This window comes from Ipomoea nil, unplaced genomic scaffold (assembly GCF_001879475.1).
Source record: "Ipomoea nil cultivar Tokyo-kokei standard unplaced genomic scaffold, Asagao_1.1 scaffold2845, whole genome shotgun sequence".
NCBI classification, from domain to species: domain Eukaryota; kingdom Viridiplantae; phylum Streptophyta; class Magnoliopsida; order Solanales; family Convolvulaceae; genus Ipomoea; species Ipomoea nil.
Genome location: NW_017619273.1, coordinates 6,441,266 through 6,585,444, shown reverse-complemented (window position 1 = coordinate 6,585,444; position 144,179 = coordinate 6,441,266). Strand labels below are relative to the sequence as shown.

Genomic DNA, 144,179 nt, shown 5'->3' with positions numbered 1-144,179 from the left:
GCACTTTAAGAATTCTTAATATGAAGTTATGTAATTATGAATGTCTAGTTGTGAAATTATGAATATATGGATATGAAATTATGAAAGTGTAGTTATTATTTCTGAATGTACTGTTATCAAATTATGAATATATAATTATGAAATTATGGATATATCCTACTGTTTGAATACGAAAGGAAACCGCCTAATGCCGTTAACGACAATCCGAACGAGATTTTTTTTTTTTAATAAATGAAACAGCATCGTTTTACAACCGTGTGCACCACGATTGCACCACAGTTGCACACCATAACGATTGGCCGCATTTTGCGCATCTCATAAAATGAATTAAAATCAAGCAATTCAAACGTCTATTATATGATAATACGTTTAATTAGCAAGGGTAGATTGTCTGCGAAACTAATCTTAAAACATGATATGATGATGCTACATACCCAATCTTCTTAATACATCATATCATATTATAACCCATAGAAGCCTATCATATTACAACCCATAGAAGCCTATCCTTCTATGAATACAGAACTCAAAATGATAATCAACAGTGGGGTAAGAGAGCCAAATGCGTTTCCATTCCTTGGATAAAATACAAGTACGGGCAACCTCATCGATAGGAAGGAAGGAAAAGATATGATGAATAATCGGGTCAGGCAGCATTGAGATATAGTCGGTATCATCGCCTGGTATCAAATCTTTCTTTTTATTTTTCATGTTAAACCAACGTACAACATTGACGATGAATTGAAGCAATTTATCAAACCCGAAGTAGTGGTGGCAGATGTTATATAGTGGACCATAGGCCATGATCGTCAAATGATACTGTAGTAGAATTAAAATGATATTTTTCTGTTAGTATAATGAAACTAAAAACATAGTACATTATTGTCAAATGAAACTGTAGTATAATTAAAATGATACTTTAGTATTACTATAATGAAACTAGTGTGCGTGGAAAATGAAACTAAAATCCAGAGCCATATCATAACATATATTGTCGAATGACCAAAAGGGCAACAAATATTACATCAACATTACTATAATTAAACTAGTGTGTGTGAAAAATGAAAAAAAAAAAAAAGAAAGTTCAAGCAGTAACGTATATTATCAAATGAAACTATAGTAGAATTAAAATGTTATTTTAGTATTGTTAAAATGAAACTAGTGTGGAGAGAAACTAAAAAAACATAGCAATATTGTCAAATGAAACTGAAGTGTAATTCAAATGATGCATACTTCACGATCTATGTTGCTACATAGACCATGATCCACAGTAAAATATAATCAAATTAAAGTACACCAACAGAACTAAAATATGAGCTGGAAATACAAATCAAGAACACATACATACCTCAATGAAGAACACCAAGAACCAAAAACCATTTTATTTTCAGAGTATGTAGATGCAAGCTCGTGAGATCGATGGTAACAGATGAACCTTTAATAGATAAGAATACAAAAGATAAATAATAACAATTTTATTCTATTATTTGATTGGTTGAAGATATTTTTATTCAATTTTTTAAAATATTAAGTTATTATTAGTATATATATTAATACATTAAATGTTTATTTTTTGAAGGTATGAACTAAAGATTTATTATTTTACCAACTAATAAACCTTCAGGCTTTAATACACAAATAACATATCTTCAGTAAACTAATAAGGAACATTTATTCATGATCCAAGTATAATTTGCTACTCGAAAGGACGTAGACTAGGTATCAACATTTATTCATGACCCAAGTATAATTTGCTACTCGAAAGGACGTAGACTAGGTATCAACATTTATAATAACAATATTTATTTCCATTGTACCAAAAAGAAAACAAGATATAAAATATACATAATTGATTATGTATATTTTATATCTTGTTTTCAAATTGTGTTTTCAATTTGGAAAAATGAAATATTATTGTTCGTATTTTTGTTGAAAATGTTGAAAAAAATTGACATTTTAAGTAACTGTATAATATTATTTAAGATATGGAAATTAACTTTCAAACAGTATTAAAAAAATATTGCTACCAAGAAATACATATAAATTAAAGCTGAATATTTCAATTACTTTTAAAGAAGAAAAATATAAGGACAATTACACTAAATCACCACCCTCAGCCTCAGGTTATCAATTATATTCTTTGAGGTCAAAGCTTGCAATCAAATTTGAGCAAATAATAAGAAAAAATAAGAACAAATCAATTTTTCATAATTGCAAAACTGAATTAGTTTCCGAGCACAAATATTAGCAGATAGCTCAATATTAAAATAACAACAAAAATTATAAAAATCAAGCACAAATCACACAAACAAATAAAGAGAAACGCGAAATTACCAAAAAGGTAAGAAGCAACAAGATATTTCTTGTGGTGTGACTTGCGAAGTTCTAGCAACGAATTTGTAGCGTTGATCGAAGAGATCGGAAGGATGTCTATCTGTTAGACTGATTTCAATGATATGGAGAAATCGGGAGATAACATGTAACGGACATTGGTAAAAGAGACAAGTGGAGAGAAAGAAGCGGCGCAGCTAGGGCTAATTAGTTGTTTATAATTATGCATATGGGGGTAGTTTCATCCGAAATGCTGAGCATTTATTCACAACCGTTACGAAAAAAAAAATACCAAAAAGAATAAAGAAATTATTTTCCTCAAATTCGAGATATTCAAATGTCTCTGAAAAAAAAAAACTATCATCCAAACAAAAGATAAATATTTTCTTCTCCAATTTTAGAAAGTTTAATTCAATAGAAATTATTTTCAAGCGAACCAAACGCCTTGTAAATTTGAGGAAAAACATGTTTTTACTTTGTTTGGTATATATATATATATATATATATATATATATATATATATATATATATATATATATAAGGGTAGTTTTTTCCGAATATTTATCCACAACCGTTACGAAAAAAAATACCAAAAAGAATAAAAAAATTATTTTTCTCAAATTCGAGATATTCAAACGTCTCTGGAAAAAAAAAAAAAAACTATCATCCAAACAACGAAACTGTAGCGTTGATCAAAGAGATTGGAAGGTTGTCTACCTGTTAGACTGATTTCAATGGAGAAATCGGGAGATAACATGTAACGGACATTGGTAAAAGAGACAAGTAGAGAGAAAGAAGCGGCGCGGCTTGGGCTAATTAGTTGTTTATAATTATGCATATGAGGGTAATTTTGTCCGAATATGCTGAGCATTTATTCACAACCGTTATGAAAAAAAAAAATACCAAAAAGAATTAAGAAATCATTTTCCTCAAATTCGAGATATTCAAATGTCTTTGAAAAAAAAATGAGTAAATTTCAATTTTGGTCATGTGACTATAGGGGTCATGTTAATTGCAGTCCATGACTTTCAAAAGTGTTAATTTAGTACCTTAACTATGCAATTTTTATCAATTTTGGTCATTTTGGCCAAATTTTGACAAAAAAACCGGGTTAAAAACTGACTTTGCTTAATTCGGACCACAGTTCAAAAGACGAATTTGCCCCTCAGATTAAACATTAATTGATGAATTATGTTTTTTCGGCAAAATTTGACCGGAAATTTGGCAGGAGTGACCAAAATTGATAAAAATTACATAGTCAAGGTATTAAATTAAAACTTTTGAAAGTCGTGGACTGCAATTAACAGGACGCCTATAGTCATAGGACCAAAATTAAAATTTACTAAAAAAAAATATATCATCCAAACAAAGGATAAATATTTTCTTCTCCAATTTTAGGAAGTTCAATTCCATAGAAATTATTTTCAAGCGAACCAAACGCTTTGTAAATTTGAGGAAAAACATGTTTTTACTTTGTTTGATTGATGATATAGTTTTTTTTTTTTGAATGCTGTTGACTTTATTACAATGTAGTATCTGTTCATAACTACTTTCTCAACCTACTAAACCATAAAAAGCCAATAACACTTCTACTAAGGCTCGAACTCACAACCTCCCATATGAGAGTTCAACCCAGGTGCCATCTGTTTTATATATTACCCTTACATATTTTTATCATGTAGTAGGAACATTTAAGGATTTATACTTATGTTTTACCGGACAAGTCCTATAATAAAACTGGATAGAAATATAAATAGAACAAGGAAAACTAAGGATAGTATTAACTAGCAAACGTTATATCGTGCACCAAGGCATACAATGTGCCCTGCCCCAAACGACATCGTTTTATTATGTTGTGTGAGGAGTTGACGCGACGGACACCGTTTTATGTGTATCATATTAATAGTTTATGTGTATTATGTTAAGAGTTTATATGTATTATGTTAAGATTTATGTGTATTATGTTAAGAGTTTATGTACATTATGTATTATGTTAGATTATGTGTATTATCCTTTAAAAAGAGTAAATACCCAAAATGGTCCCTCAACTATAGCTAAATTCACAAATTTATCGACTTTCAATTTCAACCAATTAAGTCCTTAACTTTGGAATTTTGACACGATTTGGTCCTCCATCTATTTGACCGTTTGTTGACCGCGATCTTTGAGGATATATATGTAGTTTCACGTGCAAAGCTCAAGAGAACACTCTTGGAGGTGACATCGTTGTTTTAGAGGGGGAAGTGTTTCTCCGCTTGCTGCTTGGGGATCACGAGCCGGTTTAGCTTAGAGAACGCTCTTAGAGGTGACAGCGCCGTTTCGGAGGGGGGAAGTGCTTCTCCGCTTGCTGCTTGGGGATCCCGAGCCGGTTCCGCTTGCCTACATCGCTTGGAGTCACGGCTTTCTCGAAGAGCCACTCCAGAGAATTCAGCGATCTATCTATCAAAAGCTATAATCTCTCCGGCATGGGGTGCAGCGTCGGCAGTGGCTTCAAATGTAACAGTGCGGTCAGGAAATGCAACCAGAACCTTAAAAATTCGACGATGGACCATGAAATTAAATATATATATCCTAAAAAAGCGTAGTTAACAAACAGTCAAATAGACAAAGGACCAAATTGTGTTAAAATTGCAAAGTTAAGGACTTAATTGGTTGAAATTAAAAGTCGAGGACCAATTTGTGAATTTAGCTATAGTCGAGGGACCATTTTGGGTATTTACTCCTTTAAAAAAAGATTATGTGTATTATGTTAGGAGTTTATGTGTATTCTATTATATAATTATGTACATCCTATTATACAATTATGTACATTCAAAACAGAGAGTTTTTTTTTAGAGTTAAGAGTTTATGTGTATTATGTATTATATTAGATTATGTGTATTATCCTTTAAAAAAAGATTATGTGAATTATATTATACAATTATGTACATTTAAAACATGAGATTTATTTTAGAAGTTAACAATAGAAACGAGAAACAGAATTTCTAAAAAAAAAAAATCAGATTCAAAACAACGTTGTTTTGGCCAAGGCGCACAATACATTGTGCACCCTGGTGCACGATATAATTTGCCATTAACTAGATAATCGTTATATCGTGCATCAGGGTCCACAATGCATTGTGCGCCTTGCCCAAAACGACGTCGTTTTTTATGTTAAGATTTTATGTGTATTATGTTAAGAGTTTATGTGCATTCTGTTAAGAGTTTATGTGTATTATGTTATGAGTTTATGTGTACTATGTATTATGTAAGATTATGCATATTATGTTATGAGTTTATGTGTATTCTGTTATGAGTTTATGTACATCCGAAACCGGGATTTCTTTTTAGAAGGTAATGGCAGAAACATAATTTCTATAAAAAAAACATAAAAAACGACGTCGTTTTGACTAGGGAGCACAATGCATTGTGTGCCCTGGTGCACGATATAATTTGCCACAAAGTATCCACTCAAATTTCAAGCCCGGAGCGCGTATTTTGGTGTGTTATTTACCAAATGAAATACAGTGTATTTAAACTAATACCACCTCATGTATTATTTTTATATTATCAAATGAAACTGCAATTGAATTGAAATAAAATTGTGAATATAGAGTTCAAAAATTGTGAATATAACGTCAGATGCACTTAGTTTTGATGCTCAGTATAAATTTTACTTGCACCTGTAATATATATTTTGTGAATATAGAGTTCAAAAATTGTGAATATAGATTCAAAAATTGTGTTATACTGTTGAATATAAAGTTCTGTAATTGTGAATATAGAGTTATGAAATTGTGAATATAGAGTTCAAAAATTGTGAATACAAAGTTCCGCAATGGTGAATATTGAGTTTTGTAATTTTGTATATTGAAATATAAAATTGTGAATATTCAGTTCTAAAATTGTAAATATAGAGTTATAAAATTGTGAATATAGAAGAACGAATTATGAAGACAAACGGCAAGAAAGAAAGCAATTTTTTATTTTCTATATATTTTTAAAATCCAAACGGTCGTTTTAAAGCAAAATGACATCGTTTTGGACTCGGTCCACCTTGCACCACGGTTGCACATCAAAACGATTGGCCGCATTTTGCGCATCTCATAAAATGAATTAAAATCAAGCAATTCAAACATCTATTATATGATAGAATCCATAATGATAATACGTTTAATTAGCTATGGTAGATTGTCTGCGAAACTAATCTTAAAACATGATATGATGATGCTACATACCCAATCTTCTTACTACATCATATCATATCATATTACAACCCATAAAAGCCTATCCTTCTATGAATACAGAAATCAAAATGATAATCAACAGTGGGGTAAGAGAGCCGAATGCGATTCCATTCCTTGGATAAAATACAAGTACGGGCAACCTCATCGATAGGAAGGAAGGAAAAGATATTATGAATAATCGGGTCAGGCAGCATTGAGATATAGTCGGTATTATCGCCCGGTATCAAATCTTCTTTTTATTTTTCATGTTAAACCAACGTACAACATTGACGATGAATTGAAGCAATTTATCAAACCCGAAGTAGTGGTGGCAGATGTTATATAGTGGACCATAGGCCATGATCGTCAAATGATACTGTAGTAGAATTAAAATGATATTTTTCTGTTAGTATAATGAAACTAAAAACATAGTACATTATTGTCAAATGAAACTGTAGTATAATTAAAACGATACTTTAGTATTACTATAATGAAACTAGTGTGCGTAGAAAATGAAACAAAAATCCAGAGCCATATAATAACATATATTGTCGAATGATCAAAAGTGCATCAAATATTACATCAACATTACAATAATTAAACTAATGTGTGTGAAAAATGAAACCAAAAAAAAAAAAGTTCAAGCAGTAAGGTATATTATCAAATGAAACTATAGTAGAATTAAAATGATACTTTAGTATTGCTATAATGAAACTAGCTAGTGTGGAGAGAAACTATAAAACATAGCAATATTGTCAAATGAAACTGAAGTGTAATTAAAATGATGCGTACTTCACGATCTATGTTGCTACATAAACCATGATCCACAGTAAAATATAATCAAATTAAAGTACACCAAAAGAACTAAAATATGAAGTGGAAATACAAATCAAGAACACATACATACCTCAATGAAGAACACCAAGAACCAAAAACCATTTTATTTTCAGAGTATGTAGGTGCAAGCTCGTGAGATCGATGATAACAGATGAACCTTTAATAGATAAGAATACAAAAGATAAATAACAACAATTTTATTCTATTATTTGATTGGTTGAAGATATTTGTATTCAATTTTTTAAAATATTAAGTTATTATTAGTATATATATTAATACATTAAATGTTTATTTTTTGAAGGTATGAACTAAAGATTTATTATTTTACCAACTAATAAACCTTCAGGCTTTAATTAATACACAAATAACATATATCTTCAGTAAACTAATAAGGAATATTTATTCATGATCCAAGTATAACTTGCTACTCGAAAGGACATAGACTAGGTATCAACATTTATAATAACAATATTTATTTCCATTGTACCAAAAAGAAAACAAGATATAAAATATACATAATCGATTATGTATATTTTATATCTTGTTTTCAAATAGTTTTTTAAAAAATATTGCTACCAAGAAATACATATAAATTAAAGCTGAATATTTCAATTACTTTCAAAGAAGAAAAATATAAGGACAAATACACTAAATCACCACCCTCAGGTTATCAATTATATTCTTTGAGGTCAAAGCTTGCAATCAAATTTTAGCAAATAATAAGAAAAAATAAGAACAAATCAATTTTTCATTGTAGCAAAACTAAATTAGTTTTCGAGCACAAATACTAGCAGATAGCTTAATATTAAAATAACAACAAAAATTATAAAAATCAAGCACAAATCACACAAACAAATAAAAAGAAACGCGAAATTACCAAAAAGGTAAGAAGCAACAAGATATTTCTTGTGTTGTGACTTGCGAAGTTCTAGCAACGAAACTGTAGCGTTGATCGAAGAGATCGGAAGGATTTCTGTGTTGTGACTTGCGAAGTTCTAGCAACGAAACTGTAGCGTTGATCGAAGAGATTGGAAGGATGTCTATATGTTAGACTGATTTCAATGATATGGAGAAATCGGGAGATAACATGTAACGAACATTGGTAAAAGAGACAAGTAGAGAGAAAGAAGCGGAGCGGCTAGGGCTAATTAGTTGTTTATAATTATGCATATGAGGGTAGTTTTATCCGAAATGCTGAGCATTTATTCACAACCTTTACGAAAAAAAAATACCAAAAAGAATAAAGAAATTATTTTCCTCAAATTCGAGATATTCAAATGTCTCTGAAAAAAAAAAACTATCATCCAAACAAAGGATAAATATTTTCTTCGCCAATTTTAGAAAGTTCAATTCTATAGAAATTATTTTCAAGCGAACCAAACGCCTTGTAAATTTGAGGAAAAACATGTTTTTACTTTGTTTGGTCGATGATATGATTTATTTCATAGAAAATGAATTCTTTAGTATGTATTTTATTTTTCACACTTTTGGTAGAATAGATACTTCATGAATTTATATATTACCCTTACCTATTTTTATCATGTAGTAGGAACATTTAAGGATTTATACTTGATGTTTTACAGGACAAGTCCTATAACAAAACTGGATAGAAATATAAATAGAAGAAGGAAAAATAAGGATAGTATTAACTAGCAAACGTTATATAGTGCATCAGGGCGCACAATGCATTGTGCGTCCTGTCCTGCCCAAAACGACGTCGTTTTGTTAAGTTGTGTGGGGAGTTGACACGACGGACACCATTTTATGTGTATTATATTAAGAGTTTATGTGTATTGTGTTAAGAATTAAGAGTTTATGTGTATTATGTCAAGATTTTTTTTATTTTTATTTTTGAAAATATTTTGTTAAGATTTATGTGTATTATGTTAAGAGTTTATGTATATTATGTATTATGTATTTATGTTAGATTATGTGTATTATCCTTTCAAAAAAGATTATGTGTATTATGTTAGGAGTTTATGTGTATTATATTATACAATTATGTACATTCGAAACAAAGAATTTTTTTTTTTTGAAAGTTAAGAGTTTATGTGTATTATGTTAAAGAGTTTATGTGTATTATGTATTATGCTAGATTATGTGTATTATCCTTTCAAAAAAGATTATGTGTATTCTATTATACAATTATGTACATTTCAAACATGAGATTTCTTTTAGAAGTTAACAGTAGAAACAGGAAACAAAATTTCTAAAAAAAAAAAAAAACAGATACAAAACGACGTCGTTTTGGGCAAGGACGCACAATGCGCTGTACGCCCTGATGCACGATATAATTTGCCATTAACTAGATGTTTGACTCAAATAATATTTAGAATTGGGCTACAAATAAAAAAAATTAATATTGATAAGATGACCCAATAAGGGTCCAAGCCCAAATTAAGTGGGTCAAACTCTGGCTTAGGTCCAAGCCCTCAGGAAACAATCATTATTGGTCCACAGAAGCTATGTGAACCATATTTTGTATATTGTAAAATAATGTATATTTAATTCAAAAATAATATACCTTTAGTATATTAAAAATGTATATTGTATTCAGGAGATGTATATTATTTGTGTACTGAGTGTACATTATAGTATATAATGTATATTCAGTACAAAAATTATACACATTTAGTATATTAAAAATGTACTTTTTGTTATAGTCTATATAGCACTGTGTGGACCATGTTTGCCCTTAGGAAATGCTTCCAATAGGATTCAAATATGGGTGTGTTGCTGAAAGATAGTTGTGATATAGGGGATGTTTCTACTCCGACTCAGGATGCAATCACATGGGCTGCCATTAACGCACCAAGCAGATTTGGCTGCTAGGAATTCATCACGCTTGTGTCGCAGAGAAGACTCACTCCCTAGTAATGATTAACATTGTAGTGTCGCCCTGAGTCACGGTCATGTCACCCATTATTAAGGCTGGGGTGTCATAGTCGATTATGGGTAAGAGAACGAGGACTGGTAGCTGTGCGAACTGTAGGAGGATTTGGGATAGATAATCAATAAAGTCCTTCTAATTAATTCATATCATGAGCTAATCATCTTCCCCGAACGACGGTCCTACACAATGACAGAATAGTAAGAAAAAAGTGGTCTAATTATTTTGTAAGTTTATGGACATAAATTAAATTGAAAAGACATTTTGGTAAAGAATCATAGAGAGAGGCAAAGTAGGAAGGGAGGAAATCTTTCCATTGTAGTAGACGTACTCTTTGACCCATTACCGAAAACAATTGATGGAAGGGACTCAGACAATAGGGCAAACACTACCATAGGGCCCCACGCCAATGCATCTTATAATTGATATGTGCTCTACAATAGGGCAAACACTCACAATCTTCTGTATCAAACTTCCACCAACGAATTGGCAGTTATTAAGACAGCTTCCCAAGACGGGGGAAGTTTACACTACCAAACTGATCTCCCTTCAAGTTACACTGATGTATAAAGACAGTAATCAAAATGAAGCTCAACACTGGGTAAGAGAGCCAAATTCGATACCAATTCTTGGATAAAGTACAAGTACATACGATATCTTGGAATGGAAGGAAGGAAAGAATATGATGGATAAGCGGGTCAGGCAGCATTGAGAAATAGTCCACCATTTTTATTTTCGACGTACCGGCCGGTATCAAATCTTTCTTTTTATTCTTTTCATGTTAAAGAGCATTGATATATCGATCAAGCAATTTATCAAACATGTGGTGGAGCGTATAAAGTGTACAACAAAAAAATTAAAACATGAACTAGGAATAGAAATCAAGAACACATACATCAATGAAGAAGACCATGAACCATTTCCAGAGTATAAACTCTTTCAAAGATATGAACTGTTACGAGAGCACCTTTAAATGCCTAGACGGACTAATTGCACCGCAGTCCACAAGATAATTTGCGATTATAGAGTACAAAAGAAAAAAAAATAACAAAGCCCACCAATAAAACAACCACACAATAATTTGCCAATTATAGGTTCAAAAGAATAACCCAAGTTGCTCTGGTACCATGTAAGAAATATTATTTTTTCTCCACGTTCTTATTGATTTGCTTTGAGGCTCATATATACAATTTTCGACAACGGTAATATGCCTAAATTATGGCAATAATTTACAATATTTTAAGAATAATATTGTTTACATGTTTATCTAATTTCTATATTCTAATATCCAAAACTTAAGTGTATTCCTAACTCAGACAATTTCAATTTTCTAGAGCTCATCACACTGGTCGACTTTAAAATTCTTTAACTCAGGTTTGCACGAAATGGAGAGATAATGCCCCAGCCAATGCATCTTATAATTGATATGTGTTCTACAATAGGGCAAGCACTCACAATCTTCTGTATCAAACTTCCACCCACGAATTAGCAGTTATTAAGACAGCTTCCCAAAACGGGGGAAGTTTACACTACCTAAATCCTAAACCCTAAATCCTAAATCAACTATTACCCAATAGTCGAGGGGCCAAAATAGGTATGAACTCTTTTAAAAAATTAACCTTAAGCATATGTCCTCATCTGTGTGTGTGTGTGCGCGCGCTACCCGCCCAGGAGAGAATTGAGAACCATTCAGTGCCGTCCAGATCAACGAATCAGATGTAATTTTTTTAAAAAAAAAATGGCGCAGTGACATTTTCATAAATAACTCGTACTTTAGTGCATGTAAACGTGTTATGAGTGCAAGTAGTTGGTGCATCTTTGGAAATAAAAAGTGCAGGTAAAATCACTTACAAGTGCACATACTTTCACCTATAAGTGCATGTAATTTTGACTGGTTAACATTCATGCACCTAGGTGCAACTACTTATAACGATAAGTGCACCTAGTTATAATGTCAGATGCACTTAGTTTTGATGCTCAGTATAAATTTTACTTGCACCTATAATATATATTTTGTGAATATAGAGTTCAAAAATTGTGAATATAGATTCAAAAATTGTGTTATACTGTTGAATATAGAGTTCAGTAATTGTGAATATATAGTTATGAAATTGTGAATATAGAGTTCAAAAATTGTGAATATAAAGTTCTGCAATTGTGAATATTGAGTTTTGTAATTTTGTATATTGAAATATAAAATTGTGAATATTCAGTTCTAAAATTGTAAATATAGAGTTATAAAATTGTGAATATAGAAGAACGAATTATGAAGACTAACGGCAAGAAAGAAAGTGATTTTTTTATTTTCTATATATTTTTAAAATCCAAACGGTCGTTTTAAAGCAAAATGACATCGTTTTGGACTCAGGTCCACCTTGCAGTCCATTACATAACCGCAAATTATGTTGTGCAACCGTGTGCACCATCACACGGTTGCAAAACGACACCGTTTTACTATGATGGAGTAATGATGTCATTAGTGACACCGTTTAACTCCACCAATCAAATATTTTTATTTTTTTTATTTTTTATTTATTACAAAAACTCCAATCGACGTGTAATTATGAATATATAGTTATGCAAGTTTGAATATATAGTTATGAAGTTATGGATATATAGTTATGAGGTTATGGATAAATAGTTATGAAATTATGGATATATAGTTTTAAAATTATGGATGTGTAGTTATGCAATTATGCATATAGTTCTCTGTGAACAAGCACTTTAAGAATTTTGAATATGGAGTTATGTAATTATGAATGTATAGTTTTGAAATTATGAATAGATGGATATGAAATTATGAATGTGTAGTTATTATTTCTGAATGTACTGTTGTCAAATTATGAATATATAGTTATGTAATTCTGGATATATAGTTATGAAACTATAGATATATCCTACTGTTTGAATACGAAAGGAAACCGCCCCGTTAACGACAATCCGAACGAGATTTTTTTTGTTTTTTTAATGAAACAACGTCGTTTTGCAACCGTGTGCACCACGGTTGCACCACGATTGCACCACGGTTGCACAGCATAACAATTGGCCGCATTTTGCGCATCTCATAAAATGAATTAAAATCAATCAATTCAAACATCTATTATATGATAGAATCCATAATGATAATACGTTTAATTAGCTATGGTAGATTGTCTGCGAAACTAATCTTAAAACATGATATGATGATGCTACATACCCAATCTTCTTACTACATCATATCATATCATATTACAACCCATAAAAGCCTATCCTTCTATGAATACAGAAATCAAAATGATAATCAACAGTGGGGTAAGAGAGCCGAATGCGATTCCATTCCTTGGATAAAATACAAGTACGGGCAACCTCATCGATAGGAAGGAAGGAAAAGATATTATGAATAATCGGGTCAGGCAGCATTGAGATATAGTCGGTATCATCGCCCGGTATCAAATCTTCTTTTTATTTTTCATGTTAAACCTACGTAAAACATTGACGATGAATTGAAGCAATTTATCAAACCCGAAGTAGTGGTGGCAGATGTTATATAGTTGGCCATGGGCCATGATCGTCAAATGAAACTGTAGTAGAATTAAAATGATGTTTTTCTGTTAGTATAATGAAACTAAAAACATAGTACATTATTGTCAAATGAAACTGTAGTATAATTAAAACGATACTTTAGTATTACTATAATGAAACTAGTGTGCGTAGAAAATGAAACAAAAATCCAGAGCCATATAATAACATATATTGTCAAATGACCTAAAGTGCATCAAATATTACATCAACATTACTATAATTAAACTAGTGCGTGTGAAAAATGAAAAAAAAAAAAAAAAGTTCAAGCAGTAATGTATATTATCAAATGAAACTATAGTAGAATTAAAATGATACTTTAGTATTGTTATAAGAGAAAATGGCACTTTTCCCCCCCTGAGTTATATACTTATAGTACTTTTTACCCTGAATTATTTAAGTGGCTCTTTTTCCCCCTGAAATGTTAAATGGACATATTTACCCTTAAAATAAATATTTCATTTATTTTTCTTCTCCAACAAATTATTACTATAATTTGGTTCAAACCATGCAGATACTATAGCAACCAAACCAAAATATTCCAATTACAATTTATAATCAAAACGCGATATTTAGAGTTTATTAAAATCGCGAACCGGAATGGCCGGTTCATGTTCCGAACTGAAAAAATAAAATACATTTATTGTTGAATTTAGACAATTTTAAAATAAAAAATAAAATTTTAAAATAAAGACGGTTCGAAATAGCGAACCGGATCCGGAACCGCCGGTTCACGGTTCATGATCCAGTTTTTTTTATTCTTAAATTTAATAAATTGAAATCCAAATATTGGGTTCTAGATCTGAATCATAATCGAAAACTTTTAATTCGATTGCTATAGTGTCTGGTTCAGTTCGAACCGAACCGTGGTAATCGTTACATATACGCAATAATTTGTTGGAGAAGTAAAATAAATAAAATGTTTACTTTAAGGGGAGAAATGTCAATTTAATATATTAGAGGGAAAAACCTCCACTTTTAAAATAATTGATGGGGCTAATGTGCTTACATAAATAATTGAGGGGGAAAAAGTGCTATAAATATATAACTTATGGGAAAAAAGTGTCATTTTCCCTAAATATTATGAAATTAGTGTGGAGAGAAACTAAAAAAACATAGCAATATTGTCAAATGAAACTGAAGTGTAATTATAATGATGCATACTTCACGATCTATGTTGCTACATAGACCATGATCCACAGTAAAATTTCAAATTAAAGTACACCAATAGAACTAAAACATGAACTGGAAATACAAATCAAGAACACATACATACCTCAATAAAGAACCCCAAGAACCAAAAACCATTTTATTTTCAGAGTAGGTAGGTGCAAGCTCTGATCTTCCAAAGAGCTGATGAGATCGATGATAACAAATGAACCTTTAATAGATAAGAATACAAAAGATAAATAATAACAATTATGTTCTATTATTAGATTGGTTGAAGATATTTTTATTCAATTTTTTTTTTTAAATATTAAGTTATTATTAGTATATATATATATGTGTGTGTGTGTGTGTTTGTTCGTATTTTTGTTGAAAATGTTGAGAAAAATTGACATTTTAAGTAACTGTGTAATATTATTTAAGATATGAAAATTAACCATCAAACAGTATTCAAAAAATATTGCTACCAAGAAATACATATAAATTAAAGCTGAATATTTCAATTACTTTCAAATTAAAGATGAAAAATATAAGGACAAATACACTTAGGGTCTGTTTGGAAAGTAGGAAAATGACTCCTGAAAAATATTTTTTAAAGAAAATGAGTCATTTTCTGAAAAATATTTTCCTTTCTCTTATTTGGCAGCATAACAGAAAACTGTTTTTGTGTGTTTAGTCAATTTTTTGAAAATTGAGGTAGAATTGTATAATTTAACATTTTATATAATTAATTATTTTGTTTAAAATAAAAAATATTTATAATAATATTTATTTTTTTAAAATTAAATAATATTAATTATTAAAAAGTTAAAAAATTAAAAAAAAAAACAAAAAAAAGGACGGTGGAAACCAGAGAGAACTTCTCGATCTCTGGTTTCCCTTCTCTCTGGTTTCCACAGTCGGAAACCAGATTGGTTTCCGCCTGTGGAAACTAGAGTTCCTCTCTTCTTCTCATTTTTTTTTTTACGGTTTCCAACGGAAACCAGAGAGAACTTCTCTCTGGTTTTCACAGTGTCTGATTTCTAGAATATTGGTGGAAGTCATTTTTCGCCAAATTGGGTTGATTTTTTCCAATCAACGAAAAATGTGTTTTTCGTTGACTGGATTTTCCAACCCCATCCAAACATGAAAAACTCGAAAAATAATTTTCAGAAATCATTTTTCGGGTTTCCAAACACAGCCTAAATCACCACCCTCAGGTTATCAATTATATATTCTTTGAGGTCAAAGCTTGCAATCAAATTTGAGCAAATAATAAGAAAAAATAAGAACAAATCAAATTTTCATAGTAGCAAAATTGAATTAGTTTTTGAGCACAAATACTAGTAGATAGCTCAATATTAAAATAACAACAAAAATTATAAAAGTCAATGACAAATCACACAAACAAATAAAGAGAAACGCGAAATTACCAAAAAAGTAAGAAGCAACAAGATATTTCTTGTGTTGTGACTTGCGAAGTTCTAGCAATGAAACTGTAGCGTTGATCGAAGAGATCGGAGGATTGTCTACCTTTTAGACTGATTTCAATGGAGAAATCGGGAGATAACATGTAACATTGGTAAAAGAAGCAAGTAGAGAGAAAGAAGCGGTGCAGCTAGGGGTAATTAACTACGAAAAAAGCGGTGAGCATTTATTCACAACCGTTACGAAAAAAAATACCAAAAAGAATAAAAAAAAATCATTTTCCTCAAATTCGAGATATTCAAATATGTTTGAAAAAAAATCTACCATCCAAACAATGGATAAATATTTTCTTCTCCAATTTTAGGAAGTTCAATTCCATAAAAATTATTTTCAGGCGAACCAAACGCCTTGTAAATTTGAGGAAAAACATGTTTTTACTTTGTTTGGTTGATGATATAATTTATTTCATAATTTACTTTGTTTTGGTTGGCTTGGTGAGTTGAGCCTTGCGTGCTATGTTGGAGGTCTTAAGTTCGACCTTTGCTGGTAGCATTTTTAATATATTTTATAAAACCGTTGTATTTGTAGTGTTCTTAAAGACAACACACAAACAACAACGGTTATATAAAACCGTTGTCTTTATAAAATAATAATGCACAAAGACAACAGTTTTATAAAATCGTTGTCTTTGTACTGTTGTGTATTCAAGTACGCTTAAAGACAACATACCAAAGACAAGGTTAAATAAAACCTTGGTCTTAAACAAATAAAGAACGTGCAACGACAACGATTTTATAAAACCGTTGTCTTTGTAGTGTTGAGTATTCAAGTGCTATTAAAGACAACACATAAATGACGAACGGTTAAATAAAATCGTTGTCTTTTTAAAAAATAATAATGCGCAAAGACAACGGTTTTAAAAAACCGTTGTCTTTGTGGTGTTGTTTATTCAAGTACACTTAAAAGATAACATACCAAAGAAAATGGCTAAATAAAATTGTTATCTTAAACAAATAAAGAACGTGCAATGACAACGGTTCTATAAAATCGTTGTCTTTGTAGTGTTGTGTATTCACGTGTTATTTAAGACAACACACAAATGACAACGGTTAAATAAAACTGTTGTCTTTTATAAAAAAAAATAATGCGCAAAGACAACGGTTTAAAACCGTTGTCTCCGTAGTGTTGTTTATTCAAGTGCACTTAAAGGCAACATACCAAAGATAACGGTTAAATAAAATCGTTGTCTTAAAAAAATAAAGAACGTGCAACGACAACGATTTTATAAAACCGTTGTCTTTGTAGTGTTGTTTATTCAAGTGCTATTAAAGACAACGGTTAAATAAAACTGTTGTCTGTTAAAAGAATAATAATGCACAAAGACAACGGTTTTAAAAACCGTTGTCTTTGTAGTGTTGTTTATTTAAGTACACTTAAAAGACAACATATCAAATACAACGGTTAAATAAAATCGTTGTCTAAAAAAAATGCACATAGACAACGGTTTTTAAAAACCGTTGTCGTTGTAGTGTTGTCTTTTCTCAAAATGCACAAAGACAACACACTTATAACAACGGTTAAATAAAAATCGTTGTTTATGACAAAAGTGTTGCATCAAAGACAATGGTTTTGGACCAAAGTGTTGTCTTTTATACAAAAGACAACACTTTTGTTAAAAAGTATTGTCTTTCTAGTGTTGTCTTCTTGTAGTGAATTCTTTAATATGTATTTTATTTTTCACACTTTTGGGAGAATAGATACTTCATGAATTTATATATTACCCTTACATATTTTTATCATGTAGCAGGAACATTTAAGGATTTATACTTGATGTTTTACAAGACAAGTCCTGTAGCAAACATTATATTATGCATCAGGGCGCACAATGCGTTGTGCGCCCCGCCCAAAACGACGTCATTTTGTTAGGTTGACGCGACGGACATCGTGTCATGTTAAGAGTTTATGTGTATTCTAAAATCTCCCCAAGCAACACGTTGACCCTTATGGGGTGACGTAGAGATTCGAACCCATGACCTTTAGGCTGGCTCTGATACCAAATTGAAGCATGTGCTCCATTTCAACTAAAAGCCTAAGCCAATAGTTGGATTGCACATTAATGATTATATGCTCAACATATGTGTATTATGTTAAAGAGTTTATGTGTATTATGTATTATGTTAGATTATGTGTATTATCCTTTCAAAAAAGATTATGTGTATTCTATTATACAATTATATACATTCAAAACATGAGATTTGTTTTAGAAGTTAACAGTTGAAACGGGAAACAAAATTTCTAATTTTTATTTATTTATTTGTAAATTATTATATTTTCTATTTTTTAAATAGTTTAAATTCAACAATTATTTTATTTTTTCAGTTCTGAATCGTAAGAAGAACTGTCTCTGCTGTTTCAGTTCGATTGCTATAGTGTCCGGTTCGATTCAAATTGAACCGTGGTCATCCTACATGTACGTAATAATTTGTTAGAAAAGAAAAATAAATGAAATAATTAATTTAAGGGTAAAAATATCCATTTAACATCAAGGGGAAAACTGACACTTTAAAAATAACTGAGGGACAAATGTGGATACATGAATAACTAAGTGGAAAAAAGTACTATAAGTCTATAATTTAGGGGTAAAAAGTGCCATTTTCCCAAACAAATTATTTAACCAAGAAATATGTACATGAAAAGAAAAACAAAATATTTAACCAAGAAACAGATGGAAGTATGTAACACATCAGTAATGGATATTATATCCATTCAAATTGGTTATGAATTAGATAGCAGCATATATACAGTTACAAATTTCTATACCACCTCAACTGCTCATAACCAGGACTAGAAGGTATCAAGTTAATGGTATCATGGTAAGTAGCTAATACATTTGCAAAACCCCACATATGACAAGATACTTATAAAACAATTCAACTATAGAGACAGTAAAAAACAATTTTAAGGTCTAAAGTCATGCAAGAATTTATATTTTAGTTGGACTACATTTCAAAAGTTACACACAAAGGAACAATATAGAGTAAATTCTTGCACTACAACCCCCTCTAAAAATATCAATCTAGAATCACAAACTAACAAAATCTCATACAATAATTGATACAAATAATTAAGTAACAAAACAGTGAACACCCCATTAGAAATTATAAAACTACTAAAGCTGTATAATTGATAAACTAAAACAGACTTTTCCCTAAAAGATATAAATGCTTCTTTGCTCAAAATTAATACCTAGGGCTAAGTTAGCTAGGGAGAAGGAATCACTTTAGTTTACAGATCCTTCAAAAGTAAAAGCTCTTAAATTTTGGCTAAGATTAGCTAGTGTAAAGACACTGAAAGTATTTTTTTTAGGAGTGACGGGCTCTATTAGTTTAGTATGTGCATGTACTCCATTAACAAGACGTGCAACAATCATCATGTAAACAACTTTTAGCAAACATCTAGAATATAATAGAATATGTGCACTCGACCAGAGAGATGTGCAACATATCATCACATAAACAAAAATCAGGCAAATTAACATTTATTATAGGATAGAACCCACAATGACAATTTAATATAGATTGCAGAAACCAATCTTAACAAAAACATGATGTTACCCCATCTTCTTACTATATCCCATAGATCCCTTTTATGCAAGATGATTGCAGAAACATATGATGAGGCTTATTTTTAAAGGGAGAGTATGAAGAGGCCGGCTTATTGGGAAATAAAATATTATAAGCTATCTTACCATGTAAAATAGATGAAGGCCGGCATATGATTTGTTAAATAACAGGAATTAAGGATAACATCTGCCCAGAACTCTCAAGGAACTTTATAATGGAAAATCATGGTGCGGGCTGTTTCAACAAGATGTCAGTTTTTTCGTTCTGATACTCTATTTTGTTGTGGAGTATCGAGACAAGATGACTCGTGGAGGGTGCCTGATGAATCAAGAAAGTTACATAATGGAGTTGTAAAATATTCTCTAGCATTATCACTTTGTAATGTTTTAATAAACACTCCAAATTGATTTGTTATTTCATTGACAAACTTTTGAAGAACATTAAACATTTCAGAACGGTTTCGCATTAAAAAGACCCATGTACAACGAGAAAAATCATCAGTAAATGTAACAAAGTATTTAAAAACAAGAATTGAATTATAATGAAAAGGTCCCCGCACATTAGTATGGACTAAGAAAAAAAGGTAAGCCGTTCTTTTATTAACATGATTTGGAAAAGATGTTCTAGAATGTTTGCCAAGTTGACAGGCTTCACATTCTAGGGTAGATAATTGAGACAAACTTGGGACAAGTAGTCGTAATTTATTAAGGCTAGGTGTCTTAGTCGGTTTGGGCAAGAGAACGATGACTGGTAGCACTGCAAACTATAGAAGGATTTGGGGTAGATATTCAATAAAGTCCTTCTAATTCATACCCTGAGCAAATCATATTCCCCAAACGACGGTCCTACACAATGACAGAATAATAAGAAAAAAGTGATCTAAATATTTTGTAAGTTTATGGACATAAATTAATTTGAAAAGACATTTTGGTATATAAAGAATCATAGAGAGAGGCAAAGTAGGAAGGGAGGAAGTCTTTCGCAGTAGTCGTACTCTTTGATCCATTACCGAAAACAATAGATGGAAGGGACTCAGACTTGGTGAAATGAGAAAATAAAGATGAGTTATTAGAGATATGCTCAGAAGCACCTGAATCGATAACCCATGGTCCACTCAGGCTAGATTGTGATACAATGGCAGTATGAGCTCCTTTAGTGTAGGCTACAGGAGTAACACCGGAAGCTTTGAGATTGACTTTAAATTGAAAAAACTCTTCATATTCAGCAGCGAAAATGGTTCAAGAATTTTGTTCTCTGAGTTTAGATTAACAACACTTGCTTGGGAGAATTGAGAGACACCATTATTGTATAGAGATTTAGCTTTATTCTACAACTCGACACATGTCTTAAAGGGGCGGCATAGGCTAAACAATTGTGGAGAAAGAGACTAACAAAGGAGGTTACATAGTTGAGCATCTAACATTTGCCAATTGCATTTTCTTTTTCCGTTATCTTATCCACTCCCTGTTGTAAGTGCTTAGCAACTCCTTGGCCCATAAACCATAACTCTACGACATTCGACAAAGATTTGTAATTTTGAGAACCACATAACTTTTCGGAAGTGATCACCAGACTTCCAAACAAATGAGGCACAAAAATTGAGCTCGAGAAAGTAGGTAAATTACTGGCAGGAGAAATAGTACTTGAATTATCAGAATTTTCGTTGGAGGACATTGCGACCAAAAATAATTCTGATGGCATAGAAGGAATCACGGAACACCGACGAATAGAACTGGATATTTTCGCCAGAGACGGCCTCATGTGCTAGTGCGTTGGTGTCGGAGCATTGGCGATGTGGAGGCAGAGGTGACGGGAAGTGATGGGTTAGGGTGGCCAGATACTAGAGAAGGGATTGGTAGAACTAATTTGAAAAAAAAAAAAAAAAAAAAACTCACCAATAACAAGTAATTTGAGAAAACAATTTTGAATAAAAGTTTACACTACCAAACTGATCTTCCTTCAAGTTACATTGATGTATAAAGACAGTAATCAAAATGAAGCTCAACACTGGGTAAGAGAGCCAAATTCGATACCAATTCAGCTCAACACTAGGTAAGAAAGCCAAATTCGATACCACTTCTTGGATAAAGTACAAGTACAGACGATATCTTGGAATGGAAGGAAGGAAAAATAGTATGATGAATAAGACGGTATCAAACCTTTCTTTTTATTTTTTTCCTATTAAAGATCATTGATATATCGATCAAGCAATTTATCAAACATGTGGTGGAGCGTATAAAGTGTACAATAAAAAAATTAAAACATGAACTGGGAATAGAAATCAAGAACACATACATCAATGAAGAAGACCATGAACTATTTTCAGAGTATAAATTCTTCCAAATATATGAACCGTTACGAGAGCACCTTTAAATGCCTAGACGAACCCATTGCACCCCAGTCCACACAATAATTTGCGATTATAGAGTACACAAGAAAAAAGAATAACAAAATCGGCCAATAAAACGGACCACACAATAATTTGCTAATTATAGGTTCAAAAGAATAACCTAAGTTGCTCTGATACCATGTAAGAAATATTATTTTTCTCCACGTTCTTATTGATTTGCTTTGAGGCTCATATATACAATTTTGGGCAACGGTAATATGCCTAAATTATGGCAATAATTTACAATATTCTAAAAATAATATTTTTTTACATGTTTATCTAATTTCTATATTCTAATATCCAGAACCTTAAGTGTATTCGTAACTCAGACAATTTCAATTTTCTCGAGCTCATCACACTGGTCGACTTTAACATTCTTTAACTCAGGTTTGCACGAAATGGAGAGAAAATGCCCCACGCCAATGCATCTTATAATTGATATGTGCTTTACAATAGGGCAAACACTCACAATCTTCTGTATCAAACTTCCACCCACGAATTGGCAATTATTAAGACAGCTTCCCAAGACGGGGAAAGTTTACACTACCAAACTGATCTTCCTTCAAGTTACACTAATGTATAAAGACAGTAATCAAAATGAAGCACAACACTGGGTAAGAGAGCCAAATTCGATACCAATTCTTGGATAAAGTACAAGTACATACGATATCTTAGAATGGAAGAAGGAAAGAAATATTATGATGGATAAGCGGGTCAGACAACATTGAGAAATAGTCCACTATTTTTGTTTCCGACGTACCAGCCAGTATCAAATATATATATATATTTTTTTTTGCTCTTAAACAACATTGATGTATCAATCAAGCAATTTAGAAAACAGGTGGTGGAGCGTATTCAGAGTACAACAATAAAATTAAAACACAAACTAGGAATAGAAGCAGGGTTGCAAAAATCGCGCCTAGGCGCTAGGAGGCCGCCGAGAGGAATGGCCTCGGCGGTTCGGCGAATTTTTTTATTTTTTATTTTTTAAATGTCGGAAATGTTTCGGAAGGCATAACTTTTGACTGGGTTGTCCGATTCGGACAATTTTTTTTCTAATCGCGTATTTTTTCGAGATCTATACACCGCAAACAGCCAAAGGCGGTTTGGTCCACTAATTTCTCAAAAAAATGCTTCTTTAGCTCTTAATTTTACTTTTTTTTTTTTATGTATTTAGATGGTTTAAACAATCTTTTGAACAAGTTTACAACCACTTTTGTAAATAGTTTCTAAGAAATAACTATGAAAATCTTATGTTTTAGTACTAAATTTTAAAAAATTTTAATTTTTATTTTTTTTAATTAAAAAAATAAAAAAAATAAAATAAAAAATCGGCGCCAAGGCGCCCCCTTGGCGCCTAGGGGGCGCCTAACGTTTTTTGCAACATTGAATAGAAGTCAAGAACACATACTTCAATGAAGAAGACCAAGAACCATTTTCAGAGTGCAAGCTCTTCCAAAGATATGTACCGTTACGAGAGCAACTTTAAATGCCTAAATGGACCCATTGCACCATGGTCCACACAATAATTTGCCAATTATAGAGTACAAAAGAAAAAGAATAACCAAGCCTACCAATAAAACAGACCACACAATAATTTGACCATTATAGGTTAAAAAGAATAACTTAGGTTGCTCTGATACCATGTAAAAAATATTGTTTCCCCACCATCTTATTGATTTTCCTTACTGATATATACCATTTTAGGCAACGGTAATATGCCTAAATTATTGCAATAATTTACAATATTCAAATAATATTGTTTACATATTTATCTAATTTATATATATTCTAATTAATATTCAGAATTAAGTGTATTGGCAACTAAAACCACATGGAGAATAGAATATAAAACCTTAGAAGCCTTCCTAATAAGGCTATGCCTTTACTCGGAAATATTGTTTTTCATAGCATGATTTAACCAACGGTCCATATTTGGTGTCAATATCTCTATATCAGGGAAACAAATACTTCAGAAATTTTGTATACAAAGTCTTCCAAGAAGTCTTGCCTTCTATAAAGACAGTAATAAAAATGGAGCTCAACACGGGGTAAGAGAGCCAAATTCGATACCAATTCTTGGATAAAGTACAAGTACGAACGATATTTTGGAATGAAAAGAAGGAAAGAATATGATGAATAAGCGGGCCAGGCATCATTGAGAAATAGTCAATAATTTTTGTTCCTAACTTATCGACCGGTATCAATTTTTTTCTTTTTTTAGATTGATTTCAATGGAGAAATTAGGATTGGTTGGGTAACTTGGTAAAAAAGGTGAGAAGAACGAAAGAAAGAAAGAAAGAAAAAAAAAAAGCGGCTAGGTTTAGTTGTCTACGCATGTGTATTTAACAAAGATATATGAAGATATAGTTTTGTTTGAATAGGCTAAACATTTGTTCACAATCGCTACGAAAAAAAAAATGAAAAAAGAGTAAAGAAATCATTTTCTTCAAATTTGAGAAATTCATTTTTTTTTTGGAAAAGATTTTATCATCCAAACAAAGGATATATATATTTTTCTCCAATTTTAGGAAGTTCATTTCCATAGAAATTATTTTCAACCAAACCAAATGCCTTTTAAATTTAAGGAAAACAAATTTTCATTTTGTTTGGTTGATGACAAAATTTATTTTATAAAAGTGAATCCTTTAGTTTGTATTTTATTTTCCAAACTGTTGGGTTAATAGATACATCATGGATTTATATATTACCTTTACATATTATTATGTAGGAATAATGGAATATTTAAGTTTTTATACTTGATGGTTTAACAAAATCGAACTCTATCGCAAAACCAAATATAATATGAATATAAACAGAATGAGGGGAAAATGAGGACAATATTAACTAGATGCAGGACTCAAATAATATTCATACCTGGGTTACAAATAATTGAATAATAATGATAAGTTGGCCCAACAAGGGTCCAAGTCCTCATGGCCTCAAGACATGTTTTCCAATCGTTATGCGTTGGACCCGTGTCCAGCATGCATGCTGGACACGGGTAACAGTGTCGTTAGGCACTATTATCTCCTTTTTTTTTTTAAATTTCAGATCGCTTTATTATAAGTGTATATGTTCATAATTTTATTACTATATGTTAATAACTGTACATTCATAACTTCATAACTGTACGTTCATAACTCTATAACTATACATTCATAACTCCATAACTGTACATTCATAACTCCATAATTGTACATTCATACTTTTCGAAGCTCTATGTTCACAATTTTAGAGCTCTATATTCATAATTTTATCACTATATGTTCATAATTGTAAGTTCATAATGTCAGATCTCTTTATTCATAATTCGATCAATAACTGTACATTCATAATTCCATAACTGTAGATTCATAATCTCATAACTGTAGATTCATAACTCCATAACTGTAGATTCATAACTCTATAATTGTACATTCATAACTCCATAACTGTACATTCATAATCTTCGAAACTCTATATTCACAATTTTAAAGCTCCATGGTCATAATTTTATCACTATATGTTCATATAATTGTAAGTTCATAATGTTAGAGCTCTGTGTTCATAATTTCATAATTGCATAACTGTACATTCATAACGGCATAACTGTACATTCATAATTCAAAAAAAAAAAATAAATAAATAACGCCGTTAACGGCAAAACACGCGCGATTTTTTTTAAAAAAACTAAATGATGCGTTTTTTTTTTTTAAAAAACGACGTCGTTTTGGGCCCGTATCCACAATTCATTGTGGACACGGGTCCAGGGCATAATTTGCCCATGTTTTCTGTAAGATTTGAGCAGATGTGTAGTAATGAGTAGAGAGAGAGAGAGATGTGCCGCTAAAGGACCACTGTGATGTTTGAAGAGGGAAAAGTGGATACTTATGCTGCGCATGGTGCACACGGTTGCAAAACGACGTCATTTTGATTAAAAACGCGCGTCCCATTTAAAAAAAAAAAATCAGTTTTAATTCCCCTTAACAGCATTATTGTGGATATATAGTTATGAATTATTATGGATATATAGTTATAAATTTGTGGATATATAGTTATGAATTTGTGGATATATAATTCAAATTATGCACAAAAAAATGTTATTATTGGGAATCGAACCTGATTTTTTTTTTTTTTAAGTGGGATGCGCATTTTTAGTCAAAACGACGTCGTTTTTGCAACCGTGTGCAGTTGCACAGCATAATTTGCGGGGAAAAGTTCCTTTTATATTTTGTTTCTTGTTGGGTGAATATTTTCCAACTATTTCACTCCCACACCAGTGCATGCTCCTCTCTCCTCTGACATTGACTCACAAATATACTCAGATGTAGATGCTCTTAGATTTTTATTGTTTGCTCCAGGCTCCAGCCTGACATGAATAAACTAAAGAAAATATAAAAAACAAAAACTTAATTTAAAAATAATTGTGTCATTAGTGGCACTGTTTAACTTCACCAATCAAATATTTTTTTATTTTTTATTTTTTTTAATTTTTTATTTATTAGAAAAAGTCCAATCGACGTGTAATTATGAATATATAGTTATGCAAGTCTGGATATATAGTTATGAAGTTATGGATAAATAGTTATGAAGTTATGGATATATAGTTTTGAAATTATGGATGTGTAGTTATGCAATTATGGATATAGTTCTCTGTGAACAAGCACTTTAAGAATTCTGAATATGGAGTTATATAATTATGAATGTCTAGTTATGAAATTATGAATATATGGATATGAAATTATAAATGTGTAGTTATTATTTCTGAATGTACTGTTGTCAAATTATGAATATATAATTATGTAATTCTGGATATATAATTATGAAATTATAGATATATCGTACTATTTGAATACGAAAGGAAACCGCCTAATGCCGTTAACGATAATCCGAACGAGATTTTTTTTTTTTAATAAATGAAACAGCGTCGTTTTGCAACCGTGTGCACCACGATTGCACCACGATTGCACAACGGTTGCACCACGATTGCACAACATAACGATTGAGGCATAACAATTGAATTAAAATCAAGCAATTCAAACATCTATTATATGATAGAATCCATAATGATATTACGTTTAATTAGCTAGGTTAGATTGTCTGCGAAATTAATCTTAAAACATGATATGATGATGCTACATACCCAATCTTCTTACTACATCATATCATATTACAACCCATAGAAGCCTATCCTTCTATGAATACAGAACTCAAAATGATAATCAACAGTGGGGTAAGAGAGCCAAATGCGATTCCATTCCTTGGATAAAATACAAGTACGGGCAACCTCATCGATAAGAAGGAAGGAAAAGATATGATGAATAATTGGGTCAGGCAGCATTGAGATATAGTCGGTATCATCGCCCGGTATCAAATCTTTCTTTTCATTTTTCCTGTTAAACCTACGTACAACATTGTCGATGAATTGAAGCAATTTATCAAACATGTAGTAATGGTGGCAGTTGTTATGTAGTGGACCATTGACTATGATCATATCGTCGAATGAAACTGTACGTAGTAGAATTAAAATAATGCTTTACTGTTAGTATAATGAAACTAGTGTGTGTGGAAAATGAAACTAAAAAACATAGTACTTTATTGTCAAATGAAACTGTAGTATAATTAAAATGATACTTTAGTATTACTATAATGAAACTAGTGTGCGTGGAAAATGAAACTAAAATCCAGAGTCATATAATAACATATATTGTCGAATGACCTAAAGTGCATCAAATATTACATCAACATTACTATAATTAAACTAGTGTGTGTGCAAAATGAAAAAAAAAAAAAAAACAAAAAACAAAAAAAAAAACAAAAAAAACAAAAAAAACAAAAAACAAAAAACAAAAAACAAAAAATAGAGTTCAAGCAATAATGTATATTATCAACTGAAACTATAGTAGAATTAAAATGATACTTTAGTATTGCTATAATGAAACTAGTGTGGAGAGAAACTAAAAAAACATAACAATATTATCAAATAAAACTGAAGTGTAATTAAAATGATGCATACTTCACGATCTATGTTGCTACATGGACCATGATCCATAGTAAACTTTCAAATTAAAGTACACCAATAGAACTAAAACATGAACTGGAAATACAAATCAAGAACACATACATACCTCAATAAAGAACCCCAAGAACCAAAAACCATTTTATTTTCAGGGTAGGTAGGTGCAAGCTCTGATCTTCCAAAGAGCTGAGATCGATGATAACAAATGAACCTTTAATAGATAAGAATACAAAAGATAAATAATAACAATTTTATTCTATTATTATGAAGATATTTTTATTCAATTTTTTTTAAAATATTAAGTTATTACTAATATATATATATATATATATATATATATATATATATATATATATATATATATATATATATATATATATATATATATATATATAATGTTTATTTTTGAAGGTAAATTATTTGTGAATTAAAAAAGTTATTGAACAATATAGTTCTTAAGTCTGAATAAAGTTATTTATCCTTCAAAAAAAAAAAAAATATTTGTGAACTAAAGATTTCATTATTTTACCAAACAATGAACCATCAGACTTTAGTACACAAATAACATATATACCTTCAATATACTAATAAGGAACATTTATTTATGATCCAAGTATAATTTCCCACTCAAAGGACGTAGACGACTAGGTATCCAGCATTTATAATAACAATATTTATTTCCATTGTACCAAAAAGAAAACAAGATATAAAATATACATAATTGATTATGTATATTTTATATCTTGTTTTCAACTTATTATGTTTTCCATTTGGAAAAAAAAATATTATTGTTCGTATTTTTGTTGAAAATGTTGAGAAAAATTGACATTTTAAGTAACTGTGTAATATTATTTAAGATATGAAAATTAACCTTCAAACAGTATTAAAAAAATATTGCTACCAAGGAATACATATAAATTAAAGCTGAATATTTCAATTACTTTCAAAGAAGAAAAATAGAAAGACAAATACACTAAGGGTCTGTTTGGAAAGTAGAAAAATGACTCCTGAAAAATATTTTTTTGAAAAATGAGTCGTTTTCCAAAAAATATTTTCCTTTCTCGTATTTGGCAGCACAACAGAAAACTGTTTTTGTGTGTTTAGTCCATTTTCTGAAAAATGAGGTAGAATTGTATAGTTAAACATTTTATATAATTAATTATTTTGTTTAAAATAAAAAAATATTTATAATAATATTTATTTTTTTAAATCAAATAATATTAATTATTAAAAAGTTAAAAAAATTTAAAAAGAAAAAAAAAAAGGACGGTGGAAACCAGAGAGAACTTCTCGGTCTCTGGTTTCCCTTCTCTCTGGTTTCCACAGTCGGAAACCAATAACTAGACTGGTTTCCGCCTGCGGAAACTAGAGTTCATCTCTTCTTCTCAATTTTATTTATTTATTTATTTAATTTTTTTTTTTTACAGTTTCCACCGGAAACCAGAGAAAACTTCTCTCTGGTTTCCACAGTGTCTGATTTCTGGAATTTTGGTGGAAGTCATTTTCCGCCAAATTGGGTTGATTTTTTCCAATCAACGAAAAATGTGTTTCTCGTTGACTGGATTTTCCAACCCCATCCAAACATGAAAAACTCGAAAAATGATTTTCAGAAATCATTTTCCAGGTTTCCAAACACAGCCTAAATCACCAGCCTCAGGTTATCAATTATATATTCTTTGAGGTCAAAGCTTGCAATCAAATTTGAGCAAATAATAAGAAAAAATAAGAACAAATCAAATTTTCATAGTAGCAAAACTGAATTAGTTTTTGAGCACAAATACTAGCAGATAGCTCAATATTAAAATAACAACAAAAATTATAAAAATCAAGCACAAATCACCCAAACAAATAAAGAGAAACGCGAAATTACCAAAAAAGTAAAAAAGCAACAAAATATTTCTTGTGTTGTGACTTGCGAAGTTCAAGCAACGAAACTGTAGTGTTGATCGAAGAGATCGAATGATTGTCTACCTTTTAGACTGACTTCAATGGAGAAATCGGGAGATAACATGTAACATTGGTAAAAGAAGCAAGTAGAGAGAAAGAAGCGGCGCAGCTAGGGCTAATTAATTACGGAAAAAGCGGTGAGCATTTATTCACAACCGTTACGAAAAAAATACCAAAAAGAATTAATAAATCATTTTCCTCAAATTCGAGATATTCAAATATCTTTGAAAAAAAAAAATCTATCATCCAAACAATGGATAAATATTTTCTTCACCAATTTTAGGAAGTTCAATTCCATAGAAATTATTTTCAAGTGAACCAAACGCCTTGTAAATTTGAGGAAAAACATGTTTTTACTTTGTTTGGTTGATGTTATAATTATGTTGTGCAACCGTGTGCACCATGCATAGTGCACACGGTTGCAAAACGACACCGTTTTACTATGATGGAGTAACGGTGCCATTAGTGGCACCGTTTAACTCCACCGATCAAATATTTTTTTATTTTTTTTATTTTTTATTTATTACAAAAACTCCAATCGACGTGTAATTATGAATATATAGTTATGCAAGTCTGAATATATAGTTACGAAGTTATGGATATATAGTTATGAAGTTATGGATATATAGTTTTGAAATTATGGATGTGTAGTTATGCAATTATGCACATCTAGTTCTCTGTGAACAAGCACTTTAAGAATTCTTAATATAAAGTTATGTAATTATGAATGTCTAGTTGTGGAATTATGAATATATGGATATGAAATTATGAATGTGTAGTTATTATTTTTGAATGTACTGTTGTCAAATTATGAATATATAGTTATGTAATTCTGGATATATAGTTATGAAATTATAGATATATCCTACTGTTTGAATACGAAAAGAAACCGCCTAATGCCATTAACGACAATCCGAACGAGATTTTTTTTTTAATAAATGAAACAGCGTCGTTTTGCAACCGTGTGCACCACGATTGCACAGCATAACGATTGGCCGCATTTTGCGCACCTCATAAAATGAATTAAAATCAAGCAATTCAAACATCTATTATATGATAGAATCCATAATGATAATACGTTTAATTAGCTAGGGTAGATTGCCTGCGAAACTAATCTTAAAACATGATATGATGATGCTACATACCCAATCTTCTTACTACATCATATCATATCATATTACATTACAACCCATAGAAGCCTATCCTTCTATGAATACAGAACTCAAAATGATAATCAACAGTGGGGTAAGAGAGCCAAATGCGTTTCCATTCCTTGGATAAAATACAAGTACGGGCAACCTCATCGATAGGTAGGAAGGAAAAGATATGATGAATAATCGGGTCAGGCAGCATTGAGATATAGTCGGTATCATCGCCCGGTATCAAATCTTTCTTTTTATTTTTCATGTTAAACCAACGTACAACATTGACGATAAATTGAAGCAATTTATCAAACCCGAAGTAGTGGTGGCAGATGTTATATAGTGGACCATAGGCCATGATCGTCAAATGATACTGTAGTAGAATTAAAATGATGCTTTTCTGTTAGTATAATGAAACTAAAAACATAGTACATTATTGTCAAATGAAACTGTAGTATAATTAAAATGATATTTTAGTATTACTATAATGAAACTACTGTGCGTGGAAATTGAAACAAAAATGTAGAGCCATATAATAACATATATTGTCGAATGACCAAAAGTGCAACAGATATTACATCAACTTTACTATAATTAAACTAGTGTGTGTGAAAAATGAAAAAAAAAAAAAAAAAAAAAAAGTTCAAGCAGTAACGTATATTATCAAATGAAACTATAGTAGAATTAAAATGATACTTTAGTATTGTTATAATGAAACTAGTGTGGAGAGAAACTAAAAAAAAAACATAACAATATTGTCAAATGAAACTGAAGTGTACTTCACGATCTATGTTGCTACATAGACCATGATCCACAGTAAAATATAATCAAATTAAAGTACACCAACAGAACTAAAATATGAACTGGAAATACAAATCAAGAACACATACATACCTCAATGAAGAACACCAAGAACCAAAAACCATTTTATTTTCAGAGTATGTAGATGCAAGCTCGTGAGATCGATGATAACAAATGAACCTTTAATAGATAAGAATACAAAAGATAAATAATAACAATTTTATTCTATTATTTGATTGGTTGAAGATATTTTTATTCAATTTTTTTAAAAAATATTAAGTTATTATTAGTGTATATATACATACATACATACATATATATATATATATATATATATATATATATATATATATATATATATATATTTATATATTTATATTTAATTATTTATTTATTTTTTGAAGGTAAATTATTTGTGAATTAAAAAAGTTATTGAACAATATAGTTCTTAAGTCTGAATAAAGTTATTTACCCTTAAAAAAAAAATTTGTGAACTAAAGATTTCGTTATTTTACGAAATAATGAACCTTCAGACTTTAGTACACAAATAACATACCTTCAATACACTAATAAGGAACATTTATTCATGATCCAAGTATAATTTGCCAGCCGAAAGGACGTAGACGACTAGGTATCCAGCATTTATAATAACAATATTTATTTTCACTGTACCAAAAAGAAAACAAGATATAAAATATACGTAATCGATTATCTATATTTTATATCTTGTTTTCAACTTATGTTTTCCATTTGGAAAAAAACAAATATTATTGTTCGTATTTTTGTTGAAAATGTTGAGAAAAATTGACATTTTAAGTAACTGTGTAATATTATTTAAGATATGAAAATTAACCTTCAAACAGTATTAAAAAAATATTGCTACCATTCCTACCAAGAAATACATATAAATTAAAGCTGAATATTTCAATTACTTTCAAAGAAGAAAAATATAAAGACAAATACACTAAGGGTCTGTTTGAAAAGCAGGAAAATGACTTCTGAAAAATATTTTTTTGAAAAATGAGTCATTTTCTGAAAAATATTTTCCTTTCTCTTGTTTGGCAGGACAACAGAAAACTGTTTTTGTGTGTTTAGTCCATTTTCTGAAAAATGAAGTAGAATTGTATAATTAAACATTTTATATAATTAATTATTTTGTTTAAAATAAAAAAATATTTATAATAATATTTATTTTTTACAATCAAATAATATTAATTATTAAAAAGTTAAAAAAAAAACAAAAAACAAAAAAAAAAAAACAAAAAACAAAAAAAGGACGGTGGAAACCAGAGAGAACTTCTCGATCTCTGGTTTCCCTTCTCTCTGGTTTCCACAGCCGGAAACCAGACTGGTTTCCGCCTTCGGAAACTAGAGTTCCTCTCTTCCTCTCAATTTTATTTTATTTATTTATTTATTATTATTATTTTTACGGTTTTCATTGGAAACCAGAGAGAACTTCTCTCTAGTTTCCGGAATTTTGGTGGAAGTTATTTTCCGTCAAATTGGGTTGATTTTTTCCAATCAACGAAAAATGTGTTTCTCGTTGACTGGATTTTTCAACCCCATCCAAACATGAAAAACTCAAAAAATGGTTTTCAGAAATCATTTTCTGGGTTTTCAAACACAGCCTAAATCACCACCCTCAGGTTATCAATTATATATTCTTTGAGGTCAAAGCTTGCAATCATATTTGAGCAAATAATAAGAAAAAATAAGAACAAATCAAATTTTCATAGTAGCAAAACTGAATTAGTTTTCGAGCACAAATTCTAGCAGATAGCTCAATATTAAAATAACAACAAAAATTATAAAAATTAAGCACAAATCACACAAACAAATAAAGAGAAACGCGAAATTACCAAAAAAGTAAGAAGCAACAAGATATTTCTTGTGTTGTGACTTGCGAAGTTCTAGCAACGAAACTGTAGCGTTGATTGAAGGAATCAGGAGATAACATGTAACATTGGTAAAAGAAGCAAGTAGAGATAAAGAAGCGGCGCAGCTAGGGCTAATTAGTTACGAAAAAAGCGGTGAGCATTTATTCACAACCATTACAAAAAAGCGGTGAGCATTTATTCACAACCGTTACGAAAAAAACGGTGAGCATTTATTCACAATTGTTACGAAAAAAAATACCAAAAAGAATAAATAAATCATATCATTTTCCTCAAATTCGAGATATTCAAATATCTTTGAAAAAAAAAAATCTATCATCCAAACAATGGATAAATATTTTCTTCTCCAACTTTAGGAAGTTCAATTCCATAGAAATTATTTTCAAGCGAACCAAACGCCTTGTAAATTTGAGGAAAAATATGTTTTTACTTTGTTTGGTTGATGATATAATTTATTTCATAATTTACCTTATTTGGCGTGGCTTGATGTGTTGAGCCTTGCGTGCTATGTTGGAGGTCTTAAGTTCGACCTTTGCTGGTAGCATTTTTAATATATTTTATAAAACCGTTGTATTTGTAGTGTTCTTAAAGACAACACACAAACAACAACGGTTATATAAAACCGTTGTCTTTATAAAATAATAATGCAACACACAAACAACAACGGTTATATAAAACCGTTGTCTTTGTAGTGTTCTTAAAGACAACACAAACAACAACGGTTATATAAAACTGTTGTCTTTATAAAATAATAATGCACAAAGACAACAGTTTTATAAAACTGTTGCCTTTGTACTGTTGTGTATTCAAGTACGCTTAAAGATAACATACCAAAGACAAGGCTAAATAAAACCGTTGTCTTAAACAAATAAAGAACGTGCAATGACAACGATTTTATAAAACCGGTGTCTTTGTAGTGTTGAGTATTCAAGTGATATTAAAGACAACACATAAATGACAGCGGTTAAATAAAATCGTTGTATTTTTTAAAAAATAATAATGCGCAAAGACAACGGTTTTAAAAAAACCGTTGTCTTTGTAGTGTTATTTATTCAAGTACACTTAAAGATAACATACCAAAGAAAACAGCCAAATAAAATCGTTACCTTAAACAAATAAAGAACGTGCAACGACAACGGTTCTATAAAATCGTTGTCTTTGTAGTGTTGTGTATTCAAGTGTTATTTAAGAAAACACACAAATGACAACGGTTAAATAAAACTGTTGTCTTTTTTAAAAAAAATAATGCGCAAAAACAACAGTTTAAAAAATCGTTGTCTTCGTAGTGTTGTTTATTCAAGTGCACTTAAAGACAACATACCAAAGATAACGGTTAAATAAAACCGTTGTCTTAAAAAAATAAAGAACGTACAACAACAACGATTTTATAAAACCGTTGTCTTTGTAGTGTTGTGTATTCAAGTGTTATTAAAGACAATACACAAATGACAACGGTTAAATAAAACCGTTGTCTTTTAAAAGAATAATAATGCACAAAGACAACGATTTTAAAACACCGTTGTCTTTGTAGTGTCGTTTATTTAAGTACACTTAAAGACAACATATCAAATACAATGGTTAAATAAAACCGTTGTCTAAAAAAAAATGCACATAGACAACGGTTTTTAAAAACCGTTGTCGTTGTAGTGTTGTCTTTTCTCAAAATGCAAAAAGACAACACACTTATAACAACGGTTAAATAAAAATCGTTGTTTATGACAAAAGTGTTGCATCAAAGACAACGATTTTGAACCAAACTGTTGTCTTTTATACAAAAGACAAAAACTGTTGTCTTTCTAGTGTTATCTATGTGCATTTTTCTTGTAGTGAATTCTTTAATATGTATTTTATTTTTCACACTTTTGGGAGAATAGATACTTCATGAATTTATATATTACCCTTACATCTTTTTATCATGTAAAAGCCTAAGCATGTGTATTATTTTTCCTCTCTTATCTGCGCTCGCTTTGGTAAGTTGCCGTTGTTGTCTGACTTTCCATGGAGGCAGCGGCCGTAGTGCCGCCGTCGGCTTTCCCTCCGGACGGGGAAGGGGGAGTGGGAAGGTCATCACCGGCGAGAAAGCGGGTAAGGATTCTGAAAAGATCTTTTGCTGAAGCAGCTGTGTCATCCCCAACCTTGGATGATCATGGCATGGCTGAATCTGTGGACGATGACTGGCTAGACGTGGAGTTGGCGACAGAACCGGTTAAAACGTGGAATGTCATCTACGAAGGCATTCCAGTTGTGAAACTCTCTAAAGAGCTCCGTGCTGAACTAGAGAAACCATGGCGAAAATCGCTTATTCTAAGATTCCTTGGCAAGCCCCCAGCCTTTCCGATAATCCAACAACGCTTAATGCGATTATGGAACCTATCAGGTAAGGTTGAAATCCTTGATCTTGGGATGGGGCATTACATCGCCCGTTTTGGGATGGCTGCTGACTATAAACATGTGCTATTGGGCGGACCGTGGAAGATCTTTGGATGCTACGTCATCCCGCAAAGATGGCGTCCAAACTACAATCCCCAAACAGCCAGGCTGGAGAGGATGGCAGTGTGGGTGCGTCTTCCGGGGTTGCCAGTTGAACTCTTCCGTGAGGATGCGCTAAGGGAAATCCTGAAACCCGTTGGAACTCTGCTAAAAGTCGATCAAACGACGTCGGGAGTGGAAAGGGTTAGATTTGCCAGAGCGGCGGTCGAGATCGATCTACGTAATCCTCTGGTTTCGATGGTGGTTGTCGATGAAGAATTTCAGAAAGTTGCTTTTGAAGGCCTACATACAATCTGTTTTGATTGTGGGGTGGTAGGTCATGTTTCGGCCAACTGCTCTAAGGGCCAACCACCGGAGAACGCTGCGTCTGAAACCCCGCCGGCAACCGAGATGCATGTTGACGACGAGGGTCAAAGAGAGGCGACGAAAATCATCCAAGTACCGGAGAAGTACGGTTCTTGGATGATAGTTACTAACAAGCATTCTAAAGCGAAGGAAGGGGAGAAAGTTCAGGGTCCTAAGCCGCCAACTAAACCGCGGGCGAGTAATCGCAAACCCACTAAGGGGAATCAATCAGCGGATGGTGGAGGGAGGAAACAAAATGCAGAACCTACTGCCAACAGTGTCAACATTGGTAACCCTTCCCCCTCTTTTGTTGATAATAATCATTTTACTGTGTTGCAGGATGAAGGGGATCTTCACGACACACCAATCCTCGTTGTAGATGAGGGGAGGAATGTTCGTGAGAAGGCCAGGAAGAAACAAAAAGACAAAGCTCCTGCCATCCCCAAACCCAACTCTAAAGCTAATCACAAGCAGAAGGTGGGAAAGGGAGCTAATGCTAGGTTGACAGCTGGTCGGTTCCAAAACAGTGAGAAAAATCTTGGGGATGTTGCTAGACAACAAAAGCAGAATGTTTTCGTCTTTGGCTCTATTCCAGGGAATTGTTGGACGGATAATTCCACTGATAAGGACAAAGGAGATCACACAACCGGATTTACGCGTGAGGGAGGCGGTGTCTCAACTCCCTTGCCCGGTGATAGTTCCCAATGATTGTCATCTCCTGGAATTGTCGGGGTATTGGTAACCGCGAAACTTTACGTCACACCAAACTCCTTTTAGCTAAAAAGGAAGTGGGGGCAATTTGTTTCCTGGAAACCAAAACCAATAAGGCCGACAACCTGCTTAAGGCGCTTGGTAAGTTGGGTTTCGATAATTCGTTTATGGTTAATACCCTTGGCTTTGCAGGAGGCCTTCTCCTGGTTTGGAACACGAGCATTCTCGACCTTGAGGTGGTGAGAAACAACACTCAGACAATCCACTGTAAGGTTAATGATGGTGGGGTAAGTCAACTCTATATTTCGTTTGCTTATGTTCGGCCTAACATCAGGGCCAAAGAATTGTTCTGGAAAGAGTGCAAAGATTTCGGTAATTCTCGGTCTGGCCCTTGGATATTACTAGGAGACTTTAATGATATTGCTAATCTCAACGAACATTGGGGGAGTGACCAAGTCAATGGGAACAACCTTACTAGATTCTGTGAAGCTTTTGAGGATTGTGGGCTTATGGAGGTCAGCTCGTGGGGGCCAAAATTTACCTCGTTAAGGCAGATTGGCGGCCGGGTTACTACTAGAAGAAAGCTTGATAGAGTCTTTTGGAATCTAGATGCCCAGAATATCTTCCCCGAAGCCAAGGCTAGGGTCCATGCCAGAACCCACTCGGATCATCACCCTATTTCGTTTATCAGTGTAGCAGGTACGACGCCGGACAGAAACGATAGACCTTTCCGGTTCGAAGCAGCCTAGCTCACCCGTACCGACTACAAAGACATCTGGATTAATGCTTGGAACGGTAGAATGGGGGATGTGGTGGGAGTCATTAATGATGTCATGACACAGAGTAAGAAGTGGAACCAAGAGGTGTTTGGTAACATCTTTAAAAGAAAAAATCTCCTTCAGAGCCGTATCCAAGGGATCCAATCGTCACCTTGGTACAACAATGCTCGCGGACTCCAAAACCTAGAACAGAAGCTCATGAAGGAGCTCAGTTCGACCCTAGCTCAAGAGGAACTGCTTTGGTTTCAAAAATCAAGAAGAGCCTGGATTGAAGACGGGGACAAGAATACTAATTACTACCACAAATCAACCGTGATTAGAAGAAGTAGAGGAAGGGTGCGGGCGCTCAAAATTAATGGTGAGTGGACGTCTGATCCAATTATTCTTAAAGATCATATCACCGAGTTCTTCTCTAGTTTATTTCGCAGAAATAATCAGATGGGTCAAACCACCTCGGAGAGTCACCACGGCTATAGCTTGAACACAAATGAAGCGGCAAACCTAATCCGTCTGGCGGATGTAGAGGAAGTTAGGAAAGCTGTGTTTGGCATGAAAAGGATGGGGAGCCCGGCCCTGATGGAATCCAGGCAGTCTTCTACCAAGATTTTTGGGACGTGGTCGGTACCGCCATCACTGACCTAGTAAATCAAGCATTGGTAACAGGTAAGGTCCCGGTAAGTATTCTTGACTCCTTTATTACGCTCATACCTAAAAAGGACGCTCCTGAATCTGCGGCGGATTTTAGACCGATTACCTTGCTTAATGTGATCTTTAAGATCATTTCCAAAGTGGTTGTTAACAGGTTGAGACCTCTGATGGACAAACTGGTGGGACCCCACCAAAATAGCTTCCTGCCGGGTAGATCAACTTTGGACAATATTGTGCTGACTCAGGAAATTATGCATGGCATGAGAAAGAAGAAAGGAAAAAAAGGGTCCCTTGTGATGAAAATAGACCTACACAAGGCCTATGACAGTATAGACTGGTCTTTCCTCAAACACACTCTGCAGGACTTTGGTTTTCCCACGCAGCTGATCAGTCTCATCCTTTTTTCCTTGAAAGAAAGTTCTATTGGGATTCTTTGGAATGGAGGAAAACTACCCGCCTTTACCCCTGAGAGAGGCTTGAGACAAGGGGATCCTCTAGCCCCCTATCTCTTTATCTTGGCTATGGAGAAACTGTCCATGAAAATCCAACTGGAAATTAATGAAAGAAGATGGAAACCGATCGTCATGAATAGAGGAGGTACCGCAGTATCACATCTCTTCTTCGCGGACGACCTGATGCTTTTTGGGGATGCTACTGAATCGCAAATCAAGGTCATCATGGGTTGCCTGGAAAACTTCTCCCGGCAATCAGGTTTACACATTAATCTCACTAAGTCGCTTATTTATTGCTCCTCTAATACTCCTAACAGGTTAAAGCGTCTGGTGGGTTCCACGGCAAATATCCCCATCACCGAGAATCTGGGGAAATACTTGGGGATCCCCATCCTACATAAAAGAGTGACAAAGAGGCATTTTTCCTATATTTTAGACAGCATGAGGAGGAAATTGGCTAACTGGAAAGCGGGTTTCTTAAGCCTGTCAGGACGAAGAGTTCTTGTCCAATCAGCTCTAGCTACGATCCCAGTATACTCCATGCAAACCACGGCACTACCTACAGGTACTTGTAATGATATCGATAAAATTTGCAGGGACTTCCTTTGGGGATCAACTGAAGCAACGAGAAAAATTCACCCTGTCAACTGGGATGAAGTGTGCACGCCCCGAGACACCGGGGGCCTGGGCCTCCGCAAGGCGAAAGATTTCAATGCAGCACTCCTAGCGAAGCTAGCTTGGCAAGTTATGAACAACCCGGAGAAACTTTGGGTCAATGCTTTAAGAAACAAATATATTCCCTCTGGGGATTTTTTCACGGCCACAGCCCCCTCGAATGCCTCCTGGGGATGGAAAAGCATTCTCAAAGGAAGAGATACCATGGAAACGGGGGCCAGGTGGAGAGTGGGGAATGGCGAATCCCTACACTTTTGGTCCGATTGGTGGATTAACGACAAACCGCTAGGGCTAGAACAAAATATCGACATCCCGGCCTCCTACTTGAATGCAAGGGTGAGCGATTTTATTACAGTGGATCGCAACTGGGATACGGAAGCTATGACTGTGTTCCTCCCCGACCGGATCATCAACACAATCAGAACTACACCTATACCAGTGGATGAAAGCACCCCCGACAAAATCGTGTGGCCAACACACAACTCAGGTATGTTTTCTGTTAAAGCTGCCTACTCTCTCATTGCAGGTACGCCAAGCGACGAGGAAAACTGGACGTGGGTTTGGAAGATGAACGTGGTGGAAAAAGTCAAAACTTTCCTGTGGCTCTTGCTCAAAGGTAAACTGCTAACAAATGCTGAAAGGGTGAAACGCAACCTGACGATGGATGGGTCGTGCGTATCTTGCGGGAACGATGATGAGTCGTTGTCTCACCTTTTCCGGGATTGTCCACTTGCGGTGCAATGTTGGGAGATGGCTAAAGATAGTGGAGGAGTGGACCTTAATAGATTCTTGCCGGTTAATGCTTGGATAAAAAAGAACTGCCAAAGTAAGAGCATGATGCATAATGGAACAGCCTGGAATTCGACATTCTGCTATGTTCTTTGGCATGTCTGGAAGGCAAGAAATAACCTCATTTTCAACAACAACAGAGTCAATGCGGCGTCCATTATCAAATCAGCATGCAACATGGCAATGGAGGCGCGGTGTTATATAGCCAAACACAAAAACACGTTGCATGGTCATCAGAAATGGGTTTCTTTGGAGAAACCTCAACAAGGGTGGATGAAGCTGAACACGGACGGAGCTATGAAAGCTAACACAGGTATGGCTAGCGCCGGGGGTCTCATTCGTGACTTTCAGGGGAATTGGGTTAAGGGTTTTGTGACAAAAATCGGGCTTACAGATAGCTTCTCGGCGGAGCTGTGGGGCCTGAGGGAGGGTCTACGGCTCTGTCTGGAAGAAGGCCTGGATAGGGTGTGGGTGGAAATGGACTCAGCGGCGGTGGTGGCCATTCTGACCAGCGAAGCTACTCGTAAGGACACGTTAGATACCCTCGTTAAAGATTGCTTGGATCTAATGGAAAGGATCACGGTTACTCGGATCTCTCATATTGATAGAGAAGGGAACAAATGTGCGGACTGGCTGGCCAATCGGGGTCAGGAGGCGGATTGGGGGACAAGCTTCCTCGAAGACCCTCCGGTTGATCTGCACAACCTGCTTCTTGCTGATGCCTGCAACACTCCTTTTCTAAGGGTTAGATAATGCTCTCTTGGGAGGGCTTCAATTTCACCAAAAAAAAATCATGTAGCAGGAACATTTAAGGATTTATACATGATGTTTTACAAGACACTAACTTTGATATCAAATTAAAGCATGTGCTCCGATCCATCTCAACTAAAAGCCTAAGCCAATAGTTGGATTGCACATTAATGATTATATGCTCAAACATATGTGTATTATGTTAAAGAGTTTATGTGTATTATGTATTATGTTAGATTATGTGTATTATCCTTTCAAAAAAGATTATGTGTATTCTATTATACAATTATGTACATTCAAAACATGAGATTTGTTTTAGAAGTTAACAGTTGAAACGGGAAACAGAATTTCTAAATTTTTATTTATTTATTTGTTTATTTTTTTGTAAATTATATTTTCTATTTTTTAAATAGTTTAAATTCAACAATTATTTTATTTTTTTCAGTTCTGAATCGTAAGAAGAACTGTCCCTGCTGTTTCAGTTCCATTGCTATAGTGTTCAGTTCGGTTCAAATCGAACAGTGGTCATCCTACATGTACGTAATAATTTATTGGAAAATAAAATATTATACGCTATCTTACCATGTAAAATAGATGCAGGCCGGCATATGATTTATTAAATAACATGAATGAAGGATAACATCTGCTCAGAACTCTCAAGGAACTTTATAATGGAGAATCATGGTGCAGGCTGTTTCAACAAGATGTCAGTTTTTTAGTTCTGATACTCTATTTTGTTGGGGAGTATCGAGACATGATGACTCATGGAGGATGTCTGCTAAATCAAGAAAGTTACATAATGGAGTTGTAAAATATTCTCTAGCATTATCACTTTGTAATGCTTTAATAGACACTCCAAATTGATTTGTTTTTTCATTGACAAACTTTTGAAGAACATTAAGCATTTCAGAACGGTTTCGCATTAAAAAGACTCATGTACTACGAGAAAAATCATCAGTAAATGTAACAAAGTATTTCAAAACAAGAATTGAATTATAATGAAAAGGTCCCCAAACATTAGTATGGACTAAGGAAAAAAGGTAAGCCGTTCTTTTATTAACATGATTTGGAAAAGATGTTCTAGAATGTTTGCCAAGTTGACAGGCTTCACACTCTAGGGTAGATAATTGAGACAAATTTGGGACAAGTAGTCGTAATTTATTAAGGCTGGGTGTCCTAGTCGGTTATGGGCAAGAGAACGAGGATTGGTAGCAGTGCGAATTGTAGGAGGAATTGCTGGTCTGGTTGTTCGACAACTGGCGAACTCGGGTGATGGCGAAACACAGCCGGACTGATTTTCGTCGAGTGGAAGTGGTGATATTATCTCTTTTTAATTTTTTAATTATTTTATTTTATTTATTTTTTTTAATAATTAATAAATAGCTAACCTTTAAAAAAGCTAATTGAACAAATTTAGCTGGTAGATGAGCCTATTTGACACTTAATTTAGTTCGTTGTGGGGATTGAGCACTTCACAGTAGTAGATGGACCTATTTGACACATGTGCCTAATAATAATAATATATTTTGTAGAATGACATTTATGTCTTTTAAACATATATTCAATTTCTATTATTCCTTTAACCAACCAAACGTTGAAATACATTTCTTAAAGTCTATTCCTTCCGCGAACCAAACAAAATTACAATTCATATTTTATCAGGGCCAGTCCTATTGTTCTATAGGCCCAGGGCAAGTGCAAAATGAAGGCCCCATATCATATTTTAAAATTACCATAAATTTTTATAATTAAAATTTTAATAAAATATATGCGTACAAAAATACAAAAATAATTTTATTCCTTACATATTCTATTCTCTAAGGAATAACATTTATATTCCCTCCAAATTCATTCCGTAAACTATACGTGTCATAAATACTTTATCGTTTTCTGCTCCCCTTACCACATCATGATGATGTATTCGTATAACTTGTTGCTGACATCGTTACCCAAAAATCTCTTTAGACTCGCCTTTGTAGGCAATCAGGTCAAGGGGTCAACAATATATTAATGAACATTCATCTATCAAATTCAAGCTTTCCATATAGCTTTTGAAAAAGCTACTTTTTTTTTTTTTTTTTTTTTTGAAAATTGAAAAAAGAAGAAGAAAGAAGCTACTTTATCGAGCACAATAAACGCATATCATTAGCTAATTAAAAATTTACAACTTTACCCTTTAACTATTACGGAGTATTATATATATATATATATATATATATATATATATATATATATATATATATATATATATATATATATATATATATAATTATGATCAAATAAGAATTAATCACCATGTAAGAAATGTAAATTAATTTTGTGTGATTTGATTTCATAAGATCACATGTATTCATCTTTATTTTTAAATAGGAATAGTAGTGTATTTTTTTTTTTCAAAATTTTCTTAATTTGTTCTCTATTTTTGTGGAGCATTCTTGCTACGAATTTGAGCCACAATTCACTGATCGAGTTTTTGTCCTTAAAAAGTGACCAATATTTTTTATTTTTTTGTCCCAAAAGCCTGAATCCCCAACCCCAAGACCCCCACACTCCGACCGAGCATGTGAAAAGATATAAATCACGGTGACTCAAATATTTTTTATTTTCTTCACTTGTTTTTTGGTGAGTATAACATTGTCTATATATATATATACACACACATGGTTATTTATTTATTTATATATGCATTCTAGATAATATGATTATGCAACCCAATGGTGTGAGTTGTGCAATCCGTTGTTGTAGATTGTACAACCCACCGTGTGTGGGTTATATGCAATGTCTTTTGATTTTATTTGTTCCCGGTTCACCTAGAGGCAAGATTGTATTAATTGTGCAACCCAGTGGTGTGAGTTGTGCAATCCGATGTTGTGAATTGTGCAACGTATTTTGATTTTATTTGTTCCCTGTCAACCCTAGTCCATGTTATAAGGATTGAAAGTCTCATGTCACAGCTCCTGTCACTATAGCTATAAAAGCTTTGCTTCTAATTTAAACCTCCTCGATCTCATAAGGATTAGAAGGCTTAAACATAAGCTAGCTTGCTTATGAATAAAATCTAATCTTAATCCATTGACGACAACACACACACAGAGGATACAGAATATGAGTTCTGCATATTCATTCGATGCAGATGCAGGTGATATCCAGCAGACTAAGGACGCGAAGGAATTCTTGAGAGAATTCTGTTCGGAATCGAAGAAGCTATGGTATCTCGCGGCTCCGGCCATATGCACTCTTGTTTTCCAATACTCCGTCAGTGCCGTCACTCAGATCTTTGCCGGCCATGTCGGAGACATTCAACTCGCAGCTGTTGCCGTGGAAATCAATCTTATTTCTGGCTTTGCCTTCGCCATCTTGGTATGTATCCCCTCATTAGATGCTAATTTTTGCCATAAATCATTCGTAAATCATTTTTCATCTGGTTATTGGAATGGAAGAACTGTAATTTGACAGGAAAGTGAGACCTTCGTGTCAATACTGTTAATTAATGAACGTGTAATAGCGGTTTAATGTGCATGTAGTACTGACTTGATGGATTTAGAGGAGCAGTAAATTGATAAACATATAGTAGTATAAGTTTATGAATTTATTTATAGTAATGTTTCGATAAAGAAGCAATTGTGATGACTTGATAAAACTGTAGTGACTGGCAAGGTGGACACGGTTTTGTTCATAATTACTGAATTATATGTTCATAATTATAAAGTTATATATTCATAATTTTTGAACTTCATATTCATAATTATTGAACTTTATATTCACAATTACATAACTCTATGTTAATAGTTACTGAACTATATGTTCATAATTATAAGACTATATATTCAAAATTTTTGAACTTCATATTCACAATTATTGAATCTCTATATTCATAATTACAGAACTATATGTTCATAATTATGTTCACAACTCTATGTTTATAATTATAGAATTATATGTTCATAATTTTTGAATTATATATTCATACTTATGAACAGTTTTAGAACCATATCCACCTTGTAACATGGATACGGTTCCACGGCATAATTTGCCAAGTATAAGCACCTATCTTGAACTTTTTAAAGAATAATAATTAAAGTATTAAATTTTGGTAAATAAAAAGTACTAAGTAATAATGTAAAAGTATTAGTGTATCACATTAAAAGTATAAATTTTTTGTATAAAAGTAATTACTTTTAAAGTATTAGTTTTTGGCAGGGAAAAGTGATAAATATTAATTTAAAAGTATTAGTTTTTTTTTTTTTTTTGTGGTATGAAAGTGATAAATATTACTTTAGTATTAATGTTTTAGTATACAAATGATATGCATTCTCTTAACAATTAAAATTAGAATTTTCTTCCATATTTTTCTCTGGACATGAAACTACCTAATTGGTTAGTATAATGTTTAATTAAAAGTAAATGGGATAAGTTAATTCATAACACTCAATAATTATAGATCGCATTATGAGGAAAAATATTAAGAAAAAATTAGAGTGGAAAATTACATTTTTCTTAAAAATTATTTTCAGTGATGCTAACAATCATTAAAACTAACAAAATGATATTTCAAAAAAAAAAAATGAAAAACTATTAAATGAATGAAGCATATCTCAAGTGCAGCAGTCTCGCGGGCCCCTTTTCTGTGATCAATATCCCAATATGTCCTACCCTCTTTTGTCTTTTAGCTCAATTATATAAAAACTGAAAAGTGGGGTCACCAGTCAACTTCACCAAGTCTTCCTTTTTCTCTTCCCACTTTTTTTTCTTTTTTTTTTTTTTTTTTTTTTTCGGTGAGAGGGGTGGGGTGGGGGGAGGGGTGGGGGGCTTGTAAATTGTATAACTAAAGGTGAATGTTGTGTAAGATTGTCCCACCAATAATTTAGTAAGGAGAAAGTATTTGCATATGTTTATTAGCTCCAAAGTTCAAATATGTAATATTTTTTAATAAAAATATGATTTTTATAAGTTAATAAGTATTAAATTTTTACAAATACTTTTAAATATCAAAATAATATTTTAACTAAAAATGTAATATTTGTTAATTTATAAAAAAAATATTATATTTTAAGTAAAAAATAGAGTTGATTCTATTTTTGGTTATAGATTTATATGTGATAGTCAAACTTTTAGTCATTTTTTATGAAAACATCTTTATTTGGTCTTAGTATTATTGTGGCATGATCATTTTTAGTCCTCCATCAACAAAATCGTTGAAATGTCGTTAAATATAAAAATATTTCAATCTTTTTTTTTAATACAAATTAAAGTAGGTAAAACAACTATATTTTTATGTTTTTTTTTTTAAAAAAAAAACTCCATAATGAAGACCAAAATGTCATTGTATTTAACGATATTTAAACTATTTTGTTAATAAATGCTAAAAATGGTCATGCCACAATAAGCCATCGGACTATATAGGTGAGGTGGGGCCCACGGTCCATACCCTAACACTGGCAGGAGCGAGACATCTTGGGCTAATTCGTGGCGTAATAGGACTGAGTTACCTATCCTTAATGTAATAAGGATTTCTAACATGGGGCAACTCAACATTGAACTTCTTTTTAGGACTCTTGAGTCTCTCTCGGTATAAATATCCACTCGTAAAGGTTAAAACGGATCCAATTTCTCATAATAAAGTGCTTACCCTTGATTATATTGTTCTATCAATTTTTCTCAATGCTTATCTTATATTAATGGTAGTGTTGGCCCGCGTCGACTACCCGTTAATCATAAACCCAACATAATTAACTTTGAAGTTTTAAATTGTCTTGAGAAATTTATGAACTGGTGAGTAAAGTAAATGTTTAGACTAAATGAAAACAATCATCTAATATGAAACACTATTACCTTTAGCATTCCTCATCTCAAAAAAATTACACCAATCTTCTAATATAATTCGCTATTTATCGAACTTTTTGGCAGTATGGAATGGGAAGTGCACTACAAACACTTTGTGGGCAAGCATTTGGAGCAAAAAGACTAGAAATGCTTGGCATTTACATGCAAAGATCATGGGTTATTCTCATAGCCACAGGCCTACCCCTCACAATATTATACATATTCTCTACCCCAATCCTCAAACTTCTTCACCAGAACCCACGGATTTCGAAAGCCGCCGGGACGTTCGCATTGTGGATGATTCCGCAGCTCTTCGCATACATAGTTTGTTTTCCTACCCAGAAGTTCTTGCAAGCACAGAGCAAGATCTATGTGTTGGCTACTATTTCAGCCGTGGCTCTGGTTGGACATGTCTTGTTTAGTTGGCTGTTTATGCTCAAGTTGCAGTGGGGGCTGCCGGGTGGAGCGGCGGTGCTGAATGCCACATGGTGGTTCATAGCGGTGGCGCAGCTCGTTTACGTTTTCTCCGGAGCTTGTCGGGAAACTTGGAATGGATTCTCTTGGAAGGCCTTTGGGAATCTTAAGGGATATCTTCGCCTATCTCTTGCATCCGGAGTAATGCTTTGGTAAATTTTTAGTATCAATTCTTGTTTGGAAAAAGGGTGAAATTATACTCTTAAACTTCATTCAAAATCAATTAGATTCCTAAATTTTTAAAAGGTGCAATTAAACTTATCAACCTATTATTTTGATGCATTCAAACCTAAAAATCAGATACTGACTTGTAATAGCAGGTCACTAGAGTTCCGATGAACCTCTTGTAAAACTCTTAAATTTTCAAAAGATGCAATTAAATCTATCAACATGTTATTTTAATGCATTAAAACTTAAAAATAAAATACTAACTTGTAATAGCAGGTCATTAGAGTAGGCGACCAACGTCGATCGAGTAGCTTAGCCTTTTTCAACTCCAGTATAAGGCGGCCATTTTGGTTGCTATCCTAAGACAAAGGCGACCATTTTGGTCGCCTTCTACACTAGAAGAAGATGAGCATACTTGGTCGCCTTTCCTGGAGAATTAACTATTAATTAATATGATTTTTACATAGTCTTAAATGTTTCCCCTAATTACTATATTTTGGATATTCGTGAAGCTTAGAAATGTGGTATTATGTGGCGCTTATTCTTATTGCTGGATACACTAAGAACGCAGAAATTTCAGTGGATGCAGCTTCTATATGGTGAGTTATTTTATTTTCGTTTTAGAAACCCATGATTCAATGAAAATGATGTATTGAGCAAGGTTAGATGTAAATAACGTATGAAAAAAAATTTGATGCATGTTGTGATTTTAATAGATTAGTCTTGTTAAAATCTTTTTGTCCCAAAAGATTAAATTCTCAACCCCAAGGGTCATGCACACCCCGGCCTAACAGAACATTTGGGAGGTTGAATGTAAATCACATATGGTGATTCAATGACACAGTAGACAGGGCTAAATGCTTGTGCGTACAAGTGATCTGCCCACTTTGAACATAATTTCCACACTGCGCCGAGGTTCGAAGCTTGTTAATGACAAATACATATAATACAAATATGTGTAAGACTACCTTAGTGATATTAGCCCGTGAAATTGATTTGAGGAACAAAAATGTGATTAGTTTTTAAAAATTACAGATGTGTAAGACGTCTTAGAGATCTTAGCTTATGAAATTGATTAGAAAAATAATACTCCATATGTGATAGAACCTCTAAAGTCGTGGGACCAAAAGTGAAATTAGTTCTTTTAAAAAGTACAGAGTATTACATTTCAACTTTAAAATAATATATTTTTAAAAGTATTATATTTTAGTTAAAAGCTAATAGTGAAAGTATCACATAACATATTTAAAGTAAATTTTATCACTTTTCAACTAAAAGATAATAATTTTGAACCAACAATTCTGACATATAACACATTAAGAGGTCGTTTAATAATCAATAAAGATTGAACTTCTATGAGAATTTAGAAAGTGAAATGTTATATATCATGCTTAGTTGCACTTTGACTTGAAAATGTTCGAGTTAACTAAGAATTTAGTTCCTTGTTGAAATGTAAGAGAGTCGTTATTTGATTTGAAACTAGAAATTGTTGTGTTCTTTTTCCTAAATAATTAAGAATGTGTAAAATTTATTTAAGGAATAAGGTTCAAATTGACCCCTAAACATAACCATTACAGAACGAAAAAAATTGCAATCAAGTTACTGAACACTTCAAATATATGCAATCTCACCAGATAGCAGATTATCCCACATTTCATCAGATTGTCTACATATGTGGATAATAAGTTGTCATTTTTAATAATAATAATAATAATAATAATAATAATAATAATAATAATAATAATAATAAAGAGCGCTGGGTGCCGCCGGCCACCCCTTCCCCGCCCCGCTCAGCCTTCGTCTCATGTGGGGGAAAGGGGGATCTCACGCCACCCCCCTACTGTATCAATACTTGTAAAATCACAATAGCTTATATGTAAACTTGTATACAATTTTATGTGAAAATAGTACTATATATTCTAATGTATAGTGTTCATTCGCAGCTTGAACATTTCAGCATGGACGATAATGGTGGGTATTGGATTCTGTGCAGCCACAAGGTATCAATAAATTAAACAATGTTAATGTACCAATAATTTTTTTCTTTTAAAATATTAATCTTTTACGGATGGCTATTAGATTATGCACAAATTAAATCAATTATGGTTTCCATTCACATTATGGATCATGATCAAGATTATGTACCTTCAAAGGTGAATCAGCTATCAGCTAATAACTAATTTACCAAACATCTTTCTACAATCAGCTATCAACTAGTCAAATTCAGTAACGCAATCAAGTATCAGTTAGTAACTAAGAATAAGATTCAAATTGACCATTGTACGTAACCTGAAAATGCAATTAAGTCACTGAACGGATAAGTGCAATTAGACCACTGAACACTCTAAATGTATGTAATTTACCTGTAGCAGGTTACCTGCATACGTAGCAGCTTGAGTTGACACTTTTAATAATTTTTAATAAATTTTAATAATGCAGAGACGAAGGAAGATGGCCACCCCATCGTTTTTTTTATTTATTTATTAAAAATTATTTAAAATGCCAACTCAGCTGCCACGTAAGTAGGTAACCTGCTATCCGGTGAAATTGCATACATTTGAAATGTTCAATAACCTAATTGCACATTTTTGGAGTGTTCAATGACCTAATTGCACTTTTTTTCTTTTGTTCAGTGGCCTAATTGTATTTTCATGTTACGTTCAATGCTCAATTTGAACATTATTCCTAATATAACTATTTACCAAACACCCCTATAATCTATCTGTGCAGCATTCGGGTGTCGAACGAGCTAGGTGCAGGACATCCTAGAACAGCAAAATTTTGTGTAGTTGTGGCGACAACGACTTCCTTGTTCATCGGAATCATCCTGGGACTCATTCCAATTGCCCTTAGAAGCCGATATCCGCCATTGTTTTCGAAAAGCTCATCAGTACAGCAAGTTGTATATGATCTCACACCATTGTTAGGAATCACCATTATGCTTAACAGCATTCAGCCAACACTCTCTGGTTTGTTCAAAAATCTTATATATCTTCCTGTCATGTCTTCTGATCTGATCTTTTATTCACCTTATAATCTATCATCATTTTGAATTGGCAGGGGTAGCCATTGGAGCAGGGTGGCAAAGCTATGTAGCGTATGTGAACATAGTTTGCTACTACTTTGTGGGCATTCCTATTGGTCTGGTATTAGGCTTTGCCGTTAGAAAGGGTGTCAAGGTATAGTATATATATACATATGCTTTTGTTATAATTTCTCGAACTATATATAGGCCCACACTTCTGCCCGACAGAGCAGAGTGACTCAATAATGGCTCAGCAGACAGGGCACCTGTACAAGGGATCTGTCCACTTTGAGCATAATTCCCACACTGCTGCTATCGAGATTTGAACTTTGGTCTCTTCTGCCAAATACTGCCTACTGAACCATTAAGTTAAGCCCGTGCATGCAATTATCCACTTAACTAATGTTATAAGATGATGATAGACTAGAGAGCTCTACCTGAAAGCTTATTGTGATTGAATGATATGATTGTAGGGTATTTGGTATGGAATGTTAACAGGAACTGTAGTTCAAACCATTGTTCTAACAGTTATGGTCATAAGAACTAACTGGAAGAAGGAGGTAAATTTTCATTATTGAACTTGTTAATTAAGCTTCTGATTTAATTTCTGAATTCTCATTGGACAGCCATGATGATGAGCTCACTGAGCCTTTGATTTATGCTTAAATGCATGCAGGCTCTGCTTGCTGGAGAAAGGATAAAGAAATGGGGAGGGGATTCAGATTCACAGCCAGTTCAAAGCACTTCGTAGTTAGGGTGTTTTTGGTTTTCTCATTTGAATTGATGTCTTATGTTAATTTAATATGTAAACTCAGATTGCAATGGTTTCATGAAATTATGAAAGAATCCAATTTCGATTATTTATCAATTAAGTGAGAATTTTCTTATTGATTCGTTGTGCAGTATTATATTACTCTCTAAATTTATCTTCGTCAAGTTCATGTGTCACATCCACTAGTTGGCCTTCAGTTCAAGACAATTATGGTACATTTATAAAATTATTCGTGTCTCAGTTAACAAATTCGGTCACAAGTTTAAACTACAGAGATAAGTGTTGTAGTTCTATTTCATTTTGTTACATTTCAACACCGGAAAATGCTTTGTTCTCCTCCAAAATCTTTCTCTCCTGAAATGAGTTTGTAAACGCGAAAAACTTGAATTGTATATATTCAAAATTCAAAGTATCGGTTACAAGTAGTATGTATCAATCAAGAAGGGGTACAATCTCTGTATATGAGAAGTCCTCTGATTCTCTACTAGAAGTATGCCTATTAGATGTGTGCCAAATTTGGAATATGCCAAATTGGAAGTGTGCCGAGTTCAGAGTATGTTGAACTTGAAGTAGTTCCTTGTTCCATGTTCCTTGTTGGAGGTATGCCGAGTTTAAAGTATGTTGAACTGGATGTATGCCGAGTTCGGGAGTGTGCCGAACTGGAGTAGTTCCTTGCTGAAGGGCCTCCGGAGTTAGTAACTTGTTCCTCAATGAAGGGCTAGTATGCAGCTTGATCTTCAAAGAAGGGCTTCCGGTGTTCAAGTGGCGTGTTCCTCAGCGCGGCTTGATCTTCAAAGAAGGGCTTCCGATGTTCAAGTGGCGTGTTCCTCAGCGCGTATGTACAACTGCGGGCGTGTTCCAGACGATATCCTGACGAGATTTCGGCAGAGCTTCGATATGCAGATTTCCAGCCCCCCATTCTTGAAAATGAAACCACTATTTATAGTGGTGAGAGTGAGGGAAAATCTCCAACCAACTCTTAATTCCTTATTTAATTTAATTATTTTAATTAAATTAAGGAATGCATCGGGACACCATTGCGTCCAGGTTCATCATTCCATTAAAGTTCAAATAATACCAAATAACCCAATTTTCTCAAAATTATATAATCCACGTATAATTTTGGTGGGCCAAGACCAAGTCAAACCCGCTAATTAGGCAACCCAATTCATCCAAGCAGTCTGGTCCGAATCAATTAAATATTCCACCAACTTGGGCCGAATAATCCAACATTCAATTACATTTAATTAAGTAATCAAACCAATTACTTATTTAATGGGCCATTTAATTAACCCAATTAAATAAATATTATTCCAATTAACTCAATTAAAGTAATTAATTTAGCAATCAATTACCCACCACGGTCCAACAATATTATTTAAATTTTCAATGCTTACAGAGTTATAATTATCATTGGGTGTCATGAATTGGTTGAATGTACTAACTTATTATAAAAATAAAAAAAAAATGGCTTATAATTAATTGCATACAAACAGATCAATGTAAATAAAAGGAGTTTTTTACAATAAACATTTTGTTTAATAATTTAATATATTTACTTTTATTTTGATAGTTCATTTTATGTGCTTCAGTATTCGATAAGATTAAAATTTAAAATTAACACCGTTACTTTGACATTTGTTTCCATCAGTTTCAATATTTTTATTTTAAAAAAAATTAAATTTTCTTTAAAATGACAAGAATGCATGATAGACATGTGCTAACTAATTATCAACAATTTGTTGCACATCACAAGCTCATGCTATACATTTGGTAAGAGTTCGTTTGTGCGTGGCTTTTTATGTGTTATATAATTAAGGAAAACAGCATTTTTGGTCCCTCAATTGTTTGATTTTTGAAAATCTAGTCCCTGTCAATTGATTTGAGCAAATCTAACCCTTTAATTATTCATAATGTAGCACATTTGGTCCCTCGTGTTATATAATTAGAATTGTTTTTAATAATTGATATAATTTATTTATTCAAAATTAAAATTTTTTTATTATAAATAAATACATAATATAAAAAAAATTTTATTTAAAAAAAAAAAAAAAAAGTCACCGGCTGTCCGACAGGACGACCGTGGCTGTCTTCTAGATCTAGAACGAGGGCTACGGCCATGGCTGCCGCCCTTGTTCCAGTCCCCTCCGTCTAGAAAACGGGGGTGGCGGCCATGACCGTAGCCCTCGTTCCAGATCTAAAAGACGGTCATGGCCGTCTCCGTGAAGAAAACAGCCATCGGCTCTCCGGCGTGGACAGCCGGTGGCTGTTTTTATATATATATATATATATATATATATATATAATTTATGTATTTATTTATAAAAAAAATATTTTTAATTTTGAATAAATAAATTATATAAATTATTAAAAAAAATTCTAATTATATAATATGAGGGACCAAATGAACAATTAAAGAGTTAGATGTGTTCAAATCAATTGATAGGGACTAAATTTTCAAAAGTAAAACAATTGAGGGGCTAATTCTCTGTAATTAATTTTGCAAATAATTATATCTTATATAAAAGGCCCCAATATATAATGTTCCAAACTTCTTTCCTAGCTTTATCATTATTATCATTCCATAGAGAAAAAATTGAAAATACTTTTCCTAGAAGCTATGAGCACCCCTTCCCTGCCATGGTGATAGGTTTTCATTATCTCTATTAGGACTCTACTAGCATAGCTATAGTTTACTTGTAATAAGACATCTGATCTCTACCTATATATGTATATATTCTATATTCTCCTACTGAATAATATTCCAGAATAGCTCTGCCGGATTTCTTCTGAGCGGACTATCTCCGATGCCACTATCTCCATTATGGCCTCCAGGTTATTGCAAGATTCCAACTATATATAAAGCTTTATCCTATCATTCAAATTAGGCGGCTTATATATAGCCTAGCTTGCAGAACAAAAAAACACTATATGATCAATTGACAACACACAAGTTAAACACAAATAATACAGAATTTGAGTTCTGTATATTCATTCGATGCAAACGCAAGTGATATCCAACAGATCGTGGACGATAAGGAATTCTTGAGGGAATTCTATTCGGAATCGAAGAAGCTATGGTACCTCGCCGCTCCTCCTCGCCGCTCCAACCATATGCACTCTTGTTTTCCAATACTTGCCGCCTTCGCTGTCAAAAACAATCTTATTGCCGGCTTTGCTTTTGAGATATTGGTATGTATATATGTGTCCTTTATTCACCCAATTACTAACATATATTTAACATATATTCCGCCTGCTAGCTATTAGCATATTTAAAATTTTGAAATCTATATATATTACAAAACTTTTATCAAATTTATGTACGAGCACAAAGGAACTTAATCTAGTAAATATTCCACATGTACTATTTGATATTATTAGATTTCAGAGAAATTGACCATTTTAGTTCATTAATTATACTCGTATTGTAGACTCAATTCATTAATTATTACTATTTACAAATTTTTTCATTAATTATTACCATTTACAAATTTTCTCTTTAGAGTTATTTTGATTTTTGATCTTACATTTATAGGTGACAGTCCATTTTTTTTTTTTTTTTTAAGATGTCCTCATTTTATCCTAGTATTACTGTGGCTAGTTATATATTAAACTACTTGAGAAATTTGCAACCAAACATATTTAAATTTGTAATATCACCATAAATTGATTATTTAGAAATAAAAAATCAATTTTCTAACAAGCAAATTGAGAAGTTGAAGACAAGTAGATACATGTTTATAAATCTAAAACAAAGCTAACAATTCCTCATTACAAATTAGGCAAAAACTTGTGTGAGATCATCTCACGGGTCACAATCCGTGAGATAGGTCAGATTTTTCATTAATGAGGTTAAAAAAAAAATAATAAATAAATAAAAAAAATTGACCCATTTATCAAATATTTGACCCGTTCCACGGATTGACGGGTCTAAGTGTTACCCTACAAATTAAGATAAGTGTATATGAAAATTTAGTGTAAGGAAATTTGAGAAAACTTTATAAAGATTTTAATAGTTTTTCTATTATCAAACTTGGTTGCAGTATGGAATGGGAAATGCACGGAAACCCTTTCTGGACAAGCAGTTGGAGCAAAGAAAGTAGAAATGCTAGGCAATTACATGCAAAGGTCATGGATTATTCTCACAGTCATAGTCATCCCCTTCACATCAATATACATCTTAACCACCCCAATTCTCAAACTCATTCGCCAAAATCCGCAAATTGCGAAAGCCGGCGGAACGTTTACATTTTATATGATCCCGGAATTCTTCGCTCACGTGATTATTCTCACAATCATAGTCATCCCCTTCACATCACTATACATCTCAACCACCCCAATCCTCAAACTCCTTCGCCAAAATTCATAAATTGTGAAAGCCGCCAGGAGGTTTACATTAGTTGATAGTTGATAGTTGTTTTGTATAATTTCTTTTATCAAAAACTAATTGAAAAAGTTACTTTGCGCAACTTTTTGAATTTTAGCATTTTAAAGTTACAAAAAGCTAATTAACCAAACATTTATATTATTTTTTAACCAAGTCCAACAATTAATAGTGATCACATAAGTCAAAATTAATAGATAAGCTAACTATTTTACCAAACAGAGCCTATATTTTTTTTTTATAAATATTACTCTGTATATTTTATCTTATAAGTAATATAATTTTTCTCATAAGTAACTTAACAATCCTTAATATTATATTTTGATTCAAAAGTATTACATTTTTCATCAAAACTATCACATTTTTCTCATAAGTATTACACTTTTTCTCATAAATAACAACCGATCAATTTATCAATAATTAATATTGGACTTTTTCTCATAAGTAACATTTACAATGTTGAATATTATATTTTTCCTCAAAAATATTTCATTTCTTTATATTTAACAAATAATTTATTTTTATCAGTATTTCATTAAAAAAATATTAGTCAAGATGGTATCATATAAAATCAACAGTTGATGGGAAGATTGATTTTTTTTTCATTGATGGGAAGATTGATTTTTTTTTTTTTTGAATTTTTTCTCCTGCTATTCATGTATTTTTGTGGGACCCAGAATGTAAGAGAAAAGCGAAAACAACAAAGGTATTATTACGCGTAGAGCGCATGAAGCGTGCCCAGTAGGCGCATGCATAGCACGCGCCTACTGAACACGTATTCTAATGCATAACAGCTATATTTGTTTTCCTTTTTTCTTTTTCTCCCTTTTTTATTATCATCTTTTCTCATTCTTAAATATCACTTAAAAACCCATGAAAAAAAATCAGGGATTCTCTAAGTTATCAAATCCAAGTTGATTGTCAACATCAACAATGATAACACTTGTGAATAAGCTTGCAATGAAAAAGCACTTTAGATGATATGATACAAAATGGAAAGATGAATTAGCAAGCACAATAACAGCAAATATATTTACCTAATTTTTAATAGTCCAAATCTTATTTTGAACAAAAATGCTAGGAGAAATTGTAATCTATGCCCTCCATAATATGTCAATTATCAATGTCACTTCTGAATTATTAGTGGGGTAAATGTTGCTCCTCAATTTTCAAAACAGTACATATATTGCCCTCCCCGGCCCGTAGTGTAAATGTTGCCCCTCAATTTTTCCTCTCGTACGGTACGGGAAGGGCAATATATGTACGGTTTTGAAAATTGAGGGCAACATTACACCACTAATAATTCAAGAGTGACATTAATAATTGACATATTATGGAAGACATAAATTACACTTTTTCCAAAATGCTAACTTTGAAGAAGTGTGTGTACTAGCATTATGACAAAAAGAGTACAAAGCAATAATAAGGATTAGGACTTGCGAGGAAGCTTATATATAGGCTATCTTACTTGTGAAGAAACCCATTAAATGATCAATTGACAAAAACACACAAATATCTTAGAATATGAGTTCTGTATATTCATTTGATGCAGATGCAGGTGATATCCGACAGATTAAGAAGGTAAAGGAATTCATTAGAGAATTCTATTCCGAATCGAAGAAGCTTTGGTATCTCGCCGCGCCGGCCATATTCACAATTGCTTCCCAATACTCCATCGGTGCCATCACTCAGGTGTTTGCCGGTCATGTCGGAAACATTCAACTTGCAGCGGTTGCCGTTGAAAACAATCTTATTGCTGGCTTTGCATTCGGCATCATGGTATATATCCATTATTTTTGTCCATATATGATTAGTAAATTGTTCCAATCTATTACTTTGGTCACTGAAAAAATATTACTTGAACTCTTATTAAAATCTACTTCCACCTTTTATTACCTCACACAAATTTTTGATATAGACATCTTTATTGGAACCCACAAAATGAAGATAATATATCATTATTTGTTATGTTATAGAGTAAAAGTGAATGAGTAGAACTTGAGAGTCCATTTAGTACAACTCTTTCACTCTACAAAATAGTAATTAAATTAAATTAATATATATATATATATATATATATATATATATATATATATATATATATAGAGAGAGAGAGAGAGAGAGAGAGGGAGAGAGGGAGAGAGTAAATATCTATGAATTTCATTATTTTATAATTGAAAATACGTTAATATAAATTAAATATTGTTAGGAATATAATCTTACGAAAATGATTATTTTTTCAAAAATAACAAGCACAAAATTGAAGGGAGATAGGGTTAGGTTAGCTTCCGTCGTGTTATATCCACGATACCCTTAAAATTATTTGCTACCTTCCAAAGGTGATAGGAACATTAATTGTAGTCTAGGTTTCTCAAGGATAAAACAATCTAAGTTACGGTTTAACATTTGAGCATGCATTCAAACGAATAAACCCGACGAATTATCACTTGGCTTTAAACATAGGAAGAAGGAAATGTAGGTGGTGAATAAGTTGACACACACATGAATGACACATAAATTCAATTTAATAATTGAATAAAAACGTTTGAAACGGTCATATTTATTATCGAAAGAATATTTACAGTTACAAAATTAAGTAGAATTAATTTGTACGGACCATAATAATCTATTTAAAAATATCTAAGTGATCAAAAAGTCTATTGGTCCAAAAATAATCCGAATAGTCACAATCATTGTCATAATGGTCAGAGCACCATTTGGTGCTACTGCCACCATTCGTAATTAAGGTGCTAATTTCTTAGCACTTTAAAGTGCTTAATTAGCACCTTGCTTGGTGCTTCATAGCACCTCACGTAAGTGCTGCAATTAGCACTAAAGCTTTCAAAGCTTTAATTAGGTGCTAATGACGCCACCTTAAGATTAAAGCACCAAAGTGCTTGAGTAAGCACTATTCGTGAATGCTTAATCTATCCTTCGTGAGTCCTAATAAATTGGTACTATTCGTAAGTGCTACAAAAGCACTTCAACCTTTAGTAATTTTTTATTTCTCTTATAGGTTCATTCACCTATTATTCATTTTGAGTGTACAATATATCAATTTCTTTGCTTCACTACAAAGAGTGTAAATTCAGTTTGACCAAACCAAAATCAAAAGTGGACCCCGCATATATTTGTACCACAAAATACTTACTTTAATTGTCATTTATTCTAAAAATTTGAACAGAAAGAAGATGAGCATGGTTTCTAGAGAAAACAAAATGTAGGTTGTATGTCTTGCGAAAATTTTCGTGCTCATCCAAGGCTTATATAGGAGTTGAAAAATTAAATAATATTTAATCATGACATTAAAACTGATAATAAAATCAGCCTTTGTAACCTTCCTAATTTTCATTGAATTAGAATCCTGAATCTCATATCCCCTGTATTTCAATTTCGCATTGGTTGGAAAGAAAAAAGAGATATCAATGACTCAAATTCACAAAAATTTAACCAAATAAAGTATTACATGTTGACAGTATGGAATGGGAAGTGCACTAGAAACACTTTGTGGGCAAGCATTTGGAGCAAAAAAACTAGAAATGCTTGGTGTTTACCTGCAAAGGTCATGGATTATTCTCAATGCCACAGCCATACCCTTAACAACACTATACATATTCTCCACCCCAATTCTCAAACTTCTTCACCAGAACCCCCATATTTCCAAAGCCGTCGGCACGTTCGCCGTGTGGATGATTCCGCAACTCTTCGCCTACGTTTTCACTTTTCCTATCCAAAGGTTCTTGCAATCACAAAGCAAGATTTATGTGATGGCCAGTGTTTCCGACGTGGCTTTGGTCGGCCACGTCTTGTTCAGCTGGCTTTTTATGCTCAAGTTGCGGTGGGGGCTGCCGGGCGGAGCGGTGGTGCTGAACACCACATGGTGGTTCATGGCGGTGGCGCAATTTGTGTATGTTGTCTCTGGGGCGTGTGGTGATGCTTGGAAAGGATTTTCCCAAAGGGCCTTTCAGAATCTCACGGGCTTTGTTCGCCTATCTCTTGCATCAGGAGTCATGTTTTGGTAAGTTTAATATTCATTCATTCTTGTTTTAATTTCTTAATTTGTGCGCGTATGTTGAGCATATAGCCATTAATGTGCAATCCAACTATCAGATTAGTCTTTTAGTTGAGATGGAGCACATGCTTCAATACTCAGGTGCTCCATTATTCCCTATCCCCGAAACCCCAACCCAATAGTCCCATTCGCGCCCCCGCGGGGAATTAAGCGGGGACGGAGAATGTCAACTCCTAGTCAAAATTTTTAATTATTGTAATTTTTAATTTTAAAAACTAAAGTTTAATTATAAAAAATTAATCGGGGACGGGGCAGGGCGGGGCGGGGTATCCCGTCCCCGTCGGGGAATTTCAAAAATTTCAGTCCCCATCCCCGACGGGGACGGGGATCCCTAGTATGGAAGGGGTACGTCACATTGCCATCCATATAGTAAAAAGCGCTACGACATTTTTATAAGTAATTCGAACTTAAAATAATTATAAAATAAACTTCAATTCGTTCGTAAAAATTTTCAATAATTATAAAATTGACCTTATATATATATTTTTTACTAAAACTCTCAACCATTGATGAACCATAATGGACGGGTGAGATCAATCATAGCTTTTTACATGAAGACCTTGTTCTCAATTGATCCTACCCCTATATATATATAGGGGAGGGTTCATGTGAGAACACCTCCCGTTTTTAAAGTGTGGACACATCTACACCCTCCATTTTGAAAAATCAAAGATTAGGATCTTACTATTGTTGTACTAAACTTTCAAGTTTGCAATAATTATAAAATAAATTTTGTTATTAAAATTTTTTTAAAAAATTATGAAATTAACCCTACATTTTTTTTTACTAAAACCATCAACCATTGATGAATCATGTGAATTATTATTATTATTATTATTATTATTATTATTATTATTATTATTATTATTATTATTATTATTATTATTATTATGGATATATAATGTGGATGACATTTCAATAAAATAAGCAACCATGTAAGATAAAAAATTTCATGTCATTAATTTTTTCTTATCGATAACTTCTTATAATTATTGGTATGATTAAAATGACTTGATTGCAATTTTTAAAATAAATAAGTTTAAAAGTCTAATTAAAACTCTTTAAAGTTAGAGTACCTATTTATTGTTTTTGCAATAATTAGAAAGTCTATTTGATCATTTCTCCACGATTTTTTTTTTTTTATGATTTGAATGTTTCCGTCCCCTAATCACAATATTTTGTGGATTTGTGCAGCTTAGAATTGTGGTACTTTGTGGCGCTTATTCTTATTGCTGGATACACCAAGAACGCAGAAGTTTCAGTCGATGGAACTTCTATATGGTGAGTTTTTATGCTTTTTTCCCATTTTAGAAAGATGCTTTCTTTATGATTATTTTACCTCCCGTGATACAATGAAAATTACTGTTTTGCCCGCATGGGTAGCTCAATTGGTCATAGAGGTGAAACTTTGGAAGAATGACCAGGGATCGAGTCTCACCAGCGGCAGTGTGCGAGCAACCTCTCAAAGTGAGGGGGGTTCCTTGTGCGCAGTGAGCACCGGTCTAGCCTCTGTGATGTTCAGTTGAGTCACCATGATTTACATCATCCCAAATGCTCTGTCGGGCCGGGGTGTGGGGGGCCCTTAGGGTTGGGGTTCAGCTTTTTGGAAGAATGAAAATTACTGTTTTACATATATGATGCACATAATTATAAATTATATTATTTAAACAAAAAAAAATAGAGAAATAAAAAGATGTTAAAATATACAATATAATAATATAGTTGGAATTTTTTAAATTATATTAGGTTAGATATGTTTTTCATAGATTAAAAATATTAAATTTAAATTTGTATAATTAATATAATGAGTTAATTCCACCAGAGGTCCATTGTCTTTTGGCAACAATTCCAAATTTAGTCTCTAACTATTGTTTTTGTCCTTCAATATCTCAAATTATTATTTTTGACACTTTTAGTCTTTTTCGTGAATTTTCATATTTTTAGTAAGGGCATTTTTATCTCTTCATATTTTTCTTTTGTTATTTTTCTAATTTCAACTGGTTTAGGACTTTTGTAAAAATCAGTTTTGAAAAATATAGTACTAAAAATTAGAGGTTACCTAAAGTCCTACAATCAATGCGTAATAATATTAGGGGTTGAAGAGTTATATATATAAAAAAAAAATGGTAATACTTATGAAAACCTGACCGATTTCACATATTAGAATCCGTGAGACGGTCTCATGAGAGATTTTGCCCACAATTTTACACCTAGTGTAAGGAAATAGTAGATTCATTCTTAATAAACTCTATCAATTTACAAGTATTTGATAAATATTAATAATTACGAAATGACAGAAGTAGTATATGTAAACTTATGCTATAGAATTTTATATGTAGATAGTATTATCCTAATGTTCAATGTTCATTTGCAGCATGAACATTTCGGGATGGACGTTAATGGTTGGTGTTGGATTCAGTGCTGCAATAAGGTAATTAAATTAAATGAGCTAAAAAAATGTTATATGGACAAAAATTAATGTGAAAATCATTGTATTGGTCACTCAATTGTTTTGCAACTGTCAATTTAGTCCATAATTTTCAATTTGATTGAATGTGATATTTTAATTGTTTTAAATTTCATCAATTAAATCCCATTGACATTATTTTGTCACTCAGCCGTTAGTTGCCCTTATTTGAGTGGGAATTTTAGACTTTTCTCATTACCCCTTTTAACACCTTCATTGTCGGTCCCATCGAGTCGGTCTCGTTGCAGCAACAATTTATTTAGAAGAAGAAGAAGAAGAAGAAGAAGAAGAGTGGGTCCTGTAGAAGAAGAACCCTACCTCCATTCAGTTTTTCGATTGGTGCAGTGACATTAGTTTCGATCGCACCTCGCTAGCAACCTCGGAATTGGTTTTTGATGCCACTGGTGCATCATTATTTCGGCTAAACACCATCAATTCTGGGTGTCAGTGTCGAGACTAAAGATAATGGCGGCAAGCTTTGGCATTGCAGCGAGAAGAGACAACATAGGTGGGCTGGGTTCTAAGCTTATCGCTGCTGTCTCCCCTCCTTCAGACGATGCTAACTCCGACCATCGAAGTTTTCTACTTCGGGCGTGCAGCAATGGCTCTCGTCGCTGTTTGTCAACATTTTCGGGTGGTGCTGGTTGTTGGAGAAGGTAACAGTGCATAGAAGAGAAAAGAGGCGTTCATCAGCGTTGGTTCTTCTTCTTTTGTTGTTGTAGCAAGAGGTAGGGTTTTCTTTGGTTAGATGAAGATTGATGGATAACACCGAGTAGGGTACCCAGTCGGAACACACCCACACACTCAGGACCTGCAGCCTACCTAGAAGACTGAGGGAACCCCAAATCGGGGGGCGTACAAGGTGCAAACGAGGCACTTAGCAAACCAGGCAGTAAGGTATCTCGCTAGGGAAACCAGGCAAACTCCGGTCGCCTACCTATTTCGTAGGTAGTAGGGGTTAGCATGGCAGATAGAGTGCTGGACCCTAAGGCGGGGAAAGATATTTCTCAAAGGTTTCTTTCGAATTTGGGCGAGAATTCCCTTTTCATCATTAGGAAAGAAATTTGATAGCTTAGGAAACTTTCTTAAGATCAACTTTGTTAATCTCTCTCTTTCCTTTCCCAAAACATGTAAGCCTTGTATAATTACCCCTCCGGGGACACATTGAAAGGGATTCAGTTTTCAGTTCTCTAGCATTAACGTCTCCATCTTACTGCCTCAATTTCTCTCTTGATTATTTTACGATTGTGTTGGCGTGCTGTCCAACTATCTTGTGGTTGTAAAACCAACAAAGATGATGATGGAACTCGATGTTATTATATTGCTTCTTCAACAGCAAGGAGCCACTTGACGGGACTAACAATGAAGGTGATAAAATGGGGTAACGAGAAAAGCCTAAAATGCCGACTCAAATATGGGCAACTAATGACTGAGTGATGAAATAGTGCCAAGAGTATTTAATTAACGAAATTTAAAACAATTGTAGAACCACATTCATTCAAATTGAAAATTAAGGACTAAATAGACAATTGCAAAACAATTAAGGGACCAAAACAATGATTTTCTCAAAATTACAATTAAAATATTTATTATTATGTGATTTGGGCATCCAAGTCATCAAAATATTTTGATGTAACATTCCAATCACCTTTAACTTGGAGGTTATATGCAAAAAAAAAGTCAAATGGGTTATTTGTACTTTTTCTAAGTTCAAGTATCTAATTAAACCTTTTTTGAGTTCGAGTGTTTAATTGTACTATAATAAATAGTTTAAGGGTTTATTTGACCCTTATCCTTATTAAAAATAAACCTATGTCGGTGGTCTATCTTGTAATATGGACCATGATACATGATATATAATGATTGCGAGTCGGCCTGTTTGACATCTCTTCTAATTCACAAAACTATAAAACTTATTATATATCACATGTCATATTATTAGACAAAATGTTGGAAATAAAATTTGATTAAAATTACAATTCCTTGAAATTGTATTTAAGCATCTATAACACCAGACCATGATTTTAGGATTTAAAAACACATATAATGCTCAATTATGGAATGAATGTGTGCAGCGTGAGGGTGTCGAATGAGCTCGGAGCCGGACATCCTCGGACAGCAAAATTTTCTGTAGTTGTGGCAACAGCTACATCGTTATTCACCGGAATCATCCTCGGACTCATTCCGATTCTCTTCAGAAGCCGGTATCCGCCATTGTTTTCGAAAAGCTCGTCAGTACAGAAGCTAGTATATGATCTCATACCATTGTTAGGATTCACCATTGCCCTTAACAGCCTTCAGCCAACACTCTCTGGTTTGCATAAAATTCTTCTCTCTCCCAATAATCTTGATGAAATTAATATTTTGGAATTGATTCCAACACTGAATGTGCAGGGGTAGCCATTGGAGCAGGGTGGCAAAGCTATGTAGCATATGTGAACATTGTATGCTACTACTTGGTGGGTATTCCCATTGGTCTGCTATTAGGCTTTGTCTTTAACAAGGGTGTCAAGGTATATATGCATTTCTTCTACCATACGTTATAAGTTATAATCACTACTACAGAACTGCACATCTGCTACTATTGTGAAGGGCTTTTCGCAACTGTTGTACAACAGTCGTGGATGTACTCATGTACAGTTGCGAAAGCCTAATCTTTTTAAATTTTTTAATATTTACTTTCCGAGACTGTTTCTTGAAGGAACAGTTGCAGAAAGTAAACGCGTTTTATTAACATATTTATGAAATTACCACGGCGTGTTTTTTTTTTTAAAAAGAATACGCCACTATTCTTTTTAGAACAGTTGCTAAAAGTCAGTATTCTATGTTTATTTTTGTACTGGTGTAAGTTAATGATAAATAAGTAAGCTCTGAAAGCTTATTGTGAATGATTGTAGGGTATTTGGTATGGAATGATAGCAGGGACTGTAGTTCAAACCATTGTTCTCATAGTTATGGTCCTCAGAACTAACTGGAACAAAGAGGTACAATTATTTAAACAGCTACAATTTGTAAGGATTCAAGTCCTAACTACTACACCAAAAGCTATAACTCACAGTAAAAGGCGTAACTTTATTTTCTTATATACCGTCACCACATTTTTGAGAGGCAGTGTGCTGGACTTGATCTTTCACCTGCCTCCACCCAACAATCCCCTAGCCACCAATTACTGGACTTGACCCATCATCGGGTTCTATCCAACACAATTATTGAAATATAAGCTTCTGATTTATCAATTCTCATTATACAGTCATATAAGGTTTGGTTAATGCTTAAATGTAGGCTTTGCTTGCTGGGGACAGGATAAAGAAATGGGAAGCTGATCCACAGCCAGTTGAATACAGCTAATTTAGAAACTCATGTATTGGCAACTCATGATGGTATAATTAAACTGTTAGTCGGCAAATATGGGCTTAATAATATACATACTATTCAAGAAACATGTAACCATGGTTGCACTAGGCGCTAGACGCTAGTCGAGAGCTCGGATAGCACCTAGGCAGAATCTAGGCGGCACTAGGCGGGCACACAAAAAAATAGTATCAGACTGCAAGTTTGACAATTTTAATAAGGCTATTTTCAACATTCAATCAAATAACACATCTAAATAAATAAAATAAGAATAATTCATAATTCATAATATCAAATATATATATATATATATAAGGGGTGAAGGGGGACAACTGCCCTCTTTGCCCCCTCTAGAGTCTAGAGTCTAGATGCATCCCTGACACCAGAAGGATAAAAGAGTCAACGCTTCTACCTTAAACCTCCTCTAATAAGGATTAGGACTTATATATAGGCTAGCTTACTCATGAAAACCCCCATTAAATAATCAATTGAGAAAACACATACTATTCCCAAAGTATACAGAAAATGAGTAGATTCGATTCAGATGCAAGTGACATCCAGCAAATCAAGAAATTGAAGGAATTCATGAGGGAATCCAAGAAGCTATGGTATCTTGCCGTTCCAGCCATATTCAATCTTGTTTTCCAATACTCCATCATTGCCATCAGTCAGATGTTTGCCGGTCATGTCGGAAACATTCAACTTGCAGTTGTCTCTGTCGACAACAATATTATTGGTGGCTTTGCCTTCGGCATCGTGGTATATATATACATCCATTATTCACCAATCTTATTAGTTCACAATTTTCCTCCTTTTTTTTTTTTTTTTTATATGTACATACCATACAATACAGGTTATTTTATTGATCTAATAATTTTAAAAAATAATTGGTGTGCATTCATAATTTTAAATACTTATTTACAAAACTAAATTTTTTGTCAAATTTGTAAAAGTCTTGGCCACGTCTATCATATCTATCTATAGTATTACAAAAAATAAAAAAAAAAAATTAAAAATTTTGGAGTAATAAAAAAAAATAATTATTGCACAAACTCTAGATATTGATTAATGCATGCACAAATATTTCTACATTAATTATGATCAGATCATGTAAAAGTAACTCGCGTTTTTTTTTTTCTTAATTTAAGTTTATTAAAACTATTTTTAGAAGAAATACTCCATATGCACCATATTATGTGTTGGTTTTGGTTAACAAAATTTAATTCAAATAATTTATAGTTGAAATTTTTGTAATATTTAATTTAATATTAATATGTAATATTTATTTATATATTGAAGAACTATATTAAAAATATTATTAAATAAACAATATTTTATGACATGCAATACATGATGTATAGGCATAATATGATTCAAAAAAAAAAAAAAAAAAGAGAGACTTAGGGTGTGTTTGGTTCATGGGTTTACACATTAGGTCAAAATCATAATTAGTGTTTGGTTGACAACTTTTTCAAACATAAATATGGGATTTGATTACCCCTTCGACTAAAAACCCATTCCCCCAAGCAAAATACGAATATCGTTCCATCTTATTGGTAATCTAATTTTTTTAATTTGGATTAGTACTTTTAGATTTTTGTTTTGATTTTTTTGTTCATATTGGTGCTTCGGATGTCATTATATTATGATCAATTGCCTTGATTTTTTGTTTTTGTATGTTTTAAACCTTTCTTCTCATTATAGGATCATTAGATCATACATAACCAAATATCAATATTGGTAATCATTCCAATTCTACCATACTATCAAACATTCAAAATACTTTCACCAAAACTCATTATCACTACCAAGTATTTAATTCTCATTCCGATTCTAATTCGCATGTGCGAACCAAACACACCCTTAGTCTAAAGTTATGTGGGTATAACTTAATTAAATTGTTGTCATAATTACTTTGACAATTTTCCTCAAACATTAATAGATGCATTACTCATTATTAGGTTGGTGAAGAAAACGTTAGAAATGACGAAGCTAGGCACGAAGCACGTCTTCATAGCTTTGTCATGTCTAGTTTTTTACCTAACCTAACTAAGAGTAGTGTTAATGTTTTGAGAATATTAAAAACATGTTGGAAAAACCTATCATTTTTGTGAAATTGTGTTGCTCAATTTAGGGTCAGTTTGGAAAGCATGGAAATAACTTCTGGAAAATGAGTTATTTTCCAGAAAACATTTTTCTTTCCGGTGTTTGGTTGCATTTTGAAAAATTTGATGTTTTAGTTTATTTTCTGGAAAAATGAGTAGAATTGTATGTTTAAACATTTTGGCGGAAAATGATTTCCTCCAAATTTTGGAGGAAGTCATTTTCCACCAAAATGGCTTCATTTTCCCCAGTCAACGGAAAATATGGATTTTCTTATTGCATCCACACTGAAAACTCAGAAAACATTTTTCAGAAGTCATTTTAAAAAATGTGCAATTGAACTATTAAACACCTGAGAGGTCTCAGGTTCGAATCTCAGTGTGGGGCTTTGACTCTTTGTGCTTCATAGGTTGAGAAAGTATATATGAACAGATACTACATTGTAAAGTTGAAAAAAGATACTACAATACACATTCTTTCTAGTAGATCGAATTCGATCATATTACTTACGTAGTATGTAGTAAGAACACATAAAATATGCATTCTTTCGGTACATCGGAATTCGATCATATTACTTACATAATATGTAGTAAAAATTGTCATTTCTTCTACTATACTAGTTGTGAAAGAATGAAATATTTTCAACTTAAATTGCTTTAAACGAAATCATAAAATATCACAATTGTACATATTTTGCTTGTTTGCAGTATGGAATGGGAAGTGGACTAGAAACACTTTGTGGACAAGCAGTTGGAGCAAAGAAATCCGAAATGCTAGGGGTTTACATGCAAAGATCATGGATTATTCTCGGCGTTACAGCCATACCCCTCATAGCAATACGCATCTTCTCCACCCCAATTCTCAAACTTGTTCGTCTGAATCTAGCCATTTCCGAAGCCGTTGGCAAGTTTGCCCGGTGGATGATTCCGCAACTATTCGCCTACGCATTTACTTTTCCGATCCAAAAGTTCTTACAATCACAGAGCAAGGTCTATGTGACGACGAGTATCACGGCCGTGGCTTTGGTTGGGCATGCCTTATTCAGCTGGCTATTAATGTTGAAGTTGCGGTGGGGGCTACCGGGCGCAGCGGTGATACTCAACACCACGTGGGGGTTCATGGCGGTGGCGCACTTCGTCTACGTTGTTTCCGGGGCTTGTGGTAATACTTGGAATGGATTCTCTTGGAAAGCCTTTGAGAATCTCATGGGCTTTGTTCGCCTATCTCTTGCATCGGGAGTCATGTTTTGGTAAGTTTAGTATAAATTGTTGGAAAAATTAGCTTAAAATGGCATATTAAGTGGCTATTTTGTGGTACAATTATCAGTGGGGGTCCACTTCCGATTTGGGTCGGGTCAAAGTGGATTCGGATTCTTCGTAGTAAGACGAAGAGATTGATATATTGTACGCTCAAAACGGATAATGGGTGAATGAGATATTGATTCTCAAAGTAGACCCATTTAAGTTGGGAAATGAAGGAAAATGTAGGACTTTGTCCCACATTGGTTTGGAAACAAGATTTGCCCCCCTTATATACATGAGCTCTTTTCAAGCTTGTAGAATTGTATAGCATAGAGGCTCTCTCGCGCGGGGGGAGGGGGGGTGCAAATCAAAATCCAACTAGAGGACAACAAAAAGGCTTGAAATCAAGCCCGAGCTCGCGTGCGCCGGCACCTGCGGGCACGAATGTCGTCCGGAAATGGGCTGGCCTTGCGGGCTAAGTTATGCCTAACTTCGGTGCACCTACTCTCGTGTGTAGCACGAGAGGTTGTGGTGCACCGAGAGCACAACTCTCGTGCATCTATGACCACGAGAGTAGTGCACTCTCGGGTTGCACCACAGTGCACACGAGAGATGTACTCTCGTGTTGCCTGGTCCGTGTGCTCTCGTGTGAACCTGCAACCCAACGGTCTGAAACCCGAAAGTGCAGAAGATTAAACTCATCTGTTACGGAATTAATACTGTTTTAATTCCAATTTTTAAATTCTGAGTTTAATCCTACTTAGTGGTGATCGTTACAGGTGTTACACAATTGGTTTTAACACCAATTTAATGGCCATGTTGAATGCTATCACTCCAACATCCCTATATAAAGAGAGGTAGAAGCAGTAGCATTTTTTTACACACAGTACACGAAACTAAGGAATTCCAGTAGCTTTCAGCTTCAAAACTTCTGCTTCTACTCTCTTCTTTTGCCAACAGTGTTCATACTGTGCTTTGTTTGCCGGGTTCCTTGTTTAGGTGCTTAAACAAGGAATCGTAGCACGTTTTATCCTGGGAAACCTAGGCTACAACGCTCCTAGCACTTGTGGGAGGTAGCAAATAAGGTTTTAAGGAAAAGAACTTCGTGTTCGAACTCGTGCTAAATCCCTACCCAAACACTCAACCTTTTTCCTTCCCAATTTTCTGTTTTCCCATATAATATTAATCTCTCCGTAGGATTATTATTATTTTTGGGAATTTTCAACCATATTACCCAACAATCTTAAAACCTTATCCGTTTCCCGTTGGTTGTTTATCTCTAATTTCCTAGAAGAAATGGAGAATCCAGTTTTGCCAGCTCTCGGGGAGGAGAATGTTGTTGAGAACAACAATGGTGGGAATGGAAATAATGTTGCTAATTCCCAGGCTACACCAGTGAACGTTGGTTCACAAGATGGTGGGAGCACCGAGGGATATATTCCCATGACTCGGGTACCTACGGTACCGAGTGGTTCGGCCGAAAGACCGGAGAAATTCACCGGTATTGGATCGAATTTCAAAAGGTGGCAACAGAAAATGTTGTTCTACATAGCAACTCTCGGCTTGGCAAGATTTTTGACCAAGAAGGTTCCCGAACTAAGGGAACAGGATGCCCAATCCGTGATGGCAGTTGGCTATTGGAAGGATTCGGACTTCCTATGCCGAAACTACATCCTAAATGGATTATGTGATGCGTTATACGATGTATATCGCAAGATTGGCACAGCGAAAGCGCTGTGGGAAGCTTTGGATCATAAATACCGAAGTGAGGATGCCGGCGCAAAGAAATTTGTGGTTGGCCGATTCCTTGACTTCAAAATGGTTGATTCCAAAACCGTGCTAAGTCAGGTTGAAGATTTACAACTAATCTTTGATGAAATCCGTGACGAAGGCATGACGTTGAGTGAAGCCTTCCTAGTGGGATCTGTTATCCACTTGCTGCCTCCAGGGTGGAAGGACTTCAAGAATTACCTTAAGCATAAGCGAAAGGAAATGAACTTGGAGGACCTGATCCAGCGACTCCGAATTGAGGAGGGGAACAGGACGAATGATGGAAGAAATTCTGTCACTATTGGTGCTAAAGCCAATGTTGTGGAGCATGCTAAAAACTCCAAGAAGAACAAGAAGGACAAGCAAAAGCTAGGTCCGAAAGGAGGCATTACCAAGAAGAAATTTCATGGAAAATGCTTCAATTGTGGCAAGACTGGCCACAAGTCCTCTGAGTGCAAAGTTCCAAAGAAGAAGAACAAGAGTTCTGAAGCCAACATGGTTGAGGAAAGCAATCAGAAGGAGGTCGAGATTAGCCTTTCGGCTATGGTGACCGAGGTGAACCTCGTGGACTCTAACCCACGAGAGTGGTTCATCGACACTGGTGCAACAAGGCATTTGTGTTGCAACCGAGAGATGTTCAATACCTTTGAGACCGTTGAGGGCGAGAAGGTTTGGATGGGAAACTCTACTCAGTCTGTTGTGGAAGGCGTGGGCAAGGTGGTTCTGAAGATGACTTCCGGGAAGGAACTGACGTTGAACAACGTGCTGTATGTTCCAGAGCTGAGGAAGAATCTGGTGTCTGGCTCACTGTTGAACAAGCATGGCTTTCGCATGGTGTTCGAGTCAGACAAGGTTGTTTTGTCTAAGTTAGGAATGTTTGTAGGCAAATGTTATGTAACTGATGGGCTTTTTAAGCTCAATGTAATGCCTATTATCATGAATAAAAGCAAAGTTAATTTCGTTTACTTGCTTGAGTCTTTCAATTTGTGGCATGGTAGACTAGGTCACGTTAATTATAATTCTATACGTAGATTAATTAACATGGACCATATTCCTAATTTTCAAATTAACACAAATAACAAATGTGAAATTTGTGTTGAGGCAAAATTAACAAAAGCACCTTTCAAATCGGTTGAAAGGGAAACTGAACCACTAGAATTAATCCATAGTGATTTGTGCGATTTTAGATCGATACAAACGAGAGGTGGTAATAAATATTTTATCATGTTTATCGATGATAGCACACGTTATTGCTATGTGTATTTGCTTAAAAGCAAAGACGAAGCCTTGGAAAAATTCATTCTTTATAAGAATGAAGTTGAAAACCAACTTAATCGTAAGATTAAGAAAGTTAGAAGCGATCGAGGTGGTGAGTACGAAGCACCTATTGGTGACTTCTGTGCGAGTGTAGGTATAATACACGAGCGTACTGCACCTTACTCACCTCAATCGAACGGTGTTGCCGAACGAAAGAATCGTACATTGAAAGATATAATGAATGCGATGCTTATAAGTTCGGGCCTACCTCAAGACGCGTGGGGTGAGGCTATTTTGACAAGTAATTACCTTTTAAATAAGGTACCCCACAAGAAGCTCGATAAGACTCCTTATGAGCTGTGGAACGGTAGGAAACCTTCCTACCAGTACCTGAAAGTGTGGGGGTGTTTTGCCAAAGTTTTGGTGCCAACACCTAAGAAAGTAAAGATAGGTCCTAAGACAGTAGACTGTATCTTTATTGGCTATGCACATAATAGTAGTGCTTATCGGTTCTTAGTACACGAGTCCCATAATCCGGACGTACACGAGAACACGATAATAGAATCAAGGAATGCATCTTTCTTTGAAAATGTATTTCCTTGTAGGTCCAATGAGGGACCAAGTTCGTCAAAACGAACATTTGACGAAGCTATGGATAATGATAGTGGGGAATCCGAGAGAGAACCCGAGCTCGAGCCAAGACGCAGTAAGCGGGCGAGAGTTGGAAAATCATTCGGTCCTGATTTTCTAACTTACTTGTTGGAGTACGATTCGAGTACTCTAACTTGTTTATTAGAAAATGAACCCGATTTTCTATCTTGTTTGATAGAAAACGAGCCTCGAACGTACGGAGAAGCCGTGACTTCTACGGAAGGACCAATGTGGAAAGAGGCTATAAAAAGTGAAGTGGATTCTATTCTACAGAATCACACTTGGGAACTGGTTGATCTTCCTCCGGGTAGTAAACCCTTAGGATCCAAGTGGGTCTTTAAAAGGAAGATGAAACCGGACGGTTCCATCGAGAAGTATAAGGCTAGGCTTGTAATCAAGGGTTACAGGCAACGCGAGGGCCTCGATTACTTCGACACGTATTCTCCCGTGACGAGAATAAACTCCATAAGGATGATACTTGCCATAGCCGCACTGCGGAACTTGGAAGTTCATCAAATGGATGTGAAAACCGCTTTCCTAAATGGCGAATTAGATGAGGAAATCTATATGGAACAACCCGAAGGGTTCGTGGTTCCGGGCCAAGAGAGGAAAGTGTGTAAGTTGGTTAAATCGCTCTATGGTTTAAAACAAGCGCCTAAGCAGTGGCACGAGAAGTTTGACCATGCGATGTTAACGAACGGGTTTAAAATAAACGAAAGTGACAAATGCGTCTACGTTAAGGAAACGATAGACGGCTACGTCATCCTTTGTTTATATGTCGATGATATTCTCATCGTTGGTAGTAATGATCGAATGATCAAGTCTACCAAAAACATGTTAAATACGAGATTTGACATGAAGGATATGGGTTTGGCTGATTTAATCCTCGGGATTAGAATCATTAGAAGACTTGATGGTCTCGTGTTGAGCCAATCACATTATATTGACAAAATCCTTGAGAGATTTAACAAGGATGATAGTCAAGTGGCTAGGACACCATTTGATACAAATATTCATCTAACCAAGAACCACGGAGAAGGTATTTCACAAGTGGAATATGCTCGGGTCATTGGTAGTTTGATGTATCTTATGAGCTGTACTAGGCCGGATATTGCCTATGCGGTTAGTAAACTCAGTAGATATACGAGTAACCCCGGTGCCATGCACTGGAAGGCAATAGTAAAGGTTATGAGATACTTGAGGTATACTCGTGATCTTGGACTGCACTATGGGAGATATCCTGCTGTACTTGAAGGGTATAGCGACGCTAGCTGGATATCCAATATTAAGGACTCCAAGTCCACAAGTGGCTACGTGTTTACACTAGCCGGTGCAGCCGTTGCATGGAAATCCTCTAAACAGACCGTGATAGCTAGATCCACGATGGAATCTGAGCTGATAGCCTTGGACAAATGTTGTGAAGAGGCTGAATGGCTACGCCATTTTTTAGAGGATATTCCTAATTGGGAAAGACCTGTACCTCCAATGTGTGTGCATTGTGATAGTCAAGCTGCAATTGGGAGAGTACAGAATCACATGTATAATGGTAAGTCTAGACATGTGCGTCGTAGACATAATACCATTAGACAACTTCTCACAACTGGTGTTGTCTCGATTGACTACGTAAAGTCAGAAGACAATATAGCGGATCCGCTAACCAAAGGGTTATGTAGAGTAGCTGTGGAGAAGTTGAGACGAGGAATGGGTCTAAAGCCCTTGGTATAAAGTTCTATAGTGGACACCCAACCTAGCTGGCACCTAGGTTCAATGGGACAACTAAATTATGGAACGGAGCGTGTCACTGTGGGGGTCTCGGATTCCCTACCACTCCTCGTTAGAAACAGTGGCTCCCGCAAAAGGTTAGCATGTTAAATGCTTTAGTGATTCGAATGTCGGTTGACATATGTGAGTATGCGGGATACTCGGGAAAGAATCACCTATGTGAGAGAGAAGTGAGGGTCGCTTCAAAGGAGAATTGACGGGCACAACTCTTCACAAACTCTTGCAGAACCAGGAATGGTGACCCACGACCAAAATGGGCACAATCATGAGAACAAAGCATGGTTGGGAGGTTCCTGTGTGAGATATGTCATCGTCTACACAAACGGCAGTCGGTTCAAAGACATCGCGTTCTACCGTACAGTCAGTAGAGTAAATGTATCTTCACGAGGGAAGGTTCAAAGGGTGTGACCCTACCTATCCTATGCAGGGATCGACCGTTGAACACAGTTGTTTCCGTTTTAAAACTACCCCCGAAAATCAATTTTCATTCATGTGGGGGATTGTTGGAAAAATTAGCTTAAAATGGCATAAAATGGCATATTAAGTGGCTATTTTGTGGTACAATTATCAGTGGGGGTCCACTTCCGATTTGGGTCGGGTCAAAGTGGATTCGGATTCTTCGTAGTAAGACGAAGAGATTGATATATTGTACGCTCAAAACGGATAATGGGTGAATGAGATATTGATTCTCAAAGTAGACCCATTTAAGTTGGGAAATGAAGGAAAATGTAGGACTTTGTCCCACATTGGTTTGGAAACAAGATTTGCCCTCCTTATATACATGAGCCCTTTTCAAGCTTGTAGAATTGTATAGCATAGAGGCTCTCTCGCGCGCGCGGGGGGGGGGGGGGGGGGGGGGTGCAAATCAAAATCCAACTAGAGGACAACAAAAAGGCTTGAAATCAAGCCCGAGCTCGCGTGCGCCGGCACCTGCGGGCACGAATGTCGTCCGGAAATGGGCTGGCCTTGCGGGCTAAGTTATGCCTAACTTCGGTATCATTTTCCATCTGGTATAGTCACTTGGTTCGGCCAGAACCGAACCGAGAACACCTACTGACGTGTGTAGCACGAGAGGTTGTGGTGCACCGAGAGCACAACTCTCGTGCATCTGTGACCACGAGAGTAGTGCACACGAGAGATGTACTCTCGTGTTGCCTGGTCCGTGTGCTCTCGTGTGAACCTGCAACCCAACGGTCTGAAACCCGAAAGTGCAGAAGATTAAACTCATCTGTTACGGAATTAATACTGTTTTAATTCCAATTTTTAAATTCTGAGTTTAATCCTACTTAGTGGTGATCGTTACAGGTGTTACACAATTGGTTTTAACACCAATTTAATGGCCATGTTGAATGCTATCACTCCAACATCCCTATATAAAGAGAGGTAGAAGCAGTAGCATTTTTTTACACACAGTACACGAAACTAAGGAATTCCAGTAGCTTTCAGCTTCAAAACTTCTGCTTCTACTCTCTTCTTTTGCCAACAGTGTTCATACTGTGCTTTGTTTGCCGGGTTCCTTGTTTAGGTGCTTAAACAAGGAATCGTAGCACGTTTTATCCTGGGAAACCTAGGCTACAACGCTCCTAGCACTTGTGGGAGGTAGCAAATAAGGTTTTAAGGAAAAGAACTTCGTGTTCGAACTCGTGCTAAATCCCTACCCAAACACTCAACCTTTTTCCTTCCCAATTTTCTGTTTTCCCATATAATATTAATCTCTCCGTAGGATTATTATTATTTTTGGGAATTTTCAACCATATTACCCAACATAAATTTCTATTTTGGACAAGCCGAGTCAAGTTGGTCAAATTGATTACTTGATAATCATAAATCTTACAAGTTTGACTTTTAATGAGAACGGCTTATCTGTAACCACAATGTCACAAGTTTGACTTTTAACCGGGATGGCCTATTGGTCTTCTTGGTGTGAGCCGGTTAGCTATGGGCATCCTAATTAAGCTGGTTTACCTCCTTATAGTCCATTGTCGACTAGGGTCACAAGATGAAGTTTGCCGACTAGGCTATTTCGTCTTGGTTGTTCATTGATGGATTTATCGGGACCGGTCCACCATAAACCGGGTATAAACATATAGAACAGGGTGGGAAAGTAATAACTTTATTACTCGGGGCGCTAGGCCCAAAATAATACACACAAAGCCCAAGGTACAAGGCCGGAATGTCGACCCAAATACAAAAAACGATTGAACACAGGTGATGAGGTTGGGAAAATGAGATCAAGACCGCTAGACCGTAGTGCTTGTCGTGTCTCTCTTGCCCTTTGCTATGAATCTGGGGGCCCTATTTATAGCTTGTCGTGTCGTCCGCATGTCCCACGTAATCCCCGCAATGCCCGCCACTTCCCCCATTCATCGTCGCACGTACACAGCACATACGCCTCGCCACACCGTCCGCACCACGTGCGCACCGCGACCTCGCGGACCCGCCCCGCACGAGTGTGCCGGCAGTTGTTGCCGTCCCCGGGCGGGGGGAGCTAGGCCCGCGCGCTGGGCGCGCCATCGCCGGCTGGGGCCAATGCCCCGGCCAGCCCCTTCATCCGGCCACCGACTCCTGTTGCCGTCCCCGTGCACCATCGCCGGCTGGGGCCGGCGCCTTCCTCCGGCCACCGGCGCTGGCCAGCGCCGGCCACCTCCCCGGCAGCCACGCTTCCCCTCGGTTGCTTCCAAATCGGTCCATCCACGACCCAACACGTCAGCCCATTAAGTCCTTAGCCCATACCTAATATCCCCATCATTCATAAATCATAATTGTCCTTTATGCTTATTTTGACCCATGCATCGTTGTGTTAAGTTGATAAGTGTTCGATGACTTCGATCCTTAGCTTGGCTTTGGGTATGGAGCAGTATAATCTTAAAGTTCTAAGTCAGTTGTCCTATACATTAGAGGTGTCTATAATTCCGCGAGGGATTAATTAGTCAATGTGTTCAACTGTAGAAAACCTTAAGTTCACCCAAAAAAAAAAAAAAAAAAAAAAAAAAAAAAAAAAATTGATAACTTGATATTAAATGCTAGAATTAGATTTTTCAAGTAATCAATTAAAATTAGACATGCCTTAGTATCTATCCTACTATTTAATGTTTTGCCCATAAAAATATTAATTTGATATCATCATCATCATCACTACTACGAATGTCCTTTTTACATGTAATTACTAATGGTAAATAGTTTATTTTACTAAATATTTCTTTACAAGTCCCTAATGCTTATCAAAATTATTAACACAATCTGCTATTCAGTAATCACTGTCCACTATAATTACCAAATTAAACAAGGCCAATGTGTTATCACCACAGCCAATTTTATTTCTATCTATCTAATTTTTTTACAGTACTATTGATATTAAATGCCTCAAATTTTCAAGTAATCTATTAAGATTAGTCATTCAGGTGTGAACATAGAGAATCATACACTACAAAGTTCACGTGTGGGCAAGAGAACCATACATTACATTAATAATAGTACATCCAATTAAGTATATTGTTAGGTATCAATCATTATTATGGTAAACACAAATGTATGAATCATACTATTAAATAATGTGCATTAAATACATAAATAATGTACTTTTAGTATATTAAAAATGTATATTATATATATTTTTAAAAGTACATTATTTTATATAATGTACATCCAGTATACGAATAATATACTTAGCATATTAAAAATGTATTTTTTGTTATTATTCACGCAACATTATGTAGACCATGGTCCACACAATAATTTGTCGTTAGGTATACCTCAAAGTACAAAGTATATTACTCCGGTACTATTTTACATGTTATATAGAGATCGGAGTGGATCAGGTGCAAATATAACTTTCCGTGCGCTTGTGCGGTTAACACAAAAAGACGCATCTTAAGTACACAAATCACGCATCTTAAGCACAGAAACAAAACACCTTAAGAACACAAACCAGGCACCTAAAATTTTAAAATGGCACACCTTAAGTTTCAACAACTGACGCACCTTAAGAAGGAAAACCACGCACCAAAAGCTTTAGGCGATGCACCTTAAGTTTCAACAACTGACGCACCTTAAGCACACAAACCACGCACCTTAAGAAGGAAAACCACACACCTAAAACTTTAGATCGACGCACTTAAGTTTTCAACACCTGACGCACCTTAAGCGACACAGTACAAAAACCACGCACCTTGCTTAGAAAAGGAAAACCACGCACCTTAAATTTGACCTAGATGCAAAAAGACCAAATTGTCACTACACATTTTTTTAATCACTGTTAATCCTGGACGTTGATTTAGACAAGATCAATAGCTCAAATTTAACTACACAACCGCATAGGAACTAAGTTATATATATATATATATATATATATATATATATATATACGCACACACAAGGAACAGTTCGTTTACTCCAGAAAAAAATATCACGGGTTTTGGATTCAATTAAAATATAATATTCAAATTAAAGTAACAAGAACATATATAATGGCCTGTTTGGTAAAAAATTGACTTATAGGTTAATTTTGGCTTATTTGACCGTTATTAATTGTTTAATTTAGTTAAAATATCAATATAAGTGTTTGGTTAATTAGCTTTTTGCAACTCCAAAATGCAAAAATTCAAAAAGCTATTTCAAACGACTTTTTCAATTAGTTTTTTCAAAAAAAAAAAAATTATACCAAACAGCTATTAGCTAACAATTAATTTACCAAACACTTTTCTACAATAGCTAATGTTATCAACTAGTTATACTCTCTAATTAACACAATCAGCTAACAGCTAACAGCTAACAACCATTTATCAAACAGAGCTATTATATGAAAATGATAGATCGAATTTCAAGTGTTACAGCTCTAATTAAGAGCAACCTCAATAATGTTGGATTTTTTTTTCAGGCCAAGTAGTAGGAGAGAGGAAAAAAAAAAAGGACCCAATGCACACACCATTTGGGTGTGATCGTGCGCGAAACACGCAAATTGTGTGTCATTTTCTTCACAACTAGGGTCCACAAAAAACTTTGATTTGTAGAGTAAAAAAGCCACCCACATCAGTACACAAATTTTAACTTGATTTTTTCTTTTGCAAAAAATTCTCCAAAAACCATTGTTGTGGATGCCGGTGGCTAATTTGACCGTAGTTCCAATATTTAAATTAGTACATTCTTCAAAATTAAATTGATGTGTTTAGTCGAAGCGGATAATATTTTGAGAGAGAAAAAAGTTTAATGTCAATTGGGATTTTAAATATTTTGAATTATGTTTCCCTAATCACTATATCTTGGGGATTTGTGCAGCTTAGAAATTTGGTACTTTAAAATGCTAATTCTTTTTGTTGGATACACCAAGAATGCAGAACTTTCAGTTGATGCAACATCTATATGGTGAGTTTTTGAGTTTTTTCTTTTTCTTTTTCCGATTTTAGAAAGATGCTTTCTTTACCTCCCATGGTTCGATAAAAGTGAGTTATTAAGGCATTAAGCAATGTTAGATATCATATAAACAAATTTTACAAATACAGTAGTGTGGCACTTACAGATTAATTCTTAATAAAACATATCAATTTACAGGTATTCCATAAATATTAATAATTAACCAATTTGGTTGGCGTGAGTGGTCATACATTTTCGTCTCTTAACAGAAGTCCCTCTTGTAAAAAAAAAAGAAAAAAAAAAAAAAAAAAAAAAAAAAAAACTAATATTGTTGACACTTTATCCATTAATTAGGTCAGCCTTGTGCGAACAAGATTAGTCAGAACATCTCGTGATCTAACTAAAAAAATCAATATTAATAATTAACGTATATGTAAAGTTGCATATAAAATTTTATTTTATGTGTTAATAGCATTATCTTTAATGTACAATGTTCATTTGCAGCTTGAACATTTCGGGATGGACGTTAATGGTGGGCATTGGGTTTAGTGTTGCAATAAGGTAATTGATGCTATACGGACTATTTTTTTCTTTTTTAAATATGACGCAACTTTATATAAGTAATCAAAAATTATATAATGCAAAGAGTCACACTTATACTACAAAAAATAAAAATGTATTGTTGTATTTCTGTAAATTATATGATAATTATTTTTTAAAAAATGTCACCACCCATTTCTATTATTTTCTACTACCTATGTCCCATTCAGTTAACAATGTTTAATTGAAGTTATTTTTAATTCAATTTTTTATAATATTAAATTAAATTTAATATATATATATATATATATATATATATATATATATATATATATATATATATATAATTTTTATATTTTTATAAACTACATTAAGGGTGGATTTAGAAACCCGAAAAATAATTTTTATAAATCATTTTCCGAGTTTCACATGTTTGGATAGATGGGAAAATGGAAGTCCATGAAAAATAAGGGTTTGGTCAAATGAAAAAATAACTTCTTTTTTTTTTTTTGGGAGAAGTCATTTTTCGTGGAACAACAAATCACCCCCGCCATTGCTACCACCACCACAGTATATTTTAAATATTTAAAATTAAAAATAATTGTGCTCATTTTCCAAAAAAAAAAAAAAATGAACCAAACATACCAAGACAGTTTTTGAAAATGCAACCACACTAGAAAAGAAAATGTTTTACAGAAAACATTTTCCAAAAACCATGCATTTTTCTGCTTTCCAAACACACCCAAAGTACTATTAGACACCAAAAAAAAATTAAATTTTAAAATACTGACGTAAAATTAAAAGAGTATATTTAACCCATGAATAGTAAACAAGACAAGTAAAATGAGACAGATAACAAAGTCATTTAGTTGTGCAGTGTGAGGGTGTCAAATGAGCTAGGCGCTGAGCATCCGAGAAGAGCAAAATTTGCCGTAGTTGTGGCCACAATCACATCGTTATTCGTCGGAATCATCCTAGCACTCACTCTGATTCTCCTTAGAAGCCGATATCCGCCATGGTTTACGAAAAGCTCGGCAATACAGCAGGTTGTATATGATCTCACACCTTTGTTAGGAACCACCATTATTCTTAACAGCATTCAGCCAACACTCTCTGGTTTGTCCAAAAACTTCTCAGCTCCCCTCTTTTTTTTCACCTTATAATCTTTTGTTTTGAATTGGGTTAGTTTCAACACTGTGCTGTAGGAGTAGCCATTGGAGCAGGGTGGCAAAGCTATGTAGCATATGTGAACATTGTATGCTACTACTTAGTGGGTATTCCTATTGGTCTGGTATTATGCTTTGCCTTAACCAAGGGTGTCAAGGTATCATTTCTTCTCCCATATGTTATAAGATATGATGATAAACCAGTGAGCTCTGAAAGCTAGCTTATTGTGAATGATTATATTGTAGGGTATTTGGTATGGAATGTTAACAGGAACTGCAGTTCAAACCATTGTTCTCATAGTTATGATCCTCAGAACTAACTGGATCAAGGAGGTACAATTGTTTTTAGAGTTTCTTTTTCAATCGATTATGGAATTCTTTCCACATTCGACTGCACGATACCTAATTTCTGGTTATCACTGACTTATCTTAAGAACAAAAATTGTCATTTCTATAACTTTTTTCAATTCTCAATATGCTTAAATGCAGGCTTCCCTTGCTGGAGAAAGGATGAGGAAATGGGGAGGGGATTCAGATTCACAGCCACTTGAACTCCATTAGAGTTTCATACAAACTTACATATTCTTATTTCTTAGCATATATAATTAGAATTTATGAGTTGAGATTCAAACTTATGCTTATGACTCAAATATCAAACTTGAATTTAACACCAAATGTTCAAATCATTAATAATTTTTAAAGGAAATAAGCATATATTATATAGAGCTGCAAAATTGAATTCCACATATAATGAAAACAAACCGCAAGTTCATATCATAAATGTTAAGATTCCAAAACCGCAAAATGTGAGACGGAGAGTGAAAGAAGAACCTTAGGCGGTGAGAAGAACAGCGCCGCCGGCCTCCTTGATCTTCTTCTCGGCGATCTTCGAAACGAGCTTAGCCTTTACCACAACCGGCTGATTGCTAGGAAGCACGCCCTTCCCGAGAACCTTGAAAAACCCTAACTGAGTCACATCGATCAAGGGAACGTCGTCCTTGGAGGCCTTGGCCTTCACTTCCGGCGGCACCATTGACCAGAGCTTGTCGACGTTGACGATGGGGCAGTAGAACTTGTTGCGGAGCTTGTGGAAGTACCGCATCCCGACTTTCCCGAAATACCCCGGGTGATACTTGTCGAAGAGGATCCGGTGGTGGTGCATCCCTCCGGCGTTCCCGCGGCCTCCCGGGTGCTTCCGGTGCTTCCCGATGCGCCCGTGCCCGGCGCTCACGTGGCCTCTCTTCTTCCTGTTCTTCTTGAACCTTGTCGTCATGGTTGCCGGAGATTATTGCAGAGCGGCGGCTGAGCACTGACCCTAATACTGAGGCTCGGGGCTAGGTTTGATGGGAGAGCATAAAATGGTGATGTGTGGCGGGATTTTACGTATTTACCCCTTGCTGGGCTAGTTTAGGAATTCAGGAACAGTGGCGAAAATGTAATTAGGGGTTTCGGTTTGGGCTGCCAGGGCCTCATTGACATATAAGGAATGTGGGCCTCAACCCACCACCCGTTATTTGTAAAGAAAAATTACACTTTTTGTCCCTGAGTTATAAATTAATTGTAAAATTCACTCCTATTTATTGGCCATGTTAACCTTCCATTTCTAACTTATAACTGACGTTTTAAATTTTGTCTTTTTTAACCGATCGTGTTCACTTTTAATCCTTGAGCTATAAGTAACGTTGCAATTTTTGTCTCTAATGTTTTATTAGAAAAAAAAAATAAAAATTACAACTTCAGTTATAACTTATGAACGAAAAGTAAATACGAACAATAAGTAGAAACGAATTCTACAATTACCTTATAACTTAAAGATAAACGAATTCTACAAGTATATTTTTGTAGTAGTTAATTTAGTTTTATTTAATAAAGTTTAATGTGCAAGCTTTAGAAGAATTTGCATGGGTTGAAATATGCTATAGATAGTGATACAAGTTTAATTGATTGTTTTATTATTTTTAATGGTTTTTTTTTTTTAATTTTCACTGTAATTATAACAAAATGTTCAATGAATCATACATCATCATGTTGTTATATATTGATGATATATTGATATGTTGATTGTTGCCTTGTTGGGGTGATATGCAATTGACTAAGAAATTTGAAAATAAGATTGTTAAGAGAGTTCGTGATGAAGGATTTAGGTGATGTAAATAAATTCTTGAAATGAGAATATAATCATTAGAGAATAAGGATAGAGATGTTTTTTTTTTTGTAAATCGAATATAAATTATAAATCAGACAGTAAAAATAAGAAATAAGTAACAAAGGACATGTTGCTTGGTTGATTATTAGTTGATGTTAGAAGGGGGCAAGGAATTTTATTATAGTGTATGCACCCTGTGAAATGAGTGATTGTCATGTCTCAATCAATCCTGTCCAACCACTCGTCATCACCCTAAGTCACTACCACACACCTTTCTCCTTAGTTAATTTTTAGCACATAAACTTGTACATGAGACAAGGTAGACTAGCTAGTTGTTGCCAATGTAGCTAATTAATCATGTAAGTCCAATGCTTGAATCTCAATGGCTTGTTTCCTTTCCCAATTGACTTTCTTCCCTTTCAATTTTAGTCTCCAACAAACGTGTCCATGGGCTCCGATTATTTCTCTGGCACAATCAATTCCCAAAACATACACCTCCCTTTGGCCCAATATTGTCTTTAGGTTCAGTCTCCATAGCTCTATCACGAGTCTCTCATTTTTTCTAGTTGTCTGGACAATTAAAGAAAATATATAGTAAACCTTGATCAAATGATCTCGCATCTCGGCCTTTACACTCACCAAGTCGAACTAGAACTTTCTTATCACTCACAACCATTCTCGAACATTGCTCTCAACCTTGACCCCACATGCTCTAAACGTAATGCACTTTAGATTCACATTTTAGAGTTTATGGTTTAGTTTTTTTGGATTTGGTTTATAGTGTTTCAATTTTTACTTTGGTTTAAGAGTTTACTTTTAATTTTACCTACTTTGGGTTTAGTATTTACAATTTAGGTTTAAGGTTTGGTGTTTGGTTTAGGTTTTAGGATTTATCCAGAAATGTACTCTATATTGTTAAAAATTACACTCTATACCAAGCCAAGTTGTTCAGCCTATTGACTTGGCAACCATAAAGTTACAAGTTTGACTCCCTAGAATAGTTTACCTCTGTGTAGGTCTTAGCCGATTAGCTATAAAAACCCTAAGTTGGTCATCCTTTGATGGCTAAGGTCACAAGGCAAAATTTACCCAGTGCCACACTCTCGGGTAGTGGTTGCGAGTTTTCCTCGTCACCCAAAAACATTACACTCTATAATTTTAAATTATACTTTCAAAGTTGAAGAAAATTAATTAGCATAATGCCAGCACATTTTTGTTTTCTCAATTTGCATCAAATTCATTAGATTCTTTAATTTCGGATAGGTGATTGAAATTGGTTATTAGGTCAAAAATTCATAACATAAGACACAATTACTAATTTGTTTCAGGCACACATGTCAATTGAGCTAATTCATATTTAATTAAAAGTATTGAGTTATTTAGTACAATATTTAATTAAAAGTATGGGGCAATCAATTCACGAAACTTATGAAGGAAAATATCATTTTCCTATAAGAATTTAAAATAACTTGACACCAACAAACAAGAGTATTATGCACATTTTGCTCATCAACTTAGCATGCTTGATATTTTGATAAATAACACCGCACACACAAAAGATTGATGCAAAGATTTGTTTGCAATCCGACAACACTCAATACAGTCATACAGATATTTGGTGCTGAAGAAGTAGTGTTTTCTTGCTCCCATATAACATTAATATACAATTTGTTTGTTTTGATTGATGAGAGAAACACACTAAATTAAATCTCCAACAACACATTTTTATTGGTTAGTTAAAGGTAACCCACTAATCGATTTAATTGCATCAAATTGACGAGTTGATGTGTTAGTTGTATTTTTTTTTTAATTTAGGAGCATAATTAATTTTTGATAAATAATTTGATGGCATATTTAACCATATTTTCCTATAAAAATTTAGTATGTAATTTAGATGCTTTTTAAATTTGGATTGCTATTTCTACTCTCATTTTTCAAAATCTACCATAAAAAAGTTATTTACACTTCGAGACCAACAGCTCTCGTAGCTCAGTTGGTTAGAGCACCCGTTTAGTAAGCGGGAGGTCTTGAGTTCGACTCTCAACGAGAGCATTTTTTGTCTTCTTACCTCGCTTCTACTAAAATCAAATTTTGTTTGTAATCTTTCAGCCCGTTTGTAGATGTGATCCACAAAATATAATTTCATTCCGACCAAGTTGGCCCAATCACGTAAGAGTAATGTTAGATTTTTTAATATATTAAAGTTTGAAAATTTATTTTTGTGTAATATACAAAAATCAACTTTTAATATACAAAAATGACCTTTTAATATATCTAAAAACATAATACGTCTCAATCAAAGTTATATCCCTAATTTATGTTCATGTTTTTAGTGCTAATCATTTTGTACATTGTGCTTTTAGAGTTGCACTATATATTTTTTTTAGACAAAAATATCACTACTGTTATAACTTTCGTTATCTTTTTCATTATTGGTACCATGCACATGCATCCACCGTATATTTCTTATATTCTTTAATGATAATAATATTTGTAGACATTATATATTGAATTAATATAATAAATAAATTTGATTTCATATAGATTTTACAGTAATTACTAATTAGTAAGGTTTGTTAATTATTTTTAAAAATATAAATATTTAACATATATTTTTGCGCATCGCGCATAGAAAAGACTAGTATAAAAAAATAAATTTTCAAAAACTGAACATTAAATATATTAAATTGAATCTTCAATATACTAAAAGTGAACTATGTATTAATAATCCACTTTACAAGACCGATCATGGTCCATGGTATAATGATTCTCTATTGCCTTCGTGCTAATAAATGTATATTGTACTTCAAATGGTTGTATGTTGCATAATATTAGACAAAATTACTCTTATACGTTTTATTATATTTTTGTTAAACATAATTACTTTTACACTGTTTTATTATATTTTTGTTAAACATAATTACTTTTACACCGGTATAACTCAATTATTAATTAATGAATTATAACATTGATGACTAAATAAGTAGAAATTATATTGTACTTTTATAATTACCATATATAGTGTAAAAATCATAAACTAACTTTTTTTTTTTCCTTTTGCACCAATTGTCTTTGTAACTTTGTACATTATATGGCACTGAACACTTTAATTAATTTTATTTTATTTTTGAATGTTACATACTCTTTAATTAATTTAATTTTCTAAGAAATATAAGAATATATAAATCTTTTTCAATCTAAACTAGTTTGCTGCACCAATACTTTATTACACTAATAGTCTGAGCTGCACTATATAAGGGCATTTGTTGAGTGGATTCAAAGCTCAAGATGAGTGCATAGCTAAACACTGAAAGGAGCAAGTCAAATTACTATAATATCAGTGCAAGTGGAATGTTTATAAGCTATCAAACAACAACAAATACTTTACAAGTATCATGGAAGAAATTTACACATATACAACACCATTCATCTTTGCAAAAAGATAGCAGCACCAACCAAACCTATCCATAGTGTTAGAGCCACCCAAAACGTCTGGCTTTTCTCCAAACCAACGGGCGGTTTCCACACTAGAAAGTCCCCCACCCAGTCCCTGGATGATGGTACTTGATTGGTTGTTGTAACGCCACTCTGCATTTGCTCTTTGTCCTTGTTCTTATCGGTCCATGTTGCTGCATAGCTGTTGAAGGAAGTAGTCAGTAATCTCGGAGCCTCTACAATCACACAAAACATAGCAACCATGGCAGCAAACCAGGGAGATAGCTGATGACAGGCAATAATAACAAGGTTAAAAATTCAACTCCCCGAGGGAGCGGCCCAGTGACCTTCTTGGTTTGAGCTGGTCAGTTATGGGCAACCAAAGCTGGTTTACCTCCTTGTGGTCCTTTGTCGGCTAGGGTCACAAGGCAGCGCTTACCCCGTGTACACCCTTAGATAGTGGCTGCAGGTTTCCCTCATCACCCAAAGATAAAAAGAGTTCTTCAAAATGACAATCCCGGATGTGCAAAATATTCTTAAAGAAACCAAAAAAGCATTGAAAGAACATTAAACTAAATTAATGAAAGAAATGGCCAAGGACCTTATGGTCTAGTGGCACCAAGTTGCTCCCTTATATGGGAAGTTGTGGAGGCAGACTATTGACTCTTTGAGCTTCAGTAGGTTGAGAAAGTAGTTATGAACAGATCATTCAGGAAATGGGTGGTACAAATTAACAACTAGAAGATGATACCATTCATGGCACGTTTTGCAAGTAACAATATATAGTTCATTACGTTTTGCACTTGGTAATTTATGTTGTTAACCTAGAAAAGTAACTCACGGGGTTTATGTTAGCTAAAAAAGATATCACAATGTACGAACACAAAGTTACCTATCATAGCTAGAACCAATTAACGGTATGGTGACCATCTCCTCTTGGGATATCTTGAGCTTAGGTGCCTGCAATATGTAACGAAGCTCTTTAGCTTGGCGCCGAATGCTAACACTAGGATGGGTCTTTTCCAAATCCTTGTACAAAGTAATGCAGTCTGTGTGTCGGTTATTTGCTTCATAAGCCATAGCGAGCCAAATTTGAATCTGACAACACATCCAATGTCAGAAAAAATTAGTCTCAAACCAATAATAGTATATTCTAAACTCAAAGAAACATCTACTTTTGGAGTAATTCCTAAATTACCTCCCCGCCAAATAAGGTAGGCCTCGGAATTATTGTCAGGGCTCCTTCTAGAAACTCAATTGCACGCCCATAACTACCCTTCCCGTAAGCCTTCTGGCCCAGATCAAACATTAACTGAGCCGTTCTTCTCCTCTCTGCTTGCTCCTTCGCCACCTAGAGTTCCAATCCATAAAATCAAACACCATTTGCTTTACTATAGTAAAAACAAGAATTACTTTAAAAGAAGGAAATCAGCAGTACGTGTTCCAAAATATTAACATCCAAAATTATGTTTCGTAACAGGACAACCCTCCATAAAGCAGCCACGACCCACCCACTGCTGATTGAACTTCAAAGCGTCGCTAACATTGTTATCATGATTATGATTACAATTATCATCATCTTCCACGTCACAAAGGAAACACAAAGGTCAATACTAATAAGGGTAATTCTTATTATGATATTATCCTAAATCATTTGCAGCAAATAGTGTCTCTCGTGTTGCTCTACATTTGATTAACTCATAGTAAGTACACTAAAGGAGGTTTGGTAAATAGTTATTAGCTGATTGGGTTAATGTGTTTCACTAGTTGATAGCATTAGCTGATTGTAGAAAGATGTTTGGTAAATTAGCTAATGCAAAATGACTTTCTCAAAAAGCTGATCGAAAAAGCTGTTTTGAGCGGTTTTTTAAATTTTAGCGTTTTGGCGCAATAAACTGTTACAAAAATCTAATTAATCAAACACTCATATTGGCTATTTAACCAAGCCAAACAGCTAATAGTTGTCAAACAAGCCAAAATTAGCTGATAAGCTATGTTAGCAAAGAGGAATTCATTTGTGAAGGATAATGGTGTCTCCTATAACAGACATGAAAGCTCACTAAGGTAACTAAATTACATTGGTTAGATCAATCCTATTACAATTAAGGGCAATAAATTAAAATATTATCCTTATCTAATCCTAAGCCAAATCTAATAAACCACATACAATAAACAATTGTAAGTTCATCTAAACAGCAAAGTATGAAAATTCCAAATTCCAGAAAAAGCAAAGAAATTAATTACCTTTTCGAGCTCTTTCCTCACTTTCTCGCGCTTCTCCTCCTCGGTTTCTTGATTCTTCTCACTCCCTTCATCGTACTCTTCATCAACGCGGTTCTGCAACTCCTCAGCCTTCCTCTCCAGCTCCTTCATCTCTTCAAGCTCCTTCACTCTCCTCCTCATCATCTCCCTCTCCCAGCGGGCCTTGTCCTCTCTCTCTTCCTCCTCCTCCTCCTCGAACCCATTTCCGTTGCCGCCGTTCTCGTCGTCGCTCGAGTTCTCGTAGTCCACCGCGCCCGCCTTGGACTTCGCCTTCCCGCGCAACCCCACCTTCGGATTCCGGCTGTCCTTGTCGTACTCGAAGCCGGTCGCCGCCAGGGACGCGTGGCCGTGCGGGGTTTCTCTCTTGGCGAAGAGGTTGAACACGACGTCGTTGGGCGGCGCCCGGATCTTGCGGTCCTGAGGCGGCACAGCACGTGGGAGAGTCACGTGGCTTCCATCCAGCAGTACGGCTATGTTCCCCATCGCCACCGCCATGTTTGTGTATCTGATTGAGTGAAGAAGGAAATGGAAAGAGAAGCCGACTCGTCTTCAAACATTCGGCTCAAGGGGAGATATTTTTAGCAACTTGACAGGTGAAATTACTAAAACCCCCTTAATTCATTACATGTATTTAACCACACAAGCATACTTAATAATGTTGGTAATGACACTTTATCATGTATGGTACTAGTTATCACACGCGCAAAGGGCGATTAAACCAATGTTCAATATGTATTTTTAAATTAGTATTCCTTAATTGGTTAAAGTATTCATATATATATATATAATAATATATAAGTAGTTCTAAAGCAAGAAAAAATTTTAAGAAAAAAATATCTTGACATTTGTATAAATATTTCATATTTTAAAGTACACCACCCACAACTGCAAAGTACATCCAATGACACGTAAAAGTGCACTGGGATCACGGTATTTTTCCTTGGTTTAGAGCAATTGATCATTTGCAAATCAATGGTCAAGATAAGTTTATAGTTTCTACTGGGAATGAGGGAGGGATATTAGAATTTGTGGGTTAATTTATATCAACAAGCTATTAAAAAGAAAAACACAAAACAAAAATAATATTAAAAATACTCATTTTAGTGATAAATAAGGATGATTGTGTAATAACCATCAAGGGAAAAAGGAGGAGAGAGAAGCTGGAAAGGGCCACACAAAGAAGGAAGAATGAATTGGTGAAGGAAGCTGATTCTGGAATGAAGAATCAGCCACAAAACGGCGTCGTAGAAGATTCAGCGGTTGATAACAGTTAAACGACATCCAACGACGCCATTTCGATCAAAACGGTAAGACTGCGAGACGACGCTGTTTACTGTTTTCCTGAAATTAGAAATAAATGTTTTCTTTTTCCGTTTGTTGAGTTAGTTGTGGAATTGGTGGGATATTTTGGATGCATTGTGAACACTATATTAATAGTTAGATGTGGGAATGATGATTATGCTGAGTTTTGGCTATAATATTTTCTAATTCCTTACCCTGTTATTCTAAAACCCTACCCTTTCTTCTTTAATTATGTTGTTACTTTTGCTGCACAGAGGAGGCCATAACAGAGTGGTATCAGAGCCCTCGATCATGGAGGATTGCATGAAGAAAGTGGAAGCGCATATGGTGGAGCTCAAGGGCCTTATAGAAGCCCAATCCCAAGCCTGAACTGACCAACTCAATGCACAGCTGGGCATTTTCAGAGAGGAGATTCTAGCAATTCTGATGTTGAACCGATTGGCACCACCCTTAGTGGATAGATCACCAGGGCAATCATCAGTACAGGGCAATGTTCTCGATGGCCCTCCATCCCAGCAAGCCCCTGGGGAACCTAGTTTGGACCCTGGCAGAAGAGCTAATAAAGCTCCTATGGGTCCATTGCAAGAGGAAGATCCAGTAGAGGTGCCTGAGAGGGACTGGATCACAAGGATGACAAGGCTGGATGGGAATCGTAACCAGCAAGCTGACTTTTATCCCAGGTATAAGGCTGACTTCCCTGCATTTGATTATGAACATCCTAGAAATTGGATTATCAGGTGTTAGAGTTTTTTCATGATCTCTCACATCCCTAGGAATGAGATTATGAACTTGCTGTTTGTGTATCTCTCTGGGAAGGTTGGGATTTGGTATGAGGGGTATGTGAGTGAGCTGAGACAAGGGTTTCAGTGGCCACATTTTGTAGAAGCTGTCTGCAAAAGGTTTGAGAGTAGTGGTGTCCTTGATGGAAGCATTGGGGCTCTATTGATGATTTCACTGACAAGTATGAGGACTTTAAGAGTCAATTACTCCAAGGCCATCCTTACTTGACTGAGATTTACTTAATGTAAAACTTTATAGCTAGATTGAAACACAACCTCAGGTGTTTTGTGAGGACTGCCAAACCAAACACCTTGGGAGATGCTATTTGGTATGCAAGACAATTTGAGAAGGGGCTGAAAATCAATGAGCCTAATAAACCATCTACTTGGAACCCCCTACCACCTCCACCCACAAAAATCTATCCTACTTACGCTACAGAACTCACACCCCCACCCCATAGCCATAAAGATGCACCCCCATCCCAATATGCAAGCTCACTTGTCCAAGATCTGATTAGGTCCAAGGCACAACTTAGAGAACAGAGAAGGTGCTTTAAGTGCTTTGAAAATTGGCAGCCAGGACACAGATGTAAAGGTCCCACCTTCCACTTGATAGAGGAGGAGGGTGAGGGATATGAGGACCTGAACTTGTTGGAACAGACAGAAGGGAAAACAAACAGTGTAGAAGCTGAAGTCTCTCTCTGTGCTGTGGTAGGAGAAGAAGGAATGAACACAATTATAGTCGAAGACTAGCTTAGGTAAAATTATTATAGTCGAGAACTAAATTGGGTGTTAATTAATAGAGGTGAAATTACAAAACTATCTTAATAGAGGGCTCAATCGAGTACAACCATCAAAATCGATGACCTAATTAAGTACAAAAAAATTGTTTAAAACCAAATCGAGAAAATCAGTATAGTTGAGGACTAAATTAGGTATTAACACGTTAGAAAATACACAATTACTATCAAATATGCACTGAATAAATTTCGCTCCTGCATAATGGCTTTTTATTGTTTGAGCTAGTAGTGCTTGTTCTCTCACTGTACCCTCCCTAAGTAACAGGATGGTTGCCATGTGCAAAACTTGGCTAATTTCATCTTCAGTACAATGTTAAGTATTGACCGTGGGAAAACTACAGTGCATTTAATTTGTTGAGAAAGAAACACAAAGAAATAAAAACAAGACTCCATAATGTTTTATAACTATTGTTCTGCCAAGTGGGCATGATGTATAATGCTAGCCAAGTGAGCCTAGTATTATGATAATATATGTCCATCCTAGTTTAGATCAAAAGATTAATAAAGAAGCGATGATTTTTTGTATGTATCCCGAAATTTTAAAAAGTTGTAATTAAATACATCAATTCATTGGTTTGATACAATTGAATTGATAACTTTTTAAAATTTTACAATTAAGTCAATTAGTCAATAAACTTACAATAGAAACAGGTAAATTTAAACCCTAAATAAAATATAATTTTTTTTAAAAATTTAATGGTTGCCATAGACCAAGAAGCCGATCGCCTCTTATTCTTCTCTAGCGCTTCTCTCTCTTTGTTTCCTTTTTATTATTATTAATTTATTTGAATAAACATCGCCTCTCCAACAACACATTTTTATTGGTAAGTTAAAGGTAATCCACTAATCGATTTAATTGCGTCAAATTGTTGAGTTGATGTGTTAGTTGCAATTTTTTTTTTAAATTTAGGAGCATAATTACTTTTTGATAAATAGTTTGATGGAATATTTAACCATATTTTCTATAAAAATTTAAGTATTTAATTATATAGTATTTAAATTTGGATTGCTATTTCACTCTCATTTTAAAACTTTGGAGTAAATATATTAGTTACACTTCAGGACCAACAGCTCTCGTAGCTCAGTTGGTTAGAGCACCCGTTTAGTAAGCGGGAGGTCTTGAGTTCGACTCTCAACGAGAGCATATCTTTGTCATCTTCACTTGCTATTCAACTCATAGTTTTGGTAATTATTCATTTCTCGTAGCTTAAAACCAATAGCTCTCGTAGCTCAGTTGGTTAGAGCACCCATTTAGTAAGCGGGAGGTCTTGAGTTCGACTCTCAACAAGAGCATATTTTTGACTTCCTACCACTCTATTCAACTAGATGTTTTTTTGTAATGTTTCAGCCCATTTGTTGATGTGATCCACAAAATACCAAGCTGGCCCAATCACGGAAACATAATTGACAAGATTATACACAATATAAGTCACTAATTAATTAATCAACGAAACTAATAAAACTAAAGCATATATGTCAATTTGGAGATTTTTAAAATTAAAATAGATACTTGATGCCCTCAGATCCATTATTAAAATCTTGATAAAAGAAATAAGATAATAAAAAAAAGGTGACTTTAATTATTCACTACTGGAAATCTCGCGTTTTCTGTCCAACATTTCCGTCCAACCGTAAATTGGTCGGTATTTTACTAAAGATTTCAACTTTTTGTTACTAAAGATGGGTGGACGGAAAGTTGGTCAGAATTTCTGTCCAACGCGCGAGTGTTGAACGGAAATTCCGTCCAACACTCGCGCGTTGGACGGAAATTCCGACCAACCTATAGTGTTGGTTGGTAAAGTCGAATTGACTGATAGGTAGAAATTAAAATAGTAGGTATTTTAATATCCGTCCAACATAATATTGGACGGAAATTTAAATATTTTTAATTCACTTGATTGGAATGTTTGAATTAAAAAAAAAAATCTTTTTATATCAAAAACTTATTAGTTACTTCACGCCTCTCTTCTCTCTAATATTCACGCTTCTCTTCTCTCTAATAGTCAAAAGAACAGATCTGCTCTCTCTTGCGAAGCTTGGCTTAAGCTTTCACACTCTCTCTCACTCTCTCGACCTCTCCGTTCGCTGCCCTCTCTCGCCCTCTCATCTCCGACGACGAGAACCAGAACAGACCGTCATTTCTGCCGCCGCTCTTCCTTCTCCGACTATGACAACCGACAGCCACCGCCAAAGCCTCAGCCACACTCAATGGAGGCTAACGGCGATTCTGGTGGTTTGAAGGTATCAGGTTCGCCGTCGATCAGGAAATCAGCGATCAAAACTCAAGGATGGCTTCGAAAAGCCCTACAGTTAACCCGCTCCGATGGCTTCACCTTCTGCGCAGAAATCGGCTTCGAAATTTCACACCCGAGTGCTTCGCCTCCAGCCCAAAAATCGGCTTCGAAAAGCCTTAGGCCGTAGCCTTAACCTAACCCCTGCGGCTTCGCCTTCACCGTCAATTTTTGGTCAACAAAAGAAACTTCAGCGAAAAAATTGGGACTACAACTCCACCAACGCACCCTCTCAGTTTCCAAAATTTTGAAAAGCCCTCTCGGTCTCGGATAAGCCCAAATCTCTCTCACCTCTCTCTACTCTAGGGTTCAACTCAGGCTCTGCACACCAAGGTGAACTACTATTTCTCTCTACATATACAAACATGCTTACAGTTTTATGTTTATTTTTGCCAATTCAATTAGAGAAGAAGTGAAGCATAAGTTTTTCGCTTAATTGATTTTTTTTTTTTTTAATTTGGAGATGAAATTTGTATATCCACTATGTCTTGAATGTTGGAATTTTATCTTCGGCAATAGTGAATTTGTAAAATGGGTTCATTTCCGTGAATTTACAGAGAAATTGAATATCCCGAATTGTGCAAGTTGGTGTTTCTCTCTAGTCGGAATATATTTATATTAGCATGTATAGTGGACAACTTTAGGAATTAGGGCTTGCTAGATGTAGAAATGGTGGGTAAAGAGGAAGAAAGCAATGGGTTTGGTGGCAGCAGCTGCTTAAGTCTTGTTGTGGAAAATACTCAGGCAATAAAGTGTTCTAATTGGTTTGGGATTGAAATTGCAAATTGTTTAAGAAAATCTGCTGAGTCTTTCATCTTCTGTCTTTAAAATTTTAGACTTTAATGGTTTTTGTTGAACCAATAACAAATTATTTGTTGTTTTGCTTCAGTACTAATTTAATGAAAAGTATTCATTGCCTTATTTGAATTTTAATTCTGTGAATGCAGGAAATATCTTTTGCTGACTTCTTTTTGGCTGATATTTTCACCTCCATGCCTAAGGTATCCATATTTTGGTATGTTCTTATAAGGATAATTTCATCTAAACCACCTAAACCCCTAAGGTTTTTGATAATTCGGTTGGACGCCCTCTAGTTGCGTAATTACACCCAGAACCCCTGTTTTCAAGTTTGCTTCATATGTGTTTGTCTCCGAACTTCTGAAAGTGAGTCTTCTAGATAGAGATGGTGCATGCTTCTATAATCTCAAGGTCCAAAGCCATGGATAAAATTATTGGACATTGATGGTCTGTCACAGATTCCTGTATTAACCCCATAAAAAGAGGAAAAGTCTCTTCCTTCCTACCATCCTAGAGGAGGATAAACATTTTTGGTGTTACAGCTTCATTAAGATGTTCATTGGTCTAGAAATATTTGTTGGTAATGTAGATTTTGGTGATTGCTTTTCATAAATTTTTCTTATATGCTCTCAATATGTAGGTGTTCTCAGATTTGGAGCGTTCAGTTTGCCGTATGGTTCATCGCCAGGTTCTATGATTTTATTTTATTTTTTTGTTCTTGAGGTTTTTTGTTCATTGTTTGAAGTTTATTGTTCCGAATTTCATTGATTCGACAAGTATGGTTGATAATTATTTGTTAATAAGGAGAAGTTCCTTTTATGGATTGCGGCGCTGATAGTTTATTTTTATCTTTATTTTTGTGTTCATTAACTCAGACCATAGCCGAAGTTGTTGAAGCTTCAATTGAAGATTATGAAGAAGGCATGCAGGCTTGTAACGAAGCAGCAAAGCTGTGGATGCAGGTATATTCATCACGATGATATCAATCTTGTCACCCTATCTTCACTTTTGTCAAAATCACCTGCCTAAAGTATTGTCACTCACATAATTGTGTGCCTACAGTGTGAAAAACATCTTAATTTTGTACTTGATCTCTTCTTGACTCCTTTAGTGTAAACTAAATGTCTTGATTGTTTCTATTTTGTCTCAGATTCCAGCACCAAAAAGAGGTGATATTGTTAGGCAGATTGGTGATACACTTAGAGCAAAACTTCACTACTTTGGCTGACTTGTTTCACTTGAAATGGGGAAAATACTACCCGAAGGAATTGGGGAGGTTCAAGTATGTCTACTTTACTAAGTCTGTGGTGTAACAAAAAAGTCTTATTCTTCTGCAACAATGAAATTGTTCCTTGACTTGTTCTCCTGCCAACAATAATGTACAAGTTAATTCCATTTTTGTGAAGGTCTACACTTGATCAACTTCATTGAAGAGGTTGTGGATGCTGCATTGATCAAAGCCATTGAAGCAGTGCCGGATTTGAAGGCTTATTTGGGTGCAGCGAGCATACTTATGTAGTATCAAATAAGTATATTTTCATACTTAAGTAGTACGGAGTATCAATCAAGTAGTATATATTTTTTATGTTTTTTTTTATGAACATGAACATAATTTTTGTTGTAAATAATTTTGATGTTTAAATATATTTTCAATTTTCAATTTAGTGTGTTCATTAATTTGTTGATGACATAATTTATAAAAAAACAGTTATAAATAAAATTGTGGTAATATAAAAATAATAAAAATATTCCATATGATTTAGGATTTTCCTACCAACAGTTGGAAGGAAAATAACAAAATATAATAGATGAGTTTTCTGTCCAACGTTGGGTCGAAATTTCCGATCAACGCCCGTGGTTGGACGGAATTTCCGACCAACGCACAAAGTTGGTCGGAAGTTCCCACGTTTTAAAAATGGTGGGTTATTTTCCGGAATTTCCGTCCAATTTTTGTTGGTTGGACGCTATTTCCGACCAAAAATTGTAGTTGGACGGAATTTCCCACGGAGGTTTTTCCGAACGTTCCTTTTGGTCGGTATGTTGGACGGAAACGTCGTTTCCGACCAATATATCGCGTTTTCCGTCCAACATTTGTTGGACGGAAAACGCGAGATTTCCAGTAGTGATTTGATTTATTTTTTTTATTTAATAAATTTAAACTTTAATATATATTTTGAGTTTATTTATATAAACATAATAGATTTTTTTTAAAAAAAAAATAGAGAGCGGCCAAAAGTGTATTTTATCCCTATTATATTAATGTATAAACACATATTTAGCATCGTGTATGATAAATCATCAACTTACTATCAATCATCATAATGTTAGTTTGAATTAGTATGTAGAAATGCATCTCAAAAATCCAGTCTAAAAATCTTTGAAGAGTGTTTTTGTATATTCCTCCACCGCTTAATTGTTTTTTAAAAATTTTATAAAACTGCATCAAAGTTGTAGTTTTATTTGCATTAAACCCAATAGCATGGTTTCTACTTTCACGTCTTTGTGAAGTTAATATTTCAGCCGAGAAGAAATCTTTGCTTAGTGCAGTACACCATTTTTCTTTTAATAATTCATATAAACGTCTAAACCAAGCATGATCTTCTAACCCATACTTTGAAACCATGGACTTCCAACAATTTTCAAATTCATTTTCATTAGCACAACCTGTCATAGTATTCATGTTTAACATATAAGTATTAGAATATTTATCATAAGTATCATAATTTCATAAAAAAAAAAGTATTACAACAACAAACCTGTCATAGTAAATTACACATTTATAGACATAACTAATACTTTTATCTCTACATGTAATGCTTTACAACATAAATGTATTACTTATAGTATAAGTGTAATTTTTAGTTGTGCAGGAAAGAAAGTAACGTTGAAATCTTAATTTTGACTTTCTGCAAGTTTATTTGTCAAACATTTGTTAAATGTGTCTTTGAATAATTTATCACGTTTTAATTATCCAAATCTACTAATAGCATTTTGGTGAAGATGCCATACGCATAACCTATGTCTTGTTTGTGGAAGAACATATATTAAAGACAATACAAATTGGAAAGCGTAAATGGCTACTTCATAAACACCTTCATCATTCAACCTTACTCTCATTTAAGCCTTACATCATGTGCATCTAATGCTTAAAAAAAAAAAAAAAAAAAAAAAAAAAAAAAAAAAAAACCTTTTTAATGAAGAAACCTCACTTTGCTCATCAAGATTCTTAGATTTTTTTGTCCCTTGAAAAGAACATACAAAATACTATTCAATTATAAGATTGTTATTTGTCCGTGTGGTTAATTTACGAGTACTAAATCCAAGAGCATGATTATATTAGCATACAATTCATACATTCCATCTAAATGTTTTTTTTTTTTTTTTTTTTTTTCCATTTTAAGTCTTCAAGTAAACTATATATGTCAACTTCATTCTCAGCAAGAATTATTTGAAATATTACTGCTACTTATTAAAAGAAATGTATTACTTGTGACTATAATGAAATTCATGTCTTTACCTTCCCGCTTTGCAGAATCAAAAATATCATGTTGCTGATTAGTAATCAATTGTCACAATATTTTGTTCAATGTGGCCATAAAAAGGTGGCCCTTGATTCTCCATATTCATAACATTTTCTGTCGAAAAAGTAAGAATGTCATAAGAATACACTAGATATTATCTCTTTTTTCATTGAAAGTATGTTACACAGAATAACATAATATTGCACAACATTGCTATTTTCAACTAAATTATTGTTACTTATCATAGAAAATATAATACTTTGAAATCAAAATGCAATACTTTTTCGAAGTAGTATATATTACACAAAATATTGGGAAAATCAAAGTGTTACTTTTATTCATTTACATAATGCTTTTCAATTATAAATTAGTACTTTTTAATTGAAAAGTTTACCGCATTGTATACAAATGCAGGATAGGTGAGGTGCTCATTAATGGCAGCTTCATCAGCTTCATCGTTTCCATCACGACACATGTTTTCACAATCCATATTAATAAAATTTTATGAAAAATATAACAGTGAAATAGGAACTTAGAAATCCTAGATTTTATTAAGAATTATTAATAATACTTTTGTACTAATTGAAGTATTATTTCCCAAAATTCTGAATCTTATATATGATCACTAGAAGAATTTATGGATAGAGATGATATTTTTACATTGACAGAAAGAATTTTTGGGTAGAAATGACGGAGAAGCGTGAAAGAGAAGAACGAGGTTTGTTGGTGTAACGAAAAGGAATATTATTTTGACTTATCTTCTTACAAAGATTACAGAATGCTTTAAGTATACAAAGAAGAAGGCAGTTATAACATACGCATAACTGATCCAAGACGGTTACATACTGGAGCCTTCTTCATTTTCTTGCTCACGTGCCTTGTCCTCCAATACCCCCCCGTAAGCTGGAGTATGCAGATCATGCGTGCCCAGCTTAGATATGAATGTCTGGAACAGAGATATTGGGAGTGCTTTGGTAAAGCCATCGGCAACTTGTGCGGCGGAGGAGACAGAGAGTAACTTGACAAGTCCTTGGCTGACTTTCTCTCTAACAATGTGGCAATCTATATCCAAGTGATTTGTCCTCTCGTGGAAGACATGGTTTTCGGCTATGGCTATTGCCGATTTATTATCACAAAACAGCGTTGCAGGTTTGTTTAATGGAGCCTGCAAGTCTCGTAGAAGAAACGTGATCCATTGTACTTCACAAACTGTGGCTGCGAGTGCTCGATATTCAGCCTCTGATGAAGAACGGGAGACAGTGGCTTGTTTCTTGGATTTCCATGACACAAGAGCAGAGCCGAGAAAAACACAGAAGCCAGTGATGGATTTTCGTGTCTCCAAGCAGGATCCCCAGTCTGAATCAGAGAAAGTGTTAAGCTGCAGACTGTTATTTGCAGGGTAGAACAACCCTTGCCCTGTAGCCTTCTTTATATATTGTAGTATACGATGGGTTGCAGCTAAGTGCACATCCGTGGGAGTATCTATAAACTGGCTGAGTTGCTGTATCGCATAGGAGAGATCAGGTCTTGTTGCAGTTAAGTATAGCAATCGCCCAATAAGTCTTCTATAGCCATTGGTGTCTGTGATAGAGGTGCCACTGTCTTTGGTTAACTTGTGACCTGGAACCATGGGGGTGCTTACCGGCTTGCAGTGAAGAAAGCCCTCTTCAGCTAGGATGTCTAATGCATACTTCCGTTGGCACAAGTTTAGGCATGCTTCAGTTCTATGGGCTTCAATACCCAAAAAATAGCCCAGCTTTCCAAGGTCCTTGATTTTGAAGGTCGAATCAAGGAAGGCTTTGAGTTCATTGATGAGACACATGTTGGGGCTAGAAATCAAGATATCATCAACATATATGAGGATAGCTATCAAATCCGAACCACATCCCTTGGTGAACAATGACGGATCTGACTGCGCTTGTTTGAAGCCTTTGCTTATCAAGGCACTGCTTAGTTTTGAGTTCCATTGTCGGCTAGCTTGCTTGAGGCCATAGAGGGATCGTAGTAATCGGCAAACTTGCCCTGATTTCTCTCCCTTGAAGCCGGGTGGTAATTCCATGTAAACCTCTTCATCAAGGCTGCCGTGTAGGAAGGCGTTATTTATATCGAGTTGCTGAATGTGCCAATTATGAGATACTGCCAAAGCTAGAAACACACGAATGGTTGTAAGCCTTGCTACTGGGGAAAAAGTCTCAATATAATCGACCCCCAATTGTTGTGTGTAGCCTTTTGCTACCAATCTTGCTTTGTGACGCTCGATCGTGCCATCCGCTTTGATCTTTGTTTTGTATACCCATTTGCAACCAATAGCCGTTTTGCCGAGTGGTAAGTCAGTTATCCTCCAAGTGTTGTTGTCTTGAAGAGCCTTGATCTCAGCTGCCATTGCGTCTTTCCAACAATCATGACGTATGGCCTGGTTATATGTTCTTGGTTCATCCACTGAAGTAACTGCCATTGAGAACAATCTGTGTGGCTCTGTTAGTGCATCATAAGATAGGACTCGGGACAGTGGATGTGGAGATGTCCTTGCAACCTCCTTTTCAAGAACCATGTCGCAATAGTAATCTTGCAATTTCTTGGGAGCACGACGATCTCTATCAGACCTCCTTGGATGTGTAGGAGGAGGAATGTCAGTGGGGGTATCCTGAGTAGCTTCAGTGAGCACTCGTGAATCAGCATTATCACCATGATCTTCAGATTGCTGAGTATGTGAACTGGCAGGATGCTCACTGCCAATGTATGGCTGTCTTGAATTGTGGCTCATGTAAGGACTAGGCTGGATGACATCTTGGATCCGAGAATCATGCATGTTGGGGACCTCAAGATTTAAACAACCATCTGTGGATAGCATTGGCAAAGGTGGGTCAGGAGCAAAAGATTTGTCTGTATCTATCTGTCGCCCATGATCTGTCAAGGGGAACTCTTCTTCATAAAAGATGACATCCCTAGAAACAAGAAAGGAAGCGTCATTAATATCATAAAGGATATATCCCTTTGTTCCAGCTGGCATGCCAAGGAAAACACATTTTCTTCCTCTTGGTTGCATTTTGTGTCTGTTGGTTGGCAAGGTGGCAGCAAAGCATAGGCACCCAAACACCTTGAGGGAATCCAAGTTTGGTTCTTTGTTGTATAGCTTTTGATAAGGGCTCTCCCATCCAATGACTGGAGACGGGAGTCAGTTTATGATTAAGACAGCATGCGTGACACAATAACTCCAGAATTCCAAGGGAAGGTGTGCTTGAAATCGTAACGCCCTTGCCACATTGAGGATGTGTTGGTGTTTCCTCTACTATGGCATTTTGCTATTGGGTGCTGACACAAGAACGTTGGTGAATAATCCCTTTGTCTGAGAAGAACTCAACCATGTTGAACTCACAACCGTTATCACTGCGAATAACCTTAATCAAGGCACCAAATTGTGTAAACACATAAGCATGAAATTGTTTAATAAGCTGCCTAGTTTCAGATTTGGATTTCATCATATGTAGCCAAGTGAATCGTGAGCAATCATCCACAATTGTCAAGAAGTATCGTTCTCCTTTTAAGGAGCAAATAGGGAAAGGACCCCAAATGTCAACATGTATTAAATCGAAACAAGAAGTTGATGTAGAAGTGCTTAAAGGAAAAGCAATACGCCTATGTTTGGCGAAGTGGCATACATCACAGGCTTGAGCCTTATTATTTGCAACATTAATGGAACTAAAAAGATGTAGTTTGTTGATTGGGAAATGCCCCAATCGTTGGTGCCAAAGTGTGGCGCTGCTACACTGCATATCAGTGATGCCTGGTACTGGAGGTGGCTTCGTCAAGATGTATAACCCACTTTGTTGTTTAGCTAAACCATCCATCTGTCCATGATTCCCATGAACCAAGCACTGCCCATCCATGAATATTAGTCTATAAGTTGTATCTTGAACAAGTTTGCTAACTGAGATGATATTGAATCTGAAGGAAGGGATGTACAGAGCATCCTTTAACCACATAGTGTCATTGAGCCTCACATCTCCTATGTGGATGACGGGAACACGTTGACCGGTAGGCAAATTCACCTCTACTCCATTAGATGAATGTTGATTAAAGAAGAACTCAGGGGAACACACAATGTGATTTGTGGCCCCGGAGTCAATAATCCAAGTAGATGAGCAAACAGTAAGAGAGTTAACTTGTGGATGGATATACTTGCCTTCTTGGTTAGTCTGATTCTCATCAAAGGTGGGTGTCAAGTGGACTGCTGCATTTGTGCTAGCCCCAGAAGATTGTCCTGCTTGAATAACAGCCATAATCTTTTGCAATTGCTCCGGGGAAATTCCCAGCTCACCTGCAATGTTTGTGACCGGTCCGACAGTCTGTTGTCTCCCCTTCGACTTGAAACCTTGCACCCAACCGGGAGGATAGCCGTGCTTTTTGTAGCACTTGTCAATCGTGTGTCCTACCATCCCGCAGTACGTGCACTTTGGCTTGTTAACGTTGCCTCGTCGGCCATTAAAATTGTTCAGTGCTGCTGCCATAGTTTCTTCATCAACAGATTGACTGGTGTTTACTGCATTAGCATGATTAATTTCCAGATTTCCTAGGCTCAAGTTGGTTAGATTGATTTGCCTTTCCAGTTTCTTAGCCATCACAAATACTTTGTAGATCTCAGGTAATGGATCCAACACAAGAATATTGGATTTAAGACTATTATAATCTTCATTTAAACCTTGCAAAAACCGGATTACCTGATCCGTGTCTCTCTCCTTTCTGATTTCATCCATAAGGTTGCATGAACACCTGGGATCGCATCTACATATGGGAAGGGGCCTCAGCGTATTCAATTCCTCCCACAGAGTGCGCGACTTTGTGTAGTAGTCGTTAACAGAGAGAGTCTGTTGCTTCAGGTTGTATATGTCGTTTTGCAGGATTGAGATCCTTTGAGCATCACATTGTGAGAAGCGTCTTCTCAAGTCTTCCCAAATGTCTCTGCTCTTATCAAAATGCATCAAGCTCTGTGCTATCGTCGAGTGTACGGACCTGAAGAGCCATGAGCAGACTAGCAGATTGCAACGACGCCATGCTGGATATTGGACGCTATCTTTGCTTGGAACTGCTATGCTGCCATCAACTAGGCCCCATTTATTCTTGACCTCCAACGTAATCCGCATGGAGATCGCCCAAGTTCCATAGTTAGAACTGCTTAGGAGAGGCGGAGTGACAAGAACGGCGTTCGGATTGTCGTTGGGGCTGAGAAGGAAAGGATCCTCTAACTCCTCTGGATTTAGGTTTCTCTGACGGAGATGATCCCTCTGCGAAATCGATTCGGGATTAATCGGAGCTGGTGAGTGGTTGATCGGAGTGACACCTTGTGTCCCTTGACTGGTGCTTCCGACGCCGGTTATGGCGGCGGCGTACGACTGGTAACGTCGCTCTGATACCATGACGGAGAAGCGTGAAAGAGAAGAACGAAGTTTGTTGGTGTAACGAAAAGGAATATTATTTTGACTTATCTTCTTACAAAGATTACAGAATGCTTTAAGTATACAAAGAAGAAGGCAGTTATAACAGACGCATAACTGATCCAAGACGGTTACATACTAGAGCCTTCTTCATTTTCTTGCTCACGTGCCTTGTCCTCCAATAAGAAAATTAGGAATTTGAATGAGAGAAATGGGAGGACAAAGAGAGTGTGAGCATGGAGAATAAATCATGTGGTAGAAACAGATAGAGAAATGATAAGTGTAGGAGCGTGAGATTGTGCACTGGTTGACCCATATAATAAAAGATCTGATTCGTGAAACAGTCTCATATAAATTTTTGCCAATACATAAAGGCAAAAACTTGTGTGAGACCCGTAAGATAGGTCGGGTCAAGATGAAATGTTATACTTATACTGAAAAATTTAATATTAAATCATAAATAAAATGTTTATTACTTACTTCATATTTACTTATATGGAAAAATGTGATACTTTTGAAGAAAAATGTAATAATTTTACATTTTGATTTAAAAGTATTACATTTTTCCTCAAAAGTATTACATTTGACTTTATAAGTAACAAATACTTGCCAACATTACTTATAAGAAAAATTGTAATACTTTTTTGAATGCTAGTAGCTCTATTACATTGTAATACTTTGATGGAAAAAGTAATATTTTTAGATAAAAATGTAAAAATATTATATTTGTCCTCAAAAGTATTACGTTTTCCTTTATAAGTAGCAAATCACTTTATTTCTAATTAGTATTAAATTTTTCAGTATAAATATTACATTTTCATATTGACCCGAATCACACGACTCAAGGATAAAGATTTGTGAGACAGTTTCACACAAGTGTGATCCATAAATAATACTAAAAATAATATGGAATAAATAGCTGTGTAAATAATTAATTTTAATCAACTATAAATGTAAATAATACGAACAATTTACAATTAACTGACGTAACAAATATTCAAAAATTAAAAATAGTTGTTTCAAAAAAATTAAAAATAGTAGAGCATATAGATTATATAGTTAGTAAGATTTCCCTAACTATCAAGTGGCTGTAGTTTAGTGGTAAGAATTCCACGTTGTGGCCGTGGAGACCTGGGCTCGAATCCCAGCAGCCACACATAGTTTTTACAACCAATTATTCATCTTCCCTCACCAGGACCCAGAAACTTTGGCTCTATGCTGCGTGAAACAAAATACTACCCTTTTGTTAAAGAATTTATTTTCATTTTCTTCAACTTTAAGGGGAAAATGTTTTCCAACCAAACATTATCGTCACACCAAATTCACACTACATAAACCAAACGCCCCTAAAAAAAATATTCTTAGACTAATTTTTTTTTTTTTTTTTCATTTCCAACTCATTTACACTAAATTCTGCACCAAATTTTATTCATTCACTAATATAATTTGTATTCTCATAATTAAACTTTATATTAAATACTTTAAATATTTTAATATAAATTATAATGCAAATAATGTTTTTATTCCATAATAATATAGCATATAACATCAATTAAATTTTTAATTAATCTATATTCAATATTAGTTATTTTTTAATCATCTTGATGAGATTTTTCAAATAATATAATTTATTTTTAATTATACAAATTTTATATTTAATATGTAAATACATAAAAGCAAAATAAGGATACAAAAGAATTAACAAAAATAAACAAAAGTTCAGTTTATTTAACATTTTTTCCTAAAAAAAAAAAAAAAAACAAGTATCACACTATAATCATTTTAAAAAAATACATCCCAATTTTGAGGGCTGCCCGCCCCATATGCCTCTGCCATAGAGCCTCGATTTGCCTCTACAATCAATAAATCCGCTAAAAAAGTGTTTGTACACTGATGCTTACATACAATATGAATGAATTTGTATAATCATATTGTAATGTACACTTAGATTATGTATGACAACAGCTTAGTGAAAACCCATGTATAAATGACAGACAAGCAAGCCCCGGCAGGGATTGTGACTGCCCAAGAAGTCACAATCTCCCTCACAGTTTCTGCTCTAACACTATTAAGCCCTCGGGCAAACCCGACCCCCATCACGGCCCCCACAAGAGTGTGGGTGGCCGAGATGGGCAGCCCGAGCTTGGACGCCACCAAAACCACAAAGGCGGCTGCAAATTCGGCCGCGAAACCCCTCGTGGGTGTCAGCTCGGTGATCTTCTTTCCAATGGTGGCAATCACTCGGTACCCCCACATCATTAGCCCCGCCACAATCCCGAACCCTCCCCAACCCAGGACATCATTCGGGATAACCAAAACCTCCCCGCCGCCACCAATCATTCCGCCTTGAACGATCGACAGCGCCGCCGCCAGAGGGCCTATGGCGTTGGAAACGTCGTTGCCGCCGTGGGCAAATGACATGAAACAGGCGGACACAATCTGCATGTACCCAAACACGCCGTAAACTATCTCTAGCTGCGTGCCTTTCGGGCCAGCCACGTCCGACAGGAGTCCTAGATTCTTGGTCTGGGTAGTTTGTGTCTTTGATTTGGACTTGGCGGCTAGGAGGTGCCCGAGTTGCTTTCTGATGATTCTGTCCACCATTATAGCCCCAATGCCGCCGAGTGCTAAAGCCTGGAGCAGAGCCACTGAAAGTGTGGTGCTAAGAGGGAGGGCAGCGTAGGAGATTCCGGTAACACCAAGAAAAACAGCGATTGGTGCCGCTGCAGCGGCTGCTTGCCCTGGATTCCGAGCACTGTAAACAAACTATAAATGCAAAAGTAGAATTAGGGATGGTTTAAAGCTCGGTCTTGAAGGAGTTAATACCAGTTGGGGTCCTCGGAACATAACCGTACTTTCCATTAAATTTAGCCCTAAACTTTTAATTTAACAACGGGTAATCCTTCAACCTTAAATTTAACAAATCGTAGTTCTTTCGTTAGTTTAAGTAAGGGAAAAATTAGGGCTATAACTGGTTAAAAATTTGAGAGTTGAAGGAGCATGAGTGACTAACTTGACAGTTAGAAACATAGTTAGGACATCTTCAATAGTGGAGGTTTTTTTTTTTTTTTTTTTTTTTTTTTTTTTTTTTTTTCTTTTCTTTTGAGGTGCCTACTAGGAGAGAGGAGATGGAAAGAGAAGAAGGAAAAAAGTAAAAAAGAAAAACAGAACTGTCAAAAAAAAAAAAAGCAACAGATAGACGTGTCAGCGGGCGCGTGTCGTCGGCTGGGCGCTAAGTTCCTAAATTTTGGTGGGTCCTACCGTCTGAAAAAACCAAGCTCCTCCCAAGGAGATTTTTATTTTTCTCTCTCATACTCTCTCCTCCACCTAAGCTTCCTTTCTCAAAAATCACACCAAAAACCTAGCAAAAACTACTGTTGGTGATACTACGACTGGTTAAAATTTGAAAGTTAAAGGATTATGGTGGGTGGTTAATTTGAAAGATTGAAGAATAAGTAGTCAAATTTGAGAGTTGAAGTACTAGGAGTGATTAAATTAAAAGTTTAAGACTAAATGTTGTGGTGTCATTGTACTATATTCGGAGGATCCCAACTGGTATAAACTCCTGATAATAAATTTGTGATGTGAAGAACGTACTCTGCGGATGAACTTATAGACGAGAAATGATGCCATTGCTCCAATAACAGGGGAGATTACCCAGGACGACGTTACCCTTGCTAGTGAGCTCCAGAACACAGCTCCGGTTCCTCCATACACCAGACCAAACCCAACCATGGATCCCACTATACAATGTGTGGTGGACACCGGCCAACCATAGTATGATGCAACCTGCACATAAACAAGAGGTCTTATATATGGATGGTTAAAAGGATGTGTTTCTGGCTATATATTGTTAAAACCCATACTTCCATTTGGGGAAAACATGTATTGTTGCTAAATTTACATGCACTGAGGTAGTGTTTAGACTACTAGCTGACAGTTAATGTAATCAATGAGTTTCACCTTGGCCCTGATGTGCTATTAGTATAGGAGGCAAATGGATAGTTCAGGTGAACCCAACCAAGTTAGTCAGACTGTTGGCTTTGCAATCACACAAGGTAAACATGTCATTTTGGTTGAATTGCATGAATTTGTGTTGTTCATGGACCCAATTATATTTATTTTCAGTTCGATGGCCTAATTGCAGTTTGATGTATAGTTGAGTGACGTATTTGATTTTTTTTTAAGGACTAAATTAACTTAGGCTTTCTTAAATTGAGTTCATACCCTCTGAGGTCCTCCGAGTATAGTAGTTTTGTCACGTTTAGTTCTAAACTTTCAAATTAACCATTTGTGGTCCTTCAACTTTCAAATTTAACCATTAGTGATCTAAGTTAACCACTCATGGTCCTTCAACTATTAAATTTTAACCAACCATGGTCCTTTCAAGAGGACCACGACTGGTTAAATTTCGAAACTTGAAAGGACGATAGGTGGTTAACTTGGACCACGAATGGTTAAATTTGAAAGTCGAAAGACCACATATATAGTAGCTAGTGTGAAAAAGAAAGAGAGATGAGAAATTTGCAGCACCTGTAGCCATGTCCCTGCAGCAGCCAAAGAAGACAGAAGCCCAGCAAAGAGCAAAGTATCCTTTCCTTGGAAAACACTGGCAACAAGAATCCCCTTCTGCATTGTACTCGTGACATGCGTTCCCATTAACAATGCGCCGGAGAATTCCAAAACTCCGGCCATCAACACCGCCTGCCGGAGCGTCAAGGCCCCAGAACCCACCGAAGTCCCCATGGCATTAGCCACATCGTTAGCCCCAATGTTACACGCCATGTAGAACCCAAACAACAGCGTCACATATGACAAAACCTTACACTTTAACCCCACCCCCTCACCCTGCAAAGACTTCATCGCCAATGGCAAGCTCAGGGCCGCCACTGCAACGCATATCGAAATAGCAGAAGCTGTTCTTGAAGATATGTTAAAAGCCTGCGCCATACCTCCAGGCAACTCATCTTCTTCAACTTCAGAGCTTGGGTCTTCTTGATTCTGAAGCCCTTTGGCTTCAAATTTCTCATAACCCTCTCCCCCCTCAGCGAAAGATGAAAGGGAAGCATAAGGGCGTATGAAACCGGAGGAGCCTTTGGGTCTCAAAACTTGGGGCTTTATTATCTCAAGGAACTCTTTCTTCTGAAACTGATGAGTTTCATTGGAGAAAACACAAACCCTGTGCTTGTGGAAGTAAAGATGTGAGTTGTGAAGTAAGAAGTAAGAGGAAATCATGACTTAAAAAGGAAGAGAATATAAAGGGAATTATTCAGTTAGATTCTTATTGGCCATGGAATGTTGTACTATACAAAGAAGGGAGAAGAATGGGGTGTTCAGATTTGTTGTTTATTATCAGTTTTGTTGATTTCATTTTGATGGAAATGGAAAGTTACGTTGAGAGTGTGGATTTGGCCTTTGGGAGGGTGATATAAATGGGTGGTGGTTGTGTTTTTGCAAAGGCCAGTCAGTTCTTAATTCTTGAAATTGCAGACATATATAAGGGGGAACTTTTATCCACAACAAAATAAATCCAAAATCTCTAAACCCAAATAATAATCTGATCTGTCTTCTTCCTTCTTCCCTTATCCATTCATTTTCTCGACTTTGTGTTGTTGGCTAAGAATAGCGATGCATGATTGCTAGCTTCATAGGAAATATGAATTCATATACCAACAAGCAATAATGATAAATTAAATATGCATATTTGCCCCGCATAGAAAGACTATGTTTGACAAACCTAACTAAAAAGTATCTGAAAATTGAAAAGTAGCTGAAAGCTGAAAAGCTATATATAAGCTCCAAACTAAAAACTGAGGAGGTGTTAACTAGTTGATTGTGCTTATAAGTGTTTTGTAAAATTAGCTTTTTGATAAGCTGATAAATGTAAAAAGACAAAAAAATGACATCTTCATATTATTATATTGTTTTTATATTGAGTTAATACCCAAAATCGTCCTCGACTATAGTGGTTTTTCTCAATTTCGTCCTAAATGACTTTGGTGACCTAATATCGTCTCAGACTTTTGTGTTTCGCTCAATTTAGTCTCAGACTTTTGTGTTTTTGCTCAATTTAGTCCTTCATTTGTTATTCTGTCCATTTGGTGTTAAATAAATAGACAATTCAGTAATTTTAATATTGGCATCTCTTTACTCATAGACATGTGAACTGCGAAATCCTTTTTTTTTTTTTTTTTTACGAATTACTCCCAGAATTACTCCTAAAACTGCGAATATAAAATTTGATTTGCAGGTCCGAGAGTAATTCTGGGTGTAATTCGTACAAGAAAGAGGAATTTCGCACTTCACAAGTTGAAAGTAAAGAGAGATCAATATTGACATTACTGAATTGTCCCTTTATTTAACACCAATTTGACGGAATAACAAATGGAGGACTAAATTGAGCAAAACACAAAAATCTGGGACGATATTAGGTCACCAAAGTCGTTTAGGACGAAATTGAGAAAAACCACTATAGTCGAGGACGATTTTGAGCATTAACTCTTTTTATATTATTAAATATTAAATATATGAGATATATTTAATTTATATATTTTTTATTTTTATAATATATATGAGATATATATTAAATTAAAATAAAAGTAAAAAAATTGTTTGTATAATATATATGAGATATATATTAAATTTTTTATTTCTTTCTTTTTAAGTAAATCTTTGTTTTTACAAATAAAAAAGTTTTAATTGAGAAGGATAAATGATATCATTTATTTAAAATAATAAGGATAGAGATAGAAAAAAAGTTAGGAAGCAACTAACTTATTTTGAAACGCTATCCTAGGTAACATTTCAAAATAAGCTCTTATTTTAAGCTATTATCTTATTTTAAGAACATTATCAAACAGAGTTTATAGTTTATTAGTAGCTTAAAATAAACTATAAACTCATAAATAAGCCCTGTCAAATAAATTTCAGACTTCTTTAGATTTTTCTATTGTCTGAAAACGATGAAAGATACGGAGTATAAGTTTAACTTTTAACATCAATTTATTAGACAGTAGAAATTAAAAAATATAAAAAAAAATAAAAATCTCTATCTTTTAATTTTACAAAAGTATTTTGAAAATATTTTTTTGATGGAGTCATGGCCCTAAGACCTAGTATGCCATAATTAGCAATTGTTATGTCATGGAACCGTGTCCACCTTGCAAGGTGTATACTATTTTATGTTTATAATTACTGAACTCTATATTCATAATTATAAAACTCTATGTTCATAATTTTTGAACTCTATATTCAGAATTACAGAACTCTATATTCATAATTACTGAACTCTATGTTCATAATTATAAAATTCTATGTTCATAATTTTTGAACTTCATATTCACAATTATTGAACTCTATATTATATTCACAATTACGGAACTTTATATTCATAATTATAGAACTCTATGTTCATAACTCTATATTCATAATTTTTAAACTCTATATTCACAATTATGACAGTTTTGAAACCGTATCCAGCATAATTTGCTCCAATTGGCCTCTGAAGGTGGGAACCTAATGACATAGGATTGGATTTGGGTATATAAGGTGAAAGAATATTTGCTTGGGGTGGGAGGGGTTATGAAGGCAGGGAAGGGCTACTGGGCTTGCAAGGTGGTGTCCTGGGCTAGGGAGGTGATGTCATGGGCCAAGAGGAAATTGAGCCTATGAGGACCATGTCAAAATAAAAATATGAAAAATAAATAGTCCGGGGGCAAATTATGCTGTGCATCCGTATGCACCATGCATGGTGCATACGAATGCAAAAACGACGTCGTTTTAATAAAACGCGCGTCTTCCCTTAAAAAAAAAATCAGGTTCGATTCCCAGCAACAACATATGAGTTAAAATTCCATAATCGATGAACTATAATACCATAATCGATGAACTATAATTCCATAATCTAATCTATGAACTAAAAATTCCAGAATGAATGAACTAAAATTCCATAATCTATAAACTAAAATTTCAGAATCGATGAACTACAATTCCATAATCGATAAACTATAATTCCATAATCAATGAACTATAATTCCATAATCTATGAACTAAAATTCCAGAATGAATGAACAATATAATGTTGTTACTGGGAATCGAACCTGAATTTTTTTAAAATGGGAGACGCGCGTTTTTTAATAAAACGACGTCGTTTTGGCATCCGTATGCACCATGCATGGTGCATACGGATGCACAGCATAACGATTGGAGTCTGGGGGAGGGGGGCAATAGTTATGACATATTATACTGTGTACCAGGGCATACAATGCATTGTACATCTTAAGAGTTTATGTATATTATGTTAAGAGTTTATGTGTATAATGTTAGATTATGTGAATTATGTTAGGAGTTTACGTGTATTTTACTATGCAATTATGTATATACGAAACAATGAATTTTTAGAGCGCACAATGCATTGTGCACCTTGGTGCACGATATAACAACCCAATAGTTATGCCATGGATCCGGGTCCACTTTGCAAGGTGGACTGAGGTCCAAAACGACGCAGTTTGCGCGTGTGGAAATAACGGTGCCGTTAGTGGCACTGTTTCCGCAGCCAATGATTTTTTTTTTTTAATCATTGAAAACAACTCAGCGAGTGAATATTCAGTTCTGTAATTGTGAATATAGAGTTATGAAATTGTGAATATAAAGTTTTGTAATTGTAAATATAGAATTTTGTAATTGTGAATATAGAGTTCTGCAATTTTGTATATTGAGATCTAAAATTGTGAATATAGAGTTCAAAAATTGTGAATATAAAGTTCAAAAATTGTGAATAAAGAGTTATGCAATTGTGAATATTGAGTTTTGTAATTTTGTATATTGAGATTTAAAATTGAGAATATTCAGTTTTAAAATTGTGAATATAAAATTTAAAAAAACTGACTTTAATTTATTTGCTGAAACTGGTATGTCTGTATTCATGTCTCTTTCTCGATTAGTTATTGCTCCATTGGTTTAATTTGTAGAACAGTTAATCAACAGATTCATATTTTAGAGCATCATCATCCGGGAAGAAAGAGGAGTTATTGGAACAGTAATTGATGATGTGGTGGAGAGAGAAGTAGTGAGAAAGAAAATTGGAAAGCTTCTACAAGAGCTTGGGTTCTTAAAACAGTGTAAACTGACACAAATAACAAAACTGTGCGTGTTTCGCGCATAGCTACGGCCAACCTGCACGCGCCGGCTGGAGCGTAGCTTCAACTTTAATTTTTTTTCTTTTTCTGCTTGTGTCAGATCTGTCTTTTTTTTTTTATTTTTTTTTCTTTTTTACTTCACTCTCTCTTCTAATGTAACATAAATAATCGTGCAAGAGTTTATCTGATAATGTTGCTCTTAGTTAAATGCTTAGAGCATCTACATCAGAAGTTATTTGGAGGTTATTATCGGTCAAAAAAACTTGAATGGAGTTATTTAGAGATGTGGGGTGGAGTTATTTGTCGAGTTATTTCTCCTCCAAAGGGTGGTAGAATTGTGGGGTCCACACTAAAAAAAAAAAAAAAAAAAAAAAGAGCCTTGGTGTCTCTGCGTGAAGGAAACCCAAGAGGCCACTCTGGCGCGGTGTCCTGCCCCCGCCCGAATGGTGCGTTAGGCGCGCCTGACACATTACAATTTCATATTTAAAAAAAAAAAAGTTGGTTTGTTTTTTGTTTTTTATTTTTTGTTTTGTTTTTCTTTTTCTCTCCCCTCCCACATTCTCTTTCTTAATTACTCTTACAATAACCCCTGAATAACCCCAATTGATATTGATGCTCTTAGGGCATCCCCATTAAGGGGGTTGTGCTTGAGGGAAAAACGTGTGAAGTGGACGAGAGAGGGGAGTGTTAGTTGCATGAGGTTGGAAATTTTGTCCCCTTGTGTAGGTCCCACAAAGAAAAGAAAAGAAACAAGCAGAGAAGGGGAGAGTAGGTTGCACTTTCAGGTTCTTTTTATTTGTTTTCTTTTTTCTTTCACTGACATTTTTTTTTTGATTTTTTAATCTCTTTCTCTAATTTTCTCTTTCATAATCACACCTACAAAAACTCTTAAAATACAGCACCAAAACTCCCCACTATTGTTTAAAAAAAAAAAAAAAAAAACTCCTCACTATTAAAATGCCCTTAAAGCAACTCACCCGTAAAATCAGAGGTCTTTGCATTTGGGAGTCAGTTCCTCGTGAGTGTATTTCTCACCTTATTCATTAATCTATTTGCAGTTATTTCCCCTCATAAAAACTAATACAAAGGTATAAATAATTTTTTTATAAAACTATAAATTAATAATTTTTTTTAGAAAACTTAAAAACATTTTTTTTATCTGAAAACATTATATATGTGTGAATTCATATTATATTCATGATTATTTTTTTTGAGAGAGAAATTATATTCATGATTTTTGTCCGTAATTTTTAGTGCTAATAGATTCGTACATCAAGTTGCTCACATTCCGTTGTAGCTCCTTTAGTTTCTTGTTAAAATTAGAGTTAATTTCAATTTTTTTTAGATTTATAGGTGACAGTCTACTTTTAGTCCTTTTTTTTTTTTAATCAAAACATTCATTTTTTGGTCCTAATATTATTATGACATGACCAATTTTGGTCCTTTATCAAAAAAATTGTTGAAATTTTATTAAATACAAGGGCATTTTGCTCTTTAATTATGAATTTTTCAAAAAAATAAACATAAAAAATATAACGGGTCAACGCACTTTGTATTAAAAAGATCAAAATGTCCTTCAATTTAACAAAATTTCAACGATTTTGGTGATAGAGAATCAAAATTGGTCATGTCACAATAATACTAAGACCAAAAGATGATGCTTTGATTAAAAAAAAAAAAAAGATTAAAAATGAAATGTCACGTATAAACATATGACCAAAAATGAAATTAACTCTTAAAATTAATTAAGGAACATTTGTTTGTCAAAAATAATTAAAACAAATCTTATGACAATCTAATAAATTATACCATATTTATTATTCATTATAAATTAATCTTATCCCAAAATTATAGGCTTACTTCCCCTTTTTCATTACAAACAAAAAGAAAATACTTGGTGTACTTCCATTTTATATTCCCAACTTGTACTTCCTCTCACATGTTGTTGATGTAGACATTTTATGTGGATCAACATGCTGAAAATAACCAATCCTGGTTTGCCACCTCAGGGAGTACAATGAGGGAGTAGAATTTGGAAGTCCATGTAGTAGAACTTCAAACAAAAATTATATGGCAATAATTAATTTATGATATTTATCCACTTGTGTCTTTTTTCTTTTTTTCTTTTTTCTTTTTCTTTTTTAATATAGGATTTTCACTATAGGTTAAAAATCATATTTTAAAATTATTAATATTATTATTAAATATTTTTCTTTAATAATATTTTAAATTTATTATTTTTAATATTTTCACTATAGTATTATCTCTGAATACAACAACTCCACATTAACTGCAACAACTCTTAAACTAAGTGCTTGAATTAACTCTTGATCATTACTATTGATATTTGAATACTTTGATTGTTTTGACTATTTATTCATTACGATATTTCTTCGTGTTAAATTCATATTTTGTATACTTATCCAATTATTCGTTATAAGAATTGCAAGTAAGCGCTCTATGATTTTTTTTTTTTTTCTTTTTTCACTCAATCCATCTATACTCGTTAGTGACTAAATTTTATCTTGAACAAGACGCCAGGGAATTTTGATGTGCCGAATTAAACTAAACTTGGCTATAATTGTGAGGAGGGGTCCATGCATTGAGATTTGTATCATGAAGAATCTGTGACAAAAAAAGATTTGTTACCTAAAATTAAATCGACACTTTAATTTGACACGCACGAGAATGTCCTTAATTGGGGTCCCTCTCAAAACCACAACATTGCCTTGTAATTATTCCATCTCCGTCAATCATGCTTCAAACAGAGAAAAGATAAAGTGAAATTAAAAAATAATGTTAAAAAATTGCAAATAAAAGGACTAATAAATAAGAAAAGACCAGATAGCTTCTATTGATGTCGGATATCATGCATGAGTGGTTGAAGTGATAAAGGTAGGTGGGAAGTTGATGGAGTATACTATTTCACCCGTGATACAAACCTGCATGAAAACCCCTATTTTAATCCGTCTTCACCCATAAAATACATTAATAAGTTACATATTTATGTTAGTAGACTACAAAGTTAATTTTTGTTTTTGTTTTTTTTTTTTTTAATGATAAGAGAAATTTGTAGTCACTATTTGAGGGTGGTGCACTATGTAAATTTCACCTTGTTACTCTAGCTGGCAAAGGACCACAAAGAAGTAACCAGTCTAAGTTGCTTATAGGTGACCGGCTCAAACCAATAATGTCAATAGGCGACTCTCGGTTTGGATTGAACTTGTAATCTTGTAGTTACTAAATCACGCATTGTGACCCTAGCCAACAAAGGACCAAGGAGATAAACCAATCTAGGTCGTCCGTAGATGACCAGCTCAAACCAAGAAGGCCAATAGATCAGACCGCTCACGCTGTGAGTCAAACTTCTAACCTTATGGTTACTAAATCTAGCCTTATGACTTTAGCTGACAAATGACGTAGGTTGTCTATAGTAGCTGATAAGCTCAAACCAAGAAGGTCATTAGGCCGCTCTCGCTGAGAATTGAATTTGTAATCTTATGATTACTAAGTTGATCAACATGCAAAAACAGATGCTCAATATTAATACTCTATATTAAAATTTTAGATTTATTTAAATTTTAGATATTTATATTATTGTATAATAATAATAATAATAATAATGTAAACCAGTTTTTAAAAATGCTATATATTAATTAATATACAATATCTATATATTATTACCATTGAAAAAGATAAGAATATATATATATATATATATATATATATATATATATATATATATATATATATATATATATATATATATATATATATATATTGGTTCCTGTGAGAACAGGTCTTCCCGTGCGGTCAGTGCGGCATGCACCATTAGGTATACATAAATGTTCGAGAATACACCAAAATAAAATGCCAAAAAATGCACCATACAAAAAAAAAAAAAATACACCATATATAATGGTGTATTTTCGAACATTGTGTGGTGCATTTATGCATACCTAATGGTGTATGCCGCACTGACTTCACAGGAAGAGTGTATGCCGCACTGACTTCACGGAAACACATGTTCTCACAGGAACTTGCCCTATATATATATATATATATATATATATATATATATATATATATATATATATATATATATATATATATATATATATATATATGTAGGGAAGGGATCAGGTGCATTTGTTGCTTCCCGTGCGGATGTGCGGTGGATTAATGTGCGTGAGGTTTATACTTAATGTGCGTGAGATTTAATTTGTACTCAATGTGCCTGAGATTTGTACTTAATGTGCGTCATGTTAATATGCGTGAGTTTTGTACTTAATGTGCCTGAGTATTGTGTTTAATGTGTGTGAGATTTGTGCTTAATGTGCGTGCGTATTTCAGAATTACGAGCTCAGAAGGAAGAAGAACAGAAACTCACGCACATTAACGCCCAAGCTTCTTGTTACTTCTTCTTTCAATTTGGCCATAAATTCTGGATTATCAGCTACCTTCAGTGCAGTTGAATGTTTATATAAATGACGCACGCACAGTAAAATTTGCACAGCAACTAAGTGTGGATTCCTGTTGTATTATTCCCATAATTTTTAACCACCATAGCTCGCCTCCGCATCATCATCATTAGGGAGGGGGCAAATGGCTACTGGGATGGGGAAGAAGCTGACATCAATATTTTCTGCTGCATTTTACACATTCACGCACATTAAGTACAAATCTAAGGCACATTAAGCACAACACTCACGCACATTGAGTACAAATCTCACACACATTAAGCCACCGCACATCCGCACGGGAACCTTTCAATATATATATATATATATATATATATATATATATATATATATATATATATATATATATAAGTAACGGAACATAAATGAAGGTATAACTTTTATTCACTCTAACCGGCTTGGTTGGCGTGCGTTGGTTGTGCACTCTTGTCCCTTAAGAGAGGTTGGGAGTTCGAATCCCATCTCGTAAGGAAAAACCAATATGGCAAGCATTTTGCCCCTTAATTGGGCCGGGCCGGTGTGAATGGAGAGGGGGCAAATTATATCGTGCACCGCGCATCAAAACGACGTCGTTTTGTTTAATGCATGAAAAGAAACGGCATCCGTTTTTCGCGTTCCGCACCCTTCCGCAAAGAGTAACTCTGCTATTCAGTTTCATTTTGTATACACTGCAGTTTCGGTTTAACAAACCTAAAGTTTCATTTCGATATAACTACAGTTTCATTCGATATTTATAGACTCAAATATGTGAAAATGTTATTTAATTTTATTTAATATACACTATAGTTTTATTAAAACACAACTACAAGATCATTTTGATATAATTACAACTTCATTGTACAATATACACTCAAATATGTGAAATGTTATTCAGTTTCATTTTATATACACAACAGTTTCATTTCACCACAACTACAGTATCATTTTGATATAACTGCAGTTTAATTTGATAATATAAAAATAATACGTGAGGCAATGTCGGTTTAAATATATTGTAGTATCAGTTGGTAATTAACATACAAAAAATGCGCGCTCCATTAAAACTAACGGTGCGCCGTTTCTTTACTTAAAGAAACGGCGCCGTTTTGACCGTGGTGCACGTGCACCGCGGTCCACGATATAAAGGTATGGGATTAAAGGTGCTTCTTAATTGGACCGACCGATGCGAACGAGGATTATTCTAAGTATGGTACGGGCTTAAAGGTACTTCCTACAATTAGGACCTGCTCAGAATACTTCATGGTCTGATAAAAAAAATTAAAAAAAAAACTTTCATGCGCTCTTATTAGTTTTTATTAGATATTTAACTCAAATCTATATATATATAAAAGTAAAATCCTCCTATGTAATTTTCCCGCTCAAACTTTTATAGTCAAATTAATGAAATGTTTTATTGGTCAAATTAATAAAACTTATTTGGTAAGCAAATGTAAAATGGAAATGTTATAAAAGCTATTAATTGGTAATATTATGCAATACCAATATACCATTGTGAAATCCAGTCAATATAAATTGAAAAAAGGAAATTGATATTATTAATTGATTGAAAATATAAAAGGATTCTAATGAAAAAAAGGAAACAGAAATTAGGCAAATTGATTGAAAATATAAAAAGAAATTAATTCTCACATTCTCTATCTCTACCTATAAATACAATGGATTAGTGACTAGAAAAATTATAACTCTTCCTTTTTGTACTGGGGTGAGTTCTGTATTGTGTCTTTCATTTTTCAATGGCATAATTCTTAATTTCTGTTCTTATTTCTTTTCTACATCTTTTGCAAATATTGCAGGATACAAATATAGAGACAATTGAAATGGTTCTGAGCAACTATTTACATGCATTAAGGAGAGGTGTGCCCACATTGTAGAAGGTACGCACAATAACTGGATAAACTAGAATGATGTTAGGCATTGACAATTACAACGAATTTATAAATTTACATGTAATATGCATTATTATTATATAATAGTTGACACTACATTTATTTTTTTAAATTATTTCTCTTTTATTTTTTTCTATATTTATTTTAATAATAATATAATTGTCTAATTGTTGTAGCAGGAAGTCACAACGAAATTGTTGGTAGTCAACTTCATCCTACACTCATTTGGAATAGAATCAATGTTGGAGTGCTCCGTGTTGTTAATCTTCCAGAGGCAAGAGGTTCTGAAACAATAAATTCTATAGAGTGTGTAGTTCATGATAAAGAGTTTTTTTTTTTTTTTTTTTTTTTTTTTTTTTTTTTTTTTTTTTTTTTTTTTGGTACTATGATCTTAATTTTAATAGTTTGTATTTCAAAACTTTTAGTTTATGCATATGGTTGTTTTACAACATTTTCTTTTTACACTACAAATTCATGGTACTTTTCTACATATGCATATTTTTCGAAAGAATGTGATTCAAATAATGATGGATATGTTAATAGCTCTAAAGATGAATTGTATAGTTATTCCAACATTTAACTTCACTTATAATTTTATATTTTGTTATTGTTATGTAATAGGCATTTCTCACTTCTCAATTAGATCGAATATGCTTTTGGTTTTGAGAATTTTGGGTAATATTTACATTAATTTACTACTACTCTGCACTATTCTTTGAAATTTTCGAAATAGAATCACACAGACTTTTATGAATCATTTACGAAATAGAATCAAATTTACGGACGTGGTTACATTTTTGCTAATTTTTTGTTAAGAGTTTTCCAATTTGTATAATTTAACAATTTAATCATTTTTAATTTATATATAACTTAATAAAGCTTATTCTGTAACCAAGTATTTTGTAATATTTACGGTGTGTATATATATATGTGTGTGTGTGCGCGTGTGTGGCCTCACGATCAAAATAAATTATAAAATAATTTATGTATAAAATTTTTCGCTCCTTATAATAAAATAATTCAATAAAGGTTTATATATAAGAAAATAACCAGTAATATTTACCTTTTAAGTATAATTTATCAATTTAATTACTTTTTATTTGATAAAGATTATTTTCTAACCAAACAATTGGTAATATTTACGATTTATTGAACCAACCTTCATATTTCCGGTCAAATGAGTACACAAGATGAAATATGTTCATTGCGCGAAATCTTAATATTAATTGAGTTGCCAAATTGTATATTGCATAAGAATTATTCATACCATAATATGAATTGTAACCAATTTAATAAATCAAAATATTAACAAGTATGTATGGTAATATTATTTCATATGAACGTAATACCATAATCTATATAAAAGTAAAATCCTCTTACATCATTTTCACGTCCAAACTTGTGTACTAAATTAATTAAATATTTTATATTTTTTAGTCAAATAATTAATAAATCTTATTTGGTAAGCATATGTTTAATGTAAATTAATTAAAATATATTAATTGATAATATTGCATAATTATGGTATTGTAAATGTATTAATTGCTAATCAATTTATAGTAACGTGAATATTATGTATAAGAATAAAATATGAAACACGGATTTGGAAAACGAAAGTGAAATTATGCAAATTGAAAAAGGAAACGTATATTATTAATGGACTGAAAATTATAAAAATCCCTAATTGACTGAATAGAAAAGGAAATGGAAAATGAAACTTATATTATTAATTTATAATTCTCACATTCTCTACCTATAAATACAATCCATTGGTGACAAAAAAATAAATAAATAAAATGGAGAGATGTTTTTTTTAAACCAGAAGTTCAGTTGCTATGTTTTTTCGTATACAAATTTATAATTATAAATTTATATTAATAAATAATTATTAAGACAAGTATAATTTATTTTATATTATGGACACATTATTTTTAATAATTTTGATTTAATAATATTATACCTTAATTATAAAAATTATACCTAATAATCTTAGTATTAAATGTCATACAATAATTACCATAAACAATGTTTAATAATTGACAAATTCTATTAGGCGAAAAAAATTACTATTATAAAATCTTTTGTAATATGGACACATTATTTTTAATTATTTCGATTTAATAATATTATATCTTATTTATAAAAATTCGAAGTAATACATTTAATACTATTGAATATTGATTGACTAAAAATTATCTTAATTATTAAGGTAATTAATAGATATTTATCTTTAAAAAATTCAAATAAATGAATTATACATAGTAGTATGAAATCAATTAGTAGGACAATTATATTATGTAATCTAATTAATAATTTACTTTTTAAAATTATATCCTCTTTTCAATAATTATATATATATATATATATATATATATATATATATATATATATATATATATATATATATATATATATACTTAATGTATAATATTATTGGCATAAAATAAATTATAATTACATTAATATATAATTAATTTTTAATATTAATGGTAATTATTCTAATAATTTTCTTTCCTTCTTTCGTGTAATTATTATGATAATTTTATGGTAATGTGTTTAAATACTGAAAGAGAACAAATATTAGAATTAATATAATTAATGAAATTATTATGGTAATTGCCACAATATTTATTAATTATAATTAATATAACTATTGAAACTAAGAAATATAAGATTTCTTTCCTAAAAATATTTGTGACAATTTCATTAAATTATAATTAATAAAATATGAAATATAATTAAAGAAATGAAAGTATAAAATTAACAAAACATGAATATTTATAATTTTACATACAATTATACACTATAATAATCATTTTCAAAAAAAAAAAAAATACACTATAATAATCCCTTTCAAAAAATACACTATAATAATCATACAATATTTAAATGTTACATTTTAAATTTCTAAATGTAATTTTTTAATTATAAATCTATCAATATAAATTATAATTATTGAAATTATAATATAGAACTTTTCTATATACATATTAATAAATATTATGTGTATATACAATGTATTATACAATCATATAAGGAAATGCGTCCGATTAGAGTTTAAATTTATTCATACAAAATTTAGAATTTACATTTTTTTTTTGATTTCTAAGTACAATTCTCTTAGTTAGTATTCATATTTTTAGAATTATAATATATATGAAATACAATTAGAAATAAATAAATTTAATTATGTGAATTTTTCAATAAATTTATCTAAATATGTACGTGATTAGAGATTATATTAGCCATACAAAATTTAAATTTAAATTTTGTATGTTATGAAAATAGATACTTGACCAAATATATAAAAGTCCAACTATATTATTATATTGTACATTATAATATATTTTCATTGTTTTCTATTTTTAATTTTAAATTCATAAAAAAAAAAAAAATCCGTGCAACGCACGGGTAAAACACAATCGTTATACCCTGCACCACAGCGCGCGCAGCACTGTGCGTCCCCCGCCTCCCAAAACGACGTTGTTTTGGGAGGCGCGGAAGGGAGTTGACGTGATTATGTGTATTTGTTTATATCATTATGTGTATTTATTTATACAATTATGTGTATTTTTTTTATACAGTTAGGTATTGCATCAGGGCGCACAATGCAATGCGCGCCCTGGTGCATGATATAAATTGCCGGTAAAACACTATATTTTTAAAAATACAATTTGATAAATATCATAAATTAATTAGTACAATATCATTTCTGTTTATAATAATTAAAGAAAAAATAAAAAATTCAAATATGTGAACCAATAATTTCAAAATAAAATTAATACATAGTTACAAATAAATATAGCATTATTAGATGTACTTTAATTAGTTTTAATTTTCTTAATGAAATGACTTTTCTTTATCAATTTTTTATGGGAAACTAAGGGAGTGTGTGGCCCGCTGGAAAATATTTTTAAAATAAAAACACTTACTAATAAAAAATAATTTTAAAATATGTTTTAACACCTCATAACATGTGTAAATGTTATATTTTTTAAAAATACAATTTGAAAAATATCATAAATTAATTAGTATAGTATCATTTTTGTTTATAATAATTAAAGAAAAAATAAATAATTCAAATATGTGAACCAATGATTTCAAAATGAAATTAATATACAGTTACAAATAAATATAGCATGATTATATTTAATTTAATTAGTTTTAATTTCCTTAATGAAATGGCTTTTCTTTATCCATAGTGTTTGGATTGGTGGAGAATCTATAATCTATAATCTATAATATAATTAAAAACAAAATTCTATTTACTTGATTTCCCGCTCAAACAATAGTAAATAGTAAAGGTAAATTAAAAAATGAACAGAAATATTTCACAATAATTCTCTACATCATCATCAATTAAAAATGGAACAAAAATTAGGTAAATTGAAAAATAAATGAATATTAATAATTGACTGAAAATTAAAAATGAAAAAAGAAACATAAATTAGGTTAATTGGAAAAGGAAATGAATATTAATAATTGACTGAAAATAAAAAATGATCCATAATTGACTAAAATTGAAAAGAAAATTGTCAGATTATTGCATTTTAATTTTTCACAATAATATTACATAGTAGAATAAATCAAATCACAATTATATCATAAATCTTTCACAATTTTAAGCAATGGAATAGAAATTAAAAATGGAACGGAAATATTTCAATAATAATATTCTACATCATCAAGTAAAAGTAAATAAAAAATGAAAAGGAAATATTTCAATAATAATATTCTACACCATCAATAGTAAAGACATATTTTAAACAACATAAAGGTAAACTAAAAATGGAACGGAAATATTTCAATAAAAATATTCTACATCATCAATTAAAAATGGTTTGGATAGGTAAAAATATCACTGCATCTGATATTCTAATTGACTAATTGACTGAGAATAAAAAAGAATAATTGTCTAAAATGAATCTGATATTACTAATTGACTGAAATTATAAAAGAAAATTAATATTAATAATTGACTACAAATAAAAAATGATCCATAATTGAAATGAAAAAATAAATTGACAGTTCATTGCATTTTAATTAGAAAATGGAACAGAAATTAAAAATTGGACGGAAATATTTCAATAATAATATTCTACATCATCAATAGTAAATGCATATTTTAAACAATAGTAAAAGTAAATTAAAAATACAAAGAAAATATTTCATTAAAAATATTCTACATCATCATTTAAAACTGGAACAGAAATTAGGTAAAAATATCAATGCATCTAATATTCTAATTGACTAATTGACTAAAAATAAAAAAGAATAATTGGCTGAAAATGAATTTGATATTACTAATTGACTGAAAATATAAAAGGATTACTAATTGACTGAAATTCTACCATTATATATTTTTACCCGAGTCACCCATCCTTTTGGACTAAAGGTGTTAGCTCTAGACGAAGATAGACAAGATTGTGTTGTAACTACCAATGTTGTCTACAAAGAGGTTTCAATAGTATGTAAATACAATTTGTGATATTATGTTTTTTTAAATGGTAAAATTGCTATATATCTAGACAAAAAATATATATTTTCCATACAAATAAATTAGGATATCAATTCATTTTTATAACTGAGTTGCTAGAGAACGAGCACATTTGACTAATTTATAAAAGTACTGAACAATGATAAATAAAATCTCCAAAGTTACAGCACCGCATGCGTACATCTACATATTAGCTACTAATTTGAGCAATTAATAACATAAAAACACATAAATGATCCAAACCATACTTTCAATTGCATTATATAATATTTGATGTTCTAATTTAAATAATTATATATCGATCCAAATATTCTTAATATATTACAACAAATCCATTCCGTGCATCGCACGGGCGCAAATACTAGTTATGTTTTAAAAGAAAATTTTATAATATTGAATAGTAAAATTGGTAATTATTCATTTATTATAAATAGAAAGAGGGGTAGTACGTACTTTTGTAAATAGTAAAAGTATAATTATTGAAATTTTGTGCAGTGTAGATAGTACAAAATATAAACAAGTATACTATTATTTTTGGATTACCCCCACCAATATTTGATTTAAAAAGTCGAACGTCTTTTCGGCCAAATTCCACCGGTAATTTGGCCGGGAGGACCAAATCTGCTAAAAAAATGATAGTTAAAGGACTAAATTGTTAATTTTAAAAGTCATGTACCCAAATTAACACACCCTCTATAGTCACAGGACCAAAAGTGTAATTTGCTCTAATAATAATAATAATAATAATAATAATAATAATAATAATGAATAGTGTTGTACATACTCTTAAAAGAAGAAGTGGACTATAATTTTTAAAAATATTATAAATGGGCACCTAATGAGTAAACCTCACATAATATGTCATGATTTTTTTTTTTAATGTAATATGTTCTGATTAATTAAAAAAAGAAGTGGACTATAATTCTTAAAAATATTATAAATGGGCACCTAATGAGTAAGCCTCACATAATATGTCATGATTTTATTTTTAATGTAATATGTTTTGATTAATTAAAAAAAGAAGTGAACTATAATTTTTAAAAATATTATATATGGGCACCTAATGAGTAAGCCTCACATAATAGGTCATGATTTTATTTTATTTTTTTTTTTGAATATTATTAACCCTATTACAAAGTAGTATCTCTCAAACTGTTGAGGGAAGCAGAGAGATGGCATCTAAGCACAAGGTGCTTGACTTATCATGATTTTATTGATAAAAGAAAATTAATGAAATAATTAAAAAAGAAGAAATTATTATTTTGGTCCTTCAATTGTTTCCAACTGTCAATGTAGTTTCTAGTTTTCAATTTCAACCAATTTGATTTTCAAATTTTTTAAAATTTTGTTAATAAAAAATGAGGTAAAAATGAGGAGTATGTATAGAGATAATTCCATTTTTGGTCCTAGATTTATATGTGATAGTTCGCTTTTACTTTTTTCTTTTAGAACATCCACTTTTGGTCCTAGTATTATTGTGGCATGACCAATGTCGATCCTCCATCAACAAAACAATTTAATTTTTGTTAAATACATGGATATTTCGGCTTCAATTATGAATTTTTTTTTAAAAAAAAATATAAAAAATAGTTGATCAACCTACTTTGTATAAAAAAAGAATAAAATTCCATATGACATTTTAATGATTTTGTTGATAGAAAACTAAAATGATCATGCCACAATAATAATAAGACCAAATGAGGATATTCGAATAAAAAAAAGATTAAAAATTGATTGTCACCTATAAATCTAGGTCAAAAAATGGAATTATATATATATATATATATATATATATATATATATATATATATATATATATATATATATATGTATAGAAGAGCGCTCATATGTGGTCAAGTCATTAGGTGTGGCGGTGTGATCGTATCTGTGTCGTTGAATCAGTTTAATCTAACGGTAGTGGTAATTCTGAGGATTTTCGCGTGTTTTGGTAAGTGTAGGTGTTATGTTGCTTACAGTGGCCATTTATAGCGGGCGGGTTCTAGAATACACAACAGTGTTGACAACATGCACCAATAGTGTAATAAAACACACCACAGTGAAACACACCAATGGTGTATTCCCGTGTTATGGTAATTACAGTGGCCATTTATAGCGGCCGGATTCCAGAATACACCAACAGTGTTGACAACATGCACCAATAGTGTAATAAAACACACAACAATGTGATTTTTTCTATTCCGGTGCTTTATGACGAGTTTACCCTTGCAGTTCGTTGGGTAGGAGAATGTTCACGAAAATACTAGAAGTATCTTGATTAATATGATTCATTGGATCTATCTAATCTAATGACCTATAATTGACCATATGACCGCACCTAACAACATTGCCAGATGTGATCACCCCTTTATATATATATATATATATATATATATATATATATATATATATAACATCATTACACACTAAAATATTTCAATTCCAATTCCCTAAAACATTTTTCGCGAACCAACCGAGCCCTAACTCTATACATATTAAGAATTTAAACTTATAGGAAATGTACACGAATACGTTTTATGCTCAAAAGATGTACCTTCAACCTTTTTGATCAATTGGTGCTTTGGTGAGACCAAAGATAAGGCTAGAAAATGAAACCGATAAATAGCCTAATATTAAATATTTGCTTTAATTAATGAAAGTAGTCTAATCACATCTTGTCTGTTTATCCTATCGGTTATTTAAAGCATACATCAATTGCCCATCCACTTCCTACCAAAAGTTGCAAAACCCCATCCATCTATTTGGGAGAAGAATAAACTCATCTGATCTGATCTGATCAGTTAATAATGGAGGCCTTCAAGGAGATGAAGGTGGAGGTGAATCAGGCGACGGAGCCGGAAATGGTGTCACCGGTGGCAGCGACGACGGGAGGGCTAGCCAGGCAGGGAAGTCTGAACAAGAACAGTTGCCTTTGTTCTCCGACCACCCATGCCGGTTCTTTCCGCTGTAGGCTTCACCGAACACCGCAACCGGCCGGACCGGCCCTCCATCGGACTAAGAGCGGTGAGTCCAAGCCTAATCCCATTGAAAATCATCAGACCGGCTCCGGGTAGGCTGCGAACCAATACCCTCTCCTTTTTGGGTGCTGCAAAACGTCTTGATTCGACGTTTACGGCGCATCAACGAACGTCGCCGGAAAAAGTTGAAATCTAACGTGATCGTCGCTCAATCAGGAGTTCGTTGTCGGTGGTTGTACGACGTCGTCGATCATCCTACGGCTTTTGTTCGATTTCAATTTCACCGCGTTCATGCGACGTATATGGATGAATCAAGATTTGTATTTTTTTTTTCTTTTTGTTTTTGTTTTTGCAGCACTCCGGTCCTATGTATTAGAAAATATTAGAAACTTTTGCAGTGCATGAATACACTGTTGTTTTGTGTGTAATGATGTTATATATATGTATATATATATATATATATATATATCTAATGTCTCCAAAACCCAATTGATCTGAGTAACTCCCGTGTAATTTTGTTTTTCGCTCTAGCCCGAGAAGTACTGCTAGAATCCGACCACCTGAAAATGATCTTAAATCAAATCGAAAGTAAAAAGTGGTCGGAAATAGCAACAGAGGTTTTTTCGGATACCAAAAGTGATCGGAACAAGACTTTTGACTTGATTTAACATCATTTTCAGGTGGTTGGAAATTTCATAATTTTCAGCAGTGAAATTAACTTTAAAATGTGGTGAAAGTCGAATACTTTGCCAGTAGTTAGGAGTGGCATTTTAGGTCAGATGGTCTATCATTTGCGCTATCCCATGAGACATTTGGGACTTAATTTATTGATGAGTATGTTGTTGATGATCTATGTATGTATACCTACGTACTACTGGCTTGTAATTTATGCTCTTTGGTATGCATCATATGTTGTAGCTAGTGAACTCTAAAATGGATTGTTGTAATACTTAATTAAGTACTAGTTTTTTTTTTTTGAATGCTAATTAAGTACTAGTTAATTGTTTGTATTATTGCATGTTTGCCTTTGCAAAATCCTAATTTCAATTTTGTTTTAACTAGTATCCATCTTTTATTTTCTACATTAAGTTTATGTGGTAGTGCTTTACATATGCACAAAGGGAGATTATGTGGTAGTGCTTTACATATACACAAAGGTGATATCTTTGTATCCACAAAGGGAGTTCTGTTTTTTACCTTCGAAAGACGAAATTTATTGTCCTAAGTATTTCATGTTATGTTCCAACTGGTGTATGAATAGTTAAAATACGGTGACTTAACAATCTCTTAATTAGATGGGAAGATCAATGTCTGGTGTCCATAATAAGCTCATTATATTGAGTGTAATTCTCTCACTCTGATTGTCAAGTCCTTATTTTGTATTTATGTCCACAATTTATCACCTGAGATGCTTGTGCAAGTGAATTTTCACTTTCTTGGTAGTTGTTCATCATTGAAAAGTAATTGTTGTACTTTTCCTTTATTAAAAAAAAAATTAATTCTTACATAAAAATTTGTATAATTATACGTAAAACAATAATGCAATTTTATATAATTAAATTGTATTATACATTATAGCACTTCTTGTACAAACAACATTATTATATATTGAAAATGATCAAATAGACTCGCAGGTTATAACAAAAACAACTTTAAGCAATAGAACTCAAAAAAATTTTAAATTAACACTTGAGTTTATATATGAATAAAAGGTACAAAATAATTGAGTTGAGAGAGAGAGAAGAAGTGCAATTGACACTTTTTATTGGTAACCTCCTAAAAGTTACTGACTTCATATCCACATATGATGGTTAAGGGTTGCCTTGGCATTAACATATAATTGTAAATTATAAAATAATTAAAAGCCAAAACAAATGCATTCAAAAAAAAAAAAAAGCCAGAAAAACGAAGAGATGACGCAAACGCTCTCTAGCCAACGGTCGACGGAAGATCATGATTTGCTCGAAAGAAGCACGAAGAAACAGAAACACGATGGTGAAGCGCGGGCGTGCCGTTCGTCGGACGGGACAGGGGAGGTGGATCGCCAGGCCGACGTGGAGATTGTCGAAGAAACGCCGGTGGATGAGATGGAGGGCCCTGGGGCGATGACGACCATGCAGGTAACAGCATCGGCTGATCTTGAGATGCATCTAACGCCACCCATTTCCTCGCAGGTACATATACCACATGCAAGGACATACGCCGACTGCGTGGCAGGCATAGAAGCCATTAATGAGCATCCGGCTATCGACATTCTGGAGGAGAGCCCAATGGAGGAAAATGAGGATGAAAATGATGATCCGTTGTGCCCAACGATCCGGCTGTCGAAGGAGGAGATTGAGGCGATCAGGGCGCCCTGGAAGAAGGCACTCATTATCAAGGTCATGGGAAGGAAGGTGGGATACACATACTTGTTGAGGAGGCTGCAGTCCATGTGGAGGCCGAAAGGGAAGATGGAGCTGATCGCCATCGACTGTGACTATTTCCTTGTTCGATTTAGCTCAGTGGAGGACTTGGAATTCGCTATGTTTGAGGGACCATGGATGGTGCTCGATCACTATCTTCTTGTGAAGCCATGGGTACCGGATTTTGACCCCACATCGGATACGACGGAGAAGGTTCTGGTATGGGTGAGGATCTCGTGCATATCTGCGGAGTATTATAACATTATTTTCCTACGGCAACTGGGCAACAAGGTCGGTAGGACAATACGGGTGGATCAGGCGACTAGTCTGGTGTCGAGAGGACATTTTGCCAGGATCTGCGTCGAAGTGGACATCACAAAGCCGTTGATTTTAAAATTTAAATATAATGATAAGGTGAGATCGGTGGCTTACGAAGGGATCCACATGGTGTGCTTCGCATGTGGCATATATGGGCACACGCCGGATGCTTGCCCTAAGACAACCAAAGCTGTGCCAACCCAGGATGTACGAAGCGACGATCAACAGAACCGGATTGGAGAGGCGCCGTTTGGAGAGTGGATGATTGCCCCGGGGAGGAAAACACGAGCAGGGACGAAGCAAGCGGATGGAGTTCAAAGGGCCCCAGATAAGAGGCCGCAGAGAGGGCATACCAGTTATGAGGGTGGTGGTGACGCCTCCAGATTTGCACCTCTGGCCATGCAGGCGGATGAACAGGAAGGTCCCAGGGACGAAGCGGTGAGGCAAGGTCATGGGGAAGATGGTGGAGAAGATGGGGCAGGTGGAGAGGTGGCGCAAATAAAGAGAAACGCAAATGTCACGACAAGAGGAGGAAGAGTTCGTCGACCAAACGTTATAGCGAAGAGAAACAAGTCGCTAATGAGCCAAATGGAGGGGGTGGGCAGATGAGTCGAATGAGGGGGGGGGGGGGGGGGGGGGAATACGCATGGCAATAGGAGAAGGACTGGGGTCGTGGATAGAGGGGAAGTAACCGAGGAGGGGCAGGGTGCAGAAGCGGATGGTCGGTCCGACTCCCGTCGGGTATCCAGGAGGGCAGCAGAGGAGGAACATCACGTGGTGGTCAGGGGTTCGCGAGGTGGAGAACAAGTTCGTACTGTTACAGTTACTAACGAAAAGGTCGATGACGGTGTTCTGCCACTTGAGTTGGATGAGCTAGGTGAGGAATATCCGGTGCTCGGACTGGATCGTTTCGATGAGCATCACTCCGATGAACCTAGTGATATGGATGAGGATGGTGATGCGGTCATGGAAATGGAAGAGCCACCGGGAGATCATGCGGATGGTGGCGGAGGGAGTGCAGTTTGAGTTTGGGTTTATTTGTAGTTTGCATGTTTGCGTGTTAGAGTTTTTGTATATTTGTTTGTCTGCTCTCAAGTCTTGTGTTTTAATGATCAGTCTTTTCTGGAATTGTCAGGGCGCTGGAGGGAGGAATTTCCAGCGAGTCCTTAAAACAATTATCAAAAATCAAAAACCCAATTTGGTTGGTTTGGTTGAACCGAAGGTTTCGGGAGATTATGCTAATACGATTTGCAGGAGACTTGGATTTGATGAATGGGTCCGAGTGGAGGCTGTAGGCTTCAGCGGGGGCATTTGGGTGTTTTGGAATAAACCGGTGGATGTAGTTATCGAATTTACTCACCCTCAATTTATTCTGTTGCAGGTTAAAGAATCTGGGGGAGCCCCATGGTCATTGGCAGTGGTCTACGCAAGCCCATCCCAGCAATTAAGAAGGCAACTTTGGAGCACGTTGCAGGCTACTAAAAGGCAGATAAGGGGCCCTTGGGTGGCAACGGGGGATTTTAACGCTGTCGTATGCCAGGATGAGACTATGAATTACACCGCTTCTTCGGTGCACCGAAGTGCTGAGTTCGTGGATTGGATTCAGAGGGAAGGCTTGATTGATTTAGGTTTTACTGGGCCCAGGATGACTTGGGTGCGAGGTTCGGACACAATGCAGTGCAAAGCGGCAAGGCTGGACAGAGCTATCTGTAACTTGAGTTGGCGTCAGAATTATCCGGAGGCTGCGGTGTATCATTTGCCTAGGATTGCCTCTGATCATGCACCGATTTTATTGAAGACAGGGGGAAGTAGTGCACGTTTACCTAATTGGCATTTTAAATTGCAAGCAGCCTGGCTAACTGATGATAATTTCATTGAGGTGGTTAGACGTGCTTGGTGTAATACTAACGAATTGGTTTGCAACATCAAGCAGGTTCAGAATGATATCACCAAGTGGAATCGGGACGTTTTTGGCAGCGTTGAGGCTAGGAAAAGGAACCTGTTGGCGCGGATCGGGGGGATTCATAATATAAATGTGGGTCTGTACCACCGGGGATTAGCGAAATTGGAATGGAAGTTGAAGGATGAACTTGAGACGGTGTTTTATCAAGAAGAACTAATGTGGTATCAACGGTCGCGGGAGGAATGGATCGTTTCCGGGGAGAGGAACACAAAATATTATCATGCTGCGACGATGGTCCGGAGAGCTAGGAACAAAATCAGGAGCCTTAAGGATGACAACGGGGATTGGATTGATGACACGAATGCTCTACAAAGGCATGTCCAAGAATTCTATATGAATTTGTTTAAAGAAGATGCCGAGACCGATGAGAATAGGGCGATAAGAGGCTGCTTCCCACGGCTTGCAGAAGGGGACTGGAGGCTTTTCAACAGAACGGTGTCGAAAGAAGAAGTCCGCGAAGCGATTTTTGACATGGGACCCATGAAGGCGCCAGGGCCGGATGGGATGCATGCGGCCTTTTATCAACGGACATGGGAGATAGTCGGGGACAATATGTATAATTTGGTTGATAGTGTGATCCGGACGGGAACCATACCAGAGGGAGTGAATGAAACGTTGTTGGCTTTGATCCCGAAGGTTAATTTACCTGAGTCTATTAAGCAGTTTAGGCCTATTAGCTTATGTAACGTGTCTTACAAGGTGATAACAAAGATGATAACGAATAGGCTCAAATTAATTCTGCCTAAAATTGTCGGGCCTTGCCAAAGTTCGTTTGTCCCGGGGAGACAAATTACAAACAATGTGCTAGTGTACCAGGAGGTCATGCACTCCATGAGAGTCAAAAAAGGAAAAATGGGACTTATGGCGATCAAAATCGATTTTGAAAAGGCGTACGATCGCTTATCTTGGAAGTTTATTAATAACACTCTTTTGGATGCAGGTTTTAACGAGGACTGGACGCGCATCATTATGGAGTGTGTGCAGACGACGTCTATGTCGATAGTGTGGAATGGGGCCCGGCTACCGCAGTTCCGCCCGGGGAGGGGTGTTCGGCAAGGAGATGCTATGTCGCCGGCCTTGTTTGTGCTTTGTATGGAGCGCCTAAGCCAAAGCATTCTTGCAGCTGTCCATGAAGGTCGATGGAGAGGGGTTCGCCTTGCAAAGGACGGACCTGTCCTATCGCATCTGTGTTTTGCTGACGATATGGTTCTGTTTTCAGAAGCTACAGTGGACCAGGTTCATGTGATTAAACGATGCATGGAGGATTTCTGTGCAGCCTCGGGCCAGAAGGTAAGCCTGGCGAAGTCAAGCGTGTTTTTCTCGAACAATACCTCACAAGCGGTTGCAAATGCCATTTCCGATGCTCTAAATATTCCGACCACGACGGACCTAGGTAGATACCTAGGAGTCCAGTCAATCCATGGACGCATCACACATGCGACATTCTCCGGCCTACTGGACAGGGTTGCAACTAGACTGGAAGGATGGTGCGGCAAGCTTCTCTCTTTTGCAGGTAGAGTTACTTTGGCGAAGTCGGTGCTGAGAGCCATACCAACCTATACTATGCAGACGGTCGTTCTGCCAAAAGGAGTATGCCAGAGGTTGGAAGCAATCACTCGTCGGTTCATATGGGGTGGCAACGAGGAGCATCGTAAGATCAGTTTGGTGAGGTGGGAGGATGTTACGAAACCAAAAGCGAAGGGTGGTCTAGGCTTGCAAAGGCTCAAGGATGTAAATGAGGCTTTCATGGCGAAATTGGGGTGGCAGATGCTCACAGAACGAGATAGTCTCTGGACCAAAGTTCTTGCAACAAAGTATAAAGTGGGGAATCAACAGAGGTTTGTGAACAACAGTAGTAGCGCGTCAAATGCTTGGCGAGGCATATGCAACGCCTCTGATCTTTTGGAAAGGGGCCTGACGCGGATAGTGAGGAATGGGAAAGACACAAGGTTCTGGATGGATCGTTGGGTTCACGGATATAGACTGTATGATTTTATGAAAAGGCCGGTCAGTTTGCCAGAGCTATACGCAAGTGTTGCAGACTATTGGGAGCACGGAAATGGGTGGCGATGGGGGCTGATCGTTTGTTTTACTTGAGGAGGACGAAGCAACGGACGACTGGGGGTGGGGGTTGGAGATGAACGGGCGCTTTTCCATTTGCTCGGCATATGATGCGAGAAGAGGTGTTGACCACGGAAATATGGATAAGGATTGGCGGAGGCTTTGGAAGCTCAAACTTCCCAACAGAATCATTCATTTTTTGTAGCTGGCGAAGAAAAGGAAATTAATGACTAATGTGGAGCGAGTTAAGAGGGGGTTTTCATCTAATTCACAATGCTTTTCTTGTGCAGCTTCACCGGAGAGCTTAGATCATATCTTTCGGAATTGTGCAGACGTAGCGGGCTTTTGGGAGAACTTTCTGCCCCAAGGTGTTATCACGATGCTGCGGACAAAGGATTGGGAGACTTGGCTGTCCCTAAATGTTAATGCGCAGCGCGGCATGGGATTTCCAGAGGGATGGCCAGAGATGTTCGGGATTGGGATGTGGTGGTGCTGGAAGTGGCGGAACTTGAAGGTTTTTGAGGGTAAGAGCTTAGGTATGGACCAAAAGATCTCGTGGATCATGGGGCAGCAACGTGAAATCTGGGAGGCGTTTAGGCACAGGTGGAGGCCGGGAGTGATGCGACAAAACGAGGGGGACGTTGTGATGTGGACGAGGCCAACGGTGGGTTGGTGGAAGCTTAATGTTGATGGTTGCTTTAAGGCGGTGAGTAACAAAGCTGGCTGTGGGGGAGTGCTTCGGGACCAGTCCGGGAGGTGGATCGAGGGGTTCACGCACAACATTGGATCTTGCTCGATTGATGAAGCGGAAGCTTGGGCAATGCTGGTAGGGATGCGAATGGCGGCAAAGCGGGGAGCTGGGAAGATCACAGTGGAGAGCGACTCGCTGAGTACTATCAATTGCATAAGGAGGATTCGCAGAGATGGGATAGGAAGCAACATCATGTATCTCTGTGTCCAGGAGATTAGCAATTTTCAGGAGGTGGAGTTCAAACATGTTAAGAGAGAGTGTAACAAGGTTGCGGATAAACTTGCGTCGGCTGCTTTGGCACATGGTCTGGGCACACGGTTCCTCGAGTGTCAACCAACGTATGTTGATGATATCCTTTGGGAAGATAGGGTTGGTGCGAGGCGTAGTGATGGAGCTTCCAGCTAGGTTGTTTCCTCTGGGTTTTATGCCCTCTGTTCAGTTCAAAAAAAAAAAAAAGCCAAAATAAATACAAGAAAAAAAATTATTGTATCTTCATCTTTGGACAAACTTTGTTTATAGGTGTCTTCATCCAGAGTCGAAGACTAAAGAAGCCATTGTGATTGGCCATGACCTTTTTGAAGGAACTAGTGAACACAGCTACTATTTTTTTTTTTTTTTAGGAAAACACACAGCTACTATTAATGTTAAATGTATGTTTATAGATGTATAAAGTAGCAAATATAGAGGGAATTACTGTGTCATATTAAGGAACACAACCTTTAGAGTAATTTTCAGAAACGGTGCAGTCGTGGAAGTTCGGTATTGCTCTTCAAAGTTAACACAATGTTACTGTTACATACAATCGTAAACGTAAGTAAAATTACACCTTTTTTTTTTTTTTTTTTTTTTTTTTTTTTTGCACAGGAGAGGATTGTGAGGGTGGAGAATGATGATTGAGTGATTATACATTGGAATAGGTGTGACCCTAATATACTATTCTAGAGTTTGCATGGGATACCACACAATCATAAAACATCAAGAATCAATTCAAGTAATCACGAAAAAGAGTTGTAAGATTTACAGCACGGTCTCAAAATTTGCCACATCCACCACGCGTGCAAGGGTTGTGGTATGTGCGTTGTTTACTTCTAGCTCTTTACGTTCAGTTTTCCTTAGCATATCTAGCTTGATGTTTAGACTATGGGTTTACTGTAGTATACTCTATGCTTTTGGTTAGTGCTTAGACACTAGGGCCTGTGAGCCTCATTTTGCTAGTTGATGAGCTATGACTCTAGTTGTTGGCTCTGTGAACCCTTTTACTTTTGACTGAGAGATTTATCTTTGTAGCTTAGCCTGGTAGTCATTCTAGTGTGGATGGCTACGACGGTAGCATCCCCAAATGCTTAGTGATTTAAGTTCCTTCAAATCCTTTATCTTTAATTAATTATGTTTATGCCTTTAAGTAATGATTATTCCTAGGCTTGTATGTGGTAATTTGGGGGTGTTACAATAGTAGAGACCTCAATCCAAAATACACTAAGGTATTGTAGCACTCATTAATTAATTAAGTGCATCCTAATGGTCTCCACTTGGATTGTGTGTGTAACGACCGAGCTTGTTCACTTCAAAAGTCATATCAAGTCAAGTATAATTCATCAAGAACATATGACTTCCAATAATTTTGGAATATTCCTCTTGAATTACACATGCCTCTCGATTTCTTTTCAATTTTTCACTAGAATCATAAGGTGTGTTAGCTGGTGTCACATCATAACCTTGAATTTTTTTTGCAAAAGTTTTTCTAGACTTGGGAAATTTTACATGTAAATCAGAAAAGGTTCACTTAGAGGATGAATTTTACTAACCGGAAAATTAAAAACTAGATAGTAAACTAGGTTTGAAAAGTAACCTCAGGATAGTTAAGTCTCTAAAGGTGAGTACAGTAACTTCCGGAAGGTATCTTCGAGAAGTCAAGTTCCAGAAAGCATAAGAATCGAAAAGTTGAAGATTGAAGACCGGAAAATTGAAGACTTTGATGACGAAGAGTTGAAGACCGGAAGGTTAAATGGTCAAATAATGGAAGGACCAACCTTGACCAAAAAGTTGGGAATTGAATAAACAGAAAGTTAACTTAGTGAATAGTTAACACTTCCAGAAAGTAAAGATTTGACTAAAGAAAAGTCAAATCCGAAAGGCTACTGAGGAATGATATGAAAAAGTTACCCATGAGAAGTCAATGTAACTTTACGAATCAACTGTTCGGACATTCTCTTAATAAGCAGTAGACTTCCTTAAAGTCAGACATTCAATTTCACAAAGAATGTTACCAAAGGAAAAGGAGTCCTATGTACATTTTTCAAGATAGACTTCCCAAAAAGCCAAGACAAAATGTGTACTTCAAAAATAAAATTAAAGAGTATACACCAAAAGTAGAGACAATAGCTAAAAATCTAAGCAAAAGCAACCTACGTATTAGTTATTACACACTGGTCAATACATGAAGGGTAATAGACATTTGAATTCGTTTCCTAGAACGAACATATTCAAATGAGTCTATAAATACCTCTATTCAAAGTTGAATGAGTTATTAGTTAATTTACAAGTGCTAAGTGAGAATTCATAAGCATACCAGCAATCAAACCCTCGACTAGTGAGAGAGATGTAAGATTTTCCCGTATAATATATACTATATATTATAGGTCTTAATTATGTGGTGCAAGTGGACTAGGCACATTAAGTAATTGGTTGGATTAGACAGGATATAAAAAGAATTTTAAAAAGCATATTATTTTAGTAAATTATAGTTTAGGAAATTTAATTTTTAATTAATATATATTAAATATTAGTCTTGTTTTAATTGTCTTAATAAAATCTTTCAAATGATATAATTAAAACAGAATTTTAAAACAAATCTATAAACAAATCTATTTTAGTAATATTTAATTTTGTTACAATTCTATTTGGGATCATCAATTAAAACAAATCTAATATTGAATATATATTATTTAAAAATTAAATTACCTAAACCATAATTTTTAAAAAAAAAAAAATTCTACTAAAATATTATGATTTTTGTTAATTTCTTTTATATTCTTTATTTTGTTTTTATGTATTTATATATTTTTGTTAAATACTTATACATAATTTTATATTATTAAACATAAATTATATCATTTGAAAGATTTTATTAAGACAATTAAAACAAGTTTAATATTGAATATATATATATATTAATTAAAAATTAAATTACCTAAACCATAATTTTAATAAAATTAGATTGCACTAATATATTATGCTTTATTTGTTAATTTCTTTTATATCCTTTATTTTATTTTTATATGTATATATATTTCGTTAAATACTTATACATAAGTTTTATATTATTAAACCTAAATTATACCATTTGAAAGATTTTATTAAGACAATTAAAACAAGACTAATATTGAATATATATTAATTAAAAATTAAATTATGTAAACAATAATTTTAATAGAACTAAATTCTACTAAAATATTATACTTTTATATCACAAATTATATTTTATATTAAACTAATCAAATTTAAATTAATAAACTTTTAATTCTTAAAATTTCTAATAAATAAATAAAAAGTTTTAAATTCATGAGCAGATGAGTCAAAAAATATTCTCATTTGTTTCAATTCGATCATTTAGCGCTTGGAATTAAGAACAACATTATTAGTTGGGAATATTATGAGGTTATTGTAAGAGTGATTAGGAAAGAGAAATTGAAAGGAGAGAAAAAAAAAACTGAATTTCAAAATAAAAATAATAATTAAAAATTAGTGCGTCTGTGATCTTTTTTTTTTTTTTTTTTTTTTTTTTTTTTTTTTTTTTGCAAATCTTCCAACCTTTGTATGCTAAATAACTTCCCCATTAATTCTTCCCCACACTTATTAATAACCTCATCCAAGTGAAATCATCTGACATTATCCTCCATTTCTTCCCTTGATGTGGATGCTCTAAAGTAGTCTGATAACTCACTAAACATTTGGAAATGAACCCTTACAATAAACAACATCATGTCAGAACCCTTACAATAAACAATAAGGCATTGAGCAATGAACCATTTAAATAAAAAGTACCATTAACCATATATAAGGTCAATTACTCGTCTCGGAACTAAACAACGTAATGTCAGACTACATGCATATTCCACTTTTAGCATCCGACACCATGCATCAGATCAGACGGATGGAAAATCAATGTAGATGAGAAAATGTATGTTTCAGTGGTGCATTGAGTGCTTCTCAGTGGCACATTTATGAGTGCTCTGTGGTGCATTACGTGATGTACCACCAAGTGGCTGAAAATCAACCAAAAGTGAAAAAATGCGATGCTATTTTTGTAATTTTGTGCACAGTGTATATTTTGGGTGGTGCATTAAGTGCTTATGTTTGGTGCATTTATGAGTGCTTTGTGGTGCACCACCAAAGCGTCTATAACGCATTGACGAGTTTGACATCCCGTTGAATCGTGTAATACTATGTGCATTACAGATCAAGTGCACCATATATCACTCAAAAATGCATCACAAAGCACTCAAAAATGCACCTCACACTAGCACGTAATGCACCGTTGAAACTTGAAATATATATGTTGCATGAAATTACGAAATTACCACCATGTATTTACTCCTCTTCATTGATTTCCTTCCATTTGATCTCAACTCATCCTACGGCTCTGAAATGTGCAGACGAACACATGAAAAAGGAGAGCCACACCATACCGTGAACATATATATATATATATATATATATATATATATATATATATATATATATATATATATATATATATATTCGCACACTGCATATTGTATATCCAACATATTTTTAAAGTCGTCATTTTCATGTGTCTCAGATCCCATTTCACATTTTTGCAATTTCTATGCTATCTCTAAGATATATACAGGAGAACCGGACGGACATTATATTTTTGCCTAGAAATTTCGTTATATATGTTTTTTAATAATAATATTAAATTTAAAAGAATTGTGATGGAATCAAATGATACGTCCAGTTCAGCTATATTATTTATCTGGATGTAGTGAATGAATTAAGACAAAAATGAAACTGGAAACTGGAAAGTCTGTACAGATACATTGCTTTACTATAAACATGTGGATTCAAATTATTGCTCCCATTACCCACATGTTTCGCACACGGATTATGTAAAAATTTAAAAAAAAAAAAAAAAAATTCCATTGCCTCCGATACTTCATATAATTTTTTTTTTTTTTTAAGAAAAGGCACCAAGGTTTAGCATGGTTTTGACTTAATGTCACGACAGAAGACAACAATATTATAGAGGTTTGAATCTTATTGAAAATATAAATGTAGGTATAGATTATTGAATTGTGCGGCTCGCGATTTACCTCTCAGTTGTTTATAAGAGATAGATTAATATGTGATTTCTTATTTTGGGTTGATGATACCAAATTAAAACATGTGTTCCATCTCAACTAAAAACCTAAACTGACAGTTGGATTGCACATTTATATTTATATATTATATATGAGTAAATTTTATATTTTTATACAATTATATTTTTCACTATATGATTTTCAAAAAAAAAAAAAAAATATTTTTCACTATATGTCTCTAAGAAAGTATCTATAACTTCATAAAATATGCGGTAAACACAAAATGTAAAAATTTCGTGTAATGATAAGTCGACGTAACTATTTATTGAATGAATGACCAGAAATATTTATAATAATTGAGAGTTCAACCCGAATGTCATTTGTGCATAAGGTCCTTGGCAAATAGTATTTAATTGATTTCACAATAATCCTCTTTTGTTGGGATTAAGGCGTTGAATTGGTGGTTGCATCTTATTCATTGGAAAAAACTATTAAGGGAGTGTATTCAATCATGACTTTCATAGAGTTTTAAAGACTTTTATGAACTTTAAAAGTTTGGGGGTATTCAATTTAAACTTTTAGAGAGTCTTTAAAAGTCAGACGGTATTCAATCAAGATTTTTAAAGAGTCTTTAAAAGTCGTGTGGTATTCGATTAAGACTTTTATAGAGTCTTTATAAAAGTCATGTGGTATTCAAAAAGTTATGAACTTTTGTAGACTTTTTAATTTTAAGACTTTTGTAGACTTTTCCTTCTCAAATATAAATACTTGAAATCCAACCATCAACCCCAAGATTTCAAAATTTTCTTTCTAACAACTTTGAATGTTTTCTCTCTCTACTTAAACTCTAATTTTCTCCCTATTTAAACTTTATAAACCTATCTAAATTTAATAAAATTAATTTTTTCTTCATTATCCCATATTTTCCTCATACTTAAAACTCTACCAATTTTTTTTCTCTCTCCTAAACTTTACAATCTTCCTCTAAAAATTCGAAATAATATTATTTTTACTTCATTATTGCTTGTTTATATTGATTTTTATTTTTTCAATGAATTTTTTATCCCTAACTTTCTCTAGTTCTCCCTAAATACATGAACAAAGCAAATTTTTCATCATCAAATTTTAGTATATGTTTCATAATATTCATATAAATACTTATATATTTTGATTTTTATTCTTTTTATGTTTATATTCGTAATATATATTTTTCCTATTTTTAACAAGTTACTACGAATAGCGAACTACTGCTCGCAACAACAATTTGGGGTTGCAAACAGTAGCACCTTCTTGTTGTTGGGAGTCTCTTATTGCAAATAATAGTTCTTTGCGTGATGCCTAGCAATATATCAAGTATAATTATATATATATATATATATATATATATATATATATATATATATATATATATATATATATATTAAATTTTTTTTTTATTTTATGCAACTTGTAATTATATTTTTAAATATTTTATTTGATAAATTCTTTTATTATAAATTTTATTATTCAATATTGTTATGAATTTCTAATGAAATAATTTTTTTTTATGTTTATTAATAATATATATAAGTAATTAGCATATAAGTCTCAACCTACATACTATGGAGATAAATAATAATGTTGATGTGGGTGAAGAACTATATAATAAGAAAATTTTATGATATATTATAAATGTTTTGTAAGAAAATTATATAAATGATAAGAATCAAAATCATTGAAAGTTTGTAAGGATGTATTCAATTTAGAATTTCAATGACTTTTGTAGACTTTTTAAAATAAAAAGTTGATAAAAGTCTATGAATGTTTTTTATATAGACTTTTATAGAGTCTTATAAAGTTTTAAAAAGTTTTGAACGACTCTATGAAAGTCAATCAAAGTTTATTAAAATCTATCATTTTAAAAGTGTTTAAAACTCTACAAAAGTCATGATTGAATACACCCCCTAAGTGTTATTTGAATTTATAATATATTTATTGTGTTTTGAGTGAAATTAATTTCTTTTGTTATTTTTATCGATAAAGAATTATAAGGAGTTATTATGACGGTGAATGAGTTGATATATATATATATATATATATATATATATATATATATATATATATATATATATAAAGTCAGGTTCCTGTGCAGATATTACTTCCTTTGCGGTCACTTATCATTAGGTACTTATAAATGCACCACAAAGTGTTCAACAAATGCATCATTAAGTGTGGTGCATTTTTTGGTGTGTGGTTCGTTAGTACATTTCATTGTGATGCATTTCAGAACATTGTGGGTGCATTTTTGCATATCTAATGGTGAATCAGCATCGATCGCACGAGAAACATTGTCCGCATTTGAACCAGTATAAATATGTATGTGTGTGTGTAATGAAAAAAAGGGTTTTA

The 144,179-nt window shown here is 34.1% G+C and overlaps 5 protein-coding genes, 2 long non-coding RNA genes and 4 other non-coding genes across 18 annotated transcripts; 8 read left to right on the top strand and 3 right to left on the bottom strand.

Annotated features, from left to right (window-relative positions):
• Positions 1-38,539: 38,539 nt before the first annotated feature.
• Positions 38,540-40,019, top strand: LOC109159892. Its single transcript, XM_019308000.1, has 3 exons — positions 38,540-39,139; positions 39,235-39,837; positions 39,936-40,019. The coding sequence occupies exons 1-3, from the start codon at positions 38,540-38,542 to the stop codon at positions 40,017-40,019; spliced, it is 1,287 nt and encodes a 428-aa protein (XP_019163545.1).
• A 4,738-nt stretch (positions 40,020-44,757) lies between these two features.
• LOC109160144 (protein DETOXIFICATION 29) lies at positions 44,758-82,902 on the top strand. 8 transcript variants are annotated; one of them, XM_019308329.1, is made up of 9 exons: positions 44,762-44,896; positions 44,935-45,192; positions 47,740-48,281; positions 48,810-48,896; positions 50,241-50,297; positions 51,028-51,266; positions 51,358-51,476; positions 51,796-51,882; positions 51,999-52,138. In XM_019308329.1, exons 2-9 carry the CDS (start codon positions 44,938-44,940, stop codon positions 52,071-52,073), a joined length of 1,461 nt encoding a protein of 486 aa, XP_019163874.1. In that variant the 5' UTR covers positions 44,762-44,896; positions 44,935-44,937; the 3' UTR covers positions 52,074-52,138. The 8 variants fall into 8 exon arrangements, with proteins under 8 accessions (XP_019163878.1, XP_019163879.1, XP_019163877.1 ...); XM_019308328.1 differs by having other exon boundaries at positions 44,791-44,853; positions 44,904-45,192; XM_019308327.1 differs by having other exon boundaries at positions 44,762-45,192.
• On the top strand, positions 82,159-82,561 carry LOC109160148. Its single transcript, XR_002050693.1, has 3 exons — positions 82,159-82,177; positions 82,267-82,331; positions 82,474-82,561. It is a non-coding gene; the product is annotated as an uncharacterized LOC109160148 (long non-coding RNA).
• Positions 82,903-82,917: 15 nt separating the features above from the next.
• On the bottom strand, positions 82,918-83,551 carry LOC109160147 (60S ribosomal protein L27a-3). The gene has a single exon (XM_019308336.1). It carries the CDS (start codon positions 83,498-83,500, stop codon positions 83,060-83,062), a length of 441 nt encoding a protein of 146 aa, XP_019163881.1. The 5' UTR covers positions 83,501-83,551; the 3' UTR covers positions 82,918-83,059.
• Positions 83,552-86,351: 2,800 nt separating this feature from the next.
• On the top strand, positions 86,352-86,425 carry TRNAT-AGU. The gene has a single exon. It is a non-coding gene; the product is annotated as a tRNA-Thr (tRNA).
• Positions 86,426-87,674: 1,249 nt separating this feature from the next.
• Positions 87,675-90,629, bottom strand: LOC109160146. Its single transcript, XM_019308335.1, has 4 exons — positions 90,053-90,629; positions 89,007-89,159; positions 88,701-88,906; positions 87,675-88,010 (listed from the first exon to the last, which is right to left on the bottom strand). The coding sequence occupies exons 1-4, from the start codon at positions 90,563-90,565 to the stop codon at positions 87,800-87,802; spliced, it is 1,083 nt and encodes a 360-aa protein (XP_019163880.1). The 5' UTR covers positions 90,566-90,629; the 3' UTR covers positions 87,675-87,799.
• Positions 90,630-94,021: 3,392 nt separating this feature from the next.
• TRNAT-AGU lies at positions 94,022-94,095 on the top strand. The gene has a single exon. It is a non-coding gene; the product is annotated as a tRNA-Thr (tRNA).
• A 75-nt stretch (positions 94,096-94,170) lies between these two features.
• TRNAT-AGU lies at positions 94,171-94,244 on the top strand. Its single transcript has one exon. It is a non-coding gene; the product is annotated as a tRNA-Thr (tRNA).
• A 2,640-nt stretch (positions 94,245-96,884) lies between these two features.
• LOC109159984 lies at positions 96,885-97,627 on the top strand. The gene is made up of 3 exons (XR_002050655.1): positions 96,885-97,002; positions 97,191-97,322; positions 97,447-97,627. It is a non-coding gene; the product is annotated as an uncharacterized LOC109159984 (long non-coding RNA).
• An 8,450-nt stretch (positions 97,628-106,077) lies between these two features.
• On the top strand, positions 106,078-106,149 carry TRNAH-GUG. Its single transcript has one exon. It is a non-coding gene; the product is annotated as a tRNA-His (tRNA).
• Positions 106,150-106,743: 594 nt separating this feature from the next.
• On the bottom strand, positions 106,744-110,471 carry LOC109159701 (inorganic phosphate transporter 2-1, chloroplastic). The gene is made up of 3 exons (XM_019307796.1): positions 109,527-110,471; positions 108,591-108,782; positions 106,744-107,759 (listed from the first exon to the last, which is right to left on the bottom strand). The coding sequence occupies exons 1-3, from the start codon at positions 110,226-110,228 to the stop codon at positions 106,938-106,940; spliced, it is 1,716 nt and encodes a 571-aa protein (XP_019163341.1). The 5' UTR covers positions 110,229-110,471; the 3' UTR covers positions 106,744-106,937.
• Between the last annotated feature and the right edge of the window lie 33,708 nt (positions 110,472-144,179).

Excerpts from the sequence above, each read along its gene's own strand:
- LOC109159892 (XM_019308000.1), top strand. The coding sequence starts at position 38,540 with ATGGGGGATGTGGTGGGAGTCATTAATGATGTCATGACACAGAGTAAG. Across the intron at positions 39,140-39,234 it reads AGATTTTTGGGACGTGGTCG|GACGCTCCTGAATCTGCGGC; the intron begins GTACCGCCATCA and ends ATACCTAAAAAG. Across the intron at positions 39,838-39,935 it reads CTACTGAATCGCAAATCAAG|GTTAAAGCGTCTGGTGGGTT; the intron begins GTCATCATGGGT and ends TACTCCTAACAG.
- LOC109160144 (XM_019308329.1), top strand. The coding sequence starts at position 44,938 with ATGAGTTCTGCATATTCATTCGATGCAGATGCAGGTGATATCCAGCAG. Across the intron at positions 45,193-47,739 it reads GCTTTGCCTTCGCCATCTTG|TATGGAATGGGAAGTGCACT; the intron begins GTATGTATCCCC and ends ACTTTTTGGCAG. Across the intron at positions 50,298-51,027 it reads GGATTCTGTGCAGCCACAAG|CATTCGGGTGTCGAACGAGC; the intron begins GTATCAATAAAT and ends CTATCTGTGCAG.
- LOC109160147 (XM_019308336.1), bottom strand. The coding sequence starts at position 83,500 with ATGACGACAAGGTTCAAGAAGAACAGGAAGAAGAGAGGCCACGTGAGC.
- LOC109160146 (XM_019308335.1), bottom strand. The coding sequence starts at position 90,565 with ATGGCGGTGGCGATGGGGAACATAGCCGTACTGCTGGATGGAAGCCAC. Across the intron at positions 89,160-90,052 it reads TGAGGAAAGAGCTCGAAAAG|GTGGCGAAGGAGCAAGCAGA; the intron begins GTAATTAATTTC and ends TTGGAACTCTAG. Across the intron at positions 88,011-88,700 it reads ATTGGTTCTAGCTATGATAG|CTATGCAGCAACATGGACCG; the intron begins GTAACTTTGTGT and ends TTCCTTCAACAG.
- LOC109159701 (XM_019307796.1), bottom strand. The coding sequence starts at position 110,228 with ATGATTTCCTCTTACTTCTTACTTCACAACTCACATCTTTACTTCCAC. Across the intron at positions 108,783-109,526 it reads CTGCAGGGACATGGCTACAG|GTTGCATCATACTATGGTTG; the intron begins GTGCTGCAAATT and ends GTTTATGTGCAG. Across the intron at positions 107,760-108,590 it reads TCTATAAGTTCATCCGCAGA|TTTGTTTACAGTGCTCGGAA; the intron begins GTACGTTCTTCA and ends TTGCATTTATAG.